Below are 144179 nucleotides of genomic sequence, written 5' to 3'. Positions count from 1 at the left end.
ACATCGTTAGTCACTAGGGAAATACAAACCTAAATCACACTGAGTTACCACTTCATATTCACTGGGATGGCTATTACAAAAATTAAAATAATGGGAAAAGGAAAATAACAAGATAACAGTGTTGGCGAGGACATGGAGAAATTGGAACCTGCATGCAATGTTGATAGAAGTTTAAAATGGTGCAGCCACTGTGGAAAATAGTTTGGCCATTCCTTAAAAAGCTGAACATAGAATTACTCTGTGACCCAGAAATCTCACCTCTAGGTATGTACTCAAAAGAACTAAGTTGGATGTGGTGACACATATCTGTAATCTCAGCTACTCAGGAGGCTGAGACAGGAGGATGGCTTGAGCCCAGGAGTTTGAGACCAGCCTGGGCCATATAATGAGACCCTATCTCTAAAAAAAAAAAAAGAAAAGAAAAAAAAGAAAAGAGACCAGGCGCAGTGACTCAGGCCTGTAATCCCAGCACTTTGGGAGGCCCAGGTGGGCGGATCACCTGAGGTAGGGAGTTCAAGACCAGCCTGACCAACATGGAGAAACCCTGTCTCTACTAAAAATACAAAATAGACGGGCGTGGTGGTGCATGCCTGTAATCCCAGCTACTAGGGAGGCTGAGGCAGGAGAATCGCTTGAACCTGGGAGGTGGAGGTTGTAGTGAGCAGAGATCGTGCCATTGCACTCCAGCCTGGGCAACAAGAGTGAAACTCTGTCTCAAAAAAAAAAAAAAAGAAAAAAAAGAAAAAACTGAAGAAGATACTTGTACACCAATGTTCATAGCAGCATTATTCATGATAGCTAAGAGATAGAAACAACCCAAATGTCTATCAACAGATGAATGGGTAAACGAAATGTGGTATAGCCATACAATGGAGTATTATTCAGCCTTTAAAAAGGAAGAAATTCTGACACATTGCTACGGATGAATCTTGAAGGCATTATGTTAAGTGAAATAAGCCAATCACAAAAGGACAAATATTGCATGATTCCATTTATATGAGGTATCTAGAATAGGCAAATTCATAGAAACAGAAAGTAGAATAGAGGCTACCTAGGGATGGGGACAGCATAGAATAGGGTTTAGTGCTTAATGAATACAGAGCTACTGTTTGAGGTTATGAAAAAGTTCCAGGAATAGTGGTGATAGGTGCACCACATTTGAATGTACTTAATGCCACTGAATTCTGCACTTTAAAATAAATTGAAATTTACACTTAAATTTAGGTCTTTGATCCATTTTGAGTTAATCCTATTCTCAGCAACTGACGCAGAAAATCAGCAAGGAGAGAACATCAGAGCAACACAATCAACCAACAGAACCACTGCATGCAACAATAGCAAGCTACGAGTTATTTTCAAACATCTATGAAACATCCACCAAGGCTGACATTGTCCTGTGCCATAAAACAAGTCTCAACAAAATTTAAAGTACAGAAATCTGCAGAGTACATTCCCTGACCACAATGGAGTAAAACCATAAATCCATGACAGAAAACAGAAAAACTCTAATCATGTAAAAAGTAAGCAACATACTTCTAAATAATCCATAGGTGGAAAGGGAAACCTCAAAGGAAATTAAAAATACATGGAACTGAGTGAAAATTAAAATAGAACATATCAAAATATGTGGGATATACCAAAAGCAGTGTTGAGATTTTTATGTCACTGAATGCTTACATTAATTAAAGAGGAAAAGTGTCCAGTTAACAATCAAAGTCCCTACTCAAGAAACTAGGAAAAGGAAAACAAAATAAACATGGGAGGGAAATAATGAAGAGGAGAAATTTTCATCTTACTGATTTCTCCTCTTCATTATTTCCCATTTTCTCCTCTTCATTATTTCCCTCCCATGCTTGCTTTGTGTTTGTTTCTACTGTTCTACTAAAGAAAAGTTAAAAAAGAAAAAAGCAATTAACAAATCTTTATTAAAAGCTGACAAAAGAGAAAAGACACAAATTACCCATGTCAGGAATGAAGCCGAGCCATGACTGCTGCTCCCGCGGCCACTGAACAGCTAATAAGGGAATATCTGGAACAACTTTACACTCACAAATTCGACAACTTAAAAGGGATGGACCAATTCCTCGAAAACCACAAATGACCAAACTCAAACCATGATAAAATAAATAATCTGAATGGTCCTAGAACCATTAAAGAAATTGAACCTCCCACCTCAGCCTCCATCCGTAGTAGTTGGGACCGCAGGCATGCGCCGCCACACCTGGCTAATTTTTTGTATTTGTTGTAGAGATGGGGTTTTGCCATGTTCCCAGGCTGGTCTCCAATTCTTGAGCTCAAGCAATCAGTCCACCTTGGCCTGCCAATAAATTGACTCTTACCTAATGCATTAGTTCCCTGTTACTGCTGTGGCAAACTATCACAAATGTAGTGCCTTAAAACAACACATTTATTTACTATTTACAGCTGTGGAGGTGAGCGATCACAGTGTGAGCAGTGCCGCATCCTTCTTGGAGCTTCCCCGGGGAGCATTCAGCTCCTTATGCTAATATGCATAGCACCACTCACCTGATTGTTTTTCACTCAGCCGTTATGATCTTCATGGTCTTCATTTACTTCCATTAGTTCTGAAATGATTCTTTGTGCCATGATTTACTTTATTCCCATTATTAGACATTTAAGATGTTTCCAATTTTCAGCTAGGTATGCATGATGAGCAACTTTGTGTAGGAGACATTTTTCCCTTTTGGGGTTATCTTTTTTGAGATGGATACCCATAAGGACATGGTCAGAGTATGCACATTTTTAAGGATTTCAATACATACTGTCAAGCTGCCCTCCTGATAGATGGCAGTGTGGGAGGTGTCCACCACACTACACCCTCAAACCTGGCCCAGATCTCTGCATTCACAATCCCTGAGCAGAGCAAGGCTGGACTGATGGAAGGCTGTGAAAGCACATTCAATGGGGAGTTCCTGGGCCAGGAGATCCAGGAGGGGCACTGACCTGGCACAGTCACCAAGGAGCCCATGGGGTGGCCAAGAGCAGGCACATCATGTGGCCAGGAAGAGGGCAGGGCTTAACCACGAGCAATAGGTGGGCAGGGGGTTGATAAAGGAGGTGGAAAGAATGGAGCACAGGTGGAGGTGTGGGCGGCTGGGCCAGGTGGTGGTGGGAGCTCCTGGGCACGATGGCGGGGAGTCCCTAAGTGTGGATCCTACTAGGGGATGGGACAGCCCCTAAATGACAGGCCACAGCCAAGGGCCTGGCTATAGGAGGCCTGACTACCCGGGGTGCCTCATGTGGCTGTGGGGGTTGTTTAGGGAGCAAAAATGCCTGGCAGAGGTCCAGCGGGGATGGGGTCAGTCCAGGTGCACTCTGCTTCCAGCCCATCACCCGGCACAAGGAGATTCACTAGAGGAAGGGGCTGCATTTTCTGACTCATGCACAGCTACCAGACAAGCTCCTAGAGCCTGGCCATGCCCAACCCAGGACCAGGTGTGGAGCAGTTAGTTGCTCAGGGCACGTTTGATGAGGGACTAAGGGAATGAATGAATGCAGAATGCCCTAAGACCCTGCACAAAGAGGCCCTCACTTTACTTTTGGTCACAGCCTCCACACAACACAAGGACCGCTAAGGCAGGTCTCCCTTCCATGGCTAAAGTGAATGAATGTCCCCACCCCCAACCTCCCCAGGGGTGCTGTGCCCATCCAGCAGACCCAGGCCTGGCCAGCAGAGGGCTGGCCTCATGTCCACCGGCTGCATGAGGTGAGGAGGGCAGGCTCTGGAGTTACACCGGCCTCAGGAAACCCCGCTCCTGCCGTCCCTGCTGTGTGGCCTGGGGCTGCTGAGAGAGAACGGCCGGTGCACATGGCAGAACAAGGCCAGCCTGGTGCCCACACCCACTCCTAGCTCAGCTCATCCTCACATTCTGCTGAAACCCATGGCCCAGGCCCACTGAAGGAAACCCTCCAGGACAGGGCTTGGAGCATGGTGCGGCCACAGCACCCCAGGGGGTTTGATCAGTAATTTGGAGGAAACAGAGAAACTGAAAGTGTAGTTCTTCTGTCTGCAGCCGGTCCACCCCCACCTCCCCGCAGCCTTCCACCCCTCTGCCCCCACCTCACAGGGTGCTCCAGGTGTCCCCTCATGCTCAGGCATGGTGCCACTGCCTAAGGGCCAGTCTCCACCTCCAGCCTCCTAGGGGCTGAGGGCCTGACGACCAGCACAAACTCCTTGGCCTTTCCTGTTTCCTGGTAGCAGGGCTTCTGCTGCCTTCAAGGTGTGTCCCAGGAAAACCAGCCAAGCCTTCAGCCCTGAAGTCAATGCTGCCCCCTCGAAGATAGCCTGAGTGTTTGCCACAAGTGACATGCTTAGGGTCTTAATCAGGCATTACTTTCCAATCCGCGAATGTGGGACAGAATGTTATTAATCAACTCCACAACTGCTGAGCGCAGCGTCCAAGCTGGCACCGAGGTCCGTTGGGACCTGCCTCTGGGAGAGGGTGGCTGAGAGCCCCTGCTGTACCGGCATCTCCCGCTCTGAGTCCTCGTCTGTAAACGTGGTGCTCAGAGCAGCACTCAGCACTCTGTGCCCAACAGTCTTGTAAGTGGGTCCCGTGGGTGTTCGTTCCTCACCTCAGCAACTCTCTAAGGCGGACGCTGTCATTGTCCCATTTACAGACGCGTTTGCTGAGGTTCAGGGAGGATGTTGGGGGAGGTGGAGGCAGCTCGGCCTTTCTCTCTCTGGAGCTCTCCTCTGGAGACCCCACCCAGCAGGGCGCTGCCTCCCAAGGCTGGTGGCACGGCTTCTCTTACAGACCCGGTGTTGTGCCACGTGGCACACAAGACCCAGAACAGCCAGGCCTGGACCACTCATGTAGCTGACTCAGGGCCAGGTGTGAATTGGGAGTGGAGATGATAATCACCTCTCTGGACATTAGATGCAGGGTGCAGGAGTGACCCTGTGGGGGCAAAGAGCGCGCGCGCATGCACGTGCATGCACACATGAACAAGCACGCACATGCATGCACGCACACATGAACACGCGCGCGCGTGCCTCAAGGCCAGCTGCGCAGTGTCCACGTGGAGCCTCCTGAGGGCAGGACCGTGCCCCCTGGCTCCCTCGTGCTCCCGGGCCGGCCGCAGGGCCGCAGCGGGCACCGATGAGGGAAGGACAGCCCCGCAGAGAGCGGAAGTAGCGGGCGCGGATCTCGAAGGGCTGGACCCTCAGCCTCCACCGCCCCTATGCTCAGGGCCGGCGCTGCGTGAGGCCCCCTGGGAGAGGCCCAGCCCCTGTCAGGAGGGGTCTGGGGAGGGAGGCTCCAGAAGGTGCAGGGAACTGGACTCACGGCCTCCCCCATCCCCAACTCCAGTTCACTCGGCTTTCCACTGAAACGTGGCAGGGCCACCGATGCCCTCCACGTGCCCAACCCGCCTCGCCCCGGGCTCTCTGTTGCTACCGCTGTGCCCAGGCCTCTGAACTGATCTCCGGACATTCCCACTCGGATGTTTAGGAGAAATCTCGCCCTTCACAACCACACTCCTAAGTCTCTGCCCCACAGCATCACCTACGAGCGCCCCCGCACAAGGCCCAGGAGCTCTGCCAGAAATCACTTCCCCCCACCCGATAGCCGCCCTGCAGCCAGCCATCTCAAGGGCTCCCTCAGTGTGGCCACACAGCTGCCATCCCCAAATCGCTTCCCAAAGTTCTCTGCCCTCGCAGCCCACGGCCCATAGCCACTCCCGCCTGAGCCCGCCTGCGGGCCTCGCACAGCAGCTCCTCGCCTGGAATCCAGCGCACGCCCTTCCGCGACCCGGGCAGTCCTCCCGATGCTCTGCCCAGCCCCGCTGGGAGGATAGCCGCTGGGTTGGTGTGGCTGCAGGCAGAGACCTTGCCTGCCCTACTCAGCCTCCTCCACCGGCGCCCGGGAGGGTGTCCAGTGCGTCCGGGGGTGTGGGCTGGCCTTGAACTCAGGGGAGCTGGAGTGGGTAAGCTGGGAGGGGACTGTGGGCAAAGCCTGCTGGGCTGTGTTCAGGAGGAGGCTTTTGGTCCACCAAGCCTGTGGTGGCGGTGAGGGACGTGTAGTTACAGGGCTGGGCAGGGCCTGGACCAATAGCCCAAAGTCGGCCTCAGCATTGGCACAGCAGGACAGGCCTTCGGAGGCCCCACCGTGAGGACTGGACTGGGTGGAGGGGTCAGAGGCCGTGGCCAGGAGTCACAATGGGGACAGAGCAGGGTGGTTGGAGAAGCCTCCTAGGGCAGAATAAGAGAGTGAGGACTCGGCAGTAGTAGAGGAGGAGTTGGGCGTGCCCCACAAATCTCACAACATCCCACTAGGTGCTGTGGGGCTGTCCCTGTCCCCACCACACAGGACGCTGACATATCTGCCACCTTCGGGTCCACCCTGAGCAGTCAGAAAAGCACGGGGAAGCATTCATCCTGTGAGAAGCTCAGAAGCCCTTTACCCTCTCAGGACCTCTCCTGAGACGCAGCAGGGGCCAGGCTTGGGGCGGGGGGTGGGGAGGGGGGAGGTGTGGCAGCCGGAACATTCCTGAGGCTGCCCTGACACCTGGTGGCAGCCCTCAGAACTAGCAGCTGCACAGAGGAAGTGCCCTTGAGCAGGAGTGAGCGCAGGAAGCGGGAGAGAGAAACGGGGAGTGGGAGAGAGGGAGTCCATTCTAGACCAGTGATCCTCAAATTTGAACCTGTAATGGCATCACCCTGAGGGCTGTCACTGACTTGGGAGATCCAGAACTGCTGGAAAATTTGCATTTCTAAGAGGCTCCCAGAGGCTGCTGTGCTGCTGGTCTGGGACCAAGCCATGGGTCTGAGAAAGGAATGGAGGGATGTCTCTGCTCCTACTGGGTGCCTACTGGGTGGTACTGTTATTACTATACCTTCCTTATAGAGGAGGCCACTGAGGCTAGAGAGGCCACGTTCCCACGCTATCCACATCCATGCCCACAGAAGTGATAAAGATTTGAATTCAGTGCAGCCCCAGAGTCCTCCCTAGGGGTCCCTGCTGCACATCTGCTGAGCAGGTCATAGCCTGGGTGTGTCTGCACCAGGTAGGCAAGACGGCTCCTGAGAATGGGCCCTGCCCAGCACACCTGCCAGGGGACTGAACCAGGAACACACAAGCTGCTCACCTGGCCTCTGACAGGTTAGTGAAAGAACTGGGCAGGGCCTGCCTGGGGTGCTACCTAGGAGCACCTAGCTCACTGCCCTTTGGAGGTGACCCTGTTTGAGAAATGTCATTCTGATGACACAGCAGTGGAGGGTCTGATGGAGCTGCCAGCTCTCCTGGGGCCCAGGAGGAGGTGCCTCTCACCTGATTCCCACTTCCCAGGCAGGGGCACGCCCAGAGAGCCATGCAAAGCCAGTGCTGGGCCCCTTCCTGCCTCCCACTGGCCAGTGACTGTCCCTGGGCTCAGCAGCACCACAGGAGGGGAGGAGGCCGTACTGTCCAGTGTCGCTCCTCAGCATCGTGCTGAGCTGGAGGGAAGGCCAGGAGGCCTCCTAGAGGAGGGGATGCCTGTCCAGCAGCTCAGTGGACATCAGTTAGGTGAGCAGGGAGGGAGAGGAGAGAGGAAGGCAGAGGCCTCAGAAAGGGCAGGCCTTGGAGGCCAGGACCAGGGGAGTCAAGGCTGCACAGAATCACCTGAGGGCAGGTGGAAATGCAGACTCAGGCCACCCCAGACCCCCTCAGGAGCTTTAAGTCCCAGGAATACGCATTTCCTTTCTTTTTCTTTTCTTTTTTTTTTTTTTTTTTTTTTTTTTTTTGAGATGGAGTCTTGCTCTATCGCCCAGCCTGTAGTGGCGCGATCTCGGCTCACTACAAACTCCGCCTCCCAGGTTCACGCCATTCTCCTGCCTCAGCCTCATGAGTAGCTGGGACTACAGGCACCCACCACCGTGCCCGGCTAATTTTTTGTATTTTTAGTAGAGACGGGGTTTCACCGTGTTAGCCAGGATGGTCTCTATCTCCTGACCTCGTGATCCACCCGCCTCGGCCTCCTAAAGTGCTGGGATTACAGCCGTGAATCACCCCACCCAGCCAGGAATATGCATTTCTAACCTGCTCCTGGCCACTGGAGTTTGGACCTCAGGATTCCCGAGACCTTGGCAAGGTGGCCAGCTTGTGTCCCCAATACCAGGTAAAATGAGAGCAAGGTGGCAGGGTAGCCTCTGCCCCAACCCAGCCCACACTGCCTCCTCCCTGCCTGCTGGGGTCCCACAGGTCCCAGAGCCAGCCACCAAGCCAGGCAGGACCTCAGGCCTGTCCAGGTGCCTCAGGGCTGGCACACCACATCTGTCACCTCATCTGTAAGCCTGCATCATAAGAAAGTAGATCACTTGAGATCAGGAGTTCGAGACCAGCTTGACCAACATTGAGAAATCCCGTCTCTACTAAAAATACAAAATTAGCTGGGCATGGTGGCACACGCCTGTAAAGCCAGCTACTCGGGAGGCTGAGGCAGGAGAATCGCTTGGACCCAGGAGGCAGAGGTTGTGGTGAGCCGAGACTGCGCCATTGCACTCCAGCCTGGGCAACAAGAGCAAAACTCCGCCTCAAAATAAATAAATAAACAAATAAATAAAAATAAATAAAAGAAAAAAGAATATGTCTTTAAAATTCAAGCGGTTCAAGAAAAAAAGTTTGAATTTGTTGAACCGCTTTTGTCATTTCTTCAGGGTTTATTTACTTTTTTATCACAAGGGATATGAACTTGCCCAGGATTTTCACCGCATAAGCAACAGCTGCAGTTTGACTTGCAGAATACAAGGAATAATTTTGAAAGTACTCGACAAGAGGTAAAGGGGTTGATGCAAAGGATGAAATCTGCCAACCAGGACTACAGACCACCCAGCCAGTGGACGATGGAAGGCTATCCATATGTCCAGGAGAAACGACTGCTTGGTTTTACGTGGATTAAACAGCCTTGTTACTAGCACACCGGAAATGTTCAAAATCTTGTATCTGACGAAAGACAGATTCAATTGACAAACAATTCTGCTTCTACATACAAGTAGTTGAAAGCCATAGGATCATCACATTACAGGCCTTCTCAGAAGCTAATAGGAAACTCTGGCTTGAAGCCATGGATGGGAAGGAAAGGATTTATACTCTTCCTGACATAAGCAAGAAAGAAGAAAGGTATTTGAATGAAGCAGGGTTCAATTTTGTGAGAAACTGCATTCAAGCTGTGGAAACAAGCGGTATCACCGTTTTAGGCCTCTACTGAATAGGAGGAGTGAACTCCAAAGTTCAAAAACTTGTGAATATCATATTTTCTCCTAAATCCCCTCCTGATATTGATATTGAACTGTGGGACAATAAGACAATGAGTGGCCTGAAAAACTACCTCAGGTGCTTTGCAGCACCACTGATGACTTACAAGTTACACAAAGATTTGTATCATTGCTGTTAAATCTGATGACCAAAACTACAGGGTGGAGGCTGTACATGCATTGGTGTGCAAATTGCCAGAGAAAAACAGAGAGATGCTGGACATCTTAATAAAACATCTGGTCAAAGTATCACTGCACAGCCAACAAAATCTCATGACTGTCTCAAATCTTGGTGCCATATTTCTCCCAACTCTAATGAGAGCACAAGAATAAACTGTAGCTTCTATGGTGAATATTAAATTTCAGAATATTGTGTTAGAAATTCTTACAGAGCACGATGAAACAATTTTTCATACTGCTCTAGACCCAAGCATTCCTCTTCCTAAGCCTCAGTCTCGATCTGGATCGCAAAAGACACAAGCAATCTGCCTCTCTACAGGCTCTAGGAAGCCCAGAGGGAGGTGTACTCCATGCCTGGCTGAATCTGATAGTGACTCCTATAGCAGCAGCCCAGACAGCACCCCCATGGGGAGCATCAAGTCACTCTCTTCTCTTTCCTCGGAACAAAATAGCACTACAAAGTCAGCTTCCTGCCAGCCCAGGGAGAAATCTGGAGGGATTCCTTGGATTGCAACCCCGTCATCTTCCCATGGACAGAAAAGCCTTGGTCTCTGGACAACCAGTCCTGAATCAATTTCTAGAGAATATGCAACCAAGACAGATGCAGAATCAGATTGCCAGAGTGTTGCTTCGGTCACTAGCCCAGGGACGTTTCCCCACCCATAGACCTAGTCAAGAAAGGGCCTTATAGGCTTTCAGGACTGAAAAGAGCTTCTGCTTCTTCTCTCAGATCCATCTCTGCAGCTGAAGGAAACACAAGCAACAGTGCATCTATTCAAAGCTTAACTTCTGTAGGTTCCAAGGAGACACCCAAAGCTTCAAACCCAGACCTGCCTCCAAAAATGTGCAGCAGGTTAAGACTAGACACCGCCTCAAGCAATGGCTATCAGCGTACTGGCTCAGTAGTGGCAGCAAAAGCTCAACTGTTTGAAAATGTTGGTTCACCTAAGCCAGTTTCTTCTGGGCACCAAGCCAAAGCCATGTACTCCTGTAAAGCAGAGCACAGCATGAGTTTTCCTTCCCGCAAGGAGCGATATTTTCCAGCATGGACCCATCAGTGGAACCAGGATGGTTAAAGGCAACTTATGAAGGCAAAATGGGACTAGTTCCAGAAAATTATGTTGTCTTCCTCTACTACTATTTAGTGGATGGCAGTATCTTCATGGTATCCATGGTAACAAATAATAAGTGCTATGATTTTATCTGACACAGATACAAGAGGATCAGCCCACTAAGTGAAAACAGTCAATTTCTATCAAGTTCTTCACCAGCAGACTATGTAGCTCCTTATTAATGGAAAAAAAGTTTAAAGGTTGGCCATTCTTTTTGGTTGGTTTCTTATTTTAAAATTTCTTGCTTCTGAAAAATTTATTTTTGGATAATACATAACTCTCCAGAATGTCTCTTCCATAGCAATTGTAGAGTTTCAAATACTGTATTAAGTACTATATCCCACAAATTTGGAACCCAGAAATCTGCTGTATGGATTTTGAGATCTGTGTTTTACTCCCTGGCATTATCTGAGGATCTGTGAAACTGTTACTTAAAAATGTTACTGAAAAGCTGGTTACCTGCCCTTTGAGTGCCACAGTCCTGACCTGCTTGTTCTTGACACCTTACATATTACTTCAGAGTTCCCCACTGTGCAGACTCTCAGGTATTAACTGTATAAAACTCTTTACATTCTATTATAATCTGTAATCTCAATCTCTTCTACTATTTCTCTTCTACTATCTTTTCTACTGTTTCTAGAATAGGTTAAATACACATATACACACACAACTATGCCTCAGAAAAGTTATGCTTTTACAAATAAAAAGAATAGATTAGAATTAACAAGTAGGGTGAATAATGGTAGGCAGAGTCAGAATCAGAAATAAATATCAGTGGATCAAAATAAAAGAATGAAAAATATTCTGTAATAAAAATTAGCAATGTAATGTAAAAGTCTGATAAAAGGTTATCTTTTCCTTTTACCTCTTTCTGTTGACCTCTGTACACTGTAACAAGGTGTTGCTGGATGTAACTTCTTGGTCTAGGTCCTTGGAGACCTTAGTAGTAACAACAGCATTGCTGGCACCCTGATTACCCTCTGCTGAAACAGAAGGTAGTCTTTCAATGTACCAGACCCTTAGTCTATACTTGGTTTAAACACACTTGCCATCATCTGGTATCCTGCTAGATTAGAACCTCTTAAAAGCAAATTGGTTTTCTTTCAAAGACCAACTTGACTCCAAAGAGAGATACAGAATCCTACTTCTGCTGCTGCATAAAGAAATCTCAACCTTCATTTTACTTGAACACAGACCAAAGTGTTCCTGCTTCTGAGTTGTCTGTGAGCTAGTTCTATGGATGTTCCATTCAGATTTAAAGCTTTTTTATTGCACAGGACGTGGATATGAAGCCTAACTCTTGTATCTGATGGCAAGGCATATGTTGTAGCTACAGTGCTGGCGATGGTCCCTTTGCTGAAAGAAGCTACAGAAGCTCTGATTCAAGCTGTGTTTGTGCTAGGAGTTTTAATCTTGTAGATTTGTGAGGATGGCTCTTTTTCCTTCATAATAGATTACATGTATAAGCAAGTCAGGGCCATATACTGGAGACAGGCTAAAGCTGCTTTTCCCTTAAAGTAAGTTTCCTACAGACAAGGTATTTATGAGCATTGAGAAAGTTGGGACACGTACTCTAAATCACACAGAATGTTAATTCCACAGGAAGGCAATGCCAGACATTGGAAGAAGATCACATTCGACTTCTAATAGTAGTTCAATAACAAAACCTTAGCTTTTCAGAAACAATGTTAACATATGTTAGAATTGCCACATCCATACCTTCAAAACATGCAATGTGTGCACCCCAATCACTGCTTACAGTATAATCAGTGTGACGATGAGATTGAGGGGGTCTAAATTTATCATCTCCTGTGTTATGTGAAAATATCCCTCAGTACAAAACATTTGTGTATTTCACAGATGACTCTTGTTTTGCCATAATGCTACAAAGTTTATGGAAACTAGTCAACTGAAGGATTTTTCTGTTGTGTGATATGTAAAGGTCTGAATAGTAAAATCATCTTTGTATTCCTGCAGTGTTAAAAAATAATAATCAACATGTCAGATTGTTGGGTTTTTCTTAGCAGATGTTTTCTAATTCAAAGTTTTTGGTTGTGTTTTTGTTTTTTAGTTCAAAGTTAATTTGTTTGCCTCTTGAAGATTAATTTGTCTAAGCTTTCTAGGAACTGCCAAACAGTGATATTCTCAAAAGGATTCAATAAACTAGTTCAAAAAATATTCCTATCTTCTATTGCCTTAAATCTAATCATGTTCTGTGAACTGCAGTCCTAGTGTGTAACACGGCGTGATTTATCACCCAGAGTTCTCCATTGTATTTCAAAGTTGATTTACCTCAGGAAAACTGAGGGTTTATTGAGTAACTCAAATTTTTCCAGAGAAACTGGTTTGAAGTATCCAGTGCAACCTGCCAAGCTCTGTCTTTGTTTATAAACTCACTTACTGGTGACATCATTCAGGGTAGTCCCTCTCTAAAAATCTTGAATTTTGTCTGTTCTTCTCGGATGAGGAATTCTGAACCTGGTACAATCTCATTCTAACTCTTCTCTTATGTACTAAGTACTTATATTATATACCTTTCTATAACTTAAGAGGAAAAGGCTGACCATTTTTGGTATTCTTTCAGTGACATATTTTTCAGTGTCTAAGCTCACAATCATTCTTAATTAACTACATGATTTTTAATATAATTTCTACTACTTTGGGTTTTATTTCCCAGGTATGGACATTGTCCTTTTAATGTTTTCTTAAGGAATTATTCAGAGTAGATTATTAACAACTTAAGGTCCTAAATAGATATACATGGGACATGGTTGTTGTAAAAAGAAACAAATCTGTAAGACACTAGGAAATTCAAAATGCTTTCAAGCTTTCTTTGAACTTTACTACTGAATGATTTATTTGCAACTTGTTATCTGGTATAGTGGGGAAGAGCCACTTATGTCTCTTTAAGCCAAAATATATTTAAGATAACAATAAAGATAAAATATCAATTTCACTATCTAGATTTGATTTTGACACAATGAAAAGCTGATTGGTTCATAATCAAATGAACAAATTTTCCACAAGTAAGAGATGAAACTCCTGGCTTGGAAATCCTGGGGATTGACAGGTTGAATGTCCTTGGTCTGTGGTGAGCATGTTCACGTTTCAACACATGAGATCTGGTGTGCTTTCCGTAGCAGCTCCTCAGATTTTGAGAAAAACTAGAAGATAATTGTTTAAAAAGCAATGTTGAATACTTAGAATTGTATTTCTAATAAAAATAAGTCAAACTATTTAATTTTGATAAAGTTTCAAAACTAAACATGAACTGAACTTATACTTGATGACATAATTTTATAAATTCATGATGAATTTCTTATTCTGATTTATTTACTATTTTAAAAGATAGGTGTTTCTTTTCTTCCACTGTAAAAGTGTAATGTGTTCATTGTATTTGGAAAATGTGGAAAGTAGAAGATGACTATTCTTATTTTTTCACTTTTACAGAGGGTAATTTTTTCCACACCATAGAAGTAGAATAATCATACTTCTAATTTGAAAATTTGAAAATGTAAAAAAAAAATTAATCCAAGATCATAACAACATTTAGGGCTAAGAGTTGAGATTATACTGAATATGGTTTTGTATTGAATATATTACAAGCCTTTTTGTGTCATTTACTATTTGATAAAACATGATTTTTAATGCCTGAATACTTTTCTAACACTTGTATGTACTGTTGTTTATTTAATCATTCCTCTATTGTGGAACATTCAAATTGGATCCAAGTTTACCATAAGTAATACTACAATAAAAATATCTATACATTATTTGTGATGTCTCTGGTTGTTTTCTTAGAGTGCCACCTTAATTATCTTTGTGAGAAAGTCCTCAAGAATCCTGCCATTAATTCAGATACTTTCCCCGCTATTGATATGTCTCTTTAAGAGTTCTGAAAATACTTAAGAAACTTAGTAAGAAGAAAGAAAATTAATCCTCTCTTCTGATTCTTCAGTTCCAATTCTCTGTGGCCACTGTATTTTTAAAAATCCTGTTGTCCAAAGCATCTCCCATTTAATTGTTTCTCTCTGACAGCAGGGAAACTGGAAGTTAGAGGTGATACCATAAATGAATGAAGCAGATGTATGAATTTTGATACATATAACAGATGTCTTTTGATCACACTTCCTGGGCAATATAGTAGTAATCAAAGGAAAACTGGTAACATTTTTCATTACTATGCTTTAAAGAAAAATTTCTAAGCCTCACAGAGCTGACATGGTTTATTACCTTCAGGAACACGGTAGTACTTAGCGTAAGTTAGAATCCATTCATTATTATGTGTGACTGGAGAGGTATATTGCTTAAAAACTATACCAGGCCCTACTTAGGAACAAGTTACAACTGCATTTAAATCACTCTGTTTATGTCAAAATACTTAAAGTTAAATAGCAGAATCTAGAGGGGTCCTTGATTAACATGAGACAATAAATATTTGCAGAATCTGATGCCTACCAGAGGAAACACTAACCCAGACAGGAAAGTTCTTCAGAGTAAAAATCAAGAAGGGTGAGAGTATCTATGCAATAGAAGTAAGTCTTGGCCTGGACCCAGACAAGATCATTGCACAAGAGATTGGTTTTGGAAGTAGATTTGGCTGAGATTAAAGTCTCGAGTGACATGAAGACAATGTTAAAGATAAATCCAAACTCTTCTTTATTGCTTGACACTTCTCCAATCAGCATCAACTTCATTCCTGGTAAGTTGGTGTAGCATGGTGAGTTCTGCCTTATTTCATACTTTATTTGGTTAGAATCTGGGGGAGGGGGTAAAGGTGCAGGTTGGTTATTTCAAATGTGCAGATGACCTCCACCAATTTTGCAGTATAGTGCTATTACTTCAGGGAATACACCCATAAAACTTTCATTTCCTAGTAATTCTGCTTTTGTGCATTCTTAATTTGAGACTCAGTGAGGGTGCAAGAGCTGTAGATTTGGCAAACACTGCACTATTTTCTCACATTTTTTCGATTTGCTAAAACCAGTAACAAATGTATTACCCCTTTTTTTCCTTTAATTTTTAAATCCACGGCCTTTTCACTGCCTTTACTTTCCATGTGTTGCCACTGTATCCTCCACTGAATCCCCCACATTGGGCCCAGCACTTGACACTTAGTAGGCACTCAACCAATACTTGTTGAATGAATGAGTTTAATGCACTGCAGTTTTTTTAGTTTTTAGATGACGTTGTACCTAATGCACACGCCTTCCTTCTTTCACTCCTTCATTAATCCTTTTGTTCATGTCTTTTACTTATGCCAAGCTGTCACACTGTGTGCATGAACTGACAGATTTATTTTTTCTTCCACAGCCCCAGAGCCAGCAAATGACTGACCTTAAACCTAAAACTGTAGGAGTTTGGTCAGTGTGGTGGGAAAAGTTGTAAGAAAAGGTTATAGGGAAAGACACAAACCTTCTTGGAAGAACGGGAGGTTTTGCAAAAGCTTCAAAAGAGAATTTAGCTGAAGGCAGTTAAATTCTCTTAAGAGCAAGGGTCAGATAACAAGAGAATGTAAAGAAACTTATCTAGATAAATTGTTCTACTCATATCTCTGGAAACCAACCTTTGATCATTCATGTGCAGGACTGCTCTCTACTTGGGGGGTTGACAATGTTAATTACCCACAAATTGTGTTTGCTCCAAGCCCTTGTCATTAAATCTGTACTAAATAAATGCAAGTGGGGCCAGCTTAGGGAAGCTGCACTCCTTTCGGCTGCTGCACTCTCTCATCGGCAGCACTGAGTGGTGCAGTCCCCTAGCCACATTGTCAGGAAAAATACCTGTGTCAGCGAACTCCTTTCATTCGTCACTTGGCCAGTCTGCGGGACAGATCGGCATAAAACACCCATGGGTTTTCGCCTTTACTCTTGCAGAATGAGTTATAAAGCCAAAGACCTCAAGAAAAGCACACTCCTTAACAGCCAGTTCAGGGGTGACAGCCAGGGAATAAGAAAAAAGAACCTTCCAGAGGATGGAGCCACCACCAAAAATGATGGAAAAGAGGGTTCCTCCCAAAGAGCAGATTCAGAGGCTATCTAAGGAATTTCCCCATGCCCTGTGTAGGGAGCTTCTCACTACTTGCTACTCACGATTTCCTTATGGTTATACTCTAGGGACTGCTGCTTGCCTGTCTTCTCTTTCTTGCATAGCAGGTTTGTTTAATTTTATTTTTTTCTTCAATTATGGTGGTGTTTTCATTGTTCTACCATGACAAGAGGTAGAACAGAGATATTTTTTACCTCTACATGGGAGGCAGAAAATTGGCCTTTTTATTCAAGAATGCAAAACCAGAAGCTGACATATCACAATCTGATACAGAGGATAGTCTACTCCCCTTTGGACTTTGGACTTTGAACTGGATGCAATAATGGTATGAGACCCTTGGGTAGGAATGAGTGTCTTGTATGTGTGGGAAAGACAGGAAGGCAGGTATTTGGTGACCTAAAAAGAAGGCCATGGCAGAACCTCATTAGTTATGCAATAATCCTATTTTCCTTTCCTCCTGGGCACACAGCTATGTATCTTCCAGCCATCCTCATACTTAGATGTAGCCCAGTAACACTTCTGAGGATGGAATATGGACAGATGTGATGGGCACTGCTGGACCTGGACCATAAAATCCTTCCACATGATGTCAGTGCCCCTTTTACCCCATTGGCAGCTGGATATTGTCATCCAGAGAGATGGATGACTTAGAAGCCATGTGCAGAAGATGGCAACCTTCCATCAGCATGGATCCTTGAGTGACTGTGGAGTGCAACGCCTTCTACCAGTTAGAACTACTGTGATTGACAATCACATTTCATTTGTATTAAGCTACTGATTTGGGGGGTTTATCTCCTTCAACTCCCACATTAGTACAACTCATGCAGAATGGAGAGTGACTGTGAACACATGTGGCACAGGCTGGTGAAACCTAGGACTTTATAGATGAATTCCTGATTATACTCTCCTTTCTTGCAAAAAGCTTTTTTCAAATTAAATGTTATAATACAAATGTGAATACTTAAATGTCTTTCTAATGAAATGATGACTAACTGTAGGAAAGAAAATGTAGGAATGTATACATCCTTGATAAGAGTGTGAAACTGATACAGGCAATGTAGAGAGTCTTGCTTAGGGATAATGAACAAAAGAACATACCTGGGTAAAAGAAATGAGAGGTTACTCATAACAAAACTAATATTTATATTGCACTATATAAAACATTATTTTATACTTAGGATTACATTTGATTTTTGCAAATCCCTGTGAAATAGCTATTATTATCAGATCCACTTTATGCATAACAAAAACAAGACTCGTATGGGTTAGCTAACTAGGCTATGGTCTCTCCACCAAGCTCTACTTCTCTGATTGAGGAGATAGTAGTATCTAGAGCTTCAGTGTTCTTTCTACTGCCCTATGCTACCGCCCAGTGCAGACGTAAGAACAAAACCTACTAGTAACCTGCTATTGACTGTTTAGACCTTTAGCAACTTTAATCATCCAAAACATAGCTGTGAGACCAAAAAGAGGAAAACAGTTTGCAAAAGTCCACATTTATTACACCATGAAAGAGCCAGGTCTGTGAAATGTTGCCTAGAATTAGTGTACTAAACTCAGCAAAATGAATTAACAAACTCAGTGACCTCATTTTCTCCTAAATTACAGTAAATGGAAGATTTAAAAGATGAGAAAAATAAACACAGAAAACTTCAGTTAACAGGGTAGAGGATGACGCATTGAAAGATTGGGTGTCCATGTGTGGTAGGTAAAGGCAGGTCCTATGAGTGTTAGGCAGGCCTAGGCACGTGTTCTCTCTTTTTGTTGTTTGATTCTCAATTTATGACAAATGAAGAACGAGGCCTTTACCTGGTCTGGATCGACTTGTTATGGAGCCCATGTGAAATGAAAATGATTCATAAACAAAACTGATCCATCCCCAGCAACAGCAGAGATGACCATGAACAATTAGCCACCTGAGAATCCTCAACAATTCTTGGGGAATTCATTAATTACATTTTATTAAAGGGCAGGGATATCCAAGGTGACATATGGGTTACAAAGGCAAAGTATAATTTCTTTATGGGTTTTGTTAATGTGAAATATAAGTTAATAAGCTTTTTGATTTTACTAATACAAACATACCCATCAATTGGTCATCTTCAATTCAGAAATAACTAGAGTTTGAGGGTATCTTAAATCCAAAAAATAAAAACAAAAACCTAACCAGCAGCCATTTGCTGAATTCCTGAGTGCTTGGGACTCTCCATTTCTAGTCTAGCAAACATCTTCCAGTTGCAATCTTAAACCTTTTTTCCCAGATCTTTCAAGAAACCTCTAATAGTATCAAGTTCAGCACACAAAGCTAGCTTTCTGTAAGCAATCAGTCTCATCTACCCACCTTTACTTTAGACAGGCTCCTAAAGTCAACCTGAGGATAAAAAGGACTTTTCTTTTGTTATTAAAAGTCTGTTCTCTAGCCAGGTGTGGTGGCTCATACCTGTAATCCCAGCACTTTGTGAGGCTGAGACCAGAAAATTGCTTAAAACCAGGAGTTCGAGACTAGCCAATTGCTTAAAACCAGGAGTTCGAGACTAGCCTCTACAATGTAGTGAGACCACCATGTCTACAAAAAAAAAAAAAAATTAGCCAGGCATGGTGTCACACACCTGTGGTCCCAGCTACTTGGGAGGCTGAGGTGGGAGGATCACATGAGCCCAGGAGGTTGAGGCTGCAGTGAACCATGGTCATGCACTGCCCTCCAGCCATGGTGATAAGAGCAAGACAGATGTTTCAATAATTTTTTAAAAAGTCTGTCCTCTGCCTCAAATGGACTTTGCTGTTATATTAAAACTATTGAAATATGTATAAACCAGGTGTGGTGGCTCACACTTGTAATCCTAGCACTTTTAAGAGGCTGAGGCAGGAGGATTGCTTGAGACCACAAGTTCGAGACCAGCATAAGCAAGATAGTGATACCCCATCTCTACAAAAAATATGAAAACTAGCCAGCTGTGGCTGTGTGTGCCTATATTCCCAGCAACTCAGGAGGCTGAGACAAGAGAATCCCTTGAACCCAAGAATTTGAGGTTACAGTGAGCTGATTGCAAACTGTACTCCAATCTGGGAACCAGAGTGAGAACCTGTCTCAAAAAAAAAAAAAAAGGAAAGAAAAGAAGAAGAAAATATGTATAAATGAATGTTTTAAATTGGAACAATTACTATAGCATGAAAATGCCCATTTGATGAGACGTGAAAATTTCTTCTAAAGTATTTATCCATTTCTGGTTTTGTAGCAAAGGCATTATTATACTTCTATAACTTGTCTTACAGAGTCAGATAGAATCAAGCAAAGTTGGCAGAGCCTAGGCATCTACCTAAAAGAAATGCTCTCTCCCATTTCCATGAATACTTTAACTCCTGAGTTCCAGTGGCACTATTTCTGGAGTCCTTTTCAAGGCACATAATCCTAAAGCAGGTGTCACTTGTTACTCTCTTTCAAAGCGTCTTGCTCTTTTTCTTCACAGTACTTTTCAAAATATTTAATATACATTTATTTCCTGTAAAAGTTGCCTACCTCACTGGACTTTAAGATCTATGAGGTTATCCCATGTCTGTTTTATTTTCTACCTTATTGCCCCTGCTCCCCAGGCACAGAGCAATATGTACCTGATGTATATTTTTGCTCTCAATACACATTTGTCATATTTGTATGTGTGCTTGTTCAACTTCTCTCGCTCTGTGTGCAGGTGTGTACTTTCTTGTCATTTCAGGACACTTAGGAATTTCCTTATTTTGCCGCAAGTTCAGCTGCGCATTAAAACTGTTTCACAAAAACATTTTTTTTTTCCAGAACGAGTTTCACTCTGTTGCCCAGTCTGGAGTGCAGTGGTGTGATCTCGGCTCACTGCAGCCTCTGCCTCCTGGATTCAAACCATTCTCCTGCCTCAGCCTCCCAAGTAGCTGGGATTACAGGCAACTGCCACCATGCTCAGCTAATTTTTGTATTTTTAGTATAGACAGGGTTTCACCATGTTGTCCAGACTGATATGGAACTATTTGGGAGGCTGAGGTGGGAGGATTCAGCTACCTTGGCCTCCCAAAGTGCTGGGATTACAGGGGTGAGCCACTGCACCAGGCTTAACATGTTTAGGTGTTTTATATCAGAAGACATTTTTCTGGTCCTCTATTTCAGGAGTTGGCAAACTTCTGTAAAGGGCCAGATAATATTCTCAGCTTTGCGGGCCATGTGATTTATGTCCCAACTACTCAAATAATTCACATTTCCTGTCATCATCAGCATCACTTGAGTTCTAATTTTTTATTATTATTTAAGTAGTAGGAAATCTTCCAGCTGTCAGGATACAAAAGACCTTCAATGGGAGTGTCAGACTCTAAAAGATAAAGTTCAAACTCCCTCCCATATTTGAGTATGAATTTAAAGCTAATATTTGCTGAGCGCTTACTGTGGTTCAGGCACTATTCTAAGTGCCTTTCCTGTGTTAACCCCTTTACATCTCACAACGGTATGAAAGACAATGACCATTATAATCTCCACTTGGAAACTGAGGCTCAGTTACATAAAGTTACACCACCCACTGGTGGATAAAGGACACCAACTCAGGTCTGACTCCAGAAACCATGCTCCACTCAGAATGCTAACCCCCTAACACCCAGTCTTCTATCTCTTGATGAGTTCTGAATTATCACGCAGGTATTCGCCCTTCTCCAGTAGCGACCTTGCCTCAGAAACACATAATCTCACCCCAGCTTCAGAGAAAAGCTGATTGATCTCCATGCACTCTTACACTCTAGACAGTGATTGGCTTATGTCTGAGGTTTCTCAACAAACTAGTACATGGCATAATCTCAGGCCACAGGGGCTGGCCAGAAATGGACAGGTAACCTTAACTAGGCTGATGCGATGGGAGGGAAATTTGCTGAGGGTTTTTAGAAAACAAGTTTCATCAATCTTGGGAGAAAATCGTGGAGAGGGCCAGCCTCTCTTCATCCAATCATTGCCATGTATGTGTGTAAAGCTTGAAGCTACAGCAAACATCTTATTCATCATGAAGATAAAACCAGAACAAAGTGGCAGAGTTGAGAGACTCACAAAGACCAAGGCAGCCAGAGTTCTAGTTGAATCACAGCTGCTCACCACTCTAGTGCTGGATTTTTTCCATTGTACATCAATACACCACATTTGTGTTTTAAACCAGTTTCAACTGGGTTTTCATTCAATGGAGTGTAACCTGACTGCAGTTATTTGAAATCTTTCAAGATCTGGCCTCAGCATACCTTTCTAGTCCTTATTTTTACTTGTCTAGGGCTAAATAAATTACCCAGAGTTTCCCAAACACACCACACCGTTCATGGATTTGCAAGCGTGATTCTTTCTGCCTTCATTGTCCTTTGCTCTCCTCTCCCTGGAGAATTCATGTTGGGTTGCAATTATGTTTTAAATGTCTGTCTCCACCACTTCATTTGGCTACATCATTTTTGTCTTTACACTCTTTGCACTTCTCATGCACTTAAGACATAATAAGCACTCCAATAAGTGTCTATAAGATTAATAAAAAAGATGGGCAACATGGAAATCTGAATCATAATATAAACTTTCTCTACAAGACACTTGCCCTGGCGCACTGGCTCATGCCTGTAATCCCAGCACTTTGGGAGGCCAAGGCTGGTTGATCATGAGGTCAGGAGTTCAAGACCAGCCTGGCCAAGATGGTGAAACCCTGTCTCTACTAAAAATAAAAAAATTAGCGAGATGTGGTGGTGGGCACCTATAATCCCAGCTACTTGGAAGGCTGAGGCAGAAAATTGCTTGAACCTTGGAGACAGAGGTTGCAATGAGCTGAGATTGCACCACTGCACTCCAGTTAAAAAAAAAAAAACCATTTAGATCAATGCTGTCTGGTTAAATATTCTGTGATAATGGAAATGTTCTATACCTGCCCTGTCCAATAAAGTAGCCACTAGGCAAATGTGTCTATTGAGCATTTGAAATGTAGCTAGTATGATGCAAGAAATGAATTTTAAATTTCATTTAATTATAACTGACTAAAAGTTAAGTAGCTAGCAGCTACTATACTGAATACCACAGATGTAGACAACAAATTTTAATAATTTTCCACACATGGGAATGAGTCACCTAAAATGATTTTAGATACCAAGCTAAATAAAAACATCTGGAGATGGTACTATTTTGACTCTATTAATTTTTTTGTTGAAAACAGTATCTACATATTATATATACACACATACATATACACACATATACATATAAATATATACACATACATATACATATAATCTAGAAATTTCTTTCCTTTCAAAAATACTTCATACCTATAACTTAAAAAATATAATTTTATCTTTGTCTTTATTTTGAATTTTCAGTCATTTCAAAGTTAATATGAGCAATAATATCATTAAAAAGTGGGCAAAGGATATGAACAGACACTTCTCAGAAGAAGTTGGCCAACATACATATGAAAGAAAGCTCAACATTACTGATCATCAGATAAATGCAAATCAAAACCACAATGAGAGACCATCTCATGCCAGTCAGAATGGTGATTATTTAAAAGAGTCAGGATACAATAGATGCTGGCGAGGCTGTGGAGAAATAGGAATGCTTTTACACTGCTGGTGAGGATATACATTAGTTTAATCATTGTGGTAGACAGCATGGTGATTCCCCAAGTATCTAAAACCAGAAATACCATTTGACCCTGCAATCCCATTACTCGGTATATACCCAAAGGAATATAAATCATTCAACTTATTGCAGCAAAATTTACAATAGCAAAGACTGGAACCAACCCAAGTGCCCATCAATGATAGACTGGATAAAGAAAATGTGTTACATATACAGCATGGAATGCTATGCAGCCATGAAAAATGAATGACAGCATGTCCTTTGCAGGGACATGGATGAAACTGGAAGCCATCATCCTCAGCAAACTAACACAAGAACAGAAAACCAGACACTGCATGTTCTCATTCAGGGGGTGTTGAACATTGAGAACACATGGACACAGAGAGGGGAACAACATACACCACGGTCTGTTGGGGGATGGGGTGAGGGGAGGGAACTTAGAGGACGGGTCAATAGGTGCAGCAAACCACCATGGCACACGTATACCTATGCAACAAACCTGCACATTCTGTACATGTATCCTCTTTTTAGAAGCAGCAATAAAGAAAAATAAATGACCGCTTCGTTTCAGGAGGTAGAGTTTTCCTCTTAAAGTTTTTCAGATTTTTATCTCAAGGCTTTGGCTTTTTATGCATCTCACTACGTGTAATTTGCAGTTAATACATCAATGCCTTCTGCTCTTCTTCTCTCCTTAAAACATTACATCTTTTTGCTTAACTAAAGTGGTGACTCTCTCTTTTTTTTTTTTTTTTTGTCAGTTCCTATTGCATTTTTCTGCATTTCGCACTCAGGTATTATAACCTGACACTGAGAATGTTAGTCTCAAAAAAAACTGGAAAAACAATGTTTTTCCAGTATAGATTAATTCTGTACTCTTGGCTTTTCCTGATGTATCCAAATTGTTCTATGTAACCAGGAAACTTCACATGCTCTTACTTTTTCTAAAAGCCATCCATTCCCCCTGGTGGAGGTACTACTTGTGTGTGTGTGTGTGTGTGTATTATTATTCTATAATATGGTTTACTTATAACCTTAGACACACACTCTTCAGGCATCTAATTGAATTAAAGTAGTTTTTCATGGGGTTTAATTTCCAGCTTACTCAAAAGGGCATATACCAAGAGAAATGGTCATACTACAAAAGGTTTTTTCTCTTTCTCTAAGTATTCTACCTAACAAGCAGATATTTTATGTTTTAAGATAGCTTCTTGTGGTTTGGGCTGTCTTCATTCGGGTTTTGACCACCTGAAAAAACTAAGTCATCTCTAATACAGGTCTAAGTATTTTTTTTCTCTTGACTATGTAACTTTTGAATTTGTTTTTGAAGTCTTTCCATTATTACTCTGGTTAAATAAGTGATCATTATCTCTCAAGGATATGTAATTCTACTTTAATTAAATATTTTTAGGCTTTTTGCATCCAAACAAATGACAAACTTCCCCAGAATCAAATTCAAGTTTAAGTCTTTTTTACCTAAAATTGACTAAGGGATTTTCTAGTTGGGCTCCTGGGAAGTCTCAAAAGATTTGTCTCCCATTAGGCTTGTTTGACCAGCTCCCAAAATCTTCTCTAGTGTCCGTGAGCTTTCTTTCAAAACAATATGTAGCATTTCCCTTGCTAGTAAACCCCCAATCTTCTCTTTGTTCCCAAATAAATTGTATACTTTAGAGATCCATCTTTATTTTGACTTCAATAGTGGTGATAAATTGATACAATATTCAAGAATCTGTTTTATAACAATACTGTCAATTTAGAAATGCATTTTACTGTGATATAAAATCCTTAACTATTCTACTCCACTGACATTTTGTATTATTTTCTTATTAATTTACAAGCACTTAAAAATTCCTTATTTACATAAGGTTTATATTAGATATAATTTTGTGAGGAAAATAAAAGGTCGGTTTTCTATTTGCATTGTGCTAATTCAGACTGCACTTGGTTCTTCATGCACACTGGTATAAGCGAAGTTTAGACAAATTACTGTAAAAACTGATACACATATAGACCATTATAGTGTTATTTTTAAAAGTACAAGAAACTACTTTAAAAGATCACAAGGAGATTACAGCAAATGAATCTTCATATTCATTACCTCAGTGAAATATAATTTAACACTAGTTTCAATGTCTTTTTTTCCAAAAGACTAATTTTCAAGTGAAAGCTTTAGATCTTTGAAAGTAATAAAATTAAAGATAGAAAAGATACATAATTCATTTCAGCAGTTTTCTGAGAAATACCACATTTTCCAAAATATATGTGTTCTTATAAGAAATGGACTCTCTTTAGGCGATTAGAATATCAGTCTTCTACAACAGGCCAATTTTCAAAGCACTAGGCCTAAGTTCACTCAACCAGTCTCATGAAGCAAAAACTGAATTAAGATATTCCATTTATTTTAGTCCACATATTTATCAAGCAAAGAAACTATGGAACAAAGACTCTTTCTTGCTGAAGTTGTTGGGATTTCCATGGTGCTTAATGCGTGTTTTTTTAAATTGTGAGATCAAAGTTTGAACACAAATCTTGAGCCATTGTATATGTTACCTGGGTAAAAACATTAAACTTGATCTTTTCAAATATCTAATGGAATCCCAGGCACAGTGATTAAAATATGAAGTTAAATATTTAAGAGAAAATTAAACACTAATAATGAAATGAGTTGATTTTCTAAGAAAAGCAAGTATGTAATTAAGCAGACACTCTCAAAACCATTACAACATTCAAAAGCAATCAACATTACAAGTCTTAGGGTGTGTTTTAAATTCCTCATAACCTAAACATATACATATTCATTAATTATTCACTTGCCATGATCAACAATGAAAGATGAGTTAGAAAAACCGGAGGCTTTATTTCAAAAATTACAATCTTTGGTATTGCAGCAAGGAAATAACTTGCTGGTGAAATTAATGACTCCACCTGGCTTTATCTTGGCAATGTTCTGAAATACATGCAATGAACAACTTGACATTGTTTGATGTTCTTAATTCTTTACAGCCATCTCTATGGGTGGTCATAATAGATAAGATCAATCAGAAATGATCATATTATGAAACGTAAATCACTTCACATGACTTATCTGGAAAATGTGCTGGTACTTACTTGCACCATCATCTCAAGTTCCAAGAGCCAAAAACATATACATGCTCATGGAGGAGAATTTCCTTTCTGATTTTAGAACAGTCTGAAAGGGGGTGAAAAAATGAAAAAGGGGGAGCTTACAAATAACAAAAATTATATCCCAAATGAAAATTAGAATGTCTATGGAACTAGTAGCAGTAACAACAGTAGACAAAAGATAGGATGTAGATGTTAAGATGTCTACAAGGGAAGCACAAGACTCCAAATGCTCTTGCTACTAAAACGCAGATTCAAGGTTTACCATCTGTAATATTCTGCTGCCAAGTACATCTATGGCTACTGCTACTGTCTAAAATGAGGATATCTATTAAGAAATCATCAAAAAGGACTGCATAGCAGAAACTTTTCTGATATCAAGGGATCAACTTAACTACAATTATATACAGGTGCCAATTTCCTCTGGAGTAAACTACCACACGGGGCCTCATGTACCAGTTAGATAATCCAAGTCAGCCTTTATTGCATAACCTATCTAAAAGATTGGACTCTACATTCTGGCTCTGCAGAACTGAGAGAAGAAATGTATAAAAAGGATAGTGATATTGCCTTTGTCTATGGGAATTCTTGAGTCTAATAAAAAAATCTGGGAAAAATCTAACTTCATGATTACACTTGGGCACATAGGTGATTAATACGAGTGAAGTAACAACCATAAATACAATCGTAACCACAAGAACAACAGTAATTCAATTTTTCTCACTTCATAGGTGTTCTTATGGTATCTTGTAGGTGCTCTCCCCAAGCCTCAGGTGTTCTTCCATAATCTCAGTTGATGGAAACGCAAACACCACACTCTCCTCTGTTCAATGTCTGCCATCCCTGTCTTTTTGGCCTCTGACTCTTCCCTATACTACTGTCTATGTACTTGAGATCTTCACTGACATAGCTGGGCTCTGTATTTATTGATAAGAGTATCTCTTTTCTCTTAGACTAGGCATGACCAAAAGGTTAATCTGGGTTCAAAGATTAATGACAATGACCACTCAGTTTTTATTCAAGATCAATTTTATTTGTTGTAAAAACAAACAAGCGTTATGTTCCAGACATATATAAGTGAGTAGACTTATGCCCTGGTGCTTCCTTGGCTCTTCACAGGATGCAAAAACAAATCCTGCCAGCAGGAGGTGGCAGGTTGCAGAGATGGCTGGTTGCTCTTTGAGCCATCTTGGCCTTGCCTGGCATGCACAGGCCCCAGCACAGCAAAACATTCAGGGAGTAAGAGTGTTGCACAAAGGATTTTACCAACCTCGTCACATTAAGCAGCATTCAAGGATTTGCTGACCACCACTTAAGCAAATTTTGTGTTATGCTATAGCAATGAACTTACTTGTTCTATTTCTAAACAAAATATTGGGTTCACACACAGGCCTGGACAAAGCTTCCCACTTCTGAACTATTTACTGATCTTCTTATTCTCAAAGAATGCAAGATGAATGATGTGCAATACCATGGCTATGGCATGTGACTTTTCTAGACCTGGATGGTTAGTGTCCCAATATTTAACTGATTTTTGTGGGGGTGAAAATATGCCATCAGTTCTTCCTTCTATCATCCCCATCACTACCATACATGTAATGGCATAATCATGTCACAGTGTGTCCTCAGAATCACTATTCCTAGCTGAGTATACTAAGGCTTTCTATCTAGGTCAGTTCATTGTGTCTGTGTCTCCTCTAAACCCTCCTTCATCATGCCTACCTCGAAGAATTCAGCAAGTGATCATTCACGCAAGCTAAAGGATTTTAGCTTTCTCTGCCATAAAGATTATTGCTAAAATACATACCATACAACAAACCAACCCATTTCCCACAAATCTTACTGTCTGACTTCTCACAGAATACATAATGACTTTTATTGTGTCTCTTCCGTGTTTCTCTTTCCTAACTGAACTTTGTTCTTTATCCATGCCTTCTTCCAATCCTGACATATTTTAAAACCTTTAGCATTTCTGCCTATAATATTTGGGTTTTCTTCTTTTCCTATCTTTATTTGATAAGTCCCGTACAAATATTTTCCCCATAATCACAATGTTTTCTTTTCACTTTGCTCAAGAACTGAGTTATGAGCTCCAAATTTGGACAAACTCTACATTGGCTAAGTTTTAGTCATTTGCACTGCTAAGAAAGATGACAATTCAACATGCTGAAGATGACTTCCTCCCTTATAAAGGGGCTAACACAGAGAGCAATACTGTTCATGCTTCTGATTCTTGATCACAAGAATTGCTTTAGGCAATTACAATCATGTCTCCTCTGACATATCATATTAGTCAAGTGAGACAGAGAAAGAATATGTCCTATGTCACATAGCTGGGTGGTGACAGCTGCTTTAGCATCAGCACACTGCGTTCCCTCTGATTTCTTCATTCATCTCTAAGTAGCAGTAAAGCCGGTCCTGAATACTGACTTTGACACTCAGCTTTCTCCACATCCTTCCTGTCACTGCCTTTGAGACTACTTCAGATTCTTCCCTTAACTTCTATTTCTCCATCTGTAAAATTGGGTTGATGAGGTTATCTTCCTTCGGTAGCTGTGACAATAAAAATGGGATCATCATGCATCCTCCTTAGCCCCACGAGTAAGCTCCCAGTAAGTGAGGTTGTCATCATTACTGGATATTTAAGATTCTCTACCTATTTGAAAAACCCTAGCGACAGAGTCTCAGTTGCTTTTCTTTTTGAGTGAATGATCACTTGCTGAATTCATCAAGCAGGCGCTTTAACATTTACCTTCCTTTATTATGCTGGAGCATTTTTAATGTAGGAGGCTTCTGTGGCTTCTCACTATGACTGCTTTGTTTGTTCAAAACTTATACAGGTTGAGTATCCTTTATCTGAAATGCTTGGGTCAGAAGTGTGTTGGGTTTCAACTGTTTTCAGATTTTGGAATATTTGCTTCAATGCAATGAGGTATCTTGGGAATGGGAGCCATGTCTAAACACAAAATTCACTTATGCTTCATACACACTTAGCCACATACACATAACCTGAAGGTAATCTTATACAATATTTTAAATAATTTTATGCATGAAACAAAGTTTTGAATGTGTTTTGACTGTGACCCATCACATGAGGTAAGATGTGCGGAATTTTCCACTTGTGGCATGATGTCAGCACTCAAAACTTTTGGATTTTGGAGAATTCTAGATTTTGGATTTTCAGAGTAGGTGTGTTCAATCTGTATATATGGGTCAGATTCAGTTGTCTCCTTTAATCTTTGGCTGAAGGAAGCCCTAAAGACTTTGGGGCCTCAATCTCCCATATGCAGTGACATTGTCAAAGCCATTGACTCAGCTTCTCACCTGGGTTTCCTTCCAGTGAGCCACAGATAGAAGTCACAGATGATGGCAGGGGCCTGCTGGCTGATGGCATTCCAGTACTGGGTTCTGAAGTTGCTGGTGGTGAAATCAGCATATGGCCTCGTCAAAGCTCTCACAAATGGAATTGGAATTTCAAAGGTTGCCAAGACCTGGAATCCTGGGGGAAAAAAAGAGAGTAAGTGCTAGAGGAGAATAGGAGAATATAAGCCCAACATAGTGGAAGGTATTTATAATGGGTCACAACAATAAAGACAAAGGATTTGCTGTGTAGAGTCAAGAATCAATTTCTGAGAACAACGTAAAGATTTTTATGCTAGGCAAGTGGTTATCTGCAAAATGAGACAATGTGAATGGGTTAAGAATTGTACCCTTTATTTGAAACACCTACTATAAAACAAATTCTTGGGGAAACATGTAGTCAATAAAAGGGGGTACTGTTCAGAAAAACATAAATCCACATTTAATTCTAAGGTTATCTAGTCTATTCTGAAAGCCCCAAGAAAGAGGCTAGAAACTTTATTTCCCTGGCTGGACCATTACTGTCAGAACCATTTAGAAAGTTTCTTAATATTTTATTTGAATCTTTATTAAAAGTTTAACTTAAAAATTCTAAAGGCAAGATTTTCTTGTGTTAGTTTACTTTAAATATTTCTCTGGGAATATGTAAGACTCAACTGTCCACTCTGGTATCCAGGGTTTTATCCATAGTAGTGTTTTTATATTAATACTTAGATTAAGCTGAACTAAGAACTGTTTACATACATTTGTGAATTCAGCAGTTCTTTCAAAAAGATACTCATTTGAATTCAATTTTATTTAAGGTATGTAGGTTTCATATGCCTAAGCTCATTATTCAATTATGATGTCAGTTATTATAGTACTACGATTATTGCCCTACTTAAAAAAAATGGCATTTTTTTAAAATCTAAAAATCTATCTGAAAAATATAACTCCTCTTCAGAGAAGATTCTCAAGAATCATCTGGTCCATAGGGATTTATACTTTAAAAAGATGGTGGTAAATAAGAAAGTTATGTACAGGTTGATAGCATAAGAGATTCTGATCTCAACACTGATGTTCTGATCTATATATCCATATACTTATTCAACATTTCCACCTGGAGGTGTAAGAGACATTCACATTTAACAGCTCTAAAATGGGCCTCCTGATACACCCACTGCTAACCACCCCCCTCCCAATACATACACAAACTTGCTATTTCACCAGTCTTCTACCTCTAACCAAATGCTAATTCAATTTGTTTAGTAGTTCAACCAAAAACTTTGGGGTTATCCTTGATTCTTCTCTTTCTTTAACAACCCACACACAATTGAACAAAATCTATCAGCTCTGTTTGAAAAATACCCAGAATCATAATTTCCACCTGCTAGCTCTCTGATCCAAACCACTACTGTAGCCTGGAATGTTGCAATACTGTCCTAAGTGGTCTCTGCCACTACCCCTGTAACCCTAGTCGGACCTCCATGTAGCAGCCAGAGGGATTCTTGTAAAATGTAACTCAGAGTGTATTACAGGAACTTTCCCATTCAGAGCCCTTCAATGGAATCTCTTCTCATTTAGAGGCAAAGCCATGGTCTGCAAGGGCTTGCACTCTCTGCATCCTCACTCTCTCTGCCCACCACTCTGACTTCACCTCTTACCGCTCCCCCTCTCAGTACTTCTGCTGCAGCCATACTGGCCTCCTTGCTGTCCTTGAATATGATTAAAGAACTTCAGCACTTACTGTTTCTTCAACTTGGAATATTTCATCCACGTGTCCCTCTGATTTGCCCTCTCACTTCTTTCAGGTCTCTACTAAGATGACACCTTATCAGAGAGACTTTCTTTGGCCATCACATATCAAATAGCAGCCTTCCCACAATACTGTTTACTTCTTTAATCTGTTTTATTTTTCTGCAATCACTCAACCATATCTGATGTATATTTCTCCTTTCTAAGATTTAAGTACCATAACAAAATTTTGTCTGTTTTGTTTGAACCTATACAGTACCTTGAAAAGTGGCTGACAGGTAATCAGTGCCTGATAAACATTTTTTGACTAAACGAATCAATAGATATCTCAGCAACATACACTTACTTTCCTTTTCCTAAATCTGTATCAATCCTTCCTTTAGTCATTTCAAATATATTTATTTAGCATTTAACACTTGCCAGGCACTGTGGTAGATGCTGAGGTAAAAAAAATTACATATGATATATTCTCTGTCTTTAAAGAACTGGCAGTCTGGTGGGACATGTGGACAATTCATGATTACAATCTTTTGCCTGAGTATTCTGCTAGAGGCCAGTACAATATGCTCTGGAGGAACACAAAAGAAGCATCTAGCTCTGTCTGGGTGCCAGGAAGGAAGGGGAGGGGTGGGGCTAGGTTTGGAAAGGGTTTCTAAGAAAGCTGTCCATATGGTAATAGCAAGCATTTACTAAAATGTTCACTGTTCTAACCACTGTACTAAGCACTTTATCTCACTACGTTCTCCCAAGAGCTCCCTAGAATAGAATAATTATTATTTTCACTGATAGATAAAAAAAATTGATCTACAGGGAGAAACTGAGAGACTTTTTCCAACTGATACAACTCATAAGAGTGGAGTCTACTAAATGGCGGGACGCATATCAGCATATAACATCTATGTGAGCATGGATTTCTGTTTAGTGATATATCCCTCGGCACCAAGAATAATGTCTATTTAATAAATACAGGAGTGAGTGAATGAGCTATGATTTGAATCCAAGTCTATTAGATCTCAAAGCCCAAGACTTTTAACCATTAAGCTACTGTCTGTCTGATGTGAGGGACAAGGAGAAACTCATGCACATGTAGAAAATGTAATTTGGCAATTGGAAACTGCACTCTACATCCTCATAGGTCAAAGAAGAAATTCAAATGAAAAATGTTGAAGGATTAGAGAGTAATGATAACATAAACATTATACAACAAAATGTGTGGGATACAGCCAAAGTGGCACTTGAGGGAAATATAAAGCCATAAATGATGTATTAGACAAGCCAAATATTCATGGGCTATATTTCTAAGTTAAAGAGAAGAAAAACATAATCAAAGAAAGCAGGAGGAAGGGGAAAAAAAGATAAGGCAATACATCTATGCAATAGAAAACAAAGCAGCATGATAAAGAGTCAATAGGCTGGGCGCGGTGGCTCATGCCTATAATCCCAGCACTTTTGGAGGCCAAGGTGGGTGGATCACCTGAGGTCGGGAGTTCAAGACCAGCCTGACCAACATGGAGAAACCCTGTCTCTACTAAAAATACAAAATTAGCCAGGTGTGGTGGCGCATGTCTGTAATCCCAGCTACTCTACTCAGGAGGCTGAGGCAGGAGAACTGCTTCAACCTGGGAGGCCGAGGTCGCGGTGAGCCAAGAAAATGCCATTGTACTCCAGCCTAGGCAACAAGAGCGAGACTCCATCTCAAAAAAAAAGAAAGAAAGAAAGAAAGAAAGAACAAAGAAAAAAGTCAATAAAGCCCGAAGAAGTTGGTTCTTTGAAAAAAAGAAATAAAATAAACCCTTTGGAGACTAGCTGAGAAGAAAAGAGAAGACACACAAATATTATGAATTTAAAAAGAAGCATAATTACAGATACAGTTTAGGACAAAAATATTAATACAAAAAAGAATGTAAATACATTTTAGAACAAACAAAATCTTAGAAAAAGAGACAAATATAATTTACTAAAACTGATTCCAACAGAAAATGAAGCCTGCAAAATTCTTTAACTATTAAAGACACTGAAGCAATAAAAAATCTTCTCACAAAAAATTATAAATCAAGATAATTTAAAGGTGCTTTTCCCAAGTTTTCGAGGAATAGATTACTCCACTATTACAAAAGCACTTTCAGATAATAGAAAAACAAGGGCACTATATGATTAGCAAACTGAATTAAACAAAATATAAAAAAAGATAACATGGTATGACCAAGTTGGGTTTATCCTAAAAATGGCAGGTGAGTTTAATATTTGAAGTCTTCCGCTTAAAATGAGCAGCAAGACAATAATACCTACTATTGCCATTTTTATTCACCATTATAGTAGAAGTTCAACAAGAAGGCTGGGCGCAGTGGCTCACGCCTGTAATACCAGCACTTTGAGAGGCGAAGGCAAGCGGATCATGAGATCAGGAGATCGAGACCATCCTGGCTAACATGGTGAAACCCTGTCTCTACTAAAAATACAAAATTTAGCCAGGCGTGGTGGTGGGTGCCTGTAGTCCCAGCTACTCAGGAGGCTGAGGCAGGAGAATGGCGTGAACCCAGGAGACAGAGCTTGCAGTGAGCTGAGATGGTGCTATCAACAAGAAAAATAAAGACCTAAAGCTTGAAAAAATGGGGATAATACTTGTATTTTTGCAGATTATGATTATATTAGGAAATTATGAGGAAATTTTATACAATTGCTAGCAATAATAAGTTTAGCAAGATAGCTGAATATAAGGTCAATATACAAAAATCAATTGCATTTGACATCATGCACAAACAATTAGAAAATGTATTTTTACAAAAGACATTTAAATTAGTTAAAAAAAAAGCATCAATTACCTAGGCCCTAGGTATAAATCTGATAAAAGATGCTTAAGATCTATATGCAGGAGATTAAAAATTCTTCTTAAGGGACACTAAAGGAGACAATTCCATGGAGAGATAGCCCATGTTCACCCACCCAGCTGTCTATCACTCCTTGTAATATCACCTGAGACTATATATGCTCAACCTCCTGTTAACATGGCTACTGCTCCTAGTAGGCAGCATTTTTATCCCTCTTAAGAGTCCCCAATAGGAAACACAAATGAGTTTAATTTGAATGCAACATCAAATTAATAGTAATAGCTTCCAGAAATGCTGTGTTAGAAGGGAATCTAGAACAGAGCCTTGGCACAGGGATAACCAATGTCGTATCAGCCCGCAGTGTTTGCTATAGGTGTGAGAGAGGTAGAGGAAACATGCAGGCCAGGTATTTTTCATTTCTGGAAAAGCATTTTTCAATTCAAAGCCACAATATATAAATGAGCCACAGTGTCCAGCTGCCCTGCAATAGAACTCTCAGTGTGGTACCATGGCTTACCATTGGAATACGAAGAGCTAGTGGTACCTATGTAACAGGGATAGAAGGGGTGCATTAGTTAGTAGGTACTAAGAAATTCTACAGAATAGCAAAACTCCTTACTTTTATCTTCTACCATCATTAGATGTTTAAGTTGTACTCAAATTGATTTCCATGGTTTTTGTACATGGATCAGATTAAATCCCTTACATTCAGACAAATTAATCATTTGTATAGTACAGGGTTTCTCAAAGAGCATTTCCACAAGCATCAAGAATCATCTAGATGCTTATTAAAAATATAGTTTTCTCAGCATCACCCAAGACCTTGGTCACAGGGTCCAAGAAATCTGGGTGTTGTTTTTATTCTCCCATAGTGATTCCTATTCACTTTTACAAATCACTAGTAGAGTAGTTAATGCACACCCAAGAGAAACAAGTTGCATAAATTAGTGATCACTATTACACACTCAATAAGGAAGGAATAACATCACCCGACTTTTCTAAATCTCATTGGTCATTGATCACGTCGCATTCTCAGTGACATATCAAGAAGGGAAGGGGTGTGTATAGGACCCACTGCCCCAGCAGGGAGGAGTATTTCAGTATTTTATCACTGAGATTCTTTATAACTGCCAACTTTTGCTTTATTTCATCGTTTTTTAAAATCTCTATAGCCAATGGACCCCCTACTGCTTACAATCATGTATGTGTTCCCAATGACTCCTTTCCTTGGTAACCACAGTACATTCTAATTAACTACCACACATTTACAATTTCTCATTATTTTGTCTCTTTGCTTACTTTTTGTCCTCCTCCCCATGTAGGCTCTAAGCTCCATGACACACTGTCTATTTTTTCTCTGTGTCAGACACTAGTAATTATGCAGTTACATGGCTAAAGTACTTACCCATTTTGCCCCGGTTGCAGGGATTGAGGTTACCAGATGTACAGTGGTAGACTAACACTTACTTAGGTCTGGAAAATGAAATAAAAATTAAATAAATACAACTGAATGGAAAACTAATGAAAGAAAAATAAGGGAAAATAATATTTAGACAGAGTGGTTTCAATAATTCATCTGATTAAAGCAACCTATGCAAGAAGGCTTCTGTATTTTTTTCTTTCTTTGGGTTAATAAGCAAAATGGAAGAAGACTAGCAAAAGGGTGTGTGCGGAGGTGGGGGGATGTGTGTGTGTGAAAGAGATGTTAAATAGGAGTGACATATTATGAAGCACATATGTGTGAGTTCACATAAAAAAATTTAATTCTGTTTACCACTTACTAACACAGCCAAGTGTATGAACAACCTGTTTTTTTTTCCTTTGTACCAGGAAACTTCCCCACACATAGTGATTGAACACTTTTGGCATGAACCAGAGTTCAATTAAAGAAAATTCTCTCATTTCATCCACTTCTATCTCCTTTGTCCTAAAAAAGAAAGCTGAATGTTAAACTACTGAGTAGAAAGAAAAGCCTTTTGGTTATCAAGAATTGTATGGTTAAGTGATTTAAATGTTTTATTACTTTGTGAGTAGCCAAGTACTAAAGTGTATTTTGAAAACAACTGAATGTATATATGATGGCATATTAGGAACTCTATAAAACACTGAAACAAACACCTTCTCACATTTGGGGTCTTGTACAATGAAATGCCTATATTTGGAAAATGTGCCTAATACAATAACCCTCCCTCTCATGACATCTTTGAAAGCCCACTTGAGCATCCACACCTGTGAACTGCAGCACACCATCCTACAGCTAGTGGGAGATTGACGGCTGTATCACCTGGAATTGGAATTAAGTCTCCCACAGCCATTGGAGTAGCTTTTATGGACAGAAGAAACCCTTTCCCAGCCTGCACAGGAAAAAGAACATAAAATGTGAAACCAGGTCTTAAGTAACAGCTGGGGCTGAAGTATGTATCATCAAACTGATTATACTAGTGCAATAAGTGAAAACAGCTAACATCGATCCACTGCTTACCAGGTTCCCACACTAAGTCTGACTTCGTCAGCCTATCCTAGCTTCCCAGCCAAGCGCATCTTCAGCATTTTCTTGAACTACTCCTGTTCCTCACGTTCCTTTAGGGAATAAAATTCCTCATATTTGTGAGAGATTAATAAACTTAGTTAACTACCAAACACCAAGAATAAACCTTCACATTTTAAAAATTAACTCATAAGACACGTTAAGAATTAAGGTTACACAAATTTTCCATTAATGTTTGTTTTCCATTTCATTAATGATTTTGTTTTCTGCTAGGGTTTATTAACCTACAAGCAATAGTAGACACTAAAAGTTTAAGAAACTTTTATTTGAAAAAAATTGATTGGTGAAATTCCACAATTAATGACAAAAACTTTTTTGGCTTAGAAAAATGGCCTTATTATTTACTTTTTCTTCAGAATCTCATTTCACCTCACAGATCACTGATGTTATATAGATACAAGAGTTTGGACTTATTTATGTTAATAATTTGTTGAGTTTATGAAATTCATTCTTTCTGCTTTGCATGTTTCCCACTTTAATTTGAAATGATTAGCACTTTCTTATGTTACTCAATTCTCTTTTCTTATAACTAGCTCCCCTTCTTTTGGACATAAGAAACCAATTTAGAACATTTTTTAAAATGTGAATAAATATATAGCTTTGCATATAATGAAAACCGCTTTGGGATCACGTTAAAATAATGATGTTCTAAGTCACCAAACGTTCACCCCAACTGAACTTTTTTAGGAGAAAGAGTTGAAGGCAGGTGGGAAGCAGAAAGAAAGGGGCTGCTAGAAAAATCCGAAATTCGAAAGAAGGTCTTTGTCACTGCCATAATTCATTGTCTCATATTTCTATTTGAATTCATGTTGAACCCAGCTCTGGGAGGAATAGAGACAGAGTCTGAAGGGAAGTCTGAATCCCTAATAAGATTTAAACCATTTAGATCACTGATTTCCCATTCATTGTACAAAAGAGTAAAGTGGGGTTTAGGCCCTAAATGCCTCAGTGTGAGCTGCGAACCCCACAGCTCTGCCAGATCAATGTGGACTTCAGGGAGATGCGCACTGAGGGCTGCTCACCTAGAGGAGCCACGTTTCTCCTTGTAAGATATTATTGAAAAGGCGTTGCCGGCACATGTCGACCTATGTAACAAACCTGCACGTTGTGCACATGTACCCTAAAACTTAAAATAGAATAATAAAAAAGAAAAGGCCTTGCCTATATTCACTGATGTTTGTATTTGAAAAATTTGCTCCAATATTGGTAGCTCTGTTTCTTGTATTCATTAAGAATTATTGATGTATACCTGCTTTCCATACACACATATAAACTCTTGTATCTGTTTTATAATAACGAATTTAATAATCTTTGAAGATATTTTTACTGCATCCTCAATTCACTGCACTAATTCATGCAATTATAAACTGCAGAAAGGACGAAATACCCCCATCTTGCGATAAAGCAAAATCCTTGGCAGAACCATGCCCGCCTGTCCGCGCCCCGACCAGCCCTCCCGGGCAGCCACTCACCGGTGTCCGTCTTCCCAGCTCCCCGCCATGTCGCCAAGTGAATCCATCCTGCGGTCCGTCTCCACTTTCGCCAGCCCGTACCGCAAGCGCCGCCTGCAGGAGCGCTGACCCCGCGCCGAGCCCGAGGCCAGGGGAACCCACGACTACCTCAACAGCGTGCGGGACTCCATTCGGTCCACAGGGCTGGATGGCCTGGGGCCGAGGCCACCCCGAAGCCCCCGGCGACCCCGCCGTCTGCGTCCTATTACCCGAACACTGCACGCCGCTGCCCTAAGGCGCCCCGGAGCTGGACCCGCTGCCAGATGGCACGCACTGCTCAGCCGGTTTCTTTTTTTTTGAGATGGAGTCTCCCTGTGTCGCCCAGGCTGGAGTGCAGTGGCGCGATCTCCGCTCACTGCAAGCTCCATCTCCTGGGTTCACGCCATTCTCCTGCCTCAGCCTCCGGAGTAGCTGGGACTACAGGCGCCCGCCACCGCGCCCAGCTGATTGTTTTTTTGTATTTTTAGTAGAGACGGGGTTTCACCTGTTAGCCAGGATGTTCTCCATCTCCTGACCTCGTGATCCGCCCGCCTCAGCCTTCCAACGTGCTGGGACTACAGGCGCCCGCCACCACGCCCTGCTATTTTTTTTTTTTCTTTTTGTATGTTTAGTAGAGACGGGGTTTCACCGTGTTAGCCAAGACGGTCTTGATCTCCTGACCCCGTGATCCGCCCGCCTTGCTCTCCCAAAGTGCTGGGATTACAGGCATGAGCCACCGCACCAGGCCTGCTCAACCGCTTTCAACTGGCGCTGCCCAGCCGCCTGGTCAAAGCCCAGCCCCCTGGTCAAAGCCCAGCCCCCTGAAGCGAATGGCGGTGGCTATGGCTGCGTACCCAGGTTCAGGCATGGACCGCGCGTCCTCAAACACTAGGGCGCCCCGGGCCTGCAGTTTCATGCATGCGAGGTCCCGGGTGCCCCCCACGCCGCCCCCAACACCCGCCCCTCAGCCCCTACGGCCCGCACGCCTCCTTCCCGCTGCCCTTCCGTGGCCCTGGTTTGGGACACCCAGCCCCGCCTTTATGAGGCGCCCCCCACCCAGCTCCGCCCCTCCACGCCCGTCTTTAGTCTCTTAGGCGGTGGCCGCCGCCGCCACAGCCCTGGGCCTGGCAACCCCAGTCGCCCGCGTTATCCTTGTGGTGGCGCCGGCGTCCCCGCTGGAGCTGCTAGAGGCCAAGCCCAAGCTGGCAGCTGCTCCTGGCCTGGGAACCGCAACACCAGGCATACCTATGCGGCTACGGCAAGACCTCCAGCAAGAATTCTCCCCTGCAGGCACATCTGCGCAGTACACAAGTGACAAGCCCGACCACTGCCACTGGGATGGATGCAGCTGGAAGCGTGCTCACTCAGACAAGCTAACTCTCCACCACCACAAGCACAGGGGCCACTGGCCATTTCAGGGCCATTGGTACGACCGCGCCTTCTCGCGCTCTGCCCACCTTGCCCTGCACAGGAAGTGGCACATGCAGCCCAGAGGCCTCCGCCCACCTGCGCACGGCCCCCTCCCAAACTGTGACTGGTATTTATTGCACCCAGAGAACCCCGCAGGGCAGTGTGGCTACAGAGGGTCTACCTTGACGACAAAGACGACGCCACCGCCCCAGCCCCCACCTGTGACTGAAGACCAGGTGGGAAAAAACCACTATCCGCCTTGACGAATTCTGTTTTTCAAAATGGCGCAATAATTAAGTGTCATCTTCCCTCCCACCAGGTCATAAGGCTTGATGTCCTTTGAGAAACAGGGCCTTAATTTGTACTGTATGTGAAATTTTTTATAATATTGTACATAATAACTGTGACAAATATTGTATTACTGTACATACAGTGGCAGGGCTACTTGCTTCATTTTCCTAAGACTTTTGCTTGTTTTATTTTTAATTTTTAAAAAACTTTTTTTAAAATAAAAGAAAAATCCTTAATTATTAAAGACTTTTCAAAATAGAACTCTTAAATAGTAATTGATAGCACTTTACCTGTTTTCCTGATAAAAAATTCTAAAAGAATAAAAATAATTTCATCCTGCCTCCATATTATAACCAGAATAATTGAAATAATATGCTTCAATTGATAGTAAAGTAGCATTTATGTTTTTGGATCAATGAAGCTAAGCCAGCACTAAGAATTTTGTTACTGTTCCTCCACTACATTACAGTTACTTCCTCATCCCTATACATACCGCAATAATGAGTCGGCTACATCCATTTAGATTATCAACCCAACCCTAAAAGAAAGAAAATTTCCATTGGTTACACATTTCAGAAAATTGTTGTATCTTTGGAACATCTGCAGTCTAATCTTAATAAATTTTAAACAAGGGCACTGAGACTCCAGCCGATAGATCTAATTTAGATCCATTTAGATTATCAACCCAACCCTAAAAGAAAGAAAATTTCCATTGGTTACACATTTCAGAAAATTGTTGTATCTTTGGAACATCTGCAGTCTAATCTTAATAAATTTTAAACAAGGGCACTGAAACTCCAGCCAATAGATCTAATTCATTGATCCCAAAGATCAATGGCAAAGCATTGGCTATTTTCTGCACTTTGTGCAAGAATTAAAATTTGGCCAGGATTGTTGTTCGTAGCAGGAGTCATGAATGGTTTTGTGGCATTTTATGACATCTTAAGGGCTACATTGAACCTTGTTCTTATATCATGATCTGCTAAGCAATTCACCAACCATACTTCACCTCATTCCTGATTTTAGCCTCCTTAGGAGAACATCGAAAACATGATTGGTAGTAATGTGTGTTGACTTGCTTAAAGATGTTACAGGAAAGATTATGCTTAAGAGTAGTTAGAGGGAAATGTCTTTTTCAGTTTGTTTCCTAAGCCCTAAGCCGTCTCTTTACCTTACAGTATAAAAGTTGAAATGCGTATAATGGGAGACCAAAGATACAGGAAGAGAAGAGATGAAGGGACTAATATTCACTGAGCCTTTTAGTAGGGACCTGCTTTTTACTAGAGACTGAGCACTCCTCCTACATTGTCTCATTAAACCAACTCTCCAAAGTAGTATCTGTCCTGTTCTATGGAAAGAACAACTCAAAACTGTTGCATTGCCAGTAAGTGGTGGAGCTGGGATTTATCTGCCCCCAAAGCTTCACAGACTTGCTTTGAAGAAGATGGTATAATTCAAAGTACTTTCAAAAGGACACAGCAGTATACGGAGGTTAAAAAAAATTAGTATTCCCAAACTGAGATCCTTCTGTGAGCTTTGTCACCCTGGCAGTTAGTTGCAATACTACCAATTTGGCCATCAAGAACATTCTGGTATGTTTAAGCTATAGTGGGAAAGTCACGATATGAAAACATCACCCATGGGAATTTTGAGACTAGAGTAGTTAGAAGCTAATTTAAGATCTCCATCCAACTCTAAGATAGGGTAACTGCCAGAAGAGCCGCATGATCCCAAAGTGGAATTTTGCCCTAGTATAATGGGTTAATATTTGATTGGCTGCACTTAGCTATAAATCCTAAGGAGAAGAAGAAGAAGAAAGACATCAGAAAATAATTGGGCTAGAAGAACCTCAGTTTGAAAGCAAAACACAGAATCCAGGTAAGTGGGCTTACCGGGAAAAGCTCGTGCCACGTTGCTCCGCACAATGCAGGGCCTTAGGATGGCAATGGTTAGGTTCCTGCTCTCCTGCTGCACCACCATTTCTCCCAAGGCCTTGCTATAGGTCTAAGTATTGGGACAATCTCCAATCCGCTTGGGAGTGATCTCGTCAATAACAGCGTTGTCTGTACATAAAAGGCAGTCAGAGTAAAAAGAATTCTAGCAACATGTGTTAGAAAATAGACCAACAGGAAAATGTGAGACACAGTCAAGCAAAACTTCCACCTTTTAGCCTTGGTTCTGGAATTCAGAACAGTCACATGATACCAAGTTTGAGTGCGTACCTGTCCAAAGCATGCATGAGCTCTTTTGTCTTCACTGCTAAGCCCAATCTTACAGTCAAATCCTATGCCCTCCCATCCAGACAGGTAGGTAGGTAGACGGATAGAATCAATAGCGATGCCACTTTATTACTACTACTAGTGTAGGGCTATTAGTACTACTTCGGCGCTACTATTACTTTGTCAGTACTGATTACTACTTTATCTGTAGTAGTATTAATTTGAGGTAATTACATACAACCTCTTTACTTCCTTTCCAACAAGCTCGTAAGTACATTCATTGCACATATTTTTGAGTCCCAATCATTCTCCCAGTAGTGTGCTGGAAGCTGTGTTCAGGGAGTTTGAGGCTCTCATCCAAGGTGTTTCAGTGGCAGCCCTGTTCAGTGTTGTCCTATAGAAACCCAGTGCAGTGATCCTGAAAAGTTTAGCTTTACATTATAAAATTTTCATTCAATGCAAATCAAACCAAAGTGATTACTTTTGGCAGACTGACAATCTGTTTTACCAAATCTATGTAATGCATTTTGAAGGTCTGTTTAGAGTCTATGATAACAAATTGCTAATTATTTCCAGAGATTTTCAACGAATTCTGAAGTCTGTCAAGTGTGATTATAGTATTCTGAAATAGCTTCAAAATCATGAATATTGAATACTCCTACTTACAAGATGACATGTATCATGAATAATTGAGTTACCATAGCATCAGCCCAAACTTTCTTAAAAATATGTCAGAACCGGCCGGGCACAGTGGCTCACGCCTGTAATCCCAGCACTTTGGGAGGCCATGGCGGGCAGATCACGAGGTCAGGAGATTGAGACCATCCTGGCCAACATGGTGAAACCCCGTCTCTACTAAAAATACAAAAATTAGCTGGGCATGGTGGCGTGCACCTGTAATCCCAGTATTCAGGAGGCCGAGGCAGGAGAATCACTTAAACCAGGGAGCAGAGGTTGCAGTAAGCTGAGATCTTGCCACTGCACTCCAGCCTGGTGACAGAGCAAGACTCCATCTCAAAAAAAAAAAAAAAAAAAAAGTCAGAACCATTTGATAACCCCAAAATCTATCTACACCTCTCTGAGAGAGCAAAAAAATTATTGTCAATTAAATATGCAACATGTATTCTAGCTGACAGATCTACGTGGTTAAATTGTTAATATAACATAGCTTTTTAAAAATTAAGCTGTCGGAATATGCTAGGGTGATTTTTCTGATCAATGTGGTCCATTTATTTCTATTTTATACAACAGAACATAACTATACTATTTTGATTGTAGAAAATCTTCACTGTTACCACCTTGCTGACATGACACATTTTTGAACAACTAAGATGTGCATGAGATTAAGACTCATTCAGAATCACAACTCTCAATATTAATGCCTCATTTGATCCTGGGGTAGAACATGGGCATTGACCATTATGTTTCCATTTTTCTTCCTTTGCTTCTGAGTGCTGAGTGTCTTCTGGATACTCAAATGCCTTTTCATTTAAGTTGAATAGAGAAAGATTGAGGGGTTCTAGAATTAAAAACAACTTAAACGACATAGAAATATCAAGGATATTTTAATTATATGGTCACCTGGGGGCTGGGAAAGAGGGTAGGATGATTCATACACCTCTCAATCTTAACAATAATCCTACCGTTACCTTATTTCATTTCTGTGTCAACAGTGGATTGACTGACCTCAGACCATTTTCCCTCAACTGCAAAACTATACAGTTTATGAAAACCAGGTCTTGAGGGAATAGAGCTTAATTTCAGTAAGTCTGTAAAGAAAAAATTCCTAGAAAACATCAGAGCCCAAAAATGTACTGGGATTGTATGTCAGATGGCTAGTACCAGTTGCTGTCATTAATGTTGGGGCAGCCAGAAAGGATAATACTTGGAGGGATGGGGGCCTTATAAAGCTTAGTGAGTTTCGTTGTATTGGAAAATGTTGGGTTTTGTTGTTCTTGTTGTTTGTTGTTGCTGTTTTGAAATGAAGTCTTACTCTTGTCGCCCAGGCTGGAGTGCAGTTGCACAACCTTGGCTCACTGTAATCTCCACTCCCCGGGTTCAAACAATTCTCCTGCCTCAGCCTCCTGAGTAGCTGGGATTTCAGGTGCCTACCACACCTGGCTAATTTTTGTGCTTTTAGTAGAGACGGGGTTTCACCATGTTGGCCAGGCTAGTCTCAAACTCCTCACCTCAGGTAATCTGGAGAGTGAGGGTGCAGTGCTGCCCCAGGACGATGGTGTCTGAAGTTGTGCACCAAGTCACAGGCCCTGCAGAAGCATCGCCCCTCAGGAATGGGTAGTACAGGAAGTCCAAGCACAGGCAGATCTGCTGATGCCGTTACACTATGAGGGCACTGACCTCCAAGATGTCGGCAATATATTCACTGGCATTCCTGCAGAGTGAGGCTGGGGAGAGGAAGCAGCTCCGTAACACCTATCACAAACTCTGGAAGCCCTTCCCAGCCAAAATCTCTGGACCACATTACACCCAGAAATGGGTGCCCTCTGAGCACACTTCTCTCTGCCTCCCACTCTGTGAGTTCCCTCCTGGCCCCACATGCCCCAGCCTGGACCAGGGCTTGGAGCCCAGCAGGTCTTCAGTCCATGGTGTTGACTGCTTCCTGGCACAGGAGAGCCCTTGGTAGCTCTGTGACTCCTCCTGTGGAACCCCTGCCTCTGCCTCAGGACCTCCCTATTCCCATGGGAAGACCCCAAGGATTGCCCCACCTGCCCAGGGATCCTCCAACGCCATAGGCCTTACTTGATGCCTTATCCCTCCCAGAACATCACGTTTCTCAGAAGATGACTTATTTCCAAGGCCATCTGTGGATGTTTGCTGGGGACCTCTTGCTGTTCTCCTTTATGATCTGTAGGGCAGGGCCAAGAGGAGAAACCAGCCCAACCTCAGAACAAAGGCTCACTGCGACAAATGGCAACCACCAAACAGTCAGCAGTGCTTCTGGGAGGAAAGGTTTCATTCTGCACAAAGCTCCTTGTTTGGCTTTCTGAATATGGGGAGGGGTAGGTACCAAGCCCAGCTTACCTGTGGTGTCTACATTACCATCTGTGCCTAGGATGTGCAAAGGGCCCCTGCTCCCACTGCAGGGTTGACGTTCCCTCCAGCTGGAGACCTGGGCTCCTGACACCGCCTGGCCTGTTTGTCCTGCTCTGGATGAGCGTGGAAAGGCTGTACCTGGTATTTCCCTAGGTCCTTGGTTTCTACCACCTAGACATCCAGCAGGAGTGACCATGTCTAGCACCACATCTGAAAGGGGACTCCCTTGTACAGCAGCCCAGACATCTACAGATGGAAGAGTGCTCAGTGAGACAGGCCACAGGGGTCCCCAGGGAGGATCAGGGGGTGGAGGATTCTGGAGGTTTCCAGCCTTGGGCTCTGTAGTTCCTCAAAGAGGTTAGGTCTACCTATTACCAGGCCTCCCCTCCCACGATTCAAAGACTGAATGAGTGTCCAGCATCAGGAACTCTGTTCTGGACCTGTTTTTTCATTTAGGTCACCAAGGGACAACCCCTAACCCCTGAGCTAGGGATGGTCCAAGCTCTGGCATGAGATTTTCCTCCAGCAATGTGATGCTTACAGGGACAGGTAGAAAAGCTGGTGACCAGGCCTGCTGTCCTCTGGGTAAGGAGTGTGCCACCCACCCTCTGAGATGCAGGTGGTGCCAGGCCACAGCACTGGGTGCCTGTACCCCTGGCTCTGCAGACACCGGTCATGGAGGTCCCTCCCTCCACATTACCTTCTTGCTGCTCCTAGATTTCTTCTAGTCATTAAGCACTTTGAGTCACTTTTCTGTGCATCCAATTTTACATTTTTGCTCTCAGATGAAACAGGATAAAGTATGCTGAGCTGCCAGGATTCCTGGAGTCTTGGGATCCAGGGCCCTGATGGGACTGAACCAGAAGGAGCCAGGGAAGGACAAATATTGGGGCTGAGCCCCTATGATTTGGGGCTCAGCCCCCAATGGCCATTGGTGGGCTGGCCTTATGGTCCCAAGACACCTTGTCCTCAGGCCAGAGACACCATGGGCTTTGGTCGAGTCCCAGCCTCCCAGTAGTGTCCTGGCACTAGCAGGAGCTGACCCCTGAGCCACAACCGCAGTTCTGGGTTTGGGGTTTGGTAAAACCACCTCAAGGACAGAGTCTTGGGATCGGGTTTGGCAGGAACCATGGTGCCTCCCAGAGATGGTGTGTCACTCCCACTCGCCACGAAGTGTGCACACAGGCTGTCCCCATGTCCATCCCATCCTGCTGGACAGGATGGAGGAAGTCAGGGAACAGGCATGGTGGACAGCTGGGGTACAGGGAGAGGCAGGTGCATGCTGGGAGGTCAGGCCCTGCGAGGGCTGTGGAGGCATCAGGTGGAGTGGGCTCCAGGTGCACCTTCAGTGTACTGGGCACGTCTCAGGCCAGGCTCACTGGACCCTGGATGTGTGATGTGGTCAATCACTGGGGGAATGTTGTCAGGTCCCAGCCACCCGCCCTGGGCAGCACTGTCTCATCTCAGGACTGGACTTTCTGAGTCCTAAGACAAGACAGTGCTGCCCAGGCCTGACAGCCTGGGAGGACCTGTTAAGTCCTCCATCCCTAGACTAGCCTCCCAACAGCAGGGACAGTCTCTTATCTTCACCTTCAGGGAACTGACTGATCCATCTCACTCTAAGCCAATCGAGGCAGAGCTGAGGACCTGCACCAGTCTGGGAGCCAGTCCCCTCCCCAAATGGGCCTGAGGGAAGCACCATCCCTGTCCCAATCTGCCACAAGTTTCAGCCCAGGAGACACATGGGGAAGGGAGAACGGGGCATCCCTGCTGGCTGACACTGGAAAAGTGGGACCTGGGAGAATGGGGAGCACAAGGCTGGCAGGGGATGCTCCAGGCCCATGGAGAGCTCAGGCTGCACCATGGGGTTGCCCCTCCTGGGTGGAGGCTGTGCCCTCTACAGGATCTGAGAAAGTCCAGTCCTGAGATGGGACAGCAATGCCCAGGGTAGGTAGCCGGGGCCTGAGAGCAGTCCCCCAGGGAGTGACCACATCACCTGGCTGGGGTCCAGGGAGCTTGGGGTGAGACCCACCCAGTGCACTGAGGGTGCACCTGGAGCCCAACCCACCTGACACCCTCACAGCCTTCACAGGGTCTGACGTCCCACCATGCACCTGCCTCTCCCTGCACCCCACTGCCCACCCTGCCTGTTCCCTGGCTTTCTCCATCCTGTGCAGCCCATAGACTGTGACCATCTCTCCAGACACTCTGACCCTTTCTTCACCTTTGTCCTGTCAGAATCTCTGAGCAACATCTCCCAGGTCCATCCAAACAACTGCTTTGTCCACTTTTGACCGGGCCGTTGGGCATCACTGGGCCATCCCAGCTGTCCAGAGGGCCCTCGATAACGTGCAATGCACCTGGCTTCTCCAAGCAGCGCTCAGCAGTCCCCACTGACCAGGTTCCTGCTGACCAGACCCCACACATCAGGTCTTCCCTGACCACACCCTCACTGATTAGACCCCCATCACCAGGACCCACTAACAAGACCCCTGCTGCCAGGCCAACAATGACCATGACTCCACTGACCAGGACCTTGCTGACAAGGCCTCACAGACAAGGCCTCACTGAACAGGACCTTACTGACCAGGCCTCCCTGACAAGGCCTCACTGACCATGTCCTTACTGACCAGGCCTCACTGACAAGGCCTCACTGACAAAGTCCTTACTAACAAGGCCTCACTGACCAGGACCTTATTGACAAGGCCTCACTGACAAGGCCTCATGGATGAGCTCCTTACTGACAAGTCCTCACTGACCAGGACCTTATTGACAAGGCCTCACGGACCAGGTCCTTACTGACAAGGCCCCACTGACAAGGCCTCACTGACAAGGTCCTTATTGACAAGGCCTCACTGACCAGGACCTTACTGACAAGGCCTCACTGACAAGGCCTCCTGGACCAGGTCCTTACTGACAAGGCCGCACTAACTAGGTCATTACTGACAAGGCCTCACTGATCAGATTCCACCAATCATGACCCCACTACCTGGCCCCACAGATGAGGCCCCACTGACCAGGCCTCCAGGGAACAGGCTGCCACTGATCAGGCCCCTACTAACCAGGCCTGAGATGACCAGATGCCCCTGACTGGGACCCTAGTGAGTAGGCCCCACTGAACAGGCACTGACTGCTCAGGTCCCCGCTGACCAGGTTACCCCGTAGACCAGTGGTACAAAAGCCACCACTGACCAAGTCCTTTCTGACCAGGCCCCCACTGATGAGGTTCCATTGACCATGCTGCCCTGATCAGGGCCCCACTGACAAGGGACTCCCTGATCAGAACACGCCCACCAGGCCCTGCTGACTAGGTCCCATGTGACCAGTCCTCCACTGAATAGCAGCCCTTGACCTGGTCACCAGTGACCCAGCCCATGCTGACCAGGCCACCACTAAGCCCAGCTGACCAGGTCGCCACTGGTCAAGCCCCACAGCCCAGGTTTGCACTGACCAGACACCAAACAACTGGCTGCCAATAGGTCCCCACTCGCCAAAACCCCCACTACTGGATCCCCCTAATGAGACCCTCCCTAAGCACACCCCTGCTGGCCAGGCTCCCACTAAACAGGCCTCACTGACCAAGTCCCAACTGACTAGGTCCACTGAGCAGGCCCACACTGATCAGGCCCCTCCTAACCACATCAGAAGGCCAAGTGGCAATGAGATGTTTCATATGGCAGAAATAGAAGCAAGACACAGAGAGAAAAGAGGTGCCACAGCCCATTATGTAACCAGATCACATGAGAACTCACTATCAGATCAGCATCAAGAAGATTAACCACTGGTGAAGGATCCACCACACACACCACCACCTACTGTTTCCAGGCAGAAGCCTCCTGCAGAGGCAGAGCCTCTTGGGAAACTTCTACTATGGCAGTGCAGAAGGGAAATATGGGCTTGGAGCCCCCACACAGGAGGCCACCATCCTCCAGACCCCAGATTCATAAGCCCAACAACAGCCTGCACCCTCAGTATGCAAAAGCACTCAACACCAGCCCAGCCCATGAGAGCAGCCATGGGGGCTAAAGCCTGAAAAGCCACAGGAGCACTGCCCTAGCAGAGGTTTTCCATGAGGATGTGACTCTGCAGCAGGCTACTCCCCCTTCCTAATACCCACCATCCTCTCACCACCCTACTGACAACCCACTCCTCCCAACACTATCCACTTTATTTCCTTCCAGCTCCAACCCCCTCCCATCCATGGCTAAATCACCTTCCACCAGGCCCCATCTCCAACATTCAAGATTACAATTCACATGAGTTTCTGTAGGGAAACACAGCCAAACCATGTTATTCTGACCCTGACCCCTCCGAATCTCATGTCCTTCTCACAGAGCAAAATACAATCACACCTTTTCAAAAGTTGCCAAAAGTCTTAACTCATTCCAGCATTAACTCAAATGTAAAAGGTTCAACGTCTCATCTGAGACAAGCCTACAGTCCCTTTTGCCTATAAGTCCCTGAATTTAAAAGGGTGTTCTTTTAAGACACAATGATGGTACAACCATTGGGTAAGCTTTCTCAGTCCAACGGGAAGAAATTTCCCAGCAAAATAACACAGATGGGACCACAGGACCAATGCAAGTCCAAAACCCAGGAGACCAGTATCCATTCAATCTCACTGCTCCAAAATCATGAAGAGAACTCACTATCACAAGGACAGAAATAAGGAGATTTTGTCTAATCATTTGTGAAGGAGCCACCATCACTTTTCACCCCTTGCCCCCAACATAATCTCCCCATTCTCCCTATCCCCCACCTCCCAACCCCCACACTCCACCAGGATTAAATCACCTTCCACCAGGCCCCACCTTTAACATTCCCCATTACAATTCCACACGAATTTTGGTAGGGACACAGAGCTAAATTTTATTATTCTCTCCCTGGCTCCCCAAATCTCATGTCCTTCTCACATTGCAAACTACAATGATAGCTTCCCTACAGTCCCCCAAAGTCTTATATCATTTCATCATTTATACAAATGTTCAAAACTTAAAGTCTCATCTAACACAAGGCTGCAGACCCTTAGGCTCATGAGCCTCTGAAATATAAAGAAAGTTAACTACTTCCAAGGTACAATGCTTATACAGGCAATGGGTAAGCATTCCCAGCCAAAAGGAATAATTTTGCCAGAAAGAACAAAACACAGAAAGGACTTACAGGCTCCATGAAACTCCAAACCCAGAAGGCCAGTCATTCAATCCTACAGCTCCAAAATTACCCTTTTTGAAACCTTGTCCCACATCCAGGGCACAGGGATGTAAGGGCTGGGCTCCCAAGGCGTTGGGCAGCTCTGCACCTGTGGCTTTGCAGGGTTTATGCCCCACGGCTGTCTTCATGGGCTGGGCTGGTGTTGAGCACCTGTAGCTTTTACCCACTGACGGTACAAGCTGTTGTGGGGTCTATTAATCTGCGGTCTTCATGATGGTGGCCTCCAGTGTGGGGGCTCCAACCCCATATTTTCCTTCTGTACTGCCCTAGTAGAGGTTTCTTATGAGGTTCTGCCTTTTAGGAAGGCTTTTGCCTAGACACCCAGACATTTCCATACATCCTCCAAAATCTATACAGAGCCTCCCAAGCCCCTAGGCTCATGCTCCATCCAACCAGTGGCTTAACACTATGAGGAAGTTCATGAGAACTCACTATCATGAGGTCAGCATCAAGAAGATGGTGCTTAATCATTAGTGAAGGATCCGTCCCCAACCCACCTCCACCCCCTACTGTTTCCGGACAGAAGCCTGAGGCAGAGCCTGAGCCTCTTGGAAAACCTGTACTATGGCAGTGCAGAAGAAAAATATGGGCTTGGAGCCCCTATGCAGGAGGCCACCATCCTCCAGACCCCAGATTCATAGACCCATCAACAGCTCGCACCTTCAGTATGGAAAAGCTACCGGCACTCAACACCAGCCCAGCCCATGAGAGCAGCCATGGGGGCTACACCCTGCAAAGCCACAGGTGCACAGTCCTAGCAGAGGTTTTCCACGAGCCTCTGCCTCTGCAGCAGGCTACTCCTCCTTCCTACTACCCCCACCCTCCCACCACCCTACAGCCAGCTTACTCCTCACCACGCTACCCACCTCTTTTTCCCTCCAACCCCACCCACCTCCCATCCATGATTAAATCACCTCCCACCAGGCTCCACCTCCAACATTCGGGATTGCAATTCCACATGAGTTTTTCTAGGGAAACACAGCCAAACCATATTATTCTGACCTTGACCCCCTCCCCCGAATCTCATGTCATTCTCACAGAGTAAAATACAGTCATGCCTTTTCAAATGTTTACAAAAGCCTTAACTCATTCCAGCATTAACTCAAATGTAAGAAGTTCAAAGTCTTATCTGATACAAGGCTACGGTCTCTTCTGCCAATGAGTCCCTGAACTTAAAATGGAGTTCTTGTAAGGTACGATGGTGGTACAGGCATTGGGTAAGCTTTCTCACTCCAAAGGGAAGAAATTTCCCAGAAAAATAACACAAATGGGACCACAGGCCCAATGCACATCCAAAACCCAGCAGGCCAGTATTCAAATCTCAAAGCTCCTAAACCATGAAGCAAACTCACTACCAGAAGGACAGCATTACAACGATGGTGTTTAACCATTTGTGAAGAATCTGCCCCCCACCTCTGCCTTTCCCCGCAACCCCAACACAATCCCCCCCAATGCTCCCAACCACCCCCACCTTCCAAACTCCACTCTCCACCATGACTAAATCACCTTCCACCAGTCCCCACTTTTAACTTTGCCCATTACAATTCCACATGAGCTTTGGTAGGGACACAGAGCCAAATCATATTATTCTGTCCCTAGTCCCCCAAATCTCCTGTTTCTTACATTGCAGAATACAATGATACCTTCCCTACAGTAGCCCAAATCTTAAATAATTCCAGCATTTACTCAAGTGTCCAAAGCCCAAAGTCTCATCTGAGACAAGGCTACAGTCCGATCTGCCCCTGAGTTTCTGAATTATAAAGCAAGTTAACTAATTCCAAGGCACAATGATTGTACAGGCAATGGGTAAGCATTCCCAGCCAGTAGGAAAAAAATGCCAGAAAGAAAAACAAAACACAGATGGGACTCACAGGATACATGAACATCCAAAACCCAGCAGGCCAGTCATTCAATCCGACAGCTCCAAAATCATCCTTTTTGAATCCTTGTCCCACATCCATGGCACAGGGCTGTGAGGGCTGGGCTCCCAAGGCCTTGGGCAGATCTGCACCTGTGGCTTCGCAGCATTCAGCACCCACAGCTGCCTCTCATGGACAGGGCTGTTTTGAATGCCTGTAGCTTTTCCACACTGAGGGTGCAAGATGTTGGTGGGTCTATGAATCTGGGGTTTGGAGAATGGAGCCTCCCTGTGAGGGGGCTTCAACCCTACATGGCCCTTCTTTGCTGCCCTAGCAGAGGTTTTCCATGAGCCTCTAGGAAAGGCTGCTGCCTGGACACCCAGGCTTTTCTCTACATCCTCTGGAGTCCAGACAAGATGCTCCAAAGCCTCTAGTCTCTTGCTCTCTTCACCTGCTGCCTTAACACTATGTGGAAGCCATCAAGGCTTGGAGCCACATCTGAAGTAGTGACCCAAGCTGTACCTGTGCATCATTCAGCCATGGCTGGACCCGGGGCTGCAGGGATGCAGGCAGCAGCGTCCTGAGGATGCACACAGCAGCAGGGCCATGGAGCTGGCCCAGGAAGCCATTCTTCTCTACTAGGCCCCAGGGCCTGTGAGAGCAAGGGCTACTGCAAAGGTCTCTGAAATGCCTTCAAAGCCTTTTACCCTTTGTCTTGGATACTTGCACTAAGCTCCTTTTTATGCAAATACTCTAAGCTGTATTGAATTTTCCCCCTGAAAATCAGCTTTTCTTTTTGACCACTTGACTAGGCTGCAAATTTTCCAAACTTTTGAGCTCCGCTTCTCATTTAAGTAGAAGTTCCAACTTGAGGTCATTTCTTAGCTCATACATAACAACACAGGCTGTTCGACGCAGACAGGACACCTCTTGAGCTATGCTGCTTAGATGTTCATGCCACAAGATACATCCTAAATCATCACCCCCAAGTTCATAGTTTCACAGATCTCCAGGGCAAGGTCACTGTGCAGCCTCTGTTGGGCAAATCAAATGTAGCTTTGGCTCCTATTCACAGGAAATGCCTGATTTTCATCCGAGAACTTTTAAGTCTGGCCTTCACTGTCCATCCTTCTGTCAGCCTTCTGATCACAAGTATTTAACAATTCTCTACAGTGGTCCAAGCTTTTCCTCATCTTGCTGTCTTTTAAGCTTTCCCAACTCTCCCGACCTGTGTCTTTTACCCACTACTGAACCTGCTTCTACATTATCAGCTCTCTGTTTCACAGCCTGGCAATGTGGTAAAAGAAGAAAAGTCCATTTTCAGGGAAAAAATTCACATAGGCTTCAGATATTTGCATGAAAAGAAGCTGAGTGCTGCTTGCCAAGACAATGGGGAAAAGGCCTTGAAGGCATTTCATAGGGAAAAGGCCTTGAAGGAATTTCATAGCTTCACTTCACAGTACTAACCTTCTGTATGATCAAAAAGAAAAGACGTTTCATTGGCTCACAGTTCTGCAGGCTGCAAAGGAAGCATAGTGGTTTCTGCTTCTGGGAGGACTCAGGTGCCTCCCAATCATACTAGAAGACCAAGGGGCAAGGAGATGTTTCATACAGCAGGAGAAGGAGCAAGACAGAGAGAGAAAAGACGTGCCACATCATGTTATACAAGCAGATCTCATGAGAACTCACTATCACGAGCTCAGCATCATGAAGATGTTGCTTAACCATTGGTGAAGGCTCCACCCTGCAAAATTACCTACCACTGTTTCCAGGCAGAAGCATGGTGCAGAGGCAGAGCCTCTTCGGAAACCTCTGCGACAGCAGTGCAGAAGCAAAATATGGGCTTGGAGGACTAACACAGGGAACCACCACCCTTCAGACCACAGGCGCACCCTTGCAGAGGTGATTGGTTGCTCTTTGAGCGAGCTTGGCCTTGCCTGGCATGCACAGGCCCCAGGTAGCAACATGCTGCTGTGAGTGAGCTTGTCCTGCCTTGACACAAAGTCTACGTCCGGCCAGGGCCACAGAAGGCTGAGTCCCCTAGATGCTAATCCTGGCTGCTTTCTGCACTAGAACATGAAGTCCTCCTCAACACGGCCTGTGGTCTGCCTCTTGGCAACCAAGAAGCCTGCAGTGCCATACGAGTTCTGAGGCATTGACTGGAGCCCCAAAGGCAGAGCACACCCTGCTCCTGACCCTGCTGCTGGTTTCCTCTCTGTGGCTCCGTTTGTAGCACAGTTGTTGCACTGAGGCTTGTGCATGCCGGGGAAGGCCAAGCTGGCTCAAAGAGCAACCAGCCACCTCTGCAAGGGTGTGCCAGGAGCAGGTGCACCACTCACCCACTAGCGGCCAGACACGGTACATCAGTTCTTCTACCCTAAAGGTGGGCCACAGTGCCATCTGCTTTTCCTAAGGCTTCTGCTCCATCAGCAATTAGGTGGCAGCCAAGGCAGGACAAGCTCGCTCGGAGCAGCGTGTTACTACCTGGGGCCTGTGCATGCCAGGGAGGCCAAGCTGACTCAAAGAGCAACCAGCCACCTCTGCAAGGTCTGGCCAGGGTTACAGAAGGCCCCCCTGGATGGTAATCCTGGCTGCTTTCTGTACTTGAACATAAAGTCTTCTTCAAGACGGCCTGTGGTCTCCCTCCAGGCAAACAAGAAGCCCGCAGTGCTATACAACTCGAGGCTTGGACTGGAGCCCCAAAGGCAGCGCACACCCTGCTCCTGAGCCTGCTGCTCCTTTCCTCTCTATGGCTCCATTTGTAGCACTGTTGTTGCACTGAGGCTTGTGCATGCCAGGCAAGGCCAAGCTGACTCAAAGAGCAACCAGTCACTTCTGCAAGGGTGCGCCAGGAGCCAGTGCACCAGCCACCAACCTCACTTGCTACCGGACATGCCACATCAGTACTTCTACCCTAAAGGTAGGGCCACAGGGCCATCTGCTTTTCCTAAGGCCTCTGCTCCATCAGCCATCAGGAGGCAGCCACTCAGGCTGTTGGAACCTGGCCATCCCAGCTTCCTTGAGTAGCTGAGGTTGCTGGATGGTCCACCTGCTCCTGGCACACCTTTGCAGGGTTGGGTGGTTGCTCTTTGAGCCAGCTTGGCCCTGCCTGGCATGCACAGGCCCCAGCTACTGACACGCTGCTCCGAGTGAGCTTGTCCTGCCTTGACACAAGTTCTGAGTGTGGCCAGGGCCACAGAAGGCCGAGTCCCTTGGATGGTAATCCTGGCTGCCTTCTGCACTTGAACATGAAGTCCTCCTCAAGAGGGTCTGTGGTCTGCCTCTTGGCAACCAAGAAGCCTGCAGTGCCATATGACCCGAGGCATGGACTGGAGCCCCAAAGGCAGCGCACACCCTGCTCCTAAGTCTGCCGCTCATTTCCTCTCTGTGGCTCCATTTGTAGCACAGTTGTTGCACTGAGACTTGTGCATGCTGGGCAAGGCCAAGCTGGCTCAAACAGCAACCAGCCACCTCTGCAAGTGTGTGCCAGCAGCAGCCAGACCAGCCACCAACCTCACTCGCTGCGGGACATGGTACATTGGTTCTTCTACCCTAAAGGTAGGGCCAAGAGGCAGACCACAGGCCGTCTTGAGGAGGACTTTACGTTCAAGTGCAGAAAGCAGCCAGGATTGCCACCAAGGGGACTCAGCCTTCTGTGGTCTGCACTGCCATACAAGCTCTGAGACATGGACTGGTGACATCTGCTTTATAGAAAAATTAACCTAAGATCTATTAAAGAGTTAAATGTGCCATCTGATTTTCCTCAGGCCTCTGCTCCATCAGCCCTCAGGTGGCAGCCACTCAGGCTGTGGGAACCTGGCCATCCCTGCTTCCTTCAGTCGGTGAGGTTGGTGGCCTGTCCAACTGGTCCAGGCGCACCCTTGTAGAGGTGGCTGGTTGCTCTTTGAGCCAGCTTGGCCTTCCCTGGCATGCACAGGCCCCAGGTACTAACACACTGCTCTGAGTGAGCTTCTCCTGCCTTGACACAAATTCTAAGTCTCGCCAGGGCCACAAAAGGCCGAGTCCCCTGCGTGGTAATCATGGCTGCTTTCTGCACTTGAACATAAATTCCTCCGCAAGATGGCCTGTGGTCTGCCTCTTGGCAAACAAGAAGCCCACAGTGCCATATGACCCAAGGCATGGACTGGAGCCCCAAAGGCAGCGCACACACTGCTGCTGAGCCTGCTGCTCGTTTCCTCTCTGTGGCTCCATCTGTAGCACAGCTGTTGCAGAGGCTTGTGCATGCCGGGGAAGGCCAAGCTGGCTCAAAGAGCAACCAGCCACCTCTGCAAGGGTGTGCCAGGAGCAGTTGTACCACTCACCCACTAGCGGACGGACATGGTACATCAGTTCTTCTACCCTAAAGGTGGGCCACAGTGCCATCTGCTTTTCCTAAGGCCTCTGCTCCATCAGCAGTTAGGTGGCAGCCAAGGCAGGACAAGCTCACTCAGAGCAGAGTGTTACTACCTGGGGCCTGTGCATGCCAGGGACGCCAAGCTGGCTCAAAGAGCAACCAGCCACCTCTGCATGGTCTGGCCAGGGCTACAGAAGGCCGAGTCCCCTGGATGGTAATCCTGGCTGCTTTCTGCACTTGAACATAAAGTCCTCCTCCAGACGGCCTGTGGTCCACCTCTAGGCAACCAAGAAGCCTGAGTGCTATATGACCCAAGGCAGGGACTGGAGCCCCAAAGGCAGCACACACCCTGCTCCTGAGCTTGCTGCTCCTTTCTTCTCTGTGGCTCCATTTGTAGCACAGTTATTGCACTGAGGCTTGTGCATGCCGGGCAAGGCCAAGCTGGCTCAAAGAGCAACCAGCCACCTCTGCAAGGGTGTGCCAGGAGCAGGTGCACCAGTCACCAACTAGTGGCCGGACATGGTACATTAGTTCTTCTACCCTGAAGGTGGGCCACAGTGCCATCTGCTTTTCCTAAGGCCTCTGCTCCATCAGCAATTAGGTGGCAGCCAAGGCAGGACAGGCTCACTCTGAGCAGCGTGTTAGTACCTGGGGCCTGTGCATGCAAGGGAGGTGAAGCTGGCTCAAAGAGCAACCAGCCACCTCTGCAAGGTCTGGCCGCGGCCACAGAAGGCTGAGTCCCCTGGATGGTAATCCTGGCTGCTTTCTGCACTTGAACATAAAGTCCTCCTCAAGATGGCCTGTTTTCTGCCTCTGGTCAACCAAGAGGCCTGCAGTGCTATACGACTCGAGGCTTGGACTGGAGCCCCAAAGGCAGCGCACAGCCTGCTCCTGAGCCTGCTGCTCGTTTCCTCTCTGTGGCTCCATATATAGCAGAGAGGTTGCACTGAGGCTTGTTCACGCCGGGCAAGGCCAAGTTGGCTCAAAGAGCAACCAGTCACTTCTGCAAGGGTGCGGGAGGAGCCGGTGCACCAGCCACCAACCTCACTTGCTACCGGACATGGCACATCAGTACTTCTACCCTAAAGGTAGGGCCACAGGGCCATCTGCTTTTCCTAAGGCCTCTGCTCCATCAGCCATCAGGAGGCGCCACTCATGCTGTTAGAAACTGGCCATCCCAGCTTCCTTGAGTAGCTGAGGTTGCTGGCTGGTCCACCTGCTCCTGGCACACCCTTGCAGAGGTGGCTGGTTGCTCTTTGAGCCAGCTTGGCCTTCTCTGGCATGCATAGATTCCAGCTACTGACATGCTGCTCCGAGTGAGCTTGTCCTGCCTTGGCACAAATTCTGAGTGTGGCCAGGGTCACAGAAGGCCGAATCCCCTGGATGGTAATCCTGGCTGCTTTCTGCACTTGAACATGAAGTCCTCCTCGAGACGGCCTGTTGTGTGCCTCCTGGTAACCAAGAAGCCCGCAGTGTCATACGACCCCTGAGGCATGGACTGGAGTCCCAAAGGCAGCACACACCCTGCTGCTGGGCCTGCTGCTCATTCCCTCTCTGTGGCTCCATTTGTAGCAGAGTAGTTGCACTGAGGCTTGTGCATGCTGGGCAAGGCCAAGTTGGCTCAAACAGCAACCAGCCACGTCTGCAAGGGTGTGCGAGGAGCAGCTGGACCAGCCACCAACATCACTCGCTGCCGGACATGGTACATCGGTTCTTCTACCCTAAAGGTAGGGCCAAGAGGCAGACCACAGGCCGTCTTGAGGAGGACTTTATGTTCAAGTGCAGAAAGCAGCCAGGATTACCACCCAGGGGACTCGCCCTTCTGTGCTCCGCAGTGCCATACAAGCTCTGAGGCATGGACTGGTGACATCTGCTTTATAGAAAAATTAACTTAAGATCCATTAAAGAGTTAAATGTGCCATCTGATTTTCCTCAGGCCTCTGCTCCATCAGCCCCCAGGTGGCAGCCACTCAGGCTGTTGTAACCTGGACATCCCTGCTTCCTTCAGTGGGTGAGGTTGGTGGCTGGTCCAATTGGTTCAGGTGCACCCCTGCAGAGGTGGCTGGTTGCTCTTTGAGCCAGCTTGGCCTTGCCTGGCATGCACAGGCCCCAGGTACTAACACGCTGCTCCGAGTGAGCTTCTCCTGCCTTGACACAAATTCTAAGTCTGGACAGGGCCACAGAAGGCCAAGTCCCCTGGGTGGTAATCATGGCTGCTTTCTGCACTTGAACATAAAGTCCTCCTCAAGACGGCCTGTGGTCTGCTTCTAGGCAAGCAAGAAGCCCACAGTGCTATATGACCCGAGGCATGGACTGGAGCCCCAAAGGCAGTGCACACGCTGCTCCTGAGCCTGCTGCTCGTTTCCTCTCTGTGGCTCCATTTGTAGCACAGTTGTTGCACTGAGGCTTGTACATGTTGGGCAAGGCCAAGCTGGCTCAAAGAGCAACCAGCCATCTCTGCAAGGGTGTGCCAGGAGCAGGTTTACCACACACCCACTAGCGGCCAGACATGGTACATCAGTTCTTCTACCCTAAAGGTGGGCCACAGTGCCATCTGCTTTTCCTAAGGCCTCTGCTCCATCAGCAATTAGGTGGCAGCCAAGGCAGGACAAGCTCACTTGGAGCAGCATGTTACTACCTGGGGCCTGTGCATGCCAGGGAGGCCAAGCTGGCTCAAAGAGCAACCAGCCACCTCTGCATGGTCTGGCCAGGGCTACAGAAGGCCGAGTCCCCTGGATGGTAATCCTGGCTGCTTTCTGCACTTGAACATAAAGTCCTCCTCAAGATGGCCTGTGATCTGCCTCTAGGCAAGCAAGAAGCCCGCAGTGCTATATGACCCGAGGCATGGAGTGCAGCCCCAAAGGCAGTGCACATGCTGCCCCTGGGCCTGTTGCTCCTTTCCTCTCTGTGGCTCCATTTGTAGCACAGTTGTTGCACTGAGGCTTGTGCATGCCAGGCAAGGCCAAGCTGGCTCAAAGAGCAACCAGTCACCTCTGCGAGGGTGTGCCAGGAGCTGCTGCACCAGCCACCAACCTCACTTGCTGCCACACATGGCACATCAGTATTTCTACCCTAAAGGTAGGGCCACAAGGCCATCTGCTTTTCCTAAGGCCTCTGCTCCATCAGCCATCAGGAGACAGCCACTCAGGCTGTTGGAACCTGGCCATCCCGGCTTCCTTCAGTGGGTGAGGCTGGTGGCTGGTCCAACTGGTCCAGGCGCACCCTTGTAGAGGTGGCTGGTTCCGCTTTGAGCCAGCTTGGCCTTGCCTGGCATGCACAGGCCGCAGGTACTAACACGCTGCTCCGAGTGAGCTTGTCCTGCCATGACACAAATTCTAACTCTGGCCAGGGCCACAGAAGGCCGAGTCCCCTGAGTGGTAATCCCGGTTGCTTTCTGCACTTCAACATAAAGTCTTCCTCAAGACGGCCTGTGGTCTGCCTCTTGGCAACCAAGAAGCCCGCAGTGCCGTAGGACCCGAGGCATGGACTGGAGCCCCAAAGGCAGCGCACACCCTGCTCCTAAGTCCGCCACTCGTTTCCTCTCTGTGGCTCCATTTGTAGCACTGTTGTTGCACTGAGGCTTGTGCATGCCAGGCAAGGCCAAGTTGGCTCAAAGAGCAACCAGGTCACTTCTGCAAGGGTGCGCCAGGAGCCGGTGCACCAGCCACCAACCTCACTTGCTACCGGACATGGCACATCAGTACTTCTACCCTAAAGGTAGGGCCACAGGGCCATCTGCTTTTCCTAAGGCCTCTGTTCCATCAGCCATCAGGAGGCCGCCACTCAGGCTGTTGGAACATGGCCATCCCTGCTTCCTTCAGTGGCTGAAGTTGGTGGCTGGTCCGCCTGCTCCTGGCACACCTTTGCAGAGGTGGCTGGTGGCTCTTTGAGCCAGCTTGGCCCTGCCTGGCATGCACAGGCCCCAGCTACTGACACGCTGCTCCGAGTGAGCTTGTCCTGCCTTGACACAAATTCTGAGTGTGGCCAGGGCCACAGAAGGCCGAGTCCCTTGGATGGTAATCCTGGCTGCTTTCTGCACTTGAACATGAAGTCCTCCTCAAGAGGGTCTGTGGTCTGCCTCTTGGCAACCAAGAAGCCTGCAGTGCCATATGACCCGAGGCATGGACTGGAGCCCCAAAGGCAGCGCACACCCTGCTCCTAAGACTGCCGCTCATTTCCTCTCTGTGGCTCCATTTGTAGCACAGTTGTTGCACTGAGACTTGTGCATGCCGGGCAAGGCCAAGCTGGCTCAAACAGCAACCAGCCACCTCTGCAAGTGTGTGCCAACAGCAGCCAGACCAGCCACCAACCTCACTCGCTGCGGGACATGGTACATTGGTTCTTCTACCCTAAAGGTAGGGCCAAGAGGCAGACCACAGGCCGTCTTGAGGAGGACTTTATGTTCAAGTGCAGAAAGCAGCCAGGATTGCCACCAAGGGGACTCAGCCTTCTGTGGTCTGCACTGCCATACAAGCTCTGAGACATGGACTGGTGACATCCGCTTTATAGAAAAAATAACCTAAGATCTATTAAAGAGTTAAATGTGCCATCTGATTTTCCTCAGGCCTCTGCTCCATCAGCCCTCAGGTGGCAGCCACTCAGGCTGTGGGAACCTGGCCATCCCTGCTTCCTTCAGTCGGTGAGGTTGGTGGCCTGTCCAACTGGTCCAGGCGCACCCTTGTAGAGGTGGCTGGTTGCTCTTTGAGCCAGCTTGGCCTTCCCTGGCATGCACAGGCCCCAGGTACTAACACACTGCTCTGAGTGAGCTTCTCCTGCCTTGACACAAATTCTAAGTCTCGCCAGGGCCACAAAAGGCCGAGTCCCCTGCGTGGTAATCATGGCTGCTTTCTGCACTTGAACATAAAGTCCTCCGCAAGATGGCCTGTGGTCTGCCTCTTGGCAAACAAGAAGCCCACAGTGCCATATGACCCAAGGCATGGACTGGAGCCCCAAAGGCAGCGCACACACTGCTGCTGAGCCTGCTGCTCGTTTCCTCTCTGTGGCTCCATCTGTAGCACAGCTGCTGCAGAGGCTTGTGCATGCCGGGGAAGGCCAAGCTGGCTCAAAGAGCAACCAGCCACCTCTGCAAGGGTGTGCCAGGAGCAGTTGTACCACTCACCCACTAGCGGACGGACATGGTACATCAGTTCTTCTACCCTAAAGGTGGGCCACAGTGCCGTCTGCTTTTCCTAAGGCCTCTGCTCCATCAGCAATTAGGTGGCAGCCAAGGCAGGACAAGCTCACTCAGAGCAGCGTGTAACTACCTGGGGCCTGTGCATGCCAGGGATGCCAAGCTGACTCAAAGAGCAACCAGCCACCTCTGCAAGGTCTGGCCAGGGCTACAGAAGGCCGAGTCCCCTGGATGGTAATCCTGGCTGCTTTCTGCACTTGAACATAAAGTCCTCCTCAAGATGGCCTGTGGTCCACCTCTAGGCAACCAAGAAGCCCGAGTGCTATATGACCCAAGGCATGGACTGGAGCCCCAAAGGCAGCACACACCCTGCTCCTGAGCCTGCTGCTCCTTTCTTCTCTGTGGCTCCATTTCTAGCAGAGTTGTTGCACTGAGGCTTGTGCATGCCGGGCAAGGCCAAGCTGGCTCAAAGAGCAACCAGCCACCTCTGCAAGGGTGTGCCAGGAGCAGGTGCACCAGTCACCAACTAGTGGCCGGACATGGTACATTAGTTCTTCTACCCTGAAGGTGGGCCACAGTGCCATCTGCTTTTCCTAAGGCCTCTGCTCCATCAGCAATTAGGTGGCAGCCAAGGCAGGACAGGCTCACTCTGAGCAGCGTGTTAGTACCTGGGGCCTGTGCATGCAAGGGAGGTGAAGCTGGCTCAAAGAGCAACCAGCCACCTCTGCAAGGTCTGGCCGCGGCCACAGAAGGCTGAGTCCCCTGGATGGTAATCCTGGCTGCTTTCTGCACTTGAACATAAAGTCCTCCTCAAGATGGCCTGTTTTCTGCCTCTGGTCAACCAAGAGGCCTGCAGTGCTATACGACTCGAGGCTTGGACTGGAGCCCCAAAGGCAGCGCACAGCCTGCTCCTGAGCCTGCTGCTCCTTTCCTCTCTGTGGCTCCATTTGTAGCACAGTTGTTGCACTGAGGCTTGTGCATGCCGGGCAAGGCCAAGCTGGCTCAAAGAGCAACCAGTCACCTCTGCGAGGGTGTGCCAGGAGCCGCTGCACCGGCCACCAACCTCACTTGCTGCTGCACATGGCACATCAGTACTTCTACCCTAAAGGTAAAGCCACAGGGCCATCTGCTTTTCCTAAGGCCTCTGCTCCATCAGCCATCAGGAGGCAGCCACTCACGCTGTAGGAAACTGGCCATCCCAGCTTCCTTGAGTAGCTGAGGTTGCTGGCTCGTCCACCTGCTCTTGGCACACCCTTGCAGAGGTGGCTGGTTGCTCTTTGAGTCAGCTTGGCCCTGCCTGGCATGCATAGGCCCCAGCTACTGACACGCTGCTCCGAGTGAGCTTGTCCTGCATTGGCACAAATTCTGAGTCTGGCCAGGGTCACAGAAGGCTAAGTCCCCTGGATGGTAATCCTGGCTGCTTTCTGCACTTGAACATAAAGTCCTCCTCAAGACGGCCTGTGGTCTGCCTCTTGGCAACCAAGAAGCCTGCAATGCCATACGAGCCCTGAGGCATGGACTGGAGCCCCAAAGACAGCGCATACCCTGCTGCTGAGCCTGCTGCTCATTTCCTCTCTGTGGCTCCGTTTGTAGCACAGTAGTTGCACTGAGGCTTGTGCATGCCAGGCAAGGCCAAGCTGGCTCAAAGAGCAACCAGCCACTTCTGCAAGGGTGTGCCAGGAGCAACCGGACCAGCCACCAACCTCACTTGCTGCCGAACATGGTACATTGGTTCTTCTACCCTAAAGGTAGGGCCAAGAGGCAGACCACAGGCCGTCTTGAGGAGGACTTTATGTTCAAGTGCAGAAAGCAGCCAGGATTGCCACCAAGGGGACTCGGCCTTCTGTGGTCTGCAGTGCCATACGAACTCTGAGACATGGACTGGTGACATCTGCTTTATAGAAAAATTAACTTAAGATCCATTAAACAGTTAAACGTGCCATCTGATTTTCCTCAGGCCTCTGCTCCATCAGCCCTCAGGTGGCAGCTACTCAGGCTCTCGTAACCTGGCCATCCCTGCTTCCTTCTGTGGGTGAGGTTGGTGGCTAGGCCACCTGGTCCAGGCTCACCCTTGCAGAGGTGGCTGGTTGCTCTCTGAGCCAGCCTGGCCTTGCCTGGCATGCACAGGCCCCAGGTACCAACACGCTGCTCCGAGTGAGCTTGCCCTGCCTTGACACAAATTCTAAGTCTGGCCACGGCCACAGAAGGCCAAGTCCCCTGGGTGGTAATCCTGGCTGTTTTCTGCACTTGAACATAAAGTCCTCCTCAAGATGGCCTGTGGTCTGCCTCTTGGCAACCAAGAAGCTCACAGTGCCATACCATCCCTGAGGCATGGACTGGAGCCCTAAAGGCAGTGCACACCCTGGTCTTGAGCCTGCTGCTCATTTCCTCTATGTGGCTCCATTTATAGCACAGTTATTCACTGATGCTTGTGCATGCTGGGCAAGGCCAAGCTGGCTCAAAGAGCAACCAGCCACATCTGTAAGGGTCCACTTGGAGCAGATGGACCAGCCACCAACCTCACCACTCAAGGAAGTAGGGAATGCGTGTTTTTACCATGCATTTCACTACAAGTACATTTCCCCTGAGGTTGGTGGCCTACATTTTCTTCTAGGTTTTTTGCTTTTAGGTCTTACGTTTAACTCTTTTATCCTTCTTAAGTTAATTTTTGTATAAAGTGTAAGGAAGTGGCCCAGTTTCAGTTTGCTGCATATGGCTAGACAGTTTTCCTAACACCATTTATTAAATAGGCAATCCTTTCCCCAGTACTTACCTTTGTCAGTTTTGTCAAAGATCTGGTCGTTTTACATGTGTGGTGCCATTTCTGTGGCCTCTGTTCTATTCCATTGGTCTACATACCTGGTTTGGTACCAGTACCATGCTGTTTCCGTTACTGTGGCCTTGTAGAATAGTTTCAAGTCAGGTACTGTGATGCCTCCAGCTTTGTCCTTTTTGCTTAGGATTGTCTTGGCTATGTAGACTTTTTTTGGTTCCATATGAAATTTGAAGTAGTTTTTCTAATTTTGTGAAGAAAGTCAATGGTAGCTTGATGGGGATAGCACTGAATCTGTAAATCACTTTGGGTGGTATGGCACTCAGGCACAGAAATGTCCTTGTGTTAGGCAATACCATTCAGGACATAGACATGGGCAGAGACTTCATCACTACAACACCAAAAGCAACGGCAACAAAAGCCAAAATTGACAAATGGGATCTAATTAAGCTAAAGAGTGTCTGCAGAGCAAAAGAAACTATCATCAGAGTGAACAGGCAACCCACAGAATGGGAGAAAATTTTTGCAATCTGTCCATCTGACAAAGGGCTAATATGCAGAATCTACAAAGAACTTAAACAAATTTACAAGAAAAAAAAACAACCCCATCAAAAAATGGGCAAAACATATGAACAGACACTTCCCAAATAAGACATTTATGCAGCTAAAGAACACGTGAAGCAAACCACATCATCACTGGTCATTAGAGAAATGGAAATCAAAACCACAATGAGATACAATCTCACGCCACTTAGAATGGCCAACATTAAAAGATAAGGAAACAACAGATGTTGGAGAGAACGTGGAGAAACAGGAACGCTTTTACACTCTTGGTGGGAGTATAAATTAGTTCATCCATTGTGGAAGACAGTGTGACAATTCCTCAAGGATCTACAACTAGAAATACATTTAACCCAGCAATCCCATTACTGGGTATATACTGAAAAAATAATAAATCATTCTAATATAAAGACGCATGCACACGTATGTTTACTGTGGCACAGTTCACAACAGCAAACACTTGGAACCATCCCAAATGCCCATCAATGATAGACTGGATAATGTGGCATATATACACTATGGAATGCTATGCACCCATAAAAAAGGATGAGTTCATGTCCTTTGTAGGGATATGGATGAAGCTGGAAATCATCATTCTCAGCAAACTAACAGAAGAACAGAAAACCAAACACCTCATGTTCTCACTCGTAGGTGGGAACTGAACAATGAGAACACATGGACACAGGAAGGGGAACATAACACACCGAGAACTGTTGTGGGGTGGGGGAGGAGGGAGGGATAGCATTAGGAGATATACCTAATGTTAAATGACGAGTTAATGTGTGCAGCACACCAACACGGCACATGTATACATATGTAACAAACCTGCACGTTGTGCACATGTACCCTAAAACTTAAAGTATAATAATAAAATTTAAAAGTTAAAAAAAAGTTTTAAAAAATTTCCAACTGGATTTTTTTTTGGTTTTTTGTTTTTTGTGGGGTTTTTTTGTGTTTTTTTTGTTTTGTTTTTTGTTTTTGTTTTTGTTTTTTTTGCAGCCACAGGAGTTTTAGCCAATTCAGATGCCTTGCTCCCCACAATTTGGAACATTCCTTTGGATTTGACCAAGTCAGGAAGAGATGGGAGAAAAGTGAAACAACAATAAAACCCCAAACATAAACAAAAAGAGTTAAGCAAAACAAACAAACACACAATTCATATGATTAACTGAGTGTGTTCTAATGGTAAGGAGGAATTAAAAGCAGCTGGTGGGTAATCTTAAATTTTAGTCATTAAGGAAAAACTTTAAGACAAAACTCTAATTCAGCTACTTACCTGGAAATAAGGCTCAGACTGGGTGATCATTCTCTGCCATCTTAGAAGCTGGAAAAACTTACACTCACCTTCCCTGTCAGAAGCAAGCTGAAACTCAGGAAAGGAGGTGCCTGCTCTCCTTTGTCATGGAAGCAGGAAAACTTGCCTTCCTTGTTGGAAATGAGTAAAATGTTCAAAAAAGGATTTGTACAGCAAAATCAACCTTACATCTCAACCAAATTTTGGGAGATCAGGGACTCTCTGAAGGGGAGAAGCTCCACAACCTCAGCAAATTATCCTATTGGTTTTGGCAATAAAAATAGCCCAGGTTGGTATCAAGCAATAATGAGATTTATCAAAGGTCAGGACCACCTTTGTAATGTCCTTCTCTTTTTTTATCTTTATTGGTATAGTCTGTTTTGTCAGAAACTGGGAGTGCAACACCTTTTTTCTGTTTTCCATTTGCTTGAAATATTTTTCTCCATTCCTTTATTTTGAGCCTATGTATGGCACTGCACATGAGATGGGTTGCTTGAAGATGGCATACTACAGTGGGTCTTGGTTCTTTACCAAGCTTGCCCCGTGTCTTTCAATGGGAGCATTTAGCCCATTTACATTTAAGGTTAGTAATGGTATGTGTGGATTTTATCCTGTCGTCATGCCGTCAGCTGGTTATTTTGCAGACTTACATATGTGGTTGGTTTTTAGCATCATTGGACTGTGTACTTCAGTGTGTTTTTGTAGTGGCAGGTGATGATCTTTTCTTTCCATATTTAGTGCTTCCTTCCGGAGCTCTCGTAAGGTAGATCTGGTGATACCAAATTCCCTCAGCATTTGCTTGTCTGAAAAGGATCTTATTTCTCCTTCACTTATGATGCTTAATTTTGCTGGACATGAAATTCTGGGCTGAAATTTCTTTTCTTTAATGGCAGTTGATGTGGGTTGGGGTGTGTGCTGCACTCCCGTGTGCTCTCAGGGCAAGTAAAGTAAAACCCACCTGTGTAAACACACACAGCAAAGTGATTTAGGAAGTTTCCAAATAAAGGGCTGCCGTATGGAGAGGCAATGTGCAGGCTGGTGCGTGGCTCTAGGGGCCACCTTGCTGCAGCTCTCCACTGATATGGTACAGTCCACTAGCATGGAAGCTATGGTGTGGGCATCTAAGAGTGCCCCGTAAGCAGGTGTGGCCAGGCTGGGGCCATGGGAGAGGTGAGCAGACTAAGGAGTGCTGAGATCAGACCAGCCCCATCTCAAGTGCAAGATTGCCCAGCCTCCAGAGATCAGGTCTCAGAGGAGAACTCTCTCAAAAGTGAACCCCCAGCACAGCACAGCTGCTCTACACAAACGTGGCTAGACTTCTTTTTTTAAGCAAGTCTCCTTTTTTTAAAAAGGGAACTCTCGGACCCGATCTCTGCTGGGCAATCTTGCACATGAGATGTGGCTGGTATGACCTCAGCATTCCTAAAGTGCTGGGATAAAGTGTCTCACAAGGGCAAGTGGACCCTAGAGAGATAGCCATCCCTGATCTCTGGGCTCCACATCACCTGACTTGCTGCTCCACCACTTTGCTTGTTTCCTGGGTGCTCCATCCCAGAGACATGTGAGTTAGCAATCACTTAGTGTAAGCAGCCCAGGATGGAGGGTCTGTGCTGTGGGCCCAAGCCAGGGTTCCCTGTCTGGTGATGAGTAGTGGAGCGTGTGTGGTACCCATGGGAGATGGACTGGCTTGTTCTTTGGGTCAACTGCAGCTTATTGGAGGTGTTGATAGGGCACTTAGGGTCTTTGCTCCCTTGCATCTTCTGAGGGTAGCAAGGGCAGTTCCACTGCAGAGGCAGTGGCAGAAAGGATTTCATTTGCTCCTGGAAGCTCTGTCCCAGGAACTGCAGAGTTGGTCAGGGAATGCTGGCGGGGGTAGCTGGAGGACCCAGTTGGGAGGTCCTGTCCAGTGAGGTTGAACAGGATCAGGGGCCTGCTTACAGAAGCAGTCTGGCCATGATTTGGTAAAGCAGCTATGCTGTGCTGTGGGATCTCTTCTGTCCCTCGTCGGTTTGTACTCTCCAAAGCCCGCAGGCTGGAATGACTAAGTTGCCTGAACGGGAAAGATGGCGGCCTGCCCCATCTTTTCTCTCAGAGTTTTGTCTTGTTTCATGGAGCTTAATTTTTAGCCTGTTGATTTTACTGTCTACATTAGACGTGTTGAGAAAGAATCTGTTCTCTTTTAGGTGAGATAAATGAGAATTCATTGTCTTCTGTAAATAAACCTGTTCATGTCTTGTTCTCTGGAAAGAAGTCTCTTTCAGCTATCTGACTTTGGTCACAATCATGTAGAGCAGTAGCCAGTCTACAATGATGTAATTGAATTTCCATTTCCAGTGTTTCCTCGTTGTGTCTTACATTGTCCAGTTCAGAACTCAGCATTTTATTCTCAGTTGTCAACATGCTAAGCTGTCCACTGTACTGAAATACTGTGCTTCCTCAATTTTTTTTAAGGTGTGCACTTTTATCCAACTCTCCTCAAGTCAGAGTACAGGTAAGACCTGGCTGCCTCCAGCCACTCTCAGGGAGACCGAAAGCCTTCATACACCCCAAGTTGGGGTAAAAAGAGGGGGCCACGAAGGCTGATCATTCAAAATAAAACAAAATTAAAAAGTATTAAGGCGAAGATTCAAAAAACTTTGCATTATGTAATTTGCACAAAAGCAATGCTATCACCACCCCTGTGTGAAATAGGGAGAGGACTGGGTCATTCTCCTTAGAGAGAAGTGGGGTGGCTTTTAGCAGGGCAAGGGGCTTCCTGAAACAATGCATCTCACAATATTTGGAATGACTATTGAAAAGAAGAACAATGTACAATCAAAGTCCTCGGCCACATTGTAGAATTGTCGAGGAAGCTCCCTCCAACCGACTGCTGTCACCTTCACCATTCCGGTTTTTAAATCCTGAGTCAAGCCAATAAAAAACAAAACAAAAAATGAAACAAGAAAACAAATAAAGCCATGCCAATCTCATGTTGTTTTCTGAGAAGTTTGGTTTTGTCAAGAAAGGGTGTAACGCAACTAAGTCAGAGTCCACCTAGAAGCATTTGCGGTGGACAATGGAGGGGCCTGACTCATCATACTCCTGCTTGCTGATCCACATCTGCTGGAAGGTGGACAGCGAGGCCAGGATGGAGCCACCGACCCACACGGAGTACTTGCGCTTGGGAGGAGCAATGATCTTGATCTTCATCATGCTAGGCGCCAGGGCAGCGATCTCCTTCTGCATTCTGTGGGCCATGCCAGGGTACATGGTGGTGCCGCCAGACAGCACTGTGTTGGTGTACAGGTCTTTGCAGATGTCCACATCAGACTTCATGATGGAGTTGAAGGTAGTTTCATGGATGCCACAGGATTCCATGCCCAGGAAGCAAGGCTGGAAGAGCGCCTCGGGGCAGCGGAACCGCTCGTTGCCGATGGTGATGACCTGGCCATCGGGCAGCTCGTAGCTCTTCTCTAGGGAGGAGCTGGAGGCCGCCGTGGCCATCTCCTGCTCGAAGTCCAGGGCAACATAGCACAGCTTCTCTTTGATGTCACGCACGATTTCCCGCTCGGCCATGGTGGTGAACCTATAGCCACGCTCGGTGAGGATCTTCATGAGGTAGTCAGTCAGTTCCCGCCCAGCCAGGTCTAGGCGCAGGGTGGCATGGGGGAGGGCATTCCCCTCATAGATGGGCACAGTGTGGGTGACCCCATCACCAGAATCCATCACGAAGCCAGTAGTACGGCCAGAGGTGTACAGGGACAGCACGGCCTGGATGGCCACGTACATGGCTGGGGTGTTGAAGGTCTCAAACATGATCTGGGTCATCTTCTCACGGTTGGCCTTGGGGTTCAGGGGGGCCTCAGTCAGCAGGATGGGGTGCTCCTCGGGAGCCACACGCAGCTCGTTGTAGAAGGTGTGGTGCCAGATCTTCTCCATGTCATCCCAGTTGGTGATGATGCCATGCTCCATGGGGTACTTCAGGGTCAGGATGCCTCTCTTGCTCTGGTCCTCCTTGCCCACATAGGACTCCTGATGCATGCCCCCCATCATGCCCTGGTGCCTGGGGTGCCCCACGATGGAAGGGAAGACAGCCCGGGGGGCATCGTCGCCTGCAAAGCCGGCCTTGCACATGCCAGAGCCGTTGTCAATGACGAGCACGGCGGTATCATCATCCATGGTGAGCTCATTCAATTGTAGAGCCTTTAAAAGATTATCATTCTTTTTTTTCACACTTTCAACTTCCTCCAAATATTTCTTTTCTCTTAGCTGGCTCTGATGTTTCATTGTGTCTAGCTCCAGTCTTAGCATGGCAATTTCTTCCTGCAACGTACTATTTTCATGCAAGAAGTCTTTTTCTTTCTTACAACTAAGAGAAAGCTAAGTAAACAAAGAGAACTTTTAGTTAGCACTCAGTAGATGGACATATCATGATTTCTTCTGAAATTAAAAAATAACATGTATCTGTATAATGAAAGAATCCCCATAGTGGATATTTAACTGGAAAAAAATTGGACAAAACTTCAAACTTAATAAGAGTGTAAATTCCTCCAGTGATTTATTTGTCATCGTCTTTAAATAAATATTTAAACTTTTAGGAATCTGCTCCTAAATTCCTAAAAGTTTAAATATTTATTTAAAGACGATGACAAATAAATCACTAGAGGATTTTTAAGAATCTCAGAATTAAAAAAGCCTTTTTCTGAGTTACAAAAAACCCAGAGGTATAAAATATAAGATTAATAATTTGACTATATTTTTAAGATTAGGTTTACACTCTGATATCTAACCTATCAACCACACCATCCTAAGAGCCTTAGCTATGCATATATTTGGACAGAAGCAATTTCTCAAAGTTCTTTAAGTTTCTTTTACTGAAGAACGTTTTACCGATATTCTACATTTCTAATATTTCTATACTCAGTTATAAGAATTACATTTATTTATAACTGTCAAATCTAAGCACTGTACCCTTCCACACTGTACACATCTGTATCTAGGCATTGCACTTCTACATACAATACTGAACTCATTTAAGATCGCGATTCTTAAAAGGAGAGGTCAAAAAATATACACAGATGCAGGATTTTCCCCAGGTCTGCTGATGCTACTTCTAGTGATCCTCCACAAAACCACACTTACTTCTGTGGTGTAAATATATAAATACAAAAGAAACCTTTTGTTTCAAAATATGAATGGTAAATAAGATACAACTTATAGAGATTTTCTTAGAAATCATGAGATTTGCCATTGCAGTAACTTTTATTTCCTCTTTATAATGTTTGAAACAGTAGTAATGGTGAAATAGGGGAAATATACTGAACTATTTCTCCAGAAACAAAATACTTATCAATAAATTATTACTAAATGTGTATCATGGCATGTCATTGTTTTCAAACCTCTTTACATTGAAATGAGAAACTACTTGGAGCAAACTGTTCCTCTCTGCAAAAGTAAGGATAATGGTATCCACAATGTGGCCTCTGACCAACCTATACATTTCCTACTTTCTTATCAGTGAAAATAATCAATTGACTTCTCTATTAACATTTTTTTAAAAACTAATGTCCAAAAACAAGAAAATCTGTTTTCAGTAGCAAAACTTATTTCTGATGTGGAAAGATCATCAATTCTCATGAAAAACATCAAATACTTCTCCTTTGGATTGAGGCCATTGTGCAGGTCACTACTCAACTGTTGCAGGCAAATGAAGGTGAATTAAGAACATGGCTTTATCCTATATGTACGTATATAGATATATGACAAAGGATATACAGAATATATACACACATATATATGCCTTAAAAATCCTTTATATTTCCAAAATACAGTTCTTTAAAATATACACACATATAAAAACATTTGAAAATAACTAAAGAAAATACCTCAGAATTCATTTTTTCAACCACTTCTATCTGCTTTTCTTCATGAATCAGAATCTCATCGTGTAATATTCCAGTGTTCTGTTCTTCACAAAATTGCTTCTGAGTATCATTTTGTTCGTCACTAGAAGAAATTTTAATTTTCATGAAATACTGGAGGTGTCCCTAAAATGATTTACAGGGCAAGATGGCGCCATCAGATGTCATTCACACAATGCATATCTGCATATTATTCCAAGACAAGGCAAAGGGGTCTCACATCTGTTAACCAGGTGTCCCCATCCATGCTGGCACCAGGGACTGGTTTTGTGGAAGATAATTTTTCCAGGAACCTGAGGTGGGGGATGGTTCCAGGATGATTCAAGTATATTACATTCATTGTGTACTTTATTTCTATTATTATTAATATATAATGAAATAATTATATCTCACCAAAATGTAGAATCAGTGGGAGCCCTGAGCTTGTTTTCCTGCAACTAGATGGTCCCATTTGGGGGTGACGGAAGATGGTGACAGATCAGAAAGGCATTCGATTCTCATAAGGAGTGAACAATCTATATCCCCCTGCATGAGCAACTTACAACAGGGTTCGGGTCACACTCAGGACAATCTAATGCCACCGCTGATCTGACAGGAGGAGGAACTCGGGCGGTAATGCGAGAGACAGAGAGTGACTGTAAACAGATGAAGCTTCACTTGCTCACCTGCCTCTAACCTCCTGCTGTGTGGCCCAGGTCCTAACAGGCCAGGGACTGCTAATGGTCTGTGTCCTATAACCCATACTTTTTATGTTTATTTTTTGGAAACACTTTCTACTTATATTCTTGATTCCTATGTATTTTATAAACAACTTAAAAATTCCTTTTAGAACAAGACAGGGTCTAATATTATGTTTTTAACATAGGACTTTGAAATAATTTTATCTGTGTATGAGAGAGAGATGTGAAATAAACTCATCGTTAAGCACTTTCCATTTTACTTTTATTTCATGCATATTAAGAATAAAACTGGGAAGTCCTAGGCAGAGCAATTGGGCAAGAGAAATAAAGGGCATCCAAATTGGAAAAGAGGAAGTCAAACTATCTCTTCACCAATGATATTATCCTATACCTAGAAAACCCTAAAGACTCCTACAAAACACTCCTAGATTTGATACATGAATTCAGTAAAGTCTCAGAGGTTATAAAATAAATGAATACCAATCAGTAGCACCACTATACACCAACTACGATCAAGCTGAGAGTTCATATCAACAATCCAATCCCTTTTACAGTGGTTGCAAAAAAGTGTGAAGTACCTAGGAATATACTTAATGAAAAAAGTGAGTGATCTATATAAAGATAACTGGAGAACACCACCAAAGAAAATAACAGATGACACAAACAAATGAAAATACATCCTATGTTCATGGACTGAAAGAACTGATATAGTGAAAATGACCATAGTGCCCAAAGCAGTCTACACATTTGATACAATTCCTACCAAAGTACCAATGTCATTCTTCACAGAATTATTTTAAAATGCTGAAATTCATGTAGAACCACAAAAGAGCCTGAACAGCAACAGACATACCAAGCAAAAGGAACAAATATGTTGGCATCACATTACCTGACTTCAAATGATACTCTAAGGCCACAGTAACAGAAACAGCGTGGTACTCGTATAAAAACAGATACATAGATCAATGGAACAGAACAGACAACTCAGAAATAAAGCCACTACAACCAAGTGATCTCTGAGCAAGGATACAAAAACATACACTGGAGAAAGTACAGGTTATTCAATAAATGGTGCTGGGAAAAAAAGATAGCCACATGTTGAAGAATGAAACTGGATCTCTATCTCTCACCATATACAAAAATTAATTCAAGATGGATGAAAGGCCTAAACCTAAGACCTGAAAACATTGGCCTAGGCAAAGGATTTATGAGGAAGACCCTAAAAGCAAATCCAACAAAAATGAAAATAAATAAATAAGACCTAATTAAACTAAAAAGCTTCAGCACAGCAAAAGAAATAATCATCAGAGTAAAACAACAACTTATACAGTGAGAAAATTTTGAAAATTATGATGCTAACAAAGGACTAATATCTATAACCTACAAGAAACTCAAACAAATCAACAGGAAAAACGCAAATAATTCCATTGGAAAGTGGCCAAATTACATGAATAGACATTTCTCAAAAGAAGATGTACAAATGGTAAACAAGCATATAAAAACATGCTAAATATCTCTAATCATCAGGGAAATGTACAATAAAACCACAGTGAGATATCACCTCACTGCAGCCAGAATGGCCACTATTAGAAATCAAAAAAACAACAGATGTTGGCATGGATGCGGTGAAAAGACAACAGTGATACACTGCTGGTGGGAATGCAACTTCATACAAATCTATGGAAAACAGTATGGAGAGTTCTCAAAGAACTAAAAGTAGATCCTACCATTTTATCCAGCATTCTCATTTCCAGATATCTACACAAAATAAAAGAAATGGTACTCTCAAAAGGACACCCGCATACATATCTTTACTGCAGCACAATTCACAATATGCAAAGATATGGAATCAACCAGTGTCCATCAACTGATGAGTGGAATAAAGAAAATGGACGTATATACATATATATATCTCACATCACATATATGTATCATATATATGTATGTGTGTATATACACTCACACATATACATATGTACACAGCTGAGACTGGGTAATTCACACACATACATACCTGAGACTAGGTAATTCATAAAGGAAAGAGGATTAATTGATTCACAGTTACGCATGGCTGGGGAGGCCTCAGGAAACTTAACAACCATGGTAGAAGGGGAAGGGGAAGCAGGCACCTTCTTCATAAGGCGGCAGGAGAGAGAGAAGAGAGAAGTGAAGCGCAAAGAGCCCCTTATGAAACCGTCAGCTCTTGTGAGGACTCACTCACTATCACAAGAACAGCATGGAGGAAACCGACCCCATGAGCCAATCACCTCCCAGCTGGTCTTTCCTCAACACCTGGGAATTACAATTTGACATGAGATTTGCATACAAACACAAAGCCAAACGATTGGGGGGGGGGGGTATCCTTATTTTTAAAATATCTAAATGTCATTATTTATAATTCAAAATAGCAATTTTTATTACTTATGATTTTGTTTGAAAATAAAATGAGCTCGTAAATTTTCTTCACTTTTAACCTATTCAGTCAAAATATAGAAAAAGCTAGATTTGCCAGCAGAAAATTGTAACCACTTTTTAATGAGATAAAAATGTATAACAATATCACTATTATTGTACAGAGAAAAAAGTGAACAAGAAAAGGAATTTAAAAAGACAGAATATGACTATCATATACATACATGAACTGACAAAGAGACTAAAATCTCCTACTGGAGATTATGTTAGGACTTGAGCAAAAGCTTCTAAAAATACCAAAAACAAAAACAAAACAATTATTTTTAAGAAATAAATTATACAGAGAACTCTTCTGGTTAAGATGATGTATCAAAAAAATAATCTTCGTGAGAGCTATTATTAACCAAGTCATCATAACCAAAACTTTAAATCCACAATTCTGGAATATTAAAAAGTTTCTTTTTGAACATAGTTAATGGAAGGCAACTTTTGAACAGAAAATTGCTGGTTAAAGTTGACTCAAACTTAGGAAAGAATTGACCTGTAGCCATGGTAACAAGAAGCCAGCCAGAGCCAGTTCAAAATCTAGTCAATCGATCAATGACCACTGGCCTTGCTCACCAACCAATATCAGTGTGAGCAGCTTGCTTCTGAAAGACAGCCAAGCAGCAACAGCTGCTCCATCAGAATAGACAGTGCCTGACCAGTATAGTCTTACTATCGGAAGCAAAAATTCCAACTGTCTTTTTATTTCAAATACCGAAGGTCCATAATCCCTTGGAAAGAATTTGTGAGTCCATTACATTTACCACCCTAAAAAAAATAAAATACTAGTTGCCGGATGTGGTGGCTTACACCTGTAATCCACCCAGCACTTTGTGAGGATGAGGTGGGTGGACTGCCTGAGGTCAGGAGTTCAAGACCAGCCTGACAAACAGGATGAAACCCCGTCTCTACTAAAAATACAAAAATTAGCCGGGTGTCATGGCACGCACCTGTAATCCCAGCTCCTCAGAGGGCTGAGGCAGGAGAATCGCCTGAACCCAGGAGGCAGAGGTTGCAGTGAGCCAAGGTCACACCACTGCACTGCAGCCTGGGTGACAGAGTGAGACTCTGTCTCTAAATAAATAAAATACCAGTAAAGTTTGTAATTTCTCTAACTCATTTTACCATAATTGCAATTATCATGATTACCAGTAAAAGAATAGTGAATAACCACAATATTGGGCTTTTCTCCCTAAGTGAAAAAATATTAATATAAAGAAGGTAGCTTATTATAAAAAGCCGAAAGAATTTTTAAAATACATATAATTACCAGGCAAAATTGTTAAAATGAACCTTGTCAAACATTTTTTAAGTGAGAATCAATCAAACAATATACCCGGGATAAACTCCATTCATTCATTTAATACCTATTTATTAGGTAGCTACGTCTGATAGGCTAGGCCTTTTTCTAGGAAGTGAGGCTATGGTAATGAACAATAAAAACCCTATTCATGAGAGTGAGATAAACACACAGTAACAACAGACAGATACGGCAAAATACACAGTACGTTAGAGGAGAAAAACTAAAGCAGGAAAATGAAATCTTTATGTGTTTGATGGGAAGGGTGGTGGGAAAGTTGGGATGGCCAGAAAAGTCCCTGCTGAGAAAGAGGATTTTTCTTCAATACAAAGAAACTTTTATTTGTACATCAAAGACTCTAAAAAATGATGATGTTAACAGAGTTGATGTCAAGACACAAATAGCTTTGAAGTTAGAGATGATAAATCACTTTGTTTCATTGAACCTTCCCTCAATTACGTTAGAAAGCATCCCTGGTATGTTCCCAATTGAATCTCAAGCCTGACGCGTCCTGATGATACAATCCTAATTCCTTTCTGTTAGTCCTCATTATGTCTCTTTTTTTTTTCATTTTCTTCATTTTCTCTGGACTAGGAATTGTGCTGGTACATGGTTCTTCCTCAGGAAGTGGTTATTCCTTAATGGGTTTCTTTTTACCCTTTTTCTTCTTCTTAGAAAGGGGATTTTAAGTAAAGAGCTGAAGTAATGGAAACAGTAAGCTAGAAGAATATCTGGGGAAAAAGCATTCCAGACACAGGGAACTGCTAAGTGCAAAGGTGTGCCTGGAGTCTTTAAGCACTAGGGATAGGTAAGGAATAGCAACAAGTTCAGTGTGGCTGAAACACAGCAATAGAGATAAGAAACAGAAGTTTCAGCAGGAGAGGTAACATGCCAGATGGTTTACTGCCTTTCAGTTATTAGGAAGAACTCTGGCACATACTCAGAGTGAAATGGGAGGCAATCAGAAGGGCTGGGGCAGAGGAATGACAACGTTTGACTTATGTTTTAAATACATCCACTGAGATAAGAATTGATGAAAGGGGAAGTTTTTAAAAACCAGGACTATCAATTCCCAGTCTATGACACTCATCTAAACTGCAGATGACGGTGGCTCAGATGTACAAGATAGACTGGCCTCTGGATATATTCTTCAGATAGACCTGACAAGATTTACTGAGAGATTAGATGTGAAGTGTCAGGACAGAGAGAAAGATCAGTCAAGAATGACACTGAGGTTTTTGGCAGAGCAACTGGAAGAGTTGCTGTTAACCAAAATAGGAAAGACTACATGAGGTGTTGATTTCAGGAAGGACATCAGTAGCCCAATTTTGGATCTGACAAGTGTGTGATACCCAACAGCTAATCAAATAGAGATGTCAAGTAGGTGGGATGATATAGAGATCTGGAATTAAGGAAAGAGATCTAAGTTGGAGACATACATTTGGAAATTACTAGCATATACACAGTAGAAAAAGTCACGAGGGGCCAGGCACGGTGGCTCACACCTGTAATCCCAACATGTCATGAGGCCAAGGTGGGCAGATCACCTGATGTCAGGAGTTTCAGACCAGCCTGGCCAACATGGGGAAACCTGTCTCTACTAAAAATACAAAAATTAGCCAGGCATGGTGTCGCACACCTGTAATCCCAGCTACTCAGGAGGCTGAGGCAAGAGAAGTGCTGGAACTCATGAGGCAGAGGTTGCAATGAGCCAAGATCATGCCACTGAACTCCAGCCTGCGGGACAAAGCGAGACTCAGTCTTAAAAAAAAAAAACAAAAAACTATGAGAAAGAAGATTGAGGACGGAGCCATGAGAAACAACAATGTCCAAAAGGAGAAAGATGAGGAGCAGCAAGCAAAACAGACCATGATAAATGGACTAGAAAGGCAGGAGGAAAAGCCTGAGGGAGTGAGGTCCTGAAAGCCAAGTGAAGACGCCATTAGGGAGGAGATGCCCTCCATTGGCTCAAATATTGCTGACAGATGAAATGAAGTGTAAGAAAAATGCCTAGATTTAGTACAGAAAAAAATTAGTGATAATCTTGAGGAAAAACAACTCTGGAGGAGTGCTGAAATTGAAGACTTACCGGCATTGAGATCAAGAGTGAATGGAAAGAAAATTTGAGTTCATGAGTGTAGACAGTTCTTTAAGGACAACACCCTTAACACTCATGACTGAGAATGATGTAATTTTCATCCACAGTCATGGAAAAGTGATAGACAAGAAATAGTAGCTTCCAAATTTTACATACCAGGTGGAGTTTTCAAATTTTATGTAACAATTTTATATTCTAAAAGTTATAAAAATTATACACATATGGCATTTAGAAATGTCAGACCAAGGTTTTAAAGGCCCTTTGAACATTTCTAGATTACATAAGCTGATTATCATTTTGTTCGTGCTTATACATAAAAACCAAGAAATACTAAAACTCTCAAGGAGAATATTTCTTGCTTGATGAAAATCAGCCAATTCTAGGACAGTTGACACTGATCAAATATACAAAGTAATTGATCACAGTAAAATACTGAGTTCTGTTAACAGGAATAAAGTGGGAGAAATGCAGAAAATAATCTTATTTTATAAATGTAGTTTTCAAAATCATATGCAGTCACTGGAAAAATATGGTGAGGTGAATACTGAAATATATCCTTTTCTCAAAGGGAGGATAATGTCACACATGCAGGGCACTTTTACAAATAAAAGTCACTGCATTAGCAGCACCTTCCTTTTAGCACAAGGGTCAGCAAATAAGCACCTGTGGGCCAAATCCAGCCCACTGCCCATTTTTGTAAGTCAAGTATCTTGGAACACAGCCATGCTTATTCACTTTACAGTCCATAGTGTCAGTTAGCTGGTTGTGATGTTGCACAGCTGTGGTCTCAGCTAGTAGAGAGGCTGAGGTGGGAGGATCACTAGAGCCCAGAAAGTCGAGGCTGCAGTGAGCGATGATCACACAACTGCACTCCAGCCTGGGAAACAGAGTGAGACCCTGTCTCAAGAAAATAAATATATGTAGTCCACAAAGCCTAAAATATTTACTAACTAGCTCTTTGCAGAAAAAGCTGGCCAACTCCTGGTTTAGTAGATCAAAGATTCTTTGATGTATTTTAATAAAAGTTTTACCCAATATACTGAAATGTTTATATTAAATATAGATCCCCATGTACAATCCCTTGGCAATATTCAGATTGAGGGTCCAATATTTCAGCACTCAGGCACTGACAACAAAAATTTAGTAACTAGCAATCTTGTTGCTAACAAGGTACAGTGTCAATGTAGCATGTAGCTTCCATTTGCAACACAGCAGATATTACAAGAATTTTAACAAGAACTCTTAAGATGTGTCATCAAACTAAATGCTTTAAATACATTTTAATTGTGAAATAATCAGTATACCCTACATCTAACCTCATTTTTTAAAAATGGTTGCATAATACATTATTTTGGGGATATGGAAATTGAGCTATTTCCTATTGATAAGGAACTAGACTAGCTCCAAATTTTTTACATAATAATACTATAATAAATGTCCTTATACATAAGTATACATATAACATATCTATACAAATATCCTTTACATGTATTACATATGCTTACTCTGTTATATATGTGTGTGTGAATATGCTACTCAATTAATGTTCAAAATGTATTTACCAACAGTATATGAAATGTCTTTTTCAATGAAACCATTTCCCCTGCAGCAACACGGATGGAGCTGGAGGCCATTATCCTAAGCAAACTAATGCAGGAACAGAAAATCAAATGCCACATGTTCTTACTCATTAGTGGGAACTAAACATGAGAACTCATGGACACAAAGAGGAGAATAACAGACACTGGGGCCTACTTGAGGGTGGAGCGTGGCAGGAGGGAGACGACCAAAAAACTACCTTTCGAGTATTTTGTTTATTATGTGGCTGGTGAAATAATCTGTACCCCAAACCTCCATGATACAGTTTACCTATATAATAAACCTGCACATGTACCCCGAAGCTAAAAGAAAACTTCACTGAAAAGAGAAGAAAATGCCTTTTCCCTCACATTTGCCAATACTGGTTATTTTTCAAATAAATTAATGACTGGAAAAAAACGGTAACTGATTGTTTGCTGATTTTCATTTTTCTGATTAACAGGCAAGGCTGAATATCCTAATAAAAGTATAAAATTTGTTCATCATGAATATTAGCCCAAATTAGGATTAGTTTGACAGCACAAAGTTACCTCCTGTTCAATGTTGCCATAGGCTTACCTGTGATACTCTTCATTCTCAGTGTCAGGAAATTGCTGGCTTTCAGGTGTTCTGCTCTTCCTTGGAGGAATTAATCCATCATCACCATTGCCAGCAGTGGCACCATTAGTCAGGTTTTCTGGGAATCCGACATGAGTACTTCCGTGCTTCTTCATTTCTTCTTTGATAGCCATAAAATTTTCTACCTGGAAAATACAGAGAATAAGAAATTATCTACTTTAGGCACATTATCTATTGATAATCAGACTAAAACCAAGAAAGATAAAATAATTGGTCTAAAGCTCCTAAAGTGGCATTACCTAGCATTTTATGGCACCATTCGGGATTATTCCATAATAATGAAAGAATAGCTCTAGGGTTTGCACCTCTTTAAAATTCAATGTACAGAATTCTGAGTTAACTATTAAATTTTTCACTGATGATTTATGCAACTTACATGATAGGATCATGTATGCCTACATTTACTACACTTTGTTAAACAACATAATGTAAAAATCTAATTCAACACAAACATTTGAATATAAAGGTATACCTCTCTATCACCATCCTTATTTATTTCTGGTTCTTGAGATCTTTTCTGCAGATGTAAAAACAGAAGGTTAATTTGCTTGTTGTAATTCTGTGACATTTCCTCTTTTGGAGTGCATGTTTTTAAAATAATTTTATTCTTAAGTAATCAAGTATGGACAATAAAAATTAGAAAGTAATTAAAATTAAACTGTTAAAAGAAATAAATAATAATTAAAATTAAGAATTAACTTTTTAATCTATGTTTAGCTACTGCCACATCACTGGCTTCTAACATGTGAAAAATAATTCACCTTAGACAAAGGGAGAAGAAAAACATGAACCAGCAAACTTAACTTTCTCACTATTTGTTTGGACTAAATTTAATTTGTTATGTGTTAAATCTACCAAAAATGAATCAGCAGATGATTTGTAGTGTTCCAAAATCTTCCTCACTTGAAAAGAGTTTACCTCATGAAACCCTAACTAGTGAGCACCTACAGTGCACTGAAGTGCTTTTTTAAAAGATTCCTAACTGGATTATAGGCACCCTTTAAACTATTAGGAGCCGAAATCAACACCAAACAGAAAGAAATGCAAATTCTCACATTTTAATTGAAATTATATACTGTCATATGATAGTGTTATGTATCCAGATTATCTGCTTAAGTCCAGTTCTAATATATTCTAATGTGTACTAATGATAGCAGATAAAATTTTTTAATCTGTACTGATTTTCTGCAACTGAAATAAATTAGAATATTATTGTGTTTGTGCACTAACACCAAAGGTCCCACTCTGCAAGATATGGTTCTTGTAATAGACAGTTGGGTTGCTTTTATGACCTGGTTCCCTCCCTGAACAGAAACACTGAGGTCAACGAGAGACCACAAGGCAGGATATGTCCTTAACCTTGGTATCAGTGACTGACAATATAAAACTGTGGATTTTCAATCACAGGCCATGATTACTCTTTAACCATGAATCCAGCTCAGGGAATCAGTGTTACATTGTTCATAATTCCTATTGCTTAATAATATGATTCAATCATTGATGTTACTTTCTTTATCATGTTAGGGTGTTGTAAAAATAAAAGAACAAACAAAGTTCTGAAATTTGTTTTTGCCTCTATTCCAAAAGGAGAGATAAGCTATAAGCTAATCAAGAAGGCAGAGAAGAATATTTTAAAATAAGAGTATTTTAAATTTTATAGTGGGTTATGTTGAAGTTAAATATCAAATATTAAATTAGAATCTATTGATTCTTCTGTTAATAAGGTTGCTGATTTTATTACAATAAATTTTAAGAATCTATTAAAATATGTATATATATATTTTTCAGATGGAGTCTCGCTCTGTCACCCAGGCTGGAGTGTAGTGGTGGATGTCGGCTCACTGCAAGCTCCCTCTCCTGGGTTCATGTCATTCTCCTGCCTCAGCCTCCCGAGTAGCTGGGACTACAGGCACCCGCCACCACGCCCAGCTAAGTTTTTGTATTTTTACTAGAGACGGGGTTTCACCATGTTAGCCAGGATGGTCTCGATCTCCAGACCTCGTGATCCACCTGCCTCAGCCTCTCAAAGTGCTGGGATTACAGGTGTGAGCCACCTTGCCTGGCCAAAAGATTCTTAAAAAAAAATCTACTGATTCTCAAAGCCTAGTCTGAAAGGTAATTTCATTTGGACTATCTAATATTATTAAGGCAAAAAAAAACACAACATTAAACAATAAGTTTAAATTTAAAAGTTTCCATGCCTCTGGCTGGCCATTTTCACTGCCTTTAAGCCTTTGTGACTCTTCCTCTGATGTCAGCTTTAAGTCTTCTTCTGTTGAAAAATCCATATATTCAGTTAAAATCAACCACTTAGAACAGTTAAAAACTATTGCCTTTTAAAAACAGATTTGAGACATTTCATTTTATTTCATAAATTGAGTGTTTCATCTTTTGTGAAATTGTCGTTTAAGAAATAATTCTCAAAAACTTCAAAAACCCACTTGGGGAGATACCAGATGTCACCAGATTGAAGACAAACAAACATGTCAAAAATTCCCTCACAAATTCATCCACCCAACATCCATGAACAAAACCACCAGAAACACGGCTTTAAAATACAGTAGAAACATATAAGGTGACACAGTGTACTGTTCTCCACTTCCTAATAGTACCTTATAAATGATTTCCAAAATCACTGCTGACACCTTTATTAGTGTACAACATCTTCCTAATATCTAAAATGTTTCCCTCCACTATTCTGACAAATTTTTTTTCTTTTTTTCTTTTTTCTTTTTTATGAGCCAGGGTCTTCCTCTGTCACCAGGCTGGAATGCAGTGGCGTGATCAGCTCACTGCAACCTCCGCCACCCTGGTTCAAGGGATTCTCCTGCTTCAGTCTCCTGAGTAACTGTGATTACAGGCAAGCACCACCACACCCAGCTGATTTTTGTATTTTTAGTAGAGATGGGGTTTCACCATTGGACAGGATGGTCTCGATCTCCTGACCTCGTGATTCCCTCTGAAAGTGCTGGGATTACAAGTGTGAGCCACCACACCTGGCCTTATTTTCATCTTTTGAAACAATGCTATATGAAGTCTTCCTTGATTCTGCATGTCTTTCCCCAAATAAACAGGTACCTCCTTCCTTGAGGCTGCCTTAGTACTTTACTGATTTTTCTACTGCATCTTTACCACCTAAACTGTACATTATTCCTCCACATGTCTGTCCCCTCTGCTCCAAGACTGCAGGGGAGAATCTTGCACATCATCTTTGTAAAAACAGTCTTTGTTTTACTCAGAAATATTTTATTGAGTCCTGCTAAATACATGCTAGGCATTAGGGTTTAAAAAGAATTAAAATAAAGCATGTCAGAGATGGCTTTTCTAGAAAACATGCCCAAGCAGAGACTTAAATATTGAGACTAGCCAGATTAAAAGTGGTAGAGGGCAGGAAAGGGTGACAGCATGCCACGCAGCAGCAAGAGCGGGAGCGAGGCCTGAAAGAGTGAAAGTATTTGCCTACAATAGAAGGATGAGTGAGCAGGGCATTGCCAGCAGCTCGGTAATGCCAGAGACAGGGCACACAGGGAAAAGGGCTAAAGATGGAGAGTGGGGCAGAAGTCAGATTATGAAAGCCTTATGTGTAATTTTAAGATGCTTGGACATTAATGTTCAAAAGTGGTCCCGGGTCCTATCTGCATTTAGATATAGATCATTTCAATGCCAAAACCAATATTCCTAGTGAACAATTATTCATTAAGACAAGGTGACAGATAGCTCATGTGGACACAGCTGAGATGATACAATGTAGCAAATTCTAAACAATTCTCATGAACACTTGGAAAGTCAGTTCTATAATAAAGTCATACAAATTATAATAAATCAGTAAATATTTGGTTTGGGAAGATGCTTTGTAAAGTTATAGTGCATATGAATACAATTAACAGTCGTGAATTCAGAGCTGTGAAAATAAATCAAAGAAACCACATTGTGTTTGAGTCAGCAATCTTTAGATTTCTATCCAGTCTTCCCATCCAGTCCATAAATTCTAAGTATAATCCTGGTACTCACTCTCAAGATTACGTTAAATACTATCCCATACAAAAAAACACTCTTTCTCTTACTTCTTTTCATTATGTCCTGCTAAAAAGATTCTGATTGGCTGCAGGCAGCAAGAGGGAAAAACACAAAGCACATTTTGCAGAAAATGATTATTTAGAAGTCAGAACTATGACATGAAGCCAAGCAGGGCACTCTAGGACCGAATTTGCTGTGCTGCCTTCATACGCTCCTTGCTCTTTCTTTTCTGGCAGCTGTGACTCACACAGGTCATGGAGAGTATCATTCCCTAAGAGGAACAACTCCGATATTCATCTTTATCTATTAAGTTCATCTGTCCCAATTCTGTGTTCTGTGGATGCTGACTTTCTGTCACGGAGATGATGCACATGGACATTTATTACTGACTTTCAGATTCTTGGATCTTTGACAAGTCTTATTACTGAGAGTCAAACTAGTAGGATGTGAGTTATAAATGCTGATTATCCAATTACCTACTCAAAATACCCTACACGAATATTCCATTAAACATGCATAGAAAAACATTACTCATTCCTGCTGACCTACTGCTCTTTGCTCTTCTGTATTCACCAGAAAATTTCCTACTCCTTCCTCATGTCTAGGTTAAATACTAGTGTACAATCTGGAAACCTGTACATCATCTGAGATTTCTCTCTGTCCCCCAAGCCTTTCTCATTCAATTATCACTAAATCATATTGACGATACCTCTCCTCTGCCTCTGTTTTATATTCCTACTGCCACTGGGAACATAAACATTTACAAAATGACTTCTATTTAAAAGAAAACTGCCAACTATTAATGTTATTTCTTACAGGAAAAAAAATTAAGCAAAACAAGTGAAAAAGGCATAACGAAGGCCAACATAGTAAAATGAGTAACTGAGATTTCTAACGTTATTTATTTCACCATGGATGGGTGAAAACCTTATAATACATTGATGCTACTCCAAGGATGTGTGACATGGAAACTATAGCTGACTACTGCAAAAGCTTCCTTTGTCTCCTGGTTTCTTTGCATGATTATCTCCCATCAATCCCAGGAAACTATAGGCCACAGGCCAAATCCAATCTGCATTATGGTTTTGTAAATAAAGTTTTATAGGAGCTCAGTCATGCCTGTTTGCTTACATATAATCATGGTGGCTTTCACACTATAACAGCAGACAACAGCAGGGTTAAGTAGATATGACAGAGACCACATAGTCTAAAATATTTCCCACCTGGTCCTTTAAAGAAAAACTCGCTAACCCATTTTACACCATAACCAGAATGCCTTAATACTCAAATTTAATTTTGTGGCTCCCCTGCTCAAATTTCTCCAATGAGCCCCTCCAGCACACATTGTTGGCTCCCTATCAATAGCCATTCCTCATTCTTTCTGGCAGAAAAAACATAAGTCTATTGGGATATTTAATATCCCAATCCCCCTCCTCAGCCTCAGAAAGAAATGTTTATTCTAAGCTAATCAGGTATTTACCTTCCCAGTGCCTGGTTTGGGAATGAGCATGTGGCGTGACCCAGCCAATGAAATGTTACAGGAAGCCCCTTGCATGCTTCTAAGTTTTCTCCCTGTTTAAAAGACACACGTGAAGAAAAGCAGCCCTTGCGATGTTGTGTTGTGAGAAAAAGATGTTTGGAGCTGCTGCAGATTAGCCAACCACAAAAGGAGACGTGAATAAAACACTGCCAACAGCACAGCTGAAAGAAGGACAAGTGGGATCCCTAGGATATCAATGAACAAAAAAACAACTCTGGTTCCTACTGTTTTAGCCACTGCTCATCTAGTATTTGCAGTCCAAAGCATTCTACCTGGTAAATTTCCCATGGCCCACAGGAAAAGACCTACTCATTTCTATAGTATTAAAAAGCCTATCGTAAACTTGCCTTAGCTAAGTATTCACCTCACTCCCAACCTCTGGTATCTCACCCTTTTGGTAATAGCAAAAGTGAACTGCTCAGAAACCCTGCCATGTTCACTCAAGCATCTTGTCTTCTGCACTTGCTGCTCTTCCTCCCAAACGGGCAATCTCATTAGATGTTCCTTCTGGCAAACACACAATCTGACTCCATGTTCCTTCTGCCAAATGTCATTCTTCTGCTTCTTTCCCTGAAAAATTCTTCTCACTCTGCATGCTTACATTAAATCCTGCCTCCTTTCTTTCTAAAGCTTTCACTCCTCATCACATATGTCTGGCACACAATCAATATCACATATAATAAATCATAATTATAAGATTCCAGTGGGCATCTAGCACACAGTAAGCACTGAATAAAGCAGCAAAATAATAAAAATAACAATGATAATAATAACAAGCTCCTGTCTGTGTTTTTGTGATCTGTAGCCTTAGAAAAACTGCTTAGTATCTAAAAGACATTTGACAGTTATTTGTTAAGTGGACAAGTGAAAACATAAATAAAAATGTTTTCTTTGTAAATTCTGTTGAAAAAACCACAGAAATGAAATAGAAACACTTCTGTTGTGAGCACCTTAAAGATTAAAACTACATCTATTCCATCTTTGTCTCCTGCAACTGATAAAACCTAACTTACAGAAGCTCTTTGATAAATAGGTAGCTAAATTAAAGGCATCCTCATATAGTTTGGATTGTACCATCTATTAGGTGTCCACATCCAGGTAGCATACTAGCATTTTTGTTACTGTGAAACATTTTTATATTTTTATTATAATCTGCGACCCTTGCATTGGGCAAATTGTACATTATGACAATCTTTTGGCAAATGGTAGCAGAGCACCTTCTTCTAACAAAATTACTGTTATCATGACAATTAACCAGCCGGTGGAAGAACACATCTTGTTCCAACAAAGTAAATGCATCTCTTTCAACTTCAAAATAGGAGGAATGAAGTCAGTAATAGTGAGACCTTGTTGGCACAAGCATATGTAACATGACCTGTGCTTCACTGTTCTTTTGTGAACAAACATTCCTTACTTTTACTTTTTAAATCTATGGTAGGACCTCCCAGAGCAGGGCTCCACAACTCCCATGCCACAGACTGGTACCAATCCATGGTCTGTTAGGAACCACGCCACACAGGAGTAGGTGCGCAGCAGGCAAGCCAGGGAAGCTTCATCTGTATTTACAGCCACTCCTTATGGCTCATATTACAGCCTCTACTCTGCCTCCAGTCAGATCAGTGATAGCATTAGATACTCATTGGAGCATGAACCCTGTTGTGAACTGCCCATCTGAGGGATCTAGGTTGTGTGCTTCCTATGAGAATCTAATGCCTGATGATCTGTCACTGTCTCACTTTGCCCCCAGAAGGGACCATCTAGTTGCAGAAAAATAAGCTCAGAGCTTCCACTGATTCTACATTATGGTAAGTTGTATAATTATTTTATTATATATTACAATGTAATAATAACATAAAGTAGCACAATAAGTGTAATGTGACTGAACAATCCTGAAACCATCCCCACCTTCCCCCAGCCCATGGAAAGATTGTCTTCCACAAAACCGGTCCCTGGTGCCAAAAAGATTGTGGACAACTGACCTAAAGTAATTCACTATCACAAGTCTTACCTGGGTTGCTGTTTTCGGAAGAGTATTTTGGCATCTGTTTTTCTTTGTAGTCAGAAAGTAATTCACAAATTCTATGTATAAAAATATAACAAATAAAATTACTGTTTTAAAATACTGATCTGGAAACTTACCAAATGTAAAATTCTTAGAGTATTTCAAACAATATCAGAATATCAGAACTTAACAGTATTATCCCATCCACTTATGCGTACGTTCTACAAACTTCTCATGAAGCTTCTAATTAAAGAAGAAAAAAAAGTAAGATGAAATACTCATAAATTGAGGGCACTGTGACCCAGTAAATTAACTTGCATTAGCCTGACATAATAGAAAGTGTCCCAACTCTAAATAAGTCCTAGCTCCATAATGAACAGCTATTTGCTCTTGAACAAGCTGCTTCTCTTAGGCTTAATGTCTTCTTCTACAAAGTGAGGACTATGCTGCCTTATTTTACTGGGTTGTTATAATGATTTAACAAGATAACATTTTTTTAAATGCTCAAAGAAATAGTAAAACAATGGAATAATTTATTCCTAAACTTTATGACTGAAATTATCTTGGAATCCCAAATAAAACCCAGTGCGAATTTTGTTCATAGGTTCTAATATGCAAATGTTGTAGTTTTCAGGAAATGTTATTAAGTCCTAATTTTGCTTCTTAGTTGTCCTACTCTTTATGGCTTATAATTCAGGGCATCTCAACTATGTCATAGTTTGTAACTAAATTTTTTCATAAATATCTCATTAAAGTAGATAATGTGATTGTCCACTATTACGGAGTTGATCAATCACCCCAAGGGCAGAAAAACCAACGGATGTTAAGACCTGACTTGGACCATCGATCCTTCTCTACAGACTCAAACTCTCAGCCAGATGTTTGTTACGATGATGCTTTATATACATGTTCATCTCCAGCTGACATGGGAGACGAAAACCCTACTTTTATTTTTTTTTAGGTTCCACGAAGAAGTTGTAAGTTGGCATTCTCTAATTTTTAACATACATACTAACAATATATTTTGTACACAACACCCCACACGTTATTTGGCTCCGGTGTCATCTCACAGCCCACCTTACATGACTATTTTTATTGCACAAATCACAATTTCAATGTTTTTGTGGCACCCATTCTGCTTTGATTCACACCATTTCCTTAAAGCTACTCAGCAAACAGTCAAATGACCTTCCAGTGACTGCGCAAAATATAGAATGCTTCAAAAATTTGTGTGGCCGCCTTATGCAAGGGCCAGCTCCTTGGGAGGCTGAGGCAGGAGAAATGCATGAACCCACGTTGCAATGAACTGAGATCGCGCCACTGCACTCCAGCCTGGGCGATACAGCGAGACTCCATCTCAAAAAATTAAAATAAAATAAAATAAAATAAAATAGTAAAGTTTGCAAGTCCTCTGACTCAGTTTACCGTAATTGCAATTATGATTACTATTAAAGAATAAATAGTGAATAACCACAATATTGGGCTTTTCTCCCTAAATAAAAAAATTAATATAAAGAATGTAGCTTATTATAGCCAAAACGATTTTTAAAATGCAGACAATTACCAGGCAAAACCGTTAGAAAGAACCATGTCAAACTTTTTTTTTTTTTTTTTGAGACGGAGTCTTGCTCTGTCACCCAGGCTGGAGTGCAGTGGCATGATCTCGGCTCACTGCAAGCTCCGCCTCCCGGGTTCATGCCATTCTCCTGCCTCAGCCTCCATAGCAGCTGGGACTACAGGCGCATGCTGCCACACCCGGTTAATTTTTTTGTATTTTTAGTAGAGACGGGGTTTCACTGGTCTCCATCTCCTGACCTCGTGATCCGCCTGCCTCGGCCTCCCAAAGTGCTGTGATTACAGGTGTGAGCCACCATGCCCGATCCACGTCAAACATTTTTAAAGTGAGAATCAATCAAACAATATACACAGGATAAACTCCATTCACTTATTTAATAAGTATTTATTAGGTAGCTACATCCAATATGCTAAGCCTTTTTCTAAGCAATGAAGGTATGGTAGTGAAAAATAAAAACCCTATTCATGACAGTGAGAAAAACACACAATAACAACAGACAGATAAGGCAAAATATATGGTATGTTAGAGGAGAAAAACTAAAGCAGGAAAATGAAATGTTTATGTGTTTGATGGGGAGGGTGGTGGGAAAGTTGAGATGGCCAGAAGAGTCCCTGCTGAGAAAGGGTTTTTTTTTTCTAATACAAAAAACCTTTTATTTGTATATCAAAGACTCTAAGAAACGATGACATAAGGTTAACAGCGTTGATGTCAAGATACAAATAGGTTTGAAGTCAGAGATGATAAACACTTTGTTTCATTGAACCTTGCCTTGATTACCTTAGAGAGCATTCCTTGTATGCTCCCAATTGCATCTTAAGCATGATGCATCTGGGTAGTACACGGTTCTTCCTCAGAAAGTGGATGTTCCTTAATGTGTTTCTTTTTACCCTTTTCTTCTTCTTAGAAAGGTGGTTTTAAATAAAGAACTGAAGGAATGGAAAGAGTAAGCTAGGAGGATATCTGGGGAAAAAGCATCCCAGACACAGGGAACTGCCAAGCACAGAGGTGTGTCTGGAGTCTTTAAGCACTAGGGGTAGATATGGGATGGCAAGAATTCAGTGTGGCTGAAGCAGAGCAAGGGAGATAATCAGGAGGAACTTTGACCCATACTCAGAGTGAAAAGGAGGCAATCAGAAGTGCTGGGGCAGAGGAATGACACAATTTGACTTATGTTTTAAATACATCCACTGAGTTAAGAATTGATGAAAAGGGAAGTTTTTAAAAGCCAGGACGATCAATTCCCAGTCTATGACACTCATCTAGACTGCAGATGACAGTGGCTCAGATGTACAAGATATGACTGGCTTCTGGACATATTCTTCAGGTAGACCTGACAAGATTTACTGAAAGATTAGATATGAGGTGTCAGAGGGACAGATGAGTCAAGAATGACACTGACATTTTTGGCAGAGCAATTGGAAGAGTTGCCCTTAACCAAAGTAGGAAAGACTACATGAGGTGTAGATTTCAGGAAGGACATCAGTAGCCCAATTTTGGATCTGACAAGTGTGTGATACCCAATAACTAACCAAATAGAGACGTCAAGTAGGCAGGCTGATATAGAAATCTGGAATTGAGGAGAGAGATCTGAGCTGGAGACATACATTTGAAAATCACTAGCATATACACAATAGAAAAAGTCACAAGGGGCCGGGTGCAGTGGCTCACACCTGTAATCCCAACACTTTGTGAGGCCAAGGCAGACAGATCACCTGAGGTCAGGAGTTTGAGACCAGGCTGGCCAACATGGGGAAATGCTGTCTCTACTAAAAATACAAAAATTAGCCAGGCATGGTGGCACACAGCTGTAATGCCAGCTACTCAGGAGGCTGAGGCAGGAGAATCACTTAAACCCAAGAGGCAGAAGTTGTAGTGAGCTGAGATCACACCACTGAACTCCAGCCTGGGGGACAGAGTCAAACTCCGTCTCAAAAAAAGAAAAAGAAAAAGTCAGGAGAAAGAAGATTGAGGACTGAGCCCTGGGAAACAACAATGTCCAAAAGGAGAAAGATGAGGAGGAGCAAGCAAAACAGACCACGATGAATGGCCTAGAAATGCAGGAGGAAAAGCTTGAGGGAGTGAGGTCCTGAAAGCCAACTGAAGACGCCATTAGGGAGGAGACGCCCTCCACTGGCTCAAATATTGCTGACAGATTAAATAAAATGAGGTGTAACAAAAAATGCATAATTTACAGAAAAAAATTGTGATAATCTTGAGGAAAAACAATGTTGGAGGACTGCTGAAATTGAAGACGCCGGTGTGAGATTAAGAGTGAATGAAAAGAAAATTTGAGTTCGTGAGTGTGGACAGTTCTTTTAAGGACATCATGCTTAGGAGTCATGACTGAGAATGTTGTAATTTTCTTCCACAGTCATGGAAAAGTAATAGACAAATAGTTTCAAGTTTTATATAACAGGTGTAGTTTTCAAATTTTATATAACAATTATATATTTTAAAGGTTATAAAAATTATACACATGTGGCATTAAAAATGCCAGACTGAGGTATTAAATTCTTAAAACTATAGAACTAAAAGTCGCCTTGAACATTTCTAGATTACACATAAGCTGATTATCATTTTATTCATGCTTATGCATAATGACCAAGAAATACTAAAAGTTTCAAGGACAGTATTTCTTGCTTGATAAAATCAGCCAATTCTAGGACAACTGATACTCATCAAATATACAAAGTAATTGATCACAGCAAAATACTGGGTTCTATTAACAGGAATAAAGTGGGAGAAATGCAGACAATAATCTTATTTTATAAATGAAATTTTTAAAATTATATGAAGTCACTGTGGAAAAATAGGGTGAGGTGAATACTGAAATATATCCTTTTCTCAAAGGAAGGATAATTTCACACATGCAGGGCACTTTTACAAATAAGAGTCACTTCACTTGCAGCACCTTCCTTTTAGCACAAGGGTCAGCAAATTAGCACCTGGGGCCAAATCCAGCCCACTGCCTGTTTTTGTAAGTCAAGTATTTTGGAACACAGCCATGCTTATTCACTTTACAGTCCATAGTGTCAATTAGCTGGGTGTGATGTTGCACACCTGTGGTCCCAACTAGTAGAGAGGCTGAGGTGGGAGGATCACTAGAGCTCAGAAAGTCAAGACTGCAGTGAGCCATGATCACACAACTGCACTCCAGCCTGGGAAACAGAGTGAGACCCTGTCTCAAAAATAAATTAATTTATATAGTCCACAAAGCCTAAAATATTTACTAACTGGCTCTTTGCAGAAAAAGCTGGCCAACTCCTGGTTTAGCAGATGAAAGTTCCTTTGATATATTTTAATAAAAGTTTTACCCAATATACTGCAATGTTTATATTAAATACAGATCCCCATGTACAATCCCTTGGCAATATTCAGATTGAGGGTCCAATATTTCAGCACTCAGGCACTGACAATAAAAATTTAATAACTAGCAATCTTGTTGCTAACAAGGTACAGCGTCAATGTAGCATGTAGCTTCCATTTGCAACACAGGAAATATTACAAGAATTTTAACAAGAACTCTTAAGATGTCATCACTAATGCTTTAAATACACTTTAGTTGTGAAATAATCAGTATACTCTAGATCTAACCTCACTTGTAAAAAATGGTTGCATACTACATTAATTTCTGGGTATGAAAATTGAGCTATTTCCTATTGGTAATGATTTACTTTTGATAATGATAATTTCCTATTGATAAGGATCCATCTTTTTGATATAATAATGCTGTAATAAATGTCCTTATACATAAGTATATATGTAACAAATCTACACAAATATCCTTTACATATATTATATATCCTTATTGTTATACATGTGTTTGTGAATATGCTACTAAATTAATGTTCAAAATGTATTTACCAGCAGTGTATGAAATGTCTTTTACAATGAAACCATTTCTTTTGCAGCAACACAGATGGAGCTGGAGGCCATTATCCTAAGCAAACTAATGCAGGAACAGAAAACCAAATGCCACATGTTCTTACTCATTAGTGGGAACTAAATAATGAGAACTCATGGACACAAAGAGGAGACTAACAGGCACCAGGGTCTACTTGAAGGTGGAGCGTCGCAGGAGGGAGACGACCAAAAAACTAACTTTTGGTGTTTTGCTTATTATGTGGCTGATGAAATAATCTGCAGTCCAAATCTCCATGATACACTTTACCTATATAATAACCCTGCACATGTACCCTGAAACTAAAAGAAAAGTTCACTAAAAAGAAAAGAAAATGCCTTTTCCCTCACCTTTGCCAATACTGGTTATTTTTCAAATAAATTAATGACTAGAAAAATGGTAACTCATTGTTCGCTGATTTTCATTTTTCTGATTAACAGGCAAGGCTGAATATCCTAGTAAAACTATAAAATTTGTTCATCATGAATATTAGCCCAAATTAGGATTAGTTTGACAGCACATAGTTATCTCCTGTTCAATGTTGCCATAGGCTTACCTGTGATACTCTTCACTTTCGTTGTCAGGAAATTGCTGATTTTCAGGTGTTCTGCTATTCCTTTGAGGAATTAATCCATCATCACCATTGCCAGCAGTGACACCATTAGTCAGGTTTTCTAGTAATCCCACATTATTACTTTCATGCTTCTTCATTTCTTCTTCAACCTTGAGTGGGATATTAAGGATAGTTATCACTTTATTGAATAAAAAGAACCTTTTTAATTGATTCTATCAATTGACTCAGTTTGTCATTATTTTAGTCATTAAAAATATTTCACACAAATTTGATCCTATATATAGAAATATTACCATATAACTTTAAGATGTAATTATCATCTCATTAATATATCACAGAAATTTTTGTAAAGTTTGCTTCATTTCTGTTTCAATGAATGAAACGGAATTTTCCAAAATTCAAAAAGGGCCCTCCTTCGTTTTGTGCTTTTATTCTCAATCACTCTTCAGAATCTTATGTATGTATTTACCCCATTTTACTCATGGGAACACACAAATAAAAAGACAAAGATGCAAAATGTGTCCTCTTCCATCTTTACCACCTAGATTTTACATTAAACAGTCAGATTTAGAGGATGACACACTGTGCGGCTTCAGGAATAGAAAGGAAGTTTGCCCTTTTCTGCGCTAAGATATTCTTCTCCCCCACTGCCTTTGAGCATTCTTTTTTCATTTGGTTGCTGGGATATCAAAAACATGATGGTGCTCACTGAAAATGGGAGCCAAAGTTTGCCACAACACAAGAAGCAGAGTGAAACTGCTGACGTGCAAGCATGGAATTCCAGAAAATGAGATGCTCCCCAAATTTCACATTGAATAGCCATACAATTTTCTAGCTGGAAGATACACAGAATAAGAAGCTATCTACTTTAGGCACATTATCTATTGATAATCAGACTAAAACCAAGAAAGATAAAATGATTGGTCCAAAGCTCCTAAAGTGGCATTACCTAGCATTTTATAGCACCATTCAGGATTGTTCCATAATAATCAAAGAATATCTCTAGGGTTTGTATCTCTTGAAAACTCAATGTACAGAATTCTTTCTGAGTTAAATATTAACTTTTTCACTGATGATTTATGCTACTTACATGATAGGATCATGTATGCCTACACTTACTACATTTTGTTAAACAACATAATGTAAAAATCTAATTCAACAGAAACATTTGAATATGAAGGTATACCTCTCTATCACCATCCTTATTTATTTCTGGTTCTTGAGACATTTTCTGCAGAGGCAAAAACAGAAGGTTAATTTGCTTGTTGTGTTTCTGTGATGTCTCCTCTTTTGGAGTGCATGTTTTAAAAAAATTTTATTCTTAACTAATCAAGTATGGACGATGAAAAATTAGAAAATAAAATTAAAATATAACTGTTAAATAAATAATAATTAAAATTAAGAATTAACTTTTTAATCTATGTTTAGCTACTGCCACATTACTGGCTTCTGACTAACATGTGAAAAATAATTCACCTTAGCCCAAGGAAGAAAAAAAACGTGAACCAGCAAACTTAACTTGGTCACCATTTGTTTGGACTAAACTTAATTTGTTATGTGTTAAATCTACCAAAAATGAGTCAGCAGATGATTTGTAGTGTTCCAAAACCTTCCTCACTTGAAAAGAGTTTACCTCATGAAACCCTAACTAGTGAGCCCCTACAGTGCACTGAAGTGCTTTTCTAAAACATTCCTAACTGGATTGTAGGCACCATTTAAATTATTAGGAGATGAAATCAACACCAAACAGAAAGAGATGCAAATTCTCAAATTTTAATTGAGATTATATACTGTCATATGATAGTGTTATGTATCCAGATTATCTGCTTAAGTCCAGTTCTAATATATTCTAATGTGTACTAATTACAGTGGATAAAGATTTTTTAATAATATGTACTAATTTTCTGCAACTGAAATAAATTAGAATGTTATTGTGTTTGTGCACTAACACCAAAGGTTCCATTCTGCAAGATATGATTCTTGTAATAGGCAGCTGTGTTGCTTTTATGACCTGGTTCCCTCCCTGAACAGAAACGCTGAGGTCAACGAGAGACCACAAGGCAGAATATATTTTTAACCTTGGTATCAGTGACTGACAATATAAAACTGCAGATTTTCAATCACTGGCCATGATTACTCCTTAACCATGAATCCAGCTCAGGGACCATCAGAGTTACATTGTTCATAATTCTATTGCTTAATAACATAATCCAATAATTGATGTACCTTCTTCATCATGTTCGGGTGTTGTAAAAATAAAATAACAAAGTTCTGAAATTTGTTTTTGTCTCTATTCCAAAAGGAAAGATTAGCTATAAGCTAATCAAAAAGGCAGATGAGAGTATTTTAAATAAAAATATTATAAGAGTATTTTAAATTTTATAGTGGTTATGTTTTTTAAGTTAAATATCAAATGTTAAATTAGAATCCATTCTTCTGTTAATGAGATTACTGAATTTATTAAAATAAATTTTAACAATCTATTTAAAAATTCTTTAAAAAATCTATTGATTCTCAAAACCTAGTCTGAAAGGTAATTTCATTTGGACTATCTAATATTATTAAAGCAAAGAAAACAACATTAAATCAAAAATTTAAATTTAAAATTTTCCATGCCTCTGGCTGGCTATTTTCACTGCCTTTGAACCTTTGTGACTCTTCCTCTGATGTCAGCTTTAAGTCTTGTTCTGTTGAGAAATCCATATATTCAGTTAAAATGAACCACTTAGAACAGTTAAAAACTATTGCCTTTATAAAAATCGATTTAAGACAACATTTTATTTCATAAATTGAGTGTTTAGTTTTTCATGAAATAGTTATTTAGGAAATAATTCTCCCAAACTTCAACAAACCACTTGGGGAGACACCTGATGTCATTCACTCACAAATTCATCCACCCAACATAAATGAACAAAACCACCAGAAACACAACTTTAAAATACAGTAGAAGCATATAAGGTAACACAGTATGTTGTTCTCCACTTCCTAATAGTGAAGCAGTAAATGTAAAAAAAGGAAATGTAGTTTTAAAGAGAAACAAGTTTTCCTGCACTTAGCTCCTCTGACTCTAAGGATAGTAACAAGCAGGGCCCAGGAAAGGTCGTGGTGACCCTGCCTGAGAAGCCAGAGCCCACAGGTATGGGCTCCAGACATCCCAGAGCAAGGTTAAGAAAACAAAATCCTTTACTGTCTCCCCTTCCCCTCAGCATTCACTCAGAGCTGTTTTTACAAATGTATATTATTTGCAAGTTCCTGTTGTCCTTCAATGCAGCTGCAAGGTCATAAGCTATGCTGAGGTTGCAAAACTGTCACTATGTGATTAACTGCCTTTGTTCTGCTTCTGTAAGCTTGCCTACATAAGCCAAGCCCTGTCTTTGTTCAGGGCTCAGCTTTCGGATGCAAATCCGCTGAGCTGGTGCAAACCTAAATGAAATCCTCCTGTTTCACCCACTTGGTCTCTCCTGCCTCCTGTTTTCTGCAACAATAGTACCTTACAAATGATTTCAAAAATTACTACTGACACCGTTATTAGTGTACAATGTCTTCCCAATATCTAAAATGTTTCCCTCCACTATTCTGACATATTTATTGTCATTTTTCTTTTTTCTTTTTTTTTTTTTTGAGCCAGGGTCTTGCTCTGTCACCAGGCTGGAGTGCAGTGGCACAATCTCAGCTCACTGCAACCTCTGACACTCCCTGGTTCAAGCGATTCTTCTGTCTCAGTCTCCGGAGAAGCTGGGATTACAGGCATGTACCATCATGCCCAGCTAATTTTCATGTTTTTAGTAGAGATGGGGTTTCACCATTGGCCATGATGGTCCTGATATTTTGACCTTGTGATCTGCCTGCTCCAGCCTCCCAAAATGCTGGGATTAGAGGTGTGAGCCACCACACTTGTCCTTATTTTTATCTTTTAAAACAATTCTATGAGAACATCTTCCTTGATTCTGCATGTCTTTCCCCAGATAAACAGGTACCTCCTTCCTTGAGGCTTAGTACTTCACTGATTTTTCTACTGCATCTTTACCACCTGAACTGTACATTATTCCTCCACATGTCTGTCCCATCTGCTCCAAGACTGCAGAGGACAGTCTTGCGCATCATCTTACTCACATTTTACTCAGAAATTTCTTATTGAGTCCTGCTAAATACATGCTAGGCATTAGGGTTTAAAAAGAATTAAAATAAAGCATGTCAGGGATGGCTTTTCTAGAACACATGCCCAAGCAGAGACTTAAATATTGAGACTAGCCAGATTAAAAGGGGTAGAGGGCAGGAAAGGGTGACAGCATGCCACGCAGCAGTAAGAGCGGGAGCGAGTCCTCAAAGAGTGAAAGTATTTGCCTACAATAGAAGGATGAGTGAGTAGGGCATTGCCAGCAGCTCGGTAATGCCAGAGAAAGGGCACACAGGGAAAAGGCCTAAAGATGGAGAGTGGGGCAGAAGTCAGATTATGAAAGCCTTATGTGTAATTTTAAGATGCCTGGACATTAATGTTCAAGAGTGGTCCCTGATCCTATCTGCATTTAGATATAGATCACTTTAAATGCCAAAACCAGTATTCCTAGTGAACCATTATTCATTAAGACAAGGTGACAGATAGCTCATGTGGACACAGCTGAGATTATACTGTGTAGCAAATTCTCAATAATTCTCATGAACACTAGGAAAGTCAATTCTATAAGAAGTCAGAGAAATTATAATAAATCACTTAATACTTGGTTTGGGAAGGTGCTTTCTAAAGTTATAGTGCCTATGAATTTAACTAATAATTGTGAATTCAGAGCTGTGACAATAAAGCAAAGAAACCACATTGTGTTTCAGTCAGCAATCTTTAGATTTCTATCCAGTCTTCCTACCCAGTCCGTAAATTCTAACTATAATCCTGGTACTCACTCTCAAGTTTATGTTAAATACTAGCCTATACAAAAAACACTCTTTCTCTTTTTTCATTTTGTTATTTATATATTGCTTTGTTTAAAGGAAGAACACAAAAATGCCCTGCTAAAGGGATTCTGTTTGGTTGCGGGCTGCAAGCGGGGAAAAAATCAAAGTGTATTTTGCCGAAAATGATTTCTTAGAAGTCAGAACTATGACATGAAGCCAAGCAGGGCACTCTAGGACCGAATTTGCTGTGCTGCCTTCATACGCTCCTTCCTCTTTCTTTTCTGGCAGCTGTGACTCACACAGGTCATGGAGAGTATCATTCCCTAAAAGGAACAACTCCGATATTCATCTTTATCCATTAAGTTCATCTGTCCCATTCTATGTCTGTGGATGCTAACTTTTGATCATTGATGGTGATACACATGGACATTTATCATCAACTTTCAGATTCTTGGATCTTTGACAAGTCTTATTAGTGAGAGTCAAAATAGTAGGATGCGAGTTATAAATGCTGGTTATCCAATTACCTACTCAAAATATCCTACATGAATTTTCCATTAAACGTGCATAGAAAAACATTAGTCATTCCTGCTGACCTGCTGCTCTTTGCTCTTCTGTATTCACCAGAAAATTTCCTCCTTCGTCCTCACATCCAGGTAAAATACTACTGTACAACCTGGAAACCTGTAAATTATCTGACATTTCTCTCTGTCCCCCAAGCCTTTCTCATTCAATTATCACTAAATCATATTGACGATACCTCTCTTCTGCCTCTGCTTTATATTCCCATTGCCACTGGGAACACAAACATTTACAAAATGGCTTTTATTTAAAAAAAAAAAAAGCCTGCCAACTATTAATGTTATTTCTTACATGAAAAAAATTAAGCAAAACAAATGAAAAAAGCATAACACCAAAAAAACAAAGGCCAACATATTAAACAAGTAGTTGAGATTCCTAACTTTATGTATTTCACTAAGGACGGGTGAAAACCTTGTAATACATTGATGCTACTCCAAGGATGTATGACAAGGAAACTATAGCTGACTACTGCAAAAACTTCCTTTGTCTCCTGGTTTCTTTACATGGTAAAGAACCTTCCATCAATCCCAGCAAACTATAGGCCACAGGCCAAATCCAATCTGCATTATGGTTTTGTAAATAAAGTTTTATAGGAGCTCAGTCATGCCTGTTTGCTTACATATAATCATGGTGGCTTTCACACTATAACAGCAGACAACAGCAGGGTTAAGTAGATATGACAGAGACCACATAGTCTAAAATATTGCCCACCTGGCCATTTACAGAAAAAGCTTGCTAACCCGTTTTACACCATAACCAGAATGCCTTAATACTCAAATTTAATCTTGTGACTCCCCTGCTCAAATTTCTCCAATGAGCCCCTGCAGCACACATTGTTGGCTCCCTATCAATAGCCATTCCTTATTCTTTCTTGAAGAAGAAATCCAAGTCTATTGGGATATTTATTATCCCAATCCCCCTCCTCAGCCTCAGAAACAGAAATGTTGATTCTAAGCTAATCAGGTATTTACCTTCCCAGTGCCTGGTTTGGGAATGAGCATGTGGTGTGACCCAGCCAGTGAAATGTTACAGGAAGCCCCTTGCATGCTTCTAAGTTTTCTCCTTGTTTAAAAGACACATGTGAAGAAAAGCAGCCCTTGCGATGTTGTGTTGTGAGAACAAGATGTTTGGAGCTGCTGCGGGTTAGCCAACCATGAAAGGAGACGTGAATAAAACACTGTCAACAGCACAGCTGAAAGAGGGAAAAGTGGGATCCTAGGATATCAATGAACAACCAAAACAACTCTGGTTCCTACTGTTTTAGCCACTGTTCATCTAGTATTTACAGTCCAAAGCATTCTACCCAGTAAATTTCCCATGGCACACAGGATAAGACCTACTCATTTCTATAGTATTAAAAAGTCTATCATAAACTTGCCTTAGCTAAGTATTCACCTCATTCCCAACCTCTCGTGTCACACACTTTTGGTACTAGCAAAAGTGAACTGCTCAGAAACCGTGCCATGTTCACTCAAGCATCTTCTCTTTTGCACTTGCTGCTCTTCCTCCCAAACAGGCAATCTCATTAGATGTTCCTTCTGGCAAACACACGACCTCGCTGCATGTTCCTTCTGCCAAACATTCTTCTTCTGCTTCTTTACCTAGAAAAATTCTTCTCTCTCTGCATGCTTACCTTAAATCATACCTACTTTTTTCCAAAACTTTCATTCCTCATCACATATGTCTGGCACATAATCAATATATAATAAATCATAATTATAAGCTTCCAGTGGGCATCTAGCACACAGTAAGCACTGAATAAAGTAGTAAAATAATGAAAATGACAATGATAACAAAAAGCTCCTGTCTGTATTTTTAATTGTTTGTGGTCTATAGCATTAGAAAAATGGTTACTATCTAAAAGACATTTGATAGTTATATGTTAAGTGGACAAATGAAAACATAAATAGAAATGTTTTCTTTGTAAATTCTGTTGAAAAAGCACAGAAATGAAATGGAGACAGCTCTATTATGAGCACCTTAAAGATCAAAACTACATCTATTCCATCTTTGTCTCCTGCAACTTATAAAACCTAACTTACAAAAGCTCTTTGATAAATAGATGGCTAAATTAAAGGTGTCCTCATACAGTTTGGACTATATAATGTATTAGGTGTCCACAACCAGGTAGCATACTAGCATTTTTGTTAGTGTGAAACATTTTTCTGCTTTTATTATAATCTGCTGAGCCTAGAGTTGGGCAATTTGTATATTTATTATGACAATCTTTTGGCAAATGGTAGCAGAGCATCTTGTTCTAACAAAATTACTGTTATGATGACAATTAACCAGCAGGTAGAAGAACACATCTTGTTCCAACAAAGTAAATATATCTCTTTCCAACTTCAAATGAGGAGGAATGAAGTCAATAATAGTGAGACCTTATTGGGACAAGCATATGTAACATGACTTGTGCTTCAGTGTTCTTTTGTGATCAAAAATTCCTTACTTTTACTTTTTTATCTATGGTAGGACCACGCAGAGCAGGGGTCCTCAACTCCCAGGCCACACACTCATACCAGTCCATGGACTATTATGAACCACACCACACAGGAGGAGGTGAGCAGCAGGCAAGCCAGGGAAGCTTCATCTGTATTTACAGCCACTCCCTATGGCTCATATTACCGCCTGTACTCTGCCTCCAGTCAGATCAGTGATAGCATTAGATACTCATTGGAGCATGAACCCTGTTGTGAACTGCCCATCTGAGGGATCTAGGTTGTGTGCTTCCTATGAGAATCTAATGCCTGATGATCTGTCACTGTCTCACTTTGCCCCCAGATGAGACCATCCAGTTGCAGAAAAATAAGTTCAGAGCTTCCACGGATTCTACATTATGGTAAGTTGTATAATTATTTCATTATATATTACAATGTGATAATAATATAAAGTAGCACAATAAATGTAACATGATTGAATAATCCTGAAACCATCCCCACCTTCCCCCAGCCCATGGAAAAATTGTCTTCCACAAAACCGGTCCCTGGTGTCAAAAAGGTTGGGGACAACTGACTAAAGTAATTCACTATCACAAGTCTTACCTGGATTGCTGTTTTCAGAAGAGATTTTTAGCATCTGTTTTTCTTTGTAGTCAGAAAGTAACTGGCAAATTCTATGTATAAAAATGTAATAAACCAAATTACTATTTTAATACTGATATAAAAAAATACTTACCAAATGTAGAATTATTAAGAGTATTTCAAACAATATCAGAATATCAGAACTTAATAGTATTATCCCATCCACTTATGAGTACATTCTACAAACTTCTCTTTAAGCTTCTAATTAAAGAAGAAAAAAATGTAAGGTGAAATACTCATAAATCAAGGGCACTGTGACCCAGTAAATTAGCTAGCATTAGCATGACATACTAGAAAGTGTCCCAACTCTGCATAAGTCCTAGCTCCATAATGAACAGCTATTTGTTCTTGGACAACTTGCTTCTCTTAGGCTCAATGTCTTCTTCAACAAAGTGAGGACTTTGCTGCCTTATTTCACTAGGTTGTTATAAAGATTTAACGAGATAACATTTTTTAAATGCTCAGAGAAATAGTAAAGCAATGGAATAATCTGTTCCTAAACTTTATGACTAAAATTATCTTGGAATCCCAAATAAAACCCAATGCGTATTTTGTTCATAGGTTCTAATATGCAAACGTTGTAGTTTTCAGAAAATGTTATTAAGTCCTAATTTTGCTTCTTAGTTGTCCTACTCTTTATGGCTTATAATTCAGGGCATCTCAACTATGTCATAGTTTATAACTAAATTTATTCATAAATATCTCATTAAAGTAGATAATGTGATTGTCCACTGTTACGGAGTTGATCAATCACGCCAAGGGTAGAAAAACCAATGGATGTTAAGACCTGACTTGGACCAACGATCCTTCTCTACAGACTCAAACTCTCAGCCAGTAGATGTCTGTTAGGATAATGCTTTATATTGATGTTCAATTCCAGCTGACATGGGAGACCAAAAGTCTACTTTTATTTTTTTTTAGTTTCCACGGAGAAGTAGCAAGCTGACATTCTGTCATTTTTGACATACATACTAACAATATATTTTGCACCGAACATGTTATTCAGGTCTAAGTCATCTCATAGGCCATCTTACATGACTATTTTTGCAGCACAAATCACAATTTCAATATTTTGGTGGCACCCATTTTGCTTTGATTCACACTGTTTCCTTAGAGCTAGTCAGCAAATAGTCAAATGACCTTCCAGTGACTGCACAAAATATGGAATGCTTCAAAGATTTGTGCTGCCTCCTTATGCAGAAGCCATGCTAACTTTCCCCGTATTGTTCCAATTTTAGGATATGTGCCACCAAAGCAAGCACAAAGCCCTACTTTTACACATGCCTAGTGATGAGTCATGGACAAGGCTTGGCTCTGTTAAGTCCAACTAACCTACTTGAGATTCTGAGAATTCTCTTCAATGGCTTCCTATGAGCTAGAATTTGAAAGTATTTTAAAATCTTGAGCTAGAGATGGAAGTAGCTTGGACAATTTTCATTATCATGTAAATCAGATCACTCAAGGGGCCAACCACAGCTGGGAGCCACTGCTCAGGGGAAGGTTCATATGGGACTTTCTACTGCCCAAGGTTCTATACAGGATATAAAGGTGCCTCACAGTACAGATCTGGTAGCAAAGAGGAAACAAACACTGATCTCTTTCTGCCACATTATTTGAACCCCTCTGACCCTTTAGAACAAGCCCACCTAATATCTGCTAGAGAAAAGACCAACAACAGCCTCAAAGGATCTCTTGCCATGAAGGTCTCAGCTAATTCTTGGCTAAGATGTGGGTTCCACATTAGGTTCTGAATACGGGGGGAAGGGTCAATTTGTTCACTTTGTGTGCGGATAAAGTCAAGATGCCCAGCGGCCAGAGCAGGGGGCTGGTGCTCTGGGAACAATGGCTGAGCATATAAGCATAGGTATGGGAACTAAAAAACGTAACTTCCAAGTCACTGTATGAATTGCCATGAAGACTTCAGGGATCTGAATCTACCGATTCATCTTAAGGCAGCAGGACCAGTTTGAGTGGCAACAATGCAGCAACAGAATCAATGGAAACAACAGAATGATTGCAATGTCCTTTTTTTTCCCTCCTCCTTCTGACTTGATAAAAGGGACTGTCTTCCTTGGATTTAGTGAACTCCTTCGGTTCCTGAAAAATTCAAGGAGTATGTAGGACATAGTGCCCAGAAGACTGTACAAGACTTTGCACTACACTGGATATTTCAAGACCCAAAAAACTAATCACAAAGATGTGACACTATTTTTTATCCCATGCATAAGTGTTACACTTGGATCAAATGAACAATGCTGGGATCTCTAAGGATAAAGGTCTTAAAAGTCCTGAGATAAAGAATCCTGCACCCATTGGTACTTCTAACTTGTCTTGCTTTTTGTCTGATTTCTAGCTGATGCAGGGGACTAAATTCACTGCCACTCTAAAACTACCTGAACCAAACTATGACATCTCACCTGATATGTAACACGCAACTGTTATAATTATTTTAAACCTCAATTTAGCATTAACTAGCCTTTTAGTGTAAACACTTACACAGTATGATGACCAGAAACAGCATAGTCTCTGGTCGTCTGTCCAGATAGATCTCGAGAAGATACATCAATATTTTGCTCAAGTAGAAGGCTGACTATACTTGCTGATCCACAACATACAGCAAGTATGAGAGCAGTCCTAAAATGACAGAGATAGGAACTGTAATAAAGTTATTTTTAAAGCTAATTTGATATACTTTACCAATTTAACACCTTGCCTGTCCGTGCAGAATCAAACATTTACATGCAATAAAAGACATAAGCATCTTGAGTGCTCAAGTGTTCATCTTTGTAAAATGCCACCAAGGTTAAAAGGAAGGGATCAAAAAAAACCCTCTTATCTCAGTGGGGTATTGCATAGCAGAAGCTACTAATTTAAAGTCCTTTGATGGGCAAGAAACAATGTTAGGGCCACTTATCTGAAGTGGACAAAGATTTAAGTGAATATTTTGTCACAGCTTCCCTAGACTGACATGCTGTAATAGAAAATCAGCTAGGGGGTAAGAGAAATACGAGCTCTCTGCATGCTCAAAGCAGTAATAATAATGGTAAGAATAGTAGTCATAGGAGTTTCAGTTAATGGTGCCAATAACCATGTGCTAGGCACTGAATTAAATGCCACATTTATCTTTCTTACTTATGCACAGCCAACTTTGAAGGACATATTCTCCTACTTTTCATATATGACAACATATTTGGTGGTAAATAACGTCCCCAAGGTCACACACCTAGCAAGTAAGAAAGTTACTAATTAAACCCAGTCTTGTGTGAATCCAAAGCCTAGCTCTTTTCTCTTTATCACCCACCTACAGCTTGTCTTCATTAAATGAAAAGTGTATCCACTTAAAACTATCTTCACTCCCTCTCTCCATACCAATTAAAAATAAAAACATCAAAATACACTGGAAAACAAAAGGAAAAAAGCTGTTGAACCCACAGTATGTGGGAACAGCAATTAATTGTCATGTAGGGATAAGCTAACACTAATATTCTTCAAAGAAAGCAACTTAAAGCAGAGTCATTGAAAAGACAAAAGGATTTTCAACCCCTATTTATGTTTAATACAGCATATTTAGTGGAAAAGCATGTAAGACACAGAGCTTAAAAACTATTAGAAAGGGTTAAGAAGTTCAATACTGAGTCATAAAGTAAACTAAAAGTTAAAGTTCAAACTTCATTAAATTAATATGAAATCCCTTTAGCTAACATAAGATCATGTAACCAAAAATGTCACATAACAAATAACATCAGTCAATATAATGAGAAGACAAATCCTATTAAAACTGTTTTTTATGTTGCCCAGTCCAAGTAATTGTTTTTCTACATGATTTGTGTTGATACTGATCACTATATCCCAGTAAGTATACATTAATCTTATTAATTTAATATTTATGACTTGAGTGACTGCTATCCATCTAGAACACGCAGATTAAAAGAAAGAACTATACCTTCCATATCTATCCAGTGCATTTAAATTCGCTTTTTTCTTGATTAAAAATTTCACGACTTGCTGTTTTTGCTCATGTACACCAAGTAACAGTGGTGTGAAGCCATGCTGTAAAACAATATAAAGCAAAAACGTATGTAATTCAAAAAAGTACATATTCCTCAACTGAAGTGGAAACTTTATATAAGATCTTATGGACTTACACGCATAGAAAGTAAATAAAATGTAGTCGCTTCCTTCTCACTCTTCTGTGCTTTCCCACATGCTGCTCCTTCCCTTGGAAACACCCCTTCTCTGCCTCACCACAGTACCTCTAATCATCTCAAAAACTCACTTGAAACATTTACTGCTTCCAAGGCTCTTTGCTTCTAAACCAGCATTTGGCATGGTGTTATTGGATGATAATATTTTTCCCATCTAAACAAAAAGCTTCTTGAGGGCAGGGGCTGTATCTTTTGTCTCTATATCCTCAACCCTAAGATAAATTGTGTATAAAGCAAGAATCTGCATGTAAAATATTTCTTTAGTTTCATGTTTTACCAAAAGTTCAACCTCCAACATGCAACAAAAATTGCTATTAAAACTCATACTGCCCATTTGAAAAAATTTTCCAACATTTATTTATTTAAAATCTATTTGTATTTAATTTTCCCAGATTGTTAACTAAATCATCAGTTCATAGGACTACTGAAACTAAATTAACAGAATTCCTATCTGTATTCTTAATAACTCCATGGTTTTTAGTGTTTAAAACTGCCATGCTGATTATGCCAAAGCTCTACATACTTAAGAGACACACTGGATAGTCCATAATACAGCGTCAATTGACAAAAAATGGTTTAGAATTTGCTACAATTCTAATTGAGAAAACTCTGCTCTTAACGATTTACTGACCTAAGTACTTGAATGACTGAACAAAGAGACACAAAATCCTGAGAAGGCCATCCTCTACTTATTGAAAGACTACTCACAGCAAATTTCTAAAGACCTTCTGAATGGCAGTGAATAACTGATGGTAGGAAGGAAAAGGTATTATTCTGTAAGCTGATACATACTACCAATAATATTCATTTTAATGTCTCAACCACAGAGATAAAAGTCAGACTAGGTCAGGAATGGTGGCTCACACCTGTAATCCTAGCATATGGGGAGGCTGAGGTGGGTGAATCGCTTGAGCCCAGGAGTTCAAGACCAGCCTGAGAAACATGGCAAAAACCTCATCTCTACTGAAAAATAAAAAAATAAAAAAAAAACTGAGGTTGGAGGACCATCTGAGCTTGGAGAGGTCGAGGCTGCAGTGAGCTGTGATCACACCACTGCATTCCAGCCTGGGAAACAGAGTGAGACCCCATCTCAAAAAAAAAAAGGTCAGATTAATGTTATTGGAAAGATTTAAAGAAATCAGCACATATCCAACTCCAACTCTTCTAGAGATACCTTAAGTTTCTGAGACATAAGAATTTACATATTACATTTATGTATTGGGTGGTTCTTAAACAGGAGTGTATCCAGATTTTGAGAAAATTGTTGTTGTTGTTGTCGTTGTTGTTGTTGTTGTTGTTGTTGTTGTTGCTGTTAGAGACAGGGTCTCATTATGTTGACCAGGCTAGACTCAAACTCCTGAGCTCAAGCAATCCTCCCACCTCAGCCTCCCTAGCAGCTGGGACTACAGCCACGCACCACCATGCCTGGCTTCAAGGAAACATTTTCAAATATACATATCCAGGCTTTATTAGACTTACTGTATCAAAATATTCAGAAAAAGCCTAGACTTGTTGATTATTTAAACATTTTCCTCAGGTTACTGGGATGCACAATTCTAGCTGAAAGCTAGTGCAACAGACAATTACTTCAGTCTCATTTCTCACCCATATGATCAATTCCCTTTCTCATTTGAAGATTTGGCCAAAAAGAGTAAGGAGTAGGAGAGAGACCCATTTGCTGAAAATACCACATGATTTTCCCCGGTAAGAGAACAGGGTCTAGTCAACTCAAAATCCAACTTGATCTTGTTACTTATTTATCTTCCACCTTCCCATCCAGACACTCTAGATTTGAAAGCAGAGCTGAGACTCTAATTGGCCATTTCTACCAGAATAGGATACTAAGTCAGTTAATTACTTGATATTCCCTCTGCTCAAGGGTTTCCCCTTACATTACCACCTATTCACTGCCAATCTGGTTCCTCAGAGGCCTCCTAAAATTGATCTCTATTCAGTTTACAACCCACTAACTCCCTCTCCCAAACTGAAAACTGTCATTCTCTAAAATTGAAGAGAACCTTGTCTCACCATGCAAAGGAAACAAATCAATCAACAACAACAACAACACACACACACACACACAACCTCTTCGTGGTCTTTTCCCTCTATTACCTGATTTCCAAATTGGCCTTGATATTTCTGATTGCTCTCTTTTCCGCTTTCCACTTCTGCCTCATGAGCAATCAGAAATATCTTAAGCCTTGCCACTGACAGGCGCATCACCTCGTATCTATTACTGTTTCTTAGGAACTTGCCAAAGGAGCAGGATCTCTATTCATTGAAACATATTTAAGTTTTCTTGGAGTTTTCATGTAAAACCTATTTCAGGGCAAATTTTGCCATTTTACATTCATTAGGGGAAAAAAATCCTAGGAGGGAAAAATTGAAAAATAGTAAGTATTACCTTCTACAAATTCAGTGCTTTCTAAAAAATTATTCACCAGAAGCGCATTAAAAAAAAAACTGTACCCTCTAATGCTTCTTTGCAAGTAACAATATTTAAAATGAAGTCTTAGATAATTAGGTCATTTCAAAATATTTTCATTCAGGTTATGCTTGAGCTTCCAAATATGGAAGACTGGCCCTTACACAGGTCAGTGTTAAAAATGAATGCTTTTCAGTATTTTGAAGATAAAATTGGTAGATCTATACCTTGTTTTTTGATTCGATATCAGCACCGTATAAGAGCAGTGCTTTGGCCATTAATTTATCTTCATTGTAGATAGCGTAGTGTAGAGTGGTATTTCCATACTCATCTGGAATATTTGGATCAGTGCCATGTTCCAGCAACATTAACGCACATTCATCTTCCTGGCATTGTACGGCCTGTCAGTATTAGACCAAAAACAAATTACAAATCCTAGGAATTCAAAATAACATTCCACAGCTTTCACCACCTAAGTTATATTTAAAGGAGAAAATTCATTTTTATGCTATGTATTGAAATCAAACCCACCTCATGCTGATATAGTCGGCTACTGCATACCTTTGTCAGAGCTGTCCTCTTTTTGTTGTCAAGGACATTAAGTTGACATTGTCTGTCCAGCAGGAGTTTTACTACTTCTGAATTCCCATTGGCAGAGGCCAGATGTAGAGCAGTCCTATGAGAGTGAGAAGACTTTTTAGGAAATTGTAGTGCACTAGCTACAGCCATAGCAATGATTCATGTAATTGCAAACACTGAATAGCCTGCTATTACTCTGCCTTCAAAACAAACATTTAACTTTCCCATGAAAAAAACACACTATTTATTATCTCTCTTTACTCGCTGTATTAATGAAAGAGCATCCTATATGAATACAAAGAGCATAGCCCTTGGATGACATTCAACTTGGGCTGGAATCCTACTTGAAGCTCTGTCACTTCCTGGCTGTTGCTTAGCCTTTTGGGGTCTCAGTTTCCTCATCAATAAAATAGGAATGAAAATAGTAGCTTTCTTACGGGAAACCACTGTAATGCTTAAATGAGACTCTGCACAAAAGATATAGAATAGTTCCTAACACAAATAACAGCTCAATAATTGTTAGATATTTTAATTTTTACTGATACCACTAAAGACAACATTTGAATTAAGTGAGATGATACAATTATACCTACACTTTCAGGAGCGTTTTAAATATTACAGCTAACATTGTATTTTAGTGATTCTAAGATGATCATTGTCTCCATGTTGTCTCCACTGAAATACCACTTACAATTCATGATTTACTATAATTGGTGGCATTTAAATAATTCTCTTATTGAGACATAAAATAATGGGGCATCATACAATCCCTGGTGCCTTACATTAAGTAGAATATGTTACAACAGGTCTGGGGCGGTTCCAGTCAGATGACCAGCATTTAGATAAATTTTAGTTCCTAAAAGAACTATGGAATAAGAGAGCAGAGGTGAAAACAAAAACAAATTTCTAAAATAAACCAATTCTTACTTTGGTTTTCAATAAACTTTAAGTCAAAGAAAACTTGGAATTCAAATGAATAGCATGGGCTCATTTTTGTCAATACTTAGATTTATACAATGTATGTACATCAGATATTTCCAATCATTCATATTAGGATTTAAGACTGTTATAAATTTTCTTTTTTTAAAATGGATTTATGAAACTATTTGTGGAGCTTTTTTCAACTTTTACATTCAGGGATACATGTGCCGGATGTGCAGGTTTGTTACATAGGTAAATGTGCACCAAGGGTGTTGGTTGTACAGATTATTTCATTACCCAGGTGTTAAGCCCAGTACCTGTTCGTTCTATTTCCTGCTTCTTTCCCTCTTCCCACCCTCCACCCTCTGATAGGCCCCAGTGTGTGTTCCTTCCCTCTAGGTATCTGTGTGTTCTCATCATTTAGCTCCCACCTGTAATTGAGAACGTGCTGTATTTGGTTTTCTCTTCCTATGTTAGTTTGCTAAGGATAATGGCTTTCAACACCATCCATGTCCCTGCAAAGGACATGCTCTCGTTCCTTCTTTTATGGCTGCATATTATTCCATGCTGTTTATGTACCACATTTTAGTTCTTAAAACAACTAAAACAGTCTTTTCCCCAAGACATAAATTTTCAAAAGGGCAGTTAAAGGTTATCTATTACTATTTTCTACCTCCAGAAATGCTTTTGTTTGAAAGGACGGAGGAAAAGCTTCAATTGAGATTAAGTCCTAATGCCCCAATTTTAAATCTCTCAGCTTGCTCAAGCCCAGAAGGAAAACATGTAGTTTTCAAAGACGGAAGGATCCTGAGAGATAGTAGAATATGCCTGCCACATAATAGGTGTCTGGCTTATGTCTGATGACTAAATGGATAGAAAAAATGGATGAACACAGCTTGGGAGTTCAATATTTTTAAAGAAAACTCCTGTAGAGTAGTGCAATACATTTGCAATAGCAATAATCATTTATATTTGCTATTTTAATTTTCATAAATATATAACTCAACTAAAATGATTAATTCATACTTTTTACATGTTAATCTATATATAATGAAAAGATAATTATGGAATAAAATGTATATATAATAAAATCTACAGGAACAGGTAAACACGACCCCTCTTCTTCTGAAGAGGGTAAAAGTTCACAGAAAATAGCCAACCACAGAAATAAAAATAAATAATAGAATGTGAGAAATTATTTGCATCTATGCAAGAAGCATATTCCTTCTCTTCCCAAGGATTATTGCATTACTAATGAACCTTAACTACAACTTCAGATGTTCATTGCAGATATCACAGATAAGAGAAAGGGAAAAACTTCACTTACAAATCCCCAGAAACAAGTTTGATTATATTTTCTATGGATTTTCAGCTAACACGAGCAGATTCTGTTCATGTATATGTGTAACAAACTGATTTTTTTCTCACTTGTTATAGCAAAGTACATCTTTGCACGTCGACATATCTCTGTATCTACTGACACCCTCAATAGTTACATATTATTCCATCCTATGGATGCACTGAAATTTGTTCATAAAATCTTTATATGGGTTCTTCTAAATACACTGCTATTTTAAGCAATACTAAGAAAAACACATCTATTTCGTAAAGATATTTCAGTATAATGGAATTGATAAGTAAAAAGCATACACATTTTAAAAATGTAGTTCTTACCACTAAAGTGTCTGTTTGAAAAGCTGCAGCAACTTAAACTTTAAACAACTACATAAGTACCACTGTTCTTCATCCTCACAAACTTTGTGGATAGAAAACAGTATTTCATTCCTTTTTTTTTTCTTTCTTTTTTTTTTTTTTTGAGATGGAGTCTCACTCTATCACCCAGGCTGGAATGTAGTGGCGCGATCTCGGCTCACTGCAACCTCCACCTCCCTGGTTCAAGCAATTCTCTTTCTTCAGCCTCCTGAGTAGCTGGGATTACAGGTGCGTGCCACCATGCCCAGCTAATTTTTTGTATTTTTAGTAGAGATGGGATTTCACCACACTGGCCAGGCTGGTCTCAAACTCCTGACTTCATGATCCACTGCCTCAGCCTCCTAAAGTGCTGGGATAACAGGCGTAAGCCACTGCACCCGGCCTTTCATTCCTCTTCTAACTTAAATAGAAAGCAGTATTTCATTCCTCTTCTAACTTAAATTCCTTCTTCTACCAGGAACACTGTATTTTCCTATGTGCATAGGTCACTGGTAGATATGCAAAAAAAGTACTTTGCCCAATTTTAAAATGAGCTTATTTTATTATGTCTGCATATATACACCAGGCACGGTGGCTCACGCCTGTAACCCCAGCACTTGGGGAGGCCAAGGTGGGTGGATCGCGAGGACAGGAGTTCAAGACCTGCCTGGCCAAGATGGTGAAACCCCATCTCTAGTAAAAATACAAAACAATTAGCCAGGCATGGTGGCAGGCGCCTGTAATCCCAGCTACTCAGTAGGCTGAAGCAGAGAATTGCTTGAACCTAGGAGGCAGAGATTGCAGTGAGCCGAGATCACACCACTGCACTCCAGCTTGGGCTACAGAGTGAGACTCCACCAAAAAAAAAAGTGTATATATATATATATATATATACACATACGCACACACACACATATATGTATATATATACACACATATATATGTATATATACATATGTATATATCCGTATATATACACATATGTATATATACGTATATATGTATATATATGTATATATATATCTCCATATATAAATAGGCATTTATATTTTTTCTGGTATGTTTCTCCTTTTGTATATTTAAAATTTTTAATCTATACTCTTATTTTTGTGACATAAAAATCTAGCTAGTTTTCTCCAAAAATGAATTATGAACAATCCATCTTTTTTAAATAATACAAAACATCGCCATTATCAAGTGCTAAATTCTTACATATATTTGGGTATTTCTAAATTTCCTATTGTGTTCTATTCATTGATGTCTTTTCAGCTGTTAGTAAACAATTTGTGGAAATAAATAACACATGGACATTTTGATATCTGGAAAAGCAAGCCTTTTTCCATTCTGTTACAAAAAATTAATTTATCACAATAATAAAAGACAGCATGTGTAATTTAAAAACGCTAAAACTTTGCTATTTTTATTTGGCTTATGTAAAAGTGATAAATAGAAAAAGCTCACATCTTTTTTTTTTTTTTTTTTTTCTGAAACGGAACCTCGCTCTGTCTCCCAGGCTGGAGTGCGGTGGCGCTATCTTGGCTCACTGCAAGCTCCGCCTCCCGGGTTCACGCCATTCTCCTGCCTCAGCCTCCTGAGTAGCTGGGACTACAGGCGTCTGCCACCACGCCCGGCTAATTTTTTTTATAATTTATAGTAGAGACAGGGTTTCACCGTGTTAGCCAGGATGGTCTCGATCTCCTGACCTCGTGATCCGCCCGCCTCCCAAAGTGCTGGGATTACAGGCATGAGCCACCGCGCCCAGCCAAAAAGCTCACATCTTAAGAAAATTCAATCTTCCTATTCAAGCACAGGAACCATCTTCCCATTTCAGTTTCCTTCTAAGGTTCCTCAGTAAAGAACGTATTTACATAGGGTACATTGATATAAAATCCATACTGGATTTTATTTGAAGAATATTTAGCCCTGAAGTTGATGTGTTATGGGGCTTCATTCTTAGTTCTCAATATACACTTTTCTATAATGTATAGAACATTGTTTTAAAATCTGTAGATGAAAAATAATCTGCTGCATTGACTTAATTAATTTTGCAAGTTAAATCACTTTAAAACAGTCTATTAGTGTTCTACGAGGGAAATTATAATTTGATTGGAAATCAGCTAAAGTTTTTTGTGTGTGTGTTGCTGTTCATAAAGGGGCCTGTGCCCTGACCTCTCTGAGGTTTCCACAACCAGGGTGGTGTGAGGCCTGCGGAGGCGAGAAAGCCAGGTCCCCCTCCTCCCCCGCCAGGAGGGTATGTCCCCATCATCCCCCAACGTCCCACCTCCTCCCAGCCCAGGCCTGGTTACCTCTTTTGCTTGTCCTTCTTGTTCACGTCAGTGTCCCTGAGCATGACGATCAGATCCTTTCTGGGGACTTTACCCCACCAGGCAGCTCTATGGAGCTTGTCCAGATCTTCTCGACGGACGTGGTATCTCGGCTCCACGAAGGCGCTGTCGTCGTAGTCTCCCCAAGCACCCACGTTGCTCTTGCCGCTCCCCCTGCAGCAGGGGAAGCAGTGGCAGCACCACTTGCCCATCTTGCTCCTGAGCGTCTTCATAGCGGAGTCGTCGTGGTCTCCAGAAGTGCCCACGTTGCTCTTGCCACTCCCCCTGCAGCAGGGGAAGCAGTGGCGGCACCACTTGCCCATCTTGCTCCTGAGTGTCTTCATAGTGGAGTCGTCCTGGTCTCCAGAAGTGCCCACGTTGCTCTTGCCGCTCCCCCTGCAGCAGGGGAAGCAGTGGCAGCACCACTTGCCCATCTTGCTCCTGAGACCAAATGGCTTCTTCACAGAAGAGGCAGCCGGCATTGAATCAACCTCAGCTACCATCTGCTTTTAACAGCCTGGGGAGGCTGGTAGTAGCGAGCAGATCACGTCTACCAACCAGTTTCACCAACTAGCAGGTAACTCCGGATTTCCAATCTGTTTGAAGAGAAAAGTCAATCCCAGCCAAAACCTGCCAACCCCAGCAGGTAAGCCCAACCCACCCCACCCAGGGAAAACCCACACCCACCCGGGGAAAGCCCACGCCCACCCGAGGAAGGGCCAACCCCCCCCCCAAGAAAACACCCAGCACACCCAAGGGAATGCCAAACCCAGCAGAGAAAAGGTCGAGCCTAGCAAGGGAACGCGAGAGAGGAAACGCCAATCCAAGGAGGAAACGTCAATCCAAGGAGGAACACCAGGCCAAGCGACCAACACCAAGCCAAGCAAAGAACGCAAAGCCAAGCCAAGCCGCTACAGGCCAGCCAAGCAGTTACGCGCGTGCAGCATGCGCGTGCAAGCCGTTACAGGCCAGCCAAGCCGTTACGCGCGTGCGGCGTGCGCGTGCAAGCCGTTACAGGCCAGCCAAACCGCTATGCGCGTGTGGCGTGCGCGTGCAAGCCATTACAAGCCAGCCAAGCCGCTGCCGCGCGCGGCGTGCGCGTGCGGCGTGCGTGTGCGGCGTGCGGCGTGTGCATCTCAGGTGGCGTCAGTGCATGTGGCACAGACAGTGGCCAATGCGTGCAACTGCGTGTTTAAGTCTTGGCGCCACGAATGTCACCGACAGCCTTATGTTCCTGGCAAACTTCATGGGAGTCAGCTGAGCTTTCAGGCCATTGAGAAGCCTCTGGTGGAAAAAAAGCCTCTTGAAGCAGGACTGGGGCTAAGCGGCTGGAACTTGAGGATGCTGACAGCCTCCTCTGAAGAAAGCCCCCAGGACACTCCTGGCGGTGCTGTTGTGCGTGGCAGCGTCTGCAGCTCGGAGCTGGGGCTGGAGGAGCTGGCTGCAAATGGCCTCAAAATCCCGGAGCACAAGATGCCCACTGAGCCCAGCGCCTGCCTGAGGTGCCTTTGACACCTGGTCCTCTTTGCTCTGCACCCAGAACACGAGGCCATCAGCGAGAGGGCATTTGGGGCCACAGGATCGCGGCCAGCTCCTGCCCCGGTGCCCCCTGCCCGGTGTCCAAGCCAGGGCCAACAGCTATAGGGCTTCTGGCCTGGGGGGCTCTGCTCCACTGGCATGCAATAGGGTCAAGGTGCAGACCACTGTGTCCACGCCGGCAAGAGGGGGCTTGGAGGAGCAGTCACAGGACAGTACTCTCCCCTCCTGTGGATGACTCCTTCCTGCCCTTTCCTCTCTCTGCTAAAGCCTCCAACGTTCTCTGTCCCATCCGTATGCTCCACTTATGCCCCTGCTTTTGCTTTGATTTTCTCATTAAAATAAATCTGCAGGCTGGCTGGGTGCAGTGGCTCATGCCTGTAATCCCAGCACTTTGGGAGGCCGAGGCAGGTGGATCACCTGAGGTCGGGAGTTCGAGACCAGCCTGACCAACATGGAGAAACCTTGTCTCTACTAAAAATACAAAATTAGCCAGGCGTGGTGGTGCACGCCTGTAATCCCAGCTACTCGGGAGGCTGAGGCAGGAGAATCGCTTGATCCCGAGAGGCGGAGGTTGCGGTGAGCCAAGATACTGCCATTGCACTCCAGCCTGGGCAACAAGAGCAAAAGTCCATCTCATAAATAAATAAATAAATAAATAAATAAATAAATAAATAAATAAAATAAATCTGCAGGCTGCCCCCTCAAGGCAACGTGTCTTCCCTGCATTACTGCAGAAGGATGGCCACACCCCTGCCCTGGTGGACTAGACCTCTTAAGGACACCTCTGCCTTCCACCTCACTCCTGAATCACCCACATCTTCCTCTCTAGTCAGTTGTACAAACGTGCTTTTTCCTGGCCCATCTTTAAAACATCCTCTTCATGCTTCACTCTCCAGCTGCATCCCATTTCTCTGTTCCCCTGTAGAGCAAAATGGCTCCAAAGCGTGGTCTCGTCTTACCTTGAACACCCCTCCTCCCTCTCGCTATCTGAGCTACTCCAGTTCAGCTCTCCACCTCTGCACTACCCTGAACCTGCTCCTGCCGGCAGCAATGGCCTATGGAGAAGTGCAGCCCCCAGCTGTAAGACAGGGGGCCTCCCTCCCTGCTGCTCCTCAGCACCCCCTGCACGTGGCTTCCTGGACCACTCTTCTCCCGCTCCAAGGCCCCTCCTCCGCGCAAATTTCGGGACTCCTGGCTGCCCAAGGCCGCTCTTCTGTTTTCTGTCCACACCTGCTCCCTGGGGTTGCATGTATTCCCGCAGCTCCAAATGCCACCTTCCTGCTCATCGCGCCCCGCCCAGGCCTCTCCCTCGCTAGGAGCGTCTACTCCGTTTTTCCACTTGATGCTCATAGACACCACCTCTCGCCCTTCCTTCACAGTCAGCTCCAAACAAAACTATCTCCGTTTCAGTTCATGGCTCCTCACGACGGAAAACCCCGAGTCCTCCCCGTGTGCTCTTTCTCTCACACCCAGATCCAACCCAGCATTAATCCCTGCGACTCTTGCACGCTTCCAGCCTCCACCGCCCTGACCTAGGCTCCGGGTCCTCGCAGCCGCCTCCACCCTGCGCCCTGCGGTTCATGCTCCACACAGGCTCAAAAGTCAGATCGCGCCTCCCTGGCTCCACCAGAGAGCAGGCCTGCGAGGCCTACAGCAGGGGCCAGCTCTCCCAGCTCCTTCCTGGGCCCAGCGTACTCTTTGCAGGCATCCTGGCTCCCTCAGCAGAGGAGGTCTTGCCAGAGTGTCACTTTCTCTGTGAAACACTCCAAATGTCCCTTTATGCCCTCATTTTTTTACTCTCCATAGCATTTTTCTTCCTCTAATATACTATTTACTTATATTGTTTATTTTCTTTCTTCTCCTACCAGAATGTACTGGCCATAAAGGCAGAACTTTTTTTCCTGCTTTGTTTACCTTTGTATCCCTGGTAGCACAGACGCATTTAATATTTAATTGTTGAGAGAATGAATGAATATGCTCCCCCTATTTACCTATCACTCTGCTGCCCTGCAACGGGCCCTCAGCTTCCTGCTAACAAAGATTCTCTGCTTGGCCAAAGGGTAGTCCAGCTCCTGAACCTCCTCCTACGTCCATCTGTGCACGTCCTGGTAAAATCCAGTTTCACCAAGAACCTTGGTAAGTCAGTTTAGCAAGAAGCCCCTACCCTCAATACCTCATCGCCCTCCATATCTGATGAGGCTCCTCATCCTCCATCGTCCCCAAGGTGAAGTCTGACCACCATGGCCTGTCGTCAGCAAGAATCCTATTGGGCCAGATTAGCCAGAGTCCTTTAACTCTGAATCACCTTTTAGTCATTTTCCACCCACTGCCCCCAACCCTGCTCCTTGGTTATCAGCTCCCCCTTGCCCATGCTGTATTTGAGTTGAACCTGATCTATCTCGATCCACCTATACCTACCTCAATGGTCTGGAATAAAGTCCACCTGCCATGCTAGTAACGCTGAGTAATTTTTCTTTAACACTGCTCATGCTGACCTTATACCTGCTGACCTCAGCCCCTCTCTCCACCACTCTGTGTCCTCCACCCAGTTTTGCTGGCTCTTCCAAGCAGACAATGTCCTCCCTGCTTTCTGTTTCCAGAGTCTTTCCTCCACATCTCTTCTTGGACGCTAATGATTGATGTGTTCATCTCCCCTCCCTTCCACACTAAGCTTAGCCCCACAGCCTCTTGTCTAAGACTAGCTGAAGTAGTGCTTGAAGAAACCAGCTCTGAGAGGTTAAACGGTCTGCCAAAACCAGTGAGGTCCCTACCTCTGTGCATTCACACCTGCCACCTCTGGAAAGAGACCTGGCACTGCACCCTGCTGAGGCTGCCCAGCTACCCTGAGCCCTTGTCCAATGCCACCAACAGTGAATCTGCATCAGAGACACTGGACTGAACCCTAGCCTTTGGCGATTTGCTAAGTTAGAGAAATCACGTGTTTAGCATTGAACCCAAGCAGCACCTGTCTTAGTCTGTTATATGCTGTTTATAGCAGAAAACGTGAAACTGGGTAATTGATAAAGAAAAGAAATTTTCATTTCTCTCCCAAGGTCGAGGGAGCACATCTGGTGAGGAACTTCTTGCTGGTGAGTACTCTGCAGAGTCCCAAGGCAGTGTAGGACAGTCCATGGCAAGGAGGTGGAGCATGCTGATGCTACCTCTGCTTCTTCTTCCTTTAAAGCCTTCAGTCCCATTGATATCATAATGCACTAATCCATTAACTCATGGTGGATGAGTCCATTCGTGAGAATGAAGCCCTCAGGACCCAATCACCACTTAAAGAACCCAACTTCTCACACTGCCACACTGGGGATTCAGTTTCAGCAGGAGTTTCAGACAGAACAAACACTGCTATCATAGCCACCCCTCTTCTCATGCCACCCAGGCTGGGACCCCAGCCTACCCTGCAACTTAGCCACAGGGCACAAGCCCCAAGGCCTCCTACCCCCTGCCACATTCAGGAGTCCCACCCAGTCTTCCTGAAAGGCTCCCACTCTTCCTTCTTCTTTCCAGCCAGAATGGCCGTAAATCACACACCCCTCCTTCCTGTTCAAATCAGGTACCCCTCCTTCCATCTCCCAGCACATGACCTCTATCACACCTCACACTGGAGCTGGCAGAGGGAAGGTGCTTTCTTCTTAACTTAGTGAGCGAGGGCCTGAGCAGGCTCTCAGGAGTGCTGGTGACTGAATTAGGAGGGTGGGAGCGTGCAGCAATGTCAACAGAGGTGCACCTGCTGGAGAGATTTCAGGAAATCCCTAAGCAGCTATTGTTCATAAACAGTTGTGTGACAATAGTTATTTGCAGCTCAAACACAAAGTCAACAATTAATAAACTATGTGGCATGAGGGGATTGTTGTCTTTGTGAAAATAGGAAGCTTATTTTTTCATTTGTACACATTCATGGGGTACACGTGCAATTTTGTTACATGCATGGATTGCATAGTGGCCAAGTTGGGGCTTTTAGGATATCCGTCACCAGAATAATGTATGTTGCACCCATTAACCAATTTCTCCTCCTCCTCCTCCCTGCCACCCCTTCACCCTTTGTCTCCATTGTCTCTCATCTTACTTTCAGCATACATATTTTTTAGCTCCCAATTATGAGTGAGCACATGCAATGTTTGTCTTTCTATGCCTGGCTTATTTCACTTAAAAACTTAAGATAATGGCTTCCATTTCCATCCAGGTTGCTACAAAAGACATGATTTCATTCTTTTTATGGCTGAATAGTTTACCATTGTGTATATATGGCACATTATCTTTATCCGTTTATCCAATGATGGACACCTTGGTCGATTCCTTATCTTTGCGATTGTGAAGCTTTGACTTATTAATGAAGTGGCTTGAAATTCACCCAGGAAATTGCTGAGGTCTTATCAGAACTGAGTCCTTTGCTGGGTCTGCAGTCATTTGGAACAAGCTTGACCTTATTCCCAGCAGGGTGGGCATTCAGAACTGCAGAGCTCTACTCCATACAGCCCCTCTGGGTCCCTTATTGGACCTGGGCCTGAAGAAAAGAAAATCTGTCTCTGCATTTTATGTAAAAGTACAGTTATTACTGGTTTATTTTGTTGTTGTTGTTTGTTTTTTGTTTGTTTGTTTGTTTTGACAGAGTTTTGCTCTTGTCGCCCAGGCTGGAGTGCAATGGCATGATCTTGGCTCACTGCAACCTCTGTCTCCCGGGTTCCAGCGATTCTCCTGCCTCAGCCTCCTGAGTAGGAGGGATTACAGGCATGTGCCACCACGCCCGGCTAATTTTGTATTTTTAGTAGAAACAGGGTTTCATCATGTTGGCCAGGCTGGTCTCCAACTCCTGACCTCAAGTGATCTGCCTGCCTTGGCCTCCCATAGTGCTGGGATTACAGGTGTGAGCCACTGCACTTGGCCCGATTATTACTTTTTATCTTAAAACCTTGAAATTATCCCTCAAAAAAGGCTGTTCATTTTATTAAGTTTTTTGGTTTTTTTTTTTTTTTTTTTTTTTTGAGACAGAGTCTCTCTCTGTTGCCCAGGCTGGAGTGCAGTGGCGCGATCTCGGCTCACTGCAAGCTCTGCCTCCTGGGTTCACGCCATTCTCCCACCTCAGCCTCCCAAGTAGCTGGGACTACAAGCCCCTGCCACCATGCCCAGCTAATTTTTTGTATTGTTAGTAGAGACGGGGTTTCACCATGTTAGCCAAGATGGTCTCGATCTCCTGACCTCATGATCCGCCTGCCTCGGGCTCCCAAAGTGCTGGGATTACAGGCGTGAGCCACCACGCCTGGCCCATTTTATTAACTCTTAAATTGAGCTCAGTTCTCTATGTGAACTCAGTTGTCAATCATTAAAACTGGTAGGTTGGCTGTTTCAAGGCAAAATCTACTTCTTACTCCAAACTGGTTTCCTTTTCAAATTTAAACAGGGAGGAAGCCCCAGCCCAACTGGCTGGATCCCAGAGCTGCAGGTGATAACCCCCATGCATCCTCTGAGTCTCACTGTGAAATCCAGAACATTGGTGTGCAGTCTGGAGGGACTAGTGTTAAGCTCTTTATATATCAAGTGCTATCTATGAACAAATGAGGTTGATTCACAGAGTTTCATCAGCAGGGCATCATCCCCCAATAAAATACTAACTTTAAAGTTAATTCTTATTGTAGATCCATATAGAAGTGCTTCATATGGAAAATTACCTTTTAAGGGGCCCAAAAGACATGTGGCTATACCAAGAACAAAATGCAGGTTAGCAAAGCCCTGCATCAATGTTTATAATTAAGTGGTTCTTATTATATTGAGGCAAAATCCAGACTTTTGCTTCATCAAATTTTAGAATAAATCAGCTTTAACAAGTAGAATTAAATGAGATATAATCTAGTAAGAAGTTAGAAATTGAGAACAAAATCCAATAAAAAGGAAGATTGAGATACGAACTGAGGGGTTCATGGTGCTTACCGCTTGGGATTCTGAGACAAAAACGCATCTCATCCCCAAATGGAATTTAGGCTGGATGGTCCAGGGTTCTGGAGCACTGTTGTTAATTCAGTTCCATCTAATACAGATTTGTGGGAACACAGCCTCATTTTTCAGACATCCTAAATATTAAAATATTCAGGAAGATGTCATGATGTATGTAATTTACTTTAAAATTCTTCACTAAAAACAAAATAGCACATATGGCAAAATGAGTTTAATCTATGGGTGTGGCTAAGTCTCTGACAGGGCCCCAAAGAGTCCTTCCTGGTCTTCATGCCAATGTGCAACCTCCACCCTTAGAGTGGCCCTGGACTCACCTCTAACAGACAGCAGGTCACAAAAGGCGGGGACTCCCACTCTCTCACCCTCTCCCTCCTACCCTAGGGGAGGCCATATGTGCTGGTGCAGGGGAGAGGCCACCAGGCTGGAAGTGGAGGGTGTAGGGGCTGGGTGGAGGAAAGGGCAGGAAAGACCCTTCCAAGCCCAAATGCTTCTGGTCAAAGCACTCAGGCACTGCAGGGTCCTGGCTGTTTCCTGAATGCCACCCAGTTGAAAGGGAAGCTCCTGAGGGAGGGTGATTCTCTGTGTCCCAGTCCTCAGGGCTCTGCAGCAGCACTGGCACTGCCATGGGAAGATAAAATGGTCTTGATGCCTGACCCAGCTCTGAGCCCAGAGGTGAGGACAGGCTGATTCCCCTCCTTGAGCCTGCGCTCCCAGGAGGGCCCCTGCACGCCAGGCCTGTCCTTCAGCACGTGACTGCCTGCCTCCCTGAAAGATCCAATCTCTCTCTTTTTTTTTTTTTTTTTTTTTTGAGACAGAGTCTCACTCTGTCACCCAGGCTGGAGTGCAGTGGCACAATCTCAGCTCACTGCAACCTCCGCCTCCCAGATTCATGTGATTCATTGCTTTTGTTTGTTTGTTTCTTGAGACAGAGTCTCACTCTGTTACCCAGGCTGGAGTGCAGTGGCGCAATCTCAGCTCACTGCAACCCCGCCTCCCGGGTTCAAGTAATTCTCCTGCCTCAGCCTCCCAAGTAGCTGGGACTACAGGCGCCCACCACCATGCCTGGCTAATTTTTGTACTTTTTTTTTAGTAGAGACAGGGTTTCACCATGTTAGCCAAAATGGTCTCCATCTCCTGACTTCGTGATCCACCCGCCTCGGCCTCCCAAAGTGTTGGGATTACTGGTGTGAGCCACCGTGCCCGGCCCCCATCTCTCTCTTAAAGTGCATTATTTTCAGCTTCCATTTTTACTTCAGGGAACTTTTGCTTTCTGCACCATGTTTTGTTCAAGTACATCTTTTCTGGCAGGTATTTTGTATGATTTAGAGACTAAAAGCATTGCTAATTATGCTAAATAAAAATTGGTATAATTAATAAAGGTCCTTATCTGAGCATAGCATCATCTGGAAAATGAAGTTTGGTCCTGGAGCCCGACTGCTTGCGGAGGTGATGTTCTGTCCAGCATGGTCACTGCCTGGAGGCCAAAATGAGCATCTCAGACTGTGCTGGGCTTTCTGAAGGGCCACACAACAGTTCAGATTCACCATTTGATTTAAAGGAACATCAGCCGGACTCACGCCATTGCCTTTGAGGACTGTCTACAGGGTCCCCCCGTGAATGAAAATGTCTGTGTAAGGACCCTGCGTAAAAGATGCTCTCTGTAATTCTAGAAAGCCACCAGTACAAATGCACTCTAAATGCAGCAAAAATTACTAAATTACATAACACATAACAATCATGGAAAAACAAAAACCTGGTGTATCTGTCAGCTCGGGCTGCCCTAACCAAATGCCGCAGGCTGGGAGGCCTAACCCACAGAGACATTTCCTCTCACAGTTCTGGAGGCTGGAAGTCTGAAATCAAGGCGGCACCAGATTTGGGTTCCCCGGAGTCCTCCTTTATCGGTATGTGGATAGCTACCATCTCACTGTGCTCTTCCAAAAGGTAGAAAAACCAAATATGCATCAACAGATGACAAACAGACAAAATGCGGTGGATGGGTGTTCGTGAAATATTATTCAGTCACAAAAGGAGTGAAGCTCTGATGTGCGCTACAGCACAGATGGACCTAAGACATTATGCTACATGGCATAGGCCGGACGTAAAAGGAAAATACTGCATGATTCCCCTCACATGCAATCTCTAGATGAGGAAAATGTGTGGAGACAGAAAGCAGCCCCACCCAAGAAGCCAGGAGGGTGGAGAAAGGTGTTTCTCACTCCCCACAGGTGCCGGGGGCAGCCCACTTGGACAGCCATCGCTTTAAAGTCCTCCTCAGAGAATCCCTTCACACCTAATTTGTTGCAGAGCATTTTCCTTCATGATGGATGTGCTGAGAACATTGACGGGGCCTCCAGTCCTGGCACGGGTTCCGGTCCCACACTATGAGCCAGAACATTCCTCTGGAGTTTTGACGGGTGGGTCGGCTCCAGCCTTATCTGTTTACAGCTGATAAGGAGAAAAGAGGCCCTTTCCTGGCAGGGACCCACCTCCTCCCTTCCAGTGCTCGCAGGCAACCCTTCCAGCTGGGCCTCTTGATGGCAAACAGGGCAGCGCCTCTGCAGTAAAATGCAAAACCCTTTTATAAGACCTTTGAGTCAATGCGGCAACCTGGGACCGCTTTGTGTGGAGAGCAAGTGACAGTTTGGCGAAAATAGGTCATCAGAAGCTTTATTGCCTGGCCATCAGCCCTTCTCCTCAGAGCCGACTGCAGAGCTTAAGCAAACAGCTTAAGCACATCGCACTGCTATTTCTTGCTTCTCAGTTCTGTCTTGCTGGCAAGACATTTTTTTTTTCCTAGTTTCCACTTATAAAGTGCAGATTTTCAAAATCTTACTCTACATATGAAATGTCATGATGTATTGGAGTTTTTAAAACTTCAAGAAAAAAGTTAGGGAGGAAACAAATGAGATAAAATTGGCAAAGGCTGATACTTAATTGTTGAACCTGGGTTTATTGGCTCATTCTACCAGCCTTTGTGTATGTTTGGAAATGTCCACTAAGGTAAAATTTAATAAATAAACTGTGGGGGAAAGTTAGATTTTAGAGGCTGCTTTTAAAGCTTTACTATTATCAGAGAGGTTTGGTTTCAACATCACTCTGTAAAATGAACAGTTTTAAAACTTATTTATACAAAAAATACAATCATCTAGCTTATATATATCTTCATTTTAGTATACAAACAATTTAGCTCATGCAAAAGATTCTATTAACTTAAAGTCATAAAATGTACTTACTTTTACATATAATTAAATGATGCAATTAACCAGTAGTAACCACTGAGTTTAAAAGGGTATTTTTCGGCTGGGCGCAGTGGCTCATGCCTGTAATCCCAGCACTTTGGGAGGCCAAGGCAGGTGGATCACGAGGTCAGGAGATCAAGACCATCCTGGCTAACACGGTGAAACCCCGTCTCCACTAAAAATACAAAAAAATTAGCCAGGCATGGTGGTGGGCGCCTGTAGTCCCAGCTACTCGGGAGGCTCAGGCAGGAGAATGGTGTGAACCTGGGAGGCGGAGTTTGCAGTGAGCCGAGATTGCATCACTGCACTCCAGCCTGGGCCACAGAGCTAGACTCTGTCTCAAAAAAATAAAGTGTGTTTTTCACTGGACACGGTGGGTTTGTGCCTGTAATCCCAGCAGTTTGGGAGGCAGAGGCAGGAGGATCGCTTAAGGCCAGAAGTTAGAGGACAGCCTGGGAAACATAGCAAGATCCCTATCTCTACAAAATAAAAAAAAAATTAGCTGGGCATAGGGGCGCGAGCCTGTAGTCCTAGCCACTCAGAGGCTGGGGTAGTAGGATCACTTGAGCCCAGAAGTTCGAGGATGTGGTGAGCTATGATCGCCCACTGCACTCCAGCCTGGCTGACAGAGTGACACTTTGCCTCTAAAAAACAAAATTAACAAGGTGTTTGTCTCATGACTGCACTTACAGATGCTTGATGAAGTCCTGGGGCACCTTCCTCCATGTGCTCTGCCCACTCCGGTCTGCTGGCCTTGACCTGGTCCTTGCAGCCCACAGGACCCATTGCTGGGAGGCCCCCCAGGGTAGCCCGGTCCTCCAATTTCCTATTGCTTTATTTAACAGCCTCTTTAATAAACCTCACACGTAAAGATGTAAGAAATTAAATCACCATTAAAGACTATTTCAGCCTTGGAGGAAGAATACTATTTTTAGAAATGAGTTTTTATATTAAAATCACAGAACAATTTGCAACACTGGGTTGCAAAGTGTCTTCTTTAGTGCTGATAAAAGGGGCTCAGTCCCTATTCTGGTAGTTAGAAAAGCAGATTTAGAAGGTGCTAGAAAATACCCCAAATCACTCCCTCCTTGGGTTCCGTTTGGATTCAGCAGGCTCCTCTGGCGATGGGTGGGCGCCGCAGTTGCGCCTGTGCTCCCAAGGGCTCGCCTTAAATACCTGTGGGTATCTCCTCATCATATCGGTGCCATTCATGTTTCTCAGAGATCTAACTGCCAAAGGACTTAAACTCTCTAAGCCTCCCTTTCTCTCTTTTCACGTGGGGGATAATAATAGTGCCTACCCTAGAGGGTCCTATAGTAAATGGGGGCAGTGCCCCTCCCCCACTTGCTGGGCACAGAGAAGAGGCTCCATCTGCAGAGTAAGGGGGCCTCTCTTAAAGCAGGGGTGACGTGCTTTCCCTTATCCTCGTGTTCCCCACTCAGGGAGGCTGGGACCCCAGGCTGTTGCCTGTGCCCCACACAGGAGCTCCCTCTCCCACAGGGCCCCTCACCATCTCCCAGTACAAGTAGTATGCAGTAGAAAATCTCCACCTTCCTGTGAAAGCTTTTTGTTCATGTTGGGATTTTTTTTTTTTTTTTTCCAGTGAGAAAATGGCTCGTCACCTTGGATACCAATGTTTTACATCAGGGATTGGTCACTCCTGCTGCTGTCAGCACTGTAAACACTGCTGGGGGGAGTCAGCCCAAGTCCCCACCCCCCAGCCAGGTCTCATAGAGGGAATTGTTCTTCAGGCTCGGAGGGGCCTGCCTGTCACTGCGCCCCCGACCCTAGCTCAGGGACTGCAGAACTCAAGATACCATCCCGTTTCTCCTGGCTGAGGAAGGGAAGGGAACATCCACATCTTCTATACTCGTCCATTCTGTGTCCCCAGGGACTGGAGTAAAGACACCTTCAAATGCAGAGACTCTTCAGATTCAGCTTTCCTGGAAACTGATCTTCAATGCACTAAGAGAAGGAGACTCTCAAACCAAAAATGACCTGGAGGCACCATGTCAGGTAAGGACAGAGGTCATGAGATCTTAGAGCCAAGAAGGGGTCTTAAGAGCCTCAGAATAAATCGTAGTGCATGAGCCACTGTTCATTAAAGGAGGTGTACACTTTCCGTCTCAAAATCTTTCTAAGCCATAGCAAAATTAACAAAAACCTACAAGTTACAAAATGATTGCCTTATTCATTATAATTATTTTACATAATTTTATATTTATATATAATGATGGCATTGTATTTTTATGTGTATGTGAATTTCTGCTTATACTTCTAAAGATACTTTCAACTTCAATGATTTTCTTTAAATATTCTAGGCTTCTGTTTACGGTCAGTTTGGCATTACAGATCATCAATTTGGGAAACAGTAAGAAACATTTTATTCATAATTTCAGTTTTAATTGCATAAAATATTTGTTTCTCAATCATTATCAGTCTCACATTTTCAATATTTTTTAAAGGCTATCAAAGAGAGAAACATAACGGCGGTAGAGAGGAAGTCATCAAGGTTGCCACTCAGAAGCACCAACAGTCACCGCTCAACTGGACCTCCAGTCATTTCGGAGAGGTGACTGGGAGCGCCGAGGGCTGGGGGCCGGAGGAGCCGCTCACCTACTCCTGGGCTTTCGGAGAGGGTAAGTTGCGGCGCTGCCCACAAAATCCGGGGCGTCATCTCAGTCTGCGGACTCAGAGTTTAGGACCTGAGAATATGTAGGATAAATTCAGGATAAAATCCAAGGAGAGCATTTTGTTATCTTCAAATGATGATGCACTTAGAAAGCTATAAAGCTAGAGACAGTTCCTAGTGAGGTGTTAAAAAGTTTTACTCTTTCATTGGTAAAACGTTGTATTTGCTCTTCAATGGTTATTTTGCTGCAGATCTAGAGAACTGTGATTTAAATGTGTTGAAAATAAATATCCCAAGCCAAGATAACAGCGGACTCTTGCTTGGCTTCTCCCAGACACCGCGTCCCCAGGAGGCCCCTCGCCGGTGGGTTTGGCGTCATCACACCCGTGGGTGGTCCCGCCCAGGAGGCCTGTGCTTAATCACTGTCAGGTGAAGCCACAGCCAGAGGTTAACATGTGAAAGGAAGGGAGAGAGCAAGCCCGGCTTGCAGGCCGCACCCCTGATAGTTTGTTTCACATCCCTAACAAGCAGGGTTTACCTGAGCAAACACACTTGGCTGGAGGCTGATTTTACTGCCTCCCCTGGGCGGCCACGTTCGGCCCCGTCCCTGCGGGGAGGGCCGGGGGGCGCGGGGCTGACGCCCGGGTGACCCCGCAGGTGCGTCCGCGAGGCCGCGCTGCTGCAGGAACGGCGGTACCTGCGTGCTGGGCAGCTTCTGCGTGTGCCCGGCCCACTTCACCGGCCGCTACTGCGAGCATGACCAGAGGCGCAGGTGGGCACAGGGGTGCGCGGGGTGGGGACGGGGGTGGGCGCCGGGCGAGGGACCTGCGGGTCTGGGGGCGCGGGAGTAGGCGTCAGGAGAGGGGCGCGCGGGTGCGGGGGCGCGGGAGTGGGCGCCGGGCGATGGGCGCGCGGGTTGGGGGGCGCGGGAGTGGGCGCCAGGCGAGGGACGCACGGGTCTTGGGGAGCGCGGGAGTTGGCGCCGGGGGAGGGATGCGCGGGTGGGGGAGCGGCGCAGGAGTGGCCTTCGGGCGAGGGGCGCGCGGGCCACCGCATTGATGCAGGTCCCCGTCTTCTCAGTGAATGCGGCGCCCTGGAGCACGGAGCCTGGACCCTCCGCGCCTGCCACCTCTGCAGGTGCATCTTCGGGGCCCTGCACTGCCTCCCCCTCCAGACGCCTGACCGCTGTGGTAAGAGGCCCTGTGATTCGGTCCCCAGCTCACCCCCGCACGCGGTTGCGCCTTCATTGCGGCTCACCCTCCATACCGATCCACAGTGCATCTTCCAGTGCTAGGCCACATAGCATTTAGCAAAGTAGATCTATTCATCATTGAAGAAAGTCGCATTCGGATAATATAGTGAATTAAATTTTGTTTTGAAGTTCTCATATCCAGATTGCTGAGTTTAAAAATGATTTCCAAACAATGTCCTCACATGTCCGTTTCAGTGAGCAGAATTTCAGGAGATGACCAGCTGGTAATCGGAGAGGAAGCTGGGAGACAAGTTAGCTGCGTAAATCTCAGGTGGTTTCCCTGCACTAGGCCAGCACCATCTGCTCAGCTGTGGGACCAGCAGGGACACAGGCAGGAGCCGCATTTCCCTCTGGAATCCTGTGCCTTCTCTCCTCTCCTCTTTGGTGAGCACTGGCTGGGGCTAGCAATGGAGGGCACAGCTAGTGAAGGCCCAGCCTCTCGGCCCCAGCCCGAGCTCTGCCCTCTCCCAGGCCTGGGTGGTCTGGTGGTGCAGTGTCCAGAGGCACACCTGATGAAGCCAAGGCCCCTGACCCACTCTCCTGCCCCCTCCCTCCACTTCAGTCAGCCCTGGGCACCTCCATCTGTCAAAGGGCACAGCCCCGCAACCCCACTTCCCACCTGTCGCTCTCAGGCCGTACTGCTAGGGCTGCATGGAGGGCAGCACCAGTGGCCCAAAGATCTTCAACCCGGCTCCCCCAGCCTCCCTCTTGCTCTTGGAGGCCCACAATGGAGGAGTACACAATGCATGCTTAGCTCTCCTTCACCTTCCTGTCCTCTCTTCTCTCCCTGGTAGGACCAGCAGTCAAGGGACACTCTTAATAGAGGCACAGCCCCCAACCCCACTTCCCACCCTGCTCCCTTCTCCTCAGCTAGCTCTGCATGGTGCCAGCAGGGAAGAGCACTCCCCCTCTGCCGTGCAGACTACATTTTCCCAAAGCACCCCCTCTTCTATGTGTGCTCCTTTTGCTGGGCCTCTGCCTCTGAAGTCACCAGCTGCTCCTCTATGCCCTAGAGACAAGAGGACACAGATTTCATGGACAGGCATCAGAATCACAGGGGGTGCTTGTGTGGTCCTCACAGATGAAGTCAGTTCCCACCTGCCATTAGGCCACCCTAGCAGGAATGTGGGGAAGGGACTAGCTGTGATGACTTCCAGGATATCTGGTCATGATTTTACATTCTTGGAAACATCCAGTGCTGGGACTGCTATTTGCCAAGGACAATGATAATGGCTCTGAAAATGTGGCCTCTGTTCATCAAAGCTAGACAAAATAGTGCAGTCATCCTTCAGAGTCATCTGTCAGGTGCAGAGAGAGCAGTAACACCTTTGTGTTCTTTTACCCATTCATCCTGCTTCAAGGCAAGTTACAGTGATGCTGGTGATGGCTGTGCTGATGGTGGTTATGATGACTTGAAGTTTGACAACAGTGATGATAGATGGAACATCCTCCGTGGCAGGTGCCATTGCAATAGGGCAAACTCTTCTGGGTGTTACAGCATGCGAGGAGCCCTCAGTGTATTTCAGGCACTTTATATACCCATTATCCCATTTAACTCTTATGAAAGCCAGTGAAGTAGGTACACCTTTTACATTTGGGGAAGCTGAGACACAGAGAGATCAACTCCTACAGATAGTAAACAGGGTCTGATTCTTTACCTTGTGCCATTCTTGTAGTCTTTTTTTTTTTTTTTTTTTTTTTTTTTTGAGATGGAGTCTCACTCTGTCGCCCGGGCTGGAGTGCAGTGGCGCAGTCTCGGCTCACTGCAAGCTCCACCTCCAGGGTTCATGCCATTCTCCTGCCTCAGCTTCCTGAGTAGCTGGGACTACAGGCGCCTGCCACCACGCCCAGCTAATTTTTTTATTTTTTATTTTTAGTAGAGACGGGGTTTAACCATGTTAGCCAGGATGGTCTCGATCTCCTGACCTTGTGATCCGCCCACCTCGGCCTCCCAAAGTGCTGGGATTACAGGCGTGAGCCACCGTGCCCGGCCCATTCTTGTACTCTTTCTATAAGAGTAATTATCAATATGACTGGGTACAGTGGCTCATGCCTATAATCCCAGCACTCTAGGAGGCTTAGGTGGGAAGATTGCTTGAGGCCAGGAGTTCGAGAACAGCCTGGGCAATATAGCAAGACCTGTCTCTACAAAAAATTAGCCAGGTGTGGTGACGAGCACCTCTGGTCCCAACTACTTGGGAGGCTGAGAGGCAAAAGGATCACTTGAGCCTAGGAGTGTGAGGTTCCAGTGAGCTATGATTGCACCACTGCACTCCAACCTGGGTGACAGAGCGAGACCCTGTCTCTTAAAAAGAAAAGAAAGAATAAATATGAAACAAATGAAGATATTTTTATAGTGTTGTATAGAACATAGAAAATTTGGTCATGTTCCAAAGCCAACAGCACAGTAATAGATAAGTAAATGTTTTAAATCCTTTAATGGGAGATTATGATGGTTTTGAAGAGTATGTGGAAGATAGAATATGTTGCTACAAAAGCATGGCTGCTGCAGGGACTCTCTGTCTGGGGATCTCCAAGAGCCCTCCTTGCTCTGACTGATGCTCTGCGGGTCCAAGAATGAAAAGCTTCCATGTAGCAGGGACTTTTGCGCAGTCCTGAGTTAGCCAGGATCTCCTTGTTAGTCTAAGGGGGTGGTTCTTTCTACTGTGGCCCTAAAGCATCAAGTATCAGTTTTCACAAGCATCAAGAGACAATTTACTACTCTAAAATTCATTGTCTGTGGAATGACATAGTGATGTAGCCAACTCAGGTGTCTTCAGAGATGGGCAGGCAACACGGAAGTGAGATGGGGCCAGGTGAAGACTCACCTCACTGCTGCAAACTCATTTTTAAAAATGCCATTCTGGCAAAAACCCATCAACCAACCAACAAGCAAACAAACATCCGTGGGCCAGACCCAGTCTACAGACCTCTGGGATGCCATTGGAATGGCTCTCACAGGTCCTGGCACCAGCTGACTCTGAGCCTGTAAGCATACACCCTGTGTCCAGCCCTCCTGTTTCCTTCCCTCAGGGGAAGGCCAGCACGGACCCAGTACTGCTGACCCCTTTCTCACCTGAATAGCTTCACATGCTGTGAGCGCCTGTCTTAGCATCAGCTTCTCTGGAGCCTCGTCTGAGCCTAGATGTTAGCATTCCTGTTTGGAGATTCTGGCACCCCTGGAACAATCCTCTCTCCCAAGGTGGGGTGCTATGGGGAGGTGGCACCCAAGCCTGGAGTGAGCCTGACCTGGCCAATGCTACCACAGCCTACCTGTGGACAGGTGTAGAGTGGTTCTTGCTGCAGGTGTTCATCTGCATCATTCCTTGTTAATTTCCAGTTTCATGCTCATGCCAGGTTCCCAAGTCCAGAGGACATCTCCTGGAGGTATAGTAGAGGGCAGGGCAGGCCTGGTCAGGGGGCAGGGAGGTGGCTGGCCTTTGCTCAGTGGCCCCGGAGAGAGGATCCCTGTAGTTGGGCATGCTCTTCTACCAGCCTGACCACACTCCAAGCCAGGCCTGGACTCGCTTGTGAGAATGTTCTAGTGGTGCGGTTGCCATGCCTGCAAGGTTGTCCGCTTCACATGGCAATCACCACCCAGGGCATTAGCCAAGACCCTGCCCAGCCCCACCACTCCAGAGATTCCCATTCCGCTGTTCTGGGCTGGGGTCCCAGCTACACAAAGACCAAGGCTCAGGGACCCTCAGGGTTCAGCATGAATGAAGCCTGCTGTGAAGGGTGGGGAGGGGACACAGGGACTAGGCGTTCAGGCATGGCCTCCTATGACCAGCGGTGTGGGCGAGGGGGCCAGCAGGTGAGTCCCATGGGGCGCGGCGCCACTCACAGGGCTAGGCCTCCTCAGAACAGCGCCAGACTTTGGATGGCTGCACCCTCCTGCTCTATCAGCTGTCCCTCGTCAAAGAAATATTTCGAGCACTCATTTGGGGAAAAGTGGAACCTTTGTTGCAGCAGATGGAAGCGAGCTGATTTATACTATAGCACTGTTTTAAATCGGGTCTATGTGCCCCATCGCTCAATGACCTGGAGCGGGACTCCCTGAAAGGTCACGGGCCAAATGAAAAAGACGGAAGGGCTGTTCTTCGTTCCCCTTTAAACACAGTACTGTAATTCTCCTTCAGCTCTCCGAGTTCTACAAACATTTAGAGGCTTCCCTCTGTGCAGCCGGCCGGGACTGGCCTCCGCACACCTCACCCTGCAGCGCGTCCCAGGGACAGAGCCTAGTGAGGGGGCAGGAGAAAAGGGCCTGCAGAAGGCAGGGAGCAGGCGTTTCTATTGCACTCTCTCAAACCGAGCCGGAACACTTTATTTCATACGTCACCGGTTTATCTGTTTTTCCAGACCCGAAAGACTTCCTGGCCTCCCACGCTCACGGGCCGAGCGCCGGGGGCGCGCCCAGCCTGCTACTCTTGCTGCCCTGCGCACTCCTGCACCGCCTCCTGCGCCCGGATGCGCCCGCGCACCCTCGGTCCCTCGTCCCTTCCGTCCTCCAGCGGGAGCGGCGCCCCTGCGGAAGGCCGGGACTTGGGCATCGCCTTTAATTTTCTATGTTGTAAATAATAGATGTGTTTAGTTTACCGTAAGCTGAAGCACTGGGTGAATATTTTTATTGGGTAATAAATATTTTCATGAAAGCGCCTTTGGCTCCAGATCCTTGGGAGAGGGACATGTGTGTCCCCAGCACCACTGTGACCGGTAGGTAGAGACAGCAGAACAACAGCGAGAAGGAGCCAAAGCTGGAGCCAGAAAGCCTGGCACCGCCACCTTCCCCTGACAGTTAGCACCTTCCTTTCACAACATCTCCCTTAAGGGGGAAGCGTCTGCTGTGGAACCCACCGCAAGGCAACGCAGGCAGAGTTCAGCCTGAAGAGCCCCAGGCCAGCCTCCTCCGTCTCCCGAGCACCGCTTCTCAGGTCGCTTCCCAATCTGAGGAGGCTGTCGTGTCCACAACCAGTCCAGGGGGATGCGCGCCACTAGCTGAGGACGCCAGGCCCGGCGACACCACACAGGCTTGGCCATGCGGAATGTGCCCTCAAGAGCACACACTTCGGGTAGAGGGCACTTGCGTTGAGCTCTTCAGCTTTTTAAATCCACTGTAGTTCATGAGCCTGTGTGACACAATTACTTTTACATTTTATATTGTCAATTAGTTTATTGGCATTTTCAATCTTTTCAGCTATTGGCTATGAAAATATGAATTTAACATAACATTCAAATGAGTATTAAAGAAAAATAAAGTAGAACTTCATTAGAGGGCTGGCTTGGAGTTCATTGGTTCATGAGAAAAATAATTATTCAAGTATTGAGACATAAATATTTCTAGGCATTAATATTTTTTGAGACCCGGCGCGGGGGCTCACGCCTGTAATCTCAGCACTTTGGGAGGCCGAGGTGGGCGGATCACGAGGTCAGGAGATCGAGACCATCCTGGCTAACACGGTGAAATCCCGTCTCTACTAAAAATACCAAAAAAAAAAAAAAATTAGCTGGGCGTGGTGGCGGGCGCCTGTAGTCCTGGCTACTTGGGAGGCTGAGGCAGGAGAATGGTGTGAGTGAACCCGGGAAGCGCAGCTCGCAGTGAGCCGAGATTGCGCCACTGCACTCCAGCCTGGGCGACAGAGCGAGACTCCGTCTCAAAAATGTATATATATTTATACCAAAGTTGTCTCAAGGTAGTTTCAAGTGTGTTCTGAGCAGTACCTTTTATTTCAGTTTATTGTAGGAATCAACAAGTGATGAACTTTGCAAATTAGCCTAAGAGCTTGATGAATATGTATATGCTATTCATAAAATTTGTGTTTACAAAATGCCTATTTTTTACAACACTGGCAGGCAAAAAAGACACTGCCTTATTTTCAGTAGGTGCACTTAGGAAATGGAACTTGAGAGGTCACAGTTGTGGTTAAAAGGAAAACTGAGAACTGTTCAATATTAGTATGAATAGGGTATAAATACGTTTTAATTAGAAAATTAGAAATCAGGCTCTATGGATTTCTCTACTAGAATACTAGAATGGATCTTTCTAGTGGAATGATTCTTGATTATAAGCAAGAAAGCCAAAGTTACCATTTATCTGTCTACTAACTAACTGAGAAGCCTTTAAGTACCTAGCTCTGAAAAGACGAGGAGAATTTGAAGATAAAAGGCATTTTCTTTTGGCAGCCCAGGCGTCCAGGGAGACAGTTAAAAAGGAGAAACTTCTCAGGAGAGAAAAGAGCAATGCTGGGCTCATGGCTGTTAGCTTCACATAAATGTGTCCCAGATCTTATCTGTCCCCCGCAGTTGAGAAGGAGAGATAGAGAAATCCCCCTAGGCCACTATCTGCCAGCACCCCTTGCTGGGAAGAGCCTGTTCACACCTCTGGGTTTGCTCACCCGGATGGAGGGAGGGCATCTCCCTTCCCAGAGCAGTCCCCAGCTGTGTCCATTCTGCAGTGTTTATAGAAGCTGCCCTTTCCTTGCCAGCTTAGCCCTGGCTCAGTCATCCCCCACACATCCTAGAAGAGCAAAATCTGTCCTCACATCCCCTCTCCGAGGGAGCCACTCACCAGCGACACTGGGAGGAGACGCAGGGGATGCATAAGGACTTGTACCAGCACAGGGCTGGTATGTTCAGCCCATTCCTATGTTGGGGTTTAACTTCAGAGCCCCAGCAAATGCCTGCCGGCTGAGGGGCACTCTTGTTCCTTTCAGCCACACCACAATTTCCCCACTCTAGCCTAGAACCAAATCGACTCTTCTGGCTGTGAGCGTTCAAAAGCAGTCTCTGGATATTTTCCCAGTTTCCGTTGTCTGCAAAGCCACTCTGGCACATACAGCCATACATCACACCACAAAAGTTTCTGGGAGTGACTTTTCCACGGAATTCAGTTTTGAGTATTTAAAATTAAGTTTGATAAGCTTTCTATGCACAGGCACTTATCTCACTTGGACTGTCTGTTATAGGGAAAGGAAAACAAGGGGCTGTGTCTCCCATGGTTACAGCTGCTCGACTCACATTGATCTGGCCAGCACCTGGACCCCTTCAGAACCCCAGCACAGTACTAAGGAAGTTTGTGGCCACAGAGCTAGCTGGATCCCCAGGAGCTGAGTGCTGCCAAGTGAGTGGGGCCCTAGGCTGGGAAATGTCTGCAGTACTCCCAGGGGAAGGATGTGGTGCTCGATGTGTAAGAACTGGCGCTCCAGAAACAAAACAGGTGCATCAGTATGCTGATATCACTTGTTTTTTGTTTTTGTTTTTTTATTTTTTATTTTTTGAGATGGAATCACGCTTTGTTGCCCAAGCTGGAAGTGCAGTGGTGCGATCTCGGCTCATTGCAAACTCCACCTCCCGGGTTCACACCATTCTCCTGCCTCAGCCTCCCAAGTAGCTGGGACTACAGGCACCCGCCACCATGCCTGGCTAACTTTGTGTATTTTTAGTAGAGACGGGGTTTCACTGTGTTAGCCAGGATGGTCTCGATCTCCTGACCTCGTGATCCGCCCACCTCAGCCTCCCAAAGTGCTGAGATTACAGGCCTGAGCCTCTGCACCCAGCCGATATCACTTTATTATAAGTTTTACTGATATAAAGTACATTATAGCACAGAATTTCAAGTAACAACAAAATATACAGTACTCTTTATTCCATATAGCCTATATGCTTTTGTTGATTTTTATCAGATCTTCTACCTGTACTCAAACCTATGGTTGTGATGCAACCATGATTTGACAAGTGGAGTTGCATCCCAACTCACTGACTCTCTAACAAATTTATTGTCATTAAATCTGAAATGTGATCTACTGTAGAACTATTTCTAATCCTTATACAAATTATGTTAATTACCTGAAACAGCTAAACTCTAGCACTACATATGTGAGAACATTACTAGTTTGTTCGCGAGTGATTTATTTGCCGAATCAGTTCGTTTTCAAATGAGATTCGTTTTAACCAGATATGGTAAGAATGCAGACCTGGAAATGATGTCAAGGAGGAAAAAGTGTGTATACTCACTTAGAAACAGGAGGCGTGTCATGCAGGGCCACATGGGGCAGCCCCAGGGTGGGCCGGGAGGCAGAGGGAGTGGGCACTGTGGGCAGGAGCCTGTACTGTGGCTTCTGTGGGAAGGAGTAGGTGAGGCAGGGGCAGATGGTGTAGGGTTGGCTAGTGAGTCATTTCTGCAGGCTTCAGGGCACAGGGGCTGTCCCTAGTTGCCTGGTACATTTTCCCCTTGCTCCCTTTGCTTCCTGACCAACCCTGGTGCCTCTCCATGTGGCCCTGTGTGGGGTGGGGTGGCCTGTCCTCCTGCCCTATGAATATAATAAACTATCTTTTCATCATTTCCATGTCTGCATTCTTGTCCTACCTAAATAACAATAAAACCCACATTTAAAAACAAATAGGCAAGAGCTGTTCACACCATTAGAACCTCCATGGACTAAGGAGCCACTGAGGCCTTGCTACTGGGCTGTCCTTGCTAAAGCTCCCCTGATGCTGGTGGGGTGACTTTCTGTCTCGTTGGCGGGGCACACCCCAGAGCCGAGACGAGGATGATGAGTAACAAGCATCTGCTCGGACCCAGCATTGTGCTCAGCAGCCTGCTGCTGCCTCTGAGGTTTACTCTCTGGCAAGGACACCTAAGTAAACCTAGGGGGAAGTCTCATCACCACCCAGAACATGCTCACTGGGTTCTAAACGGACACACCCTGCTTCAGAATCTGTCACGGAATCAATGACTTCATTTAATAATAAATCTCAGGCGGGGCGCAGTGGCTCACGCCTGTAATCCCTGCACTTTGGGAGGCCGAGGCGGGTGGATCACAAGGTCAGGAGTTCGAGACCAGCATGGCCAACATGGTGAAACCCCGACTCTACTAAAAATACAAAAAAAAAAAAAAAAATCAGCCGGGTGTGGTGGCAAATGCCTGTAATGTCAGCTACTCCAGAGGCTGAGGCAGGAGAATTGCTTGAACTGGGGAGGTGGAGGTTGCAGTGAGCAGAGATTGCGCCACTGCACTCCAGCCTGGACGACAAAGCTAGACTCTGTCTCAAAAAAAAAAAATAAAAATAAAAAAAATAATAGGCCAGGCGCTGTGGCTCACGCCTGTAATCCCAGCACTTTGGGAGGCCGAGGTGGGCGGATCACGAGGTCAGGAGATCGAGAGCATCCTGGCTAACATGGTTAAACCCCGTCTCTACTAAAAATACACAAAATTAGCCGGGCATGGTGGCAGGCGCCTGTAGTCCTAGCTACTCGGGAGGCTGAGGTGGGAGAATGGCGTGAACCCAGGAAGCAGAGCTTGCAGTGAGCCAAGCTCGGCCACTGCACTCCATCCAGCCTGGGCGACACAGCCAGACTCCCTCTCAAAAAAAAATAATAATAATAATATTAATAAAAAATCTCACCTCCAAGCAGACCTTTGTATTTTTCCCTCATGGCATGTGATAGATCATGATGAAAGAAAAGCCACCTTTACGGTCTTTGACTTATGTAGAAAACCCAGGCTTGAGGAGGTGGGAGAATTCAGCAGGTCCGGAAGCCAGCGAACAGGAAATCAGGGGGCTGCAGTTTGGCCCCTTGATTCCAACCCCCAGGCACGTTCTCTGCAGTCTAGGAGAGACTGTAAACCTCCACTACAAGTTTGACGTCAATTATCATTTTAACCCTTGTTCCTGAGCCTCCCTGTGTGGGGTGCTTGCCAGGCCTGAGACTTCAGTCATCCCAGAGTCTTTGCTCCCTCAGACACTTTTGGCATCAAATGAAAACTTCCAGCCAGGTACACAGTGGCTCACCTCTGTAATCACCACACTTTGGGAGGCTGAGGCAGGAGGATCACTGAGCCCTGGAGGTAGAGGCTGCAGTGAACTATATAATATGATGCCACCGCTGCACTCCAGCCTAAGCTACAGAGCAAGACCCTGTCTCAAAAATTTTTAAATTAAAATTAAATAATATATTTTTTTTTAATAAAAGAAACTTCCCCCACTGCAGCATCACTCCAGCCCCTCCCTCATTCCCATTGGTATTACAGGCGGCCTCAGTCAGCCCTCCCAGGATCTCAATAGCTGGAAGGCAGGACAGGGTTCCTGCCTTCTGCAGTCAGACCTCGGTGTAGCCACATCCGCCAAGTGCTGCTGAGAACCTCAGGAAAAAGGAGCCATTGGGCAGAGCTGGGGGAATCATCCTCCAAGTTTCACCATTTGGAGTCTAATATTTTGCTTTAAACAATGTTGCCAAGAATAGGAAATGCCGTTATCGTGTGGAAAGTCTGTCTCTTTCACTCCTGCCCGCCATAATTCCTGTGTGGTGAGCAAGAAACACTATAATATGAAAATCGACATGAGGGTTTCTTCAGGGAAGAGCGTCAGGACCGCACATGGTCCTCTTCCTGCGCGGGAAGGCGCAGGCTGAGAAAAGCTCTGCAGGGGATGGGGGAGGGGGTGCCGCGCCCCACCCGAGTCCGCCCACTCTACCCGTTGAAATTCTTGCTGTGCTCAGCACACCTGTGCAAGGAAACCTGTCGAGGTTGTCATTTTGAGTAAATATAAATATAAAATGAGGCCAGGCACAGTGGGTCACCCCTGTAATCTTAGCACTTTGAGAGGCCGAGGCAGGAGAATCATTTGAGCCCGGGAGTTTGAGACCAGCCTGGGCAACATAATGAGATTCCTTCCTTACGAAAAAGTTTTAAAAAATTAGCCAGGCGTGGTGGTGCGCGTCTGTGGTCGCAGCTACTCGGGTGGCTGAAGAGGGAGGATCACGTGAGCCCAGGAAGTAGAGGCTGCAGGGAGCCGTGATCACACCACTGCACTCCAGCCTGGGAGACAGAATGAGACTCTGTCTCAGATACATGAATAAATAAAAACACAGATGGCCAGGTGCAGTGGCGCTCACTCCTGTAATCCCAGCCCTTTGGGAGGCTGAGACGGGCGGATCACGAGGTCAGGAGTTCAAGACCATCCTGACCAACATGGTGAAACCCCATCTCTACTAAAAATACAAACATTAGCTTGGTGTGGTGGCACATGCCTGTAATCCCAGCTACTCAGCAGACTGAGGCAGGAGAATCACTTGAACCTGGAAGGTGGAGGTTGCAGTGAGCGGATATTGACCCACTGCACTCCAGCCTGGGCGACAGAGTGAGACTCTGTAAAAAAAAAAAAAACAAGAAAAACTCAAACACATTATACTTTGAGTTTCCTTCTGGCTCATGTATATGTGTGAAATACATTGTATTTAAATAGAATTGTTTGCCCCAGAGAGACCCCTCACCCCTTTTGCCAAGTGAGGACACAGCCAGAAGGCATCATCTATGGAAGTGGGTCCTCACCAGACACCAAATCAGCCAGCACCTTGAAAATAGACTTCACTTCTCCAGAACTGTGAGAACTAAATTTCTCTTTTTTTGTTTTGTTTTTCCTTTTTTTTTTTTTTTTTTTGACACAGAGTCTCGCTCTGTCGCCCAGGCTGGAGTGCAGTGGCGCCGTCTCGGCTCACTGCAAGCTCCGCCTCCCAGGTTCATGCCATTCTCCTGCCTCAGCCTCCTGAGTAGCTGGGACTGTAGGCGCCCGCCACCGTGCCTGGCTAATTTTGATATTTTTAGTAGAGATGGGGTTTCACTATGTTGGCCAGGCTGGTCTTGGACTCCTGACCTCGTGATCCACCCGCCTCGGCCTCCCAAAGTGCTGGAATTACAGGCGTGAGCCACCAAGCCCAGCCGTTTCTGTTCTTTACAAGCCATCCAGCCTATGGCATTTTATTATAGCAGCCCAAACAGACTAAGACATTACTTACGTTCCTTTTATCTGTTTCCCAATCTTGTAAATAAATAAAATAAATAAAAATCAATATAACTCGATTTTTCACATTTAAAAAGCAGCATCTTCTGTAACATTTTCATGTTAGAACATGAAACATAGAACTATGTCTTTCTTACCATAGCATAAGTTTTTAAAATTGAAATTTTGGTGGTTGTGTTTATGGAAAGAAAAATTACCATTAGGGGACAAAGAAAGAGCTCCCGGAAACTCTTCATTTTTAGGAGACAGGGTCTTGCTCTGTCACCCAGGGTGGAGTGCAGTGCTGTGATCATAGCTCACTGCTGCCTCAAACTCCTGGGCTCAAGGGATTCTCCTGCCTCAGGCTCCGGAGAAGCTAGGATTGCAGTCGCACACCACCATGGCTGGCTAATTTTTGTATTTTTATTATAGTAAAGACAGGATTTCACCATGTTGGCCAGGCTGGTCTCCAACTCCTGGGCTCAAGTGATCCACCATCAGCTCTCCTTGAGTCTCTAGCCTGCTGGCCTGCCTGCCAACCTCCATAATCTCATAAGCCAATTCCCTAAGATGAAAAGTCTCACTATACAATATACATACACATCCTATTGGTTCTGTTTCTCTGGAGAACTCCAACACAGCTCCACTCCTGGGCCTTGACTTCTGCTGTTTTTGCAAAGGTCTGCTGAGGTGCAGCCCAATTGTGAGCTCTGAGAAGGCCCTCCCAGCAGAGACCACTGTGCGTCCCAGATATGTGATGACCATTCTCATGGCAGGCTTCCCTCTAGAACATGGCCTAGCAGATCCCTGTTCTCTTTCTACATTTCCAATGTCTTTATGAAGATTTTTTTTTTCTGAGATGGAGTCTCGCTCTGTCGCCCAGGCTGGAGTGCAGTGGCACGATCTCAGCTCACTGCAACCTCCGCCTCCCAGGTTCACACCATTCTCCTGCCTCAGCCTTCCGAGTAGCTGGGACTACAGGTGCCCGCCACCACACCTAGCTAATTCTTTGTATTTTTAGTAGAGATGGGGTTTCACTGTGTTAGCCAGGATGGTCTCGATCTCCTGACCTTGTGATCTGCCCACCTTGGCCTCCCAAAGTGCTGGGATTACAGGTGTGAGCCACCACGACCGGCCAAAGATTTTTTTTAAATAATACAATCAACATTTTTATTGATTTCTGTGTTTGTTTTAAGCAGGAGAGCTGACCCAAGTGACCGAGGCCACCTGCAGCTGCTCTCTCCACTTGCCATGGGAGCCTCAGCCAAAGATGTGGGAATGAAGTAGTCAGTGCATTTGTTTCCATGAAAACCCTCTTTGTGAGGCCGCCTTGGCTGGCTGTGTCCCTCGGCTGAGTGTCCCTGCTCCTCTCAGGCACCCTCTCCCCACGGCTCCTACTTCACTGGTCCCTCAGGGCCTTGGGTGGCAAGAGCTCTGCTTCTGATGCCTGTGCCAGACCCCTGCCCTGGGCTTTCCCGGAGCCTTCAGCCCAAACATACCTGGGTGATTAGTACTTTTGTAAATAAATGCTCTACAAATTACCCCAACTAAAGTGGACCGGCTCCAAAGTCCACACTGTGACAGCCATACCTTTAAAGTAACGACTGGCTTCCTCTTTCATCTGCATTGACCCTGTTTGCTCAATGTAATGTGGTCTTTAATTCAACGATTACATTTTGCATATGTAATATTTTGACTTGGTTCTTTTCGGTAGTTTCTTTGTCTTAGGTCTTATTGCTAATAATATTTTTCTGTATCTAAAAAGATATTTATTGTGCTTATTAAATACGTTTGGTCTGTCTTTTCCAGCAACTCTACTTCCAGTGGTGGATGCTGTGCAGCCTACTGTGTTTCGGTGGGCATTGGACTCTTAAGATAGGCAGCTGCTCCAGTGCACGTGTGTGCATTCCCTGGGCTTAGCAGCTCCTGGTCACCCTGTCTGCACTAGCAAGGCTCCCAATGAGTCAACGAGGAAGGTGGCCCCAGAGCAGAGGGCCCCAGGCATGAAGCACCTCACTCACTCTCTCCTGCATCCTGCCACCCCACAAGCCACTCCTGCAGGCGGGCCTTCCGGTGAAAGCCCTGGAGGAGATCACAGTGGAAGAGGCCCATTTCCCTGGATAGCAACTGTCCCACCCAGGGGGGTTTCAGGAGGAGGATGGAGGGCACACAACACCGGTGGCTTGTGGGGCCCTCACGCTGGCTGACACAGCCACCTTGCAATCCTGACACCTCAGCAGGACCAGGCAGCATTTGTCACGAGGTGTGGGAGGCAAGCAACAAGAGCAGAGTGTGAACAGCCTTCTTAAGTCTGGCTCCTGGCTGCCCCATCCTCCATTCCCAGCTACAGCCGCCCAGGGTAACTTCAGTTTCTCCAAGATTTTCTC

At 43.7% G+C, this 144179-nt stretch overlaps 2 protein-coding genes, 1 non-coding gene and 2 pseudogenes across 5 annotated transcripts; 2 read left to right on the top strand and 3 right to left on the bottom strand.

Moving 5' to 3' along the window:
• Positions 1 to 7492: 7492 nt before the first annotated feature.
• On the top strand, positions 7493 to 10509 carry LOC129397229 (rho GTPase-activating protein 42-like; annotated as a pseudogene).
• LOC117979364 (fatty acyl-CoA reductase 2-like) lies at positions 7701 to 41961 on the bottom strand (annotated as a pseudogene).
• A 22524-nt stretch (positions 41962 to 64485) lies between these two features.
• LOC117979372 (POTE ankyrin domain family member I) lies at positions 64486 to 116428 on the bottom strand. Of its 2 annotated transcripts, XM_055109397.1 has the most exons (16): positions 116147 to 116345; positions 115377 to 115990; positions 110440 to 110554; positions 110106 to 110279; positions 107192 to 107298; positions 105745 to 105882; positions 103210 to 103280; positions 97316 to 97386; positions 95886 to 95930; positions 94682 to 94848; positions 88655 to 88725; positions 83291 to 83361; positions 81562 to 81606; positions 81030 to 81214; positions 72302 to 72422; positions 64486 to 70796 (listed from the first exon to the last, which is right to left on the bottom strand). In XM_055109397.1, exons 2-16 carry the CDS (start codon positions 115895 to 115897, stop codon positions 69471 to 69473), a joined length of 3228 nt encoding a protein of 1075 aa, XP_054965372.1. In that variant the 5' UTR covers positions 115898 to 115990; positions 116147 to 116345; the 3' UTR covers positions 64486 to 69470. The 2 variants fall into 2 exon arrangements, with proteins under 2 accessions (XP_054965372.1, XP_054965371.1); XM_055109396.1 differs by having other exon boundaries at positions 115377 to 116428.
• On the bottom strand, positions 104404 to 104510 carry LOC117979520 (U6 spliceosomal RNA). Its single transcript, XR_004670400.1, has one exon. It is a non-coding gene; the product is annotated as a U6 spliceosomal RNA (small nuclear RNA).
• Positions 116429 to 126216: 9788 nt separating the features above from the next.
• CFC1B (cryptic, EGF-CFC family member 1B) lies at positions 126217 to 134673 on the top strand. Of its 2 annotated transcripts, XM_003806112.6 has the most exons (6): positions 127127 to 128149; positions 128455 to 128504; positions 128599 to 128772; positions 129423 to 129537; positions 129846 to 129955; positions 134377 to 134673. In XM_003806112.6, the coding sequence occupies exons 1-6, from the start codon at positions 128127 to 128129 to the stop codon at positions 134574 to 134576; spliced, it is 672 nt and encodes a 223-aa protein (XP_003806160.2). In that variant the 5' UTR covers positions 127127 to 128126; the 3' UTR covers positions 134577 to 134673. The 2 variants fall into 2 exon arrangements, with proteins under 2 accessions (XP_057157570.1, XP_003806160.2); XM_057301587.2 differs by lacking the exon at positions 129846 to 129955 and having other exon boundaries at positions 126217 to 128149.
• The last annotated feature ends 9506 nt before the right edge of the window (positions 134674 to 144179 follow it).

The sequence above is a fragment of the Pan paniscus genome, chromosome 13 (assembly GCF_029289425.2).
Source record: "Pan paniscus chromosome 13, NHGRI_mPanPan1-v2.0_pri, whole genome shotgun sequence".
Lineage (NCBI taxonomy): Eukaryota > Metazoa > Chordata > Mammalia > Primates > Hominidae > Pan > Pan paniscus.
This window is presented reverse-complemented; position numbering and strand designations above follow the sequence as displayed.

Coding starts and splice junctions, on each gene's coding strand:
- LOC117979372 (XM_055109396.1), bottom strand. CDS start 115,897: ATGGTAGCTGAGGTTGATTCAATGCCGGCTGCCTCTTCTGTGAAGAAG. Junction 103,281..105,744: donor GTTTCTGGTCATCATACTGT/GTAAGTGTTTAC, acceptor TTTTATACATAG/AATTTGCCAGTTACTTTCTG. Junction 72,423..81,029: donor GAGAATGAAGAGTATCACAG/GTAAGCCTATGG, acceptor AATTTCTTCTAG/TGACGAACAAAATGATACTC.
- CFC1B (XM_003806112.6), top strand. CDS start 128,127: ATGACCTGGAGGCACCATGTCAG. Junction 129,538..129,845: donor GAGCATGACCAGAGGCGCAG/GTGGGCACAGGG, acceptor CCGTCTTCTCAG/TGAATGCGGCGCCCTGGAGC. Junction 129,956..134,376: donor CCAGACGCCTGACCGCTGTG/GTAAGAGGCCCT, acceptor CTGTTTTTCCAG/ACCCGAAAGACTTCCTGGCC.